The sequence below is a fragment of the Rhinichthys klamathensis genome, unplaced genomic scaffold (assembly GCF_029890125.1).
Source record: "Rhinichthys klamathensis goyatoka isolate OS25496 unplaced genomic scaffold, OSU_Roscu_1.1 h1tg000036l_1, whole genome shotgun sequence".
Taxonomy (NCBI): domain Eukaryota; kingdom Metazoa; phylum Chordata; class Actinopteri; order Cypriniformes; family Leuciscidae; genus Rhinichthys; species Rhinichthys klamathensis.
Window position 1 is genome coordinate 4823362 of NW_026606584.1, and position 144179 is coordinate 4967540.

A 144179-nucleotide genomic window follows, 5' to 3' on the forward strand; every position below is an offset into this window, starting at 1 on the left:
GTATTTTCAAAATACATAAAATACTTTTTGCCAGTCAACCTCTTTATCCAGGTGCTGGTTTCGTGCATCAACTAGTTCAGACTCATTTATAATTTTAATGAACTTATAGAAACAAATAAACTTTACATAAAATAAATATAAAATTACTATACTTAAAAAATAGGGGTGTAACAATATCGTGTCACAATATATCGCAATACAAAAATGCAACAATATGTATCGTGGATAATTCACCCCCCAAAAAAAACTAATGTGTGAGAAAAAATTCTAGTTTACAGAGTTTTAGTGTCAGTACTACATTTAACTACTATATAGTGTTGAATATAATAATAATGCAATTATTAGGGAATATTTGTGGGTCCTGATAATGCCAAATGTCTGATGTTAAAGGGATGGTTCACCCCAAAACTCTGTCAGCTCACCCTCATGTTGTTCCAACCCCGTAAGACTTTCGTTCATCTTCAGAACACAAATTAAGATATTTTTGATTGAATCTGAGAGCTGGATCACTCCTCCATAGGCTTCATTTCCTTCTCTGTTGGCCTCGAGATAGTTGTAGTGTAACAGTGCAGCGCTTCTGTGTTGTATGTCACACGTAGGCTCACTATTGGCCGACGCTGGTCATGTGTGTGATGTACAACACAGAAGCGCTGCGCTGTTACGCTACGTGAAATCTCGAGGCCCACAGAGTAGGAAATGAATAGTTGAATAAAGTCGTTATTTTTGTTTGTTTTTTTGCGCACAAAAAGTATTCTCGTCGCTTGATAAACTTAAGATTGAGCCAATGTAGTCACTTGGACTATTTTAACGATGTCTTTCATAACTTTTGGGCCGGCCAGTTTCGATCCCTTAGAAGCCTATGTAGGAGTGATCCAGATTTAATAAAAAATATCTTCATTGAACAGATGAACGAAAGTCTTACTGGGCTGGAACAACATGAGGGTGAGTAATTACTGACAGAATTTTCATTTTGGGGTGAACTATCCCTTTAACTCTAAAGTATGTGGCCTACATTATTTGGCCACATACATATCTAGTCATTGAAAGAGTGCAAGCATATTCGTCTTAAATAATTCTGTTTTCAGCTTCAGAATCATGAATATTGTTATTCTGGTGTCTCTATTGTCCTGTGCTTTGGGTTTCCAGCAGAGTCCAAACCTATTCATTTACACACACAATGTAATATCAAATTTAGCATTTTAATCAACAGTAAATTTTGTTAACCTTTTTATCATATGTCTTGGAGTATCTCAATAATATCGTATCGTGAGTTCAGTATCGTGATATGTATCGAATCGTGAGATGAGGGTATCGTTACACCCCTACTTAAAAAGCATTGGACTACCCGCCAAAAAAAAAAAAAAAAAGCTTCAACAGAGTTTGAAATTCAGTTCTACCAGAAAGACTCGGGAGAATAAATACTGTAACAATAAATACATTTATTGATAGCCCAGCAAGCAATAAAGTTCTTTGGCGTAGGCCCCGTCCATAGCTCGCAATCCGAGGGTCCGGACTCTGCATTTCCTGCCTGAAGACGAAGGCAGGGGCGCAGCCGACCCCCTGTGAGGTATAGGAAGGGACCATCCTGGTGGTGGTGGGGAGGATGGAGGGGACGGGACCATCCTGGTGGTGGTGGGGAGGATGGAGGGGACGGGACCATCCTGGTGGTGGTGGGGAGGATGGAGGTGAATGAAAGCGTCAGCATCTGCGAACTCAAACATGTGTAAGTACTGGTCTTTTATACCGCAAGTATTAGACACGATTGGATAGATGAGAAGGTAATAAGTGACGTATAGCAATTGAGTCTTCCTGGCAGAACTTAACGCTAAAGCTTCCATTTTTTGCTGTTGTATTAAAACTGATATTGAAAATTGTGAAACCATGATATATATTGTTACTGTGAAGTCAGATTTTGGGTCATATTCTTTGCTAGAAAGCAGAAAAGGTACCCACAGTTTTACATGCAGTATGAATTTTTTAATAGTGTTCACCACAAGTAATCGACTACATTGTAACCTGGTCAGAAATAAGTATATAAATGGCTGCTATTTTGCACAAGTTTATTTGTAATGGCCAGCAATTAGGCCTATGTAGTTTCTTTATTCACTGTGACCTATGCCTGCACTGGATGGCCAATTTCACATGTATTTTGTGTATTTTCAAAATACAAAATACTGTATTTGTATTTAAATACATTTTTTCACACAGTATTTTGTTTTTGTATTTAAATACATTTTTCCACACAGTATTTTGTATTTGTATTTTAAATACATTTCCATGTATTTACGCCCATCTCTGTGTCAGACCAATATCTTTGATTCATTGAAAAGGTCCGATTCAACAGATTCGTTCTCCAATCTAACGTGCCATCATCACTGATTGTTGTGCTGGACTCCCCTCAACGCAGCCGTATACGTTAAGGATCGTTTTGGTTGGAACAAAGGATTTAAACGCCAGTTTGTAAGTTCTAAATGCGCATAAGTTTTATTCGCATTAACTATATAACGTTATTAGTTACGTCGGATCGATCTCTTGTTTAAACGTTTATTTTTTTATGGGGGGGGGGGTTCTGTTATTGATGTTAGCTGCTAAGCTAGTCAGATATTTACGAAAATATGACGTCCCTTTATCGGATAATAAACACATTTGCTATTTAAATTACATGCGGCGGCAAACTAGTGTTTGTTTGTGAGACTGACCTCAAAATGACAGCACGTAAAAAAATAAAATAAATAAGAACAGACCACAGCTCTAAAAGCTATTGCTACATTTCCAGGTTTAAACTGCCTACTTTTGTGCTTTGACACTTCCTGGAGAGCAGTTCCCTAAAAAACACAAATAATCAGGTAATTAACGTTGTGTTGTCCATTTAACAATGACGCATTTCACCGTGGGTCTGTCACTTTAGTGTCATAGGTTTGATTGAATGTGTTAAACTGATGCATGGGGATTTTGACAGTGTTGTGGGCAGCTCTCCATCCTCAAGCATGGTTCAAAATTACAAGCAGATGTCCGGAGACTGTTCCCCAACCAACACAGAGGATCTACTCACACCAGCACACGAGGAAAATGTGCGATTCATTCATTACAGTAAGTTGCTTCATACGAATTTAGGAAATCTTTTCAAAAGGCAGAGATAAAAAAAAAAATCAGTGGCCTATAAAAAATATTCTGTTTGTATGTTGTTTGGGAATTAGAGTTTTAAATAACATCAACACTTCTTCCAACAGCTTGGCAGCGTGTAATGAGAGAAATGCAGACTTGCCAGGGAAGTGAAAACAATAACCAGGGACCCCAGAAGTATGTGGAGAGGATGCCAAACCCTGCACTGAGCTGTATGTTCAACTGGGTGATTTTTGTCCTGGGAATTGTATTTTATTGATAAAGGAACATTTTAGAGGGATAAATAATTAATAATGGTTTAAAAATTTGGCAGAGCTATCAGCTGTTCCCTGGTTTTCCTTGCTAGGGGGGATGTGTCTCTTAAAGGGGTCATATAATGCCATTTTTGTACAAGCTAATATGATTCTTTAGGGTCTAAATTAAAAGTTTGTAATATACTTTAATTAAAAATTCTCATTAGTATTGCAAGAAAACACTTATTTTACCTGGTCAAAAACAGCTCTGTTTTCAGCACGCCGTTTCAGTGTATATGACTTTAAATGATCATGAGCTTTGCTGACTCCGCCTCTCTGTTCTATGCGTCACCAGAGCCGGCTCTGGCGTACACCGTTTGTAACACAATAACACATAGACATCGCGTTGTTCAGTATAAACGTGGGATTATGCATTATATTGAGAACGTCATACATAGAAAACATGCCGTAATGTACCCTGAGTGTAAACCTTAGACGCATTCATTGTGCAGCATGCAGCTAGCGATTTACAAGGATTAATATAAATAGTAATATAAAGTTTAATAAAACGTTACACTTACTTCAGTTCTTTTGGAGGTTCAGCTGGAACACGAATATCTGCTACCGATCCTTTCTTCAGGAGCTGCTTCTTAGCAAAACCAGCTTTATACTGATCCTCGTTTATAAAGCAGTCTGGTGTGTGAAATGATTCGCGCAAACATGAGCATTGACGTTGCTCGTGGGGAATATTCCCTTCGAAAACAAACTCAGCCACTGCGTCTTCAGCGGTTCGGATTTAGGAACATTAAAATGACTGCTGTGTTCGTTATTACACCCAAGAACAGAACACCACAATCGCTTAGACGCCATTCTGCTCATAGACAGTGCTCCAGCATATCAACAATGACCGCGCCGGTCCGCGCTGACTGTGATTGACAGCTAGCGAGGGCGGGTCTGTGTTGAAACGCGGCTGTCGCGGCTGTCAATCAACAATCGTGGGAGGGGCGTCCGTTTTATTTACGTCACAAAAACGAACGGCTCAATTTAAGACAGGGGAAAACATATAAGGAGATTAAAACAAAACCACTGGATGGATTTTTATCATTATATGATGGTTGTGTACAGACACTGCCAACACACATTTCAGTACAATCAACTTGTAAAAGTGCATGTACCATTATATGACCCCTTTAACAAATGTGTGCATTTTCTTAAAGGCACACTGTGGAACTTTTCAACCTTTATAATATATTACCAAAACCCATTGAGATGGTACATCGACTTACAATAGGTTGAATGACACGTCTGCCGAAGCCTGAAGCTGTCTGTATCGCTTTTACTAGCACTATGTAACTTCGGGTTTCGGGTAGGAACCTGAGCACAAAAAGAACTACAAAATTCGACCGCTTTACGGCATACGTCACTTCCCCCACCACCCCAACTTCCTCAAATTCTAACGTGAGAGCTCAACTCGCGTTTGACTGCCGGCGTCTGTATGTTGTCGTCATGGCTGAATCAACAGCTACTCGGAAGAAAGCGAAGAAAGCAAAGATTTTGTCAGAGGAGACCAAAAAAAGAAAAAGGGAGAGTTTAAAATAAACATCGGCATAAAAGTGTATATATAATGTAATATTTACTGCGAATTCGTGTAACAAAACTGATATAAGTCACAACATACTGCCGTATACAAATGTAAATGTAAATGTTCATATATGTTCGTATTTGTGTATTTGTGTAAAAGGAAAAACAAACTGAAGACTACAAATAACGGAAATATGTAGTGAGTTATATCAGTTTTGTTACACGATTTCCCGACTACTCGATTTCATCTCCAACCCATTGCAAAGAGATCCTGAAGACGTTAATTGTTTGCTTCAGGTGTGTTTGATTAGGGTTGGAGATGAACTGTGCAGGACAGACGATCGGCAGGAGCAGGATTGGGCAACCCTTGTCAATGCGACTTACCTGATCAGACATTGTTTTCTGCGAATGCTACTTTTATTCAATTTGTTTTCTTTATAGGATTTATATTATTAATCTTATATTTATATTATTATTTTGGTCAGTAGTGAATCGATTAACTTTCTCCAACATACAAATCAAATGCCGTCTGCACACACATAAAGACACGGGAGGTTGACCGGTTGACTGTTTGTTGACTTTTGCGACAATGCTGCGGCGCTTGTGCCCTCTAGGGGCACTAGACGTGAAAATTACAGGTCGAGCGCACCCTAGTGGCCAAAAATTCCACAGTGTGCCTTTAAAGACTCAACTGAAATATTATGCATGCATGCTCTCTAACTGTTTGTTTCTACTCTTCAGCTTTTACACCAGTCGACTTGAATGATGTGAAAAGGAGAAACACACAAGATTCCAAGAAGTCTTTATGAATTTTTAAATCTATCCAGCGTACAGACTGATACAGCATAAACGTCTTGTCTGATGCACTGATTTTATTCAGACCATTTATCTGCTGATCCCTGATCCATATCCATTCAAGTGATAAGCCTTGTTCATTGATGCCTATTTCGTCCAATGTATAAGAACAAAAGATTCTCCCTGAAATAATGTTTCTATAATCTAATTGCTTTTTATAGTTCTGCAGATATTATTTTCGTGTAGCACTTTTTTTCTTCCAAGAATGTATATTTTTGTAGGCCAAACCAGAAGTTAGCATCACCCTAGTTCCCTAGACAAAAACCCATTAGGATTTTTCCATTGGCTTTTGGATTGTTGCAGAAAATAAGCTGTGACCAACAAAAGGTTATGATTCTTACATTCTTATGTTTTGTTCAACGTGATAATCTTCACAAATTAACCCAGCCTTTATGAATTTTGAAGCCTTAATACTATTGGCAGAAGTAAAAAGCTAAATGTAGGCTATAAACGAACTACACTACAATCTCATGACTTCACTGTCACCACCATTAAGTTTCCAACCATTTTTATGTAATTTTTTTATTTCCTTTAAAGCTTGAGTTATAATAGTTTTCAAGAGTGAGATTATACACCCATTTAGGCTGTAAAAGAAAAAAATCGAGTAATTACCTTACCTGTGTGATGACGTTTAATGGCCCCAACAGACTCTGTAATCCCATTTAACCACATGTTAGCACCTGCCTTTTTCAAGGCAAGTATTAGATTTTAAAAAACACAAAGGAGTATAACTGATGTATTTTATGTTGTGAAATAAAACATGGACACATCTTGAGCTTGTGTTACCTTACTTCAGGCATTTAACCAAAAACGTAACCTTTTGACTTCAGGATGATGCTAAATTCAGGAAGTGCTAAAATGTTTGGCCTACAAAAATGAATAATCTCTGCAGCTAATGCTCATGTAAAGAGGCATATAGGGCAAAAAGCATGTCTTTTTGATCTATGATTATCACCCATACAAACCAACAAAATGATTCAAAAAACGTACACACAAAAAAATTATATTGCCATTTTTCATTACAATTATTCCACGGCCACATTATTTTTATTCAGATGTTGCAAGGAAACATGTGATTGGATCATGTGCTCATAGGCAAACTGAACCCGTTATCTAAAGAACTGCACAAATTTTTTTTTTTTTTTTTTACTAAATTTAGGAAGTGGCCAGTGTGCTTTATATTTTAATGAATGGTTTTAAAACACAATTAAAATGTTTTCATTTGTCCAGGCTTACAATTTGCATTAGCCAGGTTTGTAAAATGAAAACATAGACCCCTGGTTTCATAGACAATTAAGCCTAGTCCCAGACTAAAATACATGTTTGAGCTGTTAACCGAAAGCAACTTGCACTGGCATCCCTTCAAATCTGTTAGTGCCACTGCTTTGTCAAGATGCACACCAGTAATGTTTTTTTTTTCTTTCTCAAAGGCATGTTTATAAAAGCTACTTTATAGTCCTAATTGAACTAAGGCCTAATCCTGTCTTAATCTAAGCCCTGTCTGTGAATCCAGGCCAGAAAATACCTAAATTACTCAATTAAGTAGTTTTTATAAGAAATGGTGGTTGTAGGGCAATTTGAGTCAGTGGTTCAAATTATTTCCAACCTTATTTTACTCCTCTGGCATGATAAATATTATTTTCATGTAGCCCTTTTTCTCCCAAGAATGTATATATTGTTTCTGAAAATGCACTGAAATACGGTAATTTCTCTCTATTTGAATTCCATCTTTTAAATCCTTTTTGTTTGGTTCCTATTCATATTCACTTTCCACAAATTTGCATGATTACTTTCAGTTTTACTAATGTAAACAAAGTTTCACAAATATTAAAACACTCTGAATACCTTCTTGGTTACAGATGTCTGTAAGAAGAATACAGCACAAAGATTTGGACTAGACTAATGCATGTTTACTCTGAATAATTACATTGTTTTTACTTGGAAGTTGTAACTTGGTCAAATTAGCCAGGATGGCTCAACAACAGGGATGTGCCAGTGCCACTCTTTTGAAAGTCATATTTCAATGGCTTAATGTTATATAATGCTTTCTTATTTCAGTTCCTCACATCCTTCAATATTTCTGCATTAGTTTATTTCAATACCTTTGTCTCAGTTGTACAAGTTGTATGTTGGCAGCTTGCTATTTGTTATTAGAGTCAATTATTTAGTATACATTCAGTAATGAGGTTCAGAGTGGTGCCTGTTATGAATTATTTTACAAGAATGATTATAATCAAGAATTACCATATGACTTGCAGACAATCAAGGCAGATAAAATCTCAATACATCTAGACATATATGCAAGCTACATGTTACAAATTACAAAAATGTTAGATAAGAATGAGTAACAACTTACTTTCTCAAAATAACTAATGAAGGTAAGAGAATGGTATCAATTTTAAATGGTGGGAGTTTCATGTCAGTTATTTAAGATATGCGCAAATGCATACCATTGTCAGTGTCCTGTGACATTCTGTACTGTTTTCGTAATTTAAAATGACTGTCTCTTTGACTGCAAATCGCAGTCAGCGGTTTGTACAAAACCATACCAACCATTTTTAAATATGAAAGTCATTTTGTGGGATATTTAATCACAAAGAAAACCAACATTATAATAAACAAACAAAAGAAACAATCTGTGGTGCATTTATTTGATCTCCTCAGGAAGTGTCTCCCCTGAATAAAAAAAAGAACATTATTACTGTGATAGAAGTCATCCAAAGATCACTTTTAAGAACGTATACAGAATTCACACTGAAAATCCAAGTGTCGTGCTGTTGCTTGACAGGCGAGCTCACTCTTTAAACTTCCATTCCTGACGGCACATTGGGCACTGCTGCTGTACTTGTTGAGAATTTAGCCACTTCAGGATGCAGTGCATGTGGAAACAGTGAGAGCACTGACCCCAAACCAACGGGCAGTCATCACCTGGGACCTTACCTGATAAAACCAGAGAGTACATTTAATTTTCTTACACTGAATATTTATGGTTCAATTACACAAAACAAGTTGCACAAATAAGTATGTGTTGGAACTAAAACAGTAGGATTTCATTAGGATTAAAACAGAAGATTTCATGAAAAAACTGCAAAGGCACAGGTGGAAGTGTAGTCTTTGTCCATGATACAGTGAAATCAGGTTACCCACAGTCTGGGCAGCATCCATTGAAAGGGGCTCGACAGATGCCACAGTTCTCATCATTGGCCACCCACAACCAGGACGCCACACCATTCCACTGCTTTATTTTAACCTTCATCACTTCTGGAATTCACAAAAACACAGAACAGTTTTGTTTTTTGCAATTATTTCAAAAACAAGAATCACTCCAATGCAAAAGGCACCGTGGCAGTATTATGGTAAAATGATGGAATAAGATGGTACCATGACACTGATTTAAGCCTGCAGGATTCCCACACCTTTTTACCAATGACTTTCCTGGGGCCGGTTGCCTAAACATAGCCATTGTGTTAAGACAGTGTAGTATGTTCTAGTAGTTTCTTAATTTCTAGTATGACCCACATTAGTTAGTTAGTCATAGTTAGTCAGGGGCAGTCAGTCTTTCTTTTCGGTACCAAATTAGGCTAATCTACGTTTTTAAGTAACTAAAAAAAAAAAAGAAGAGAGCTATGAATAGTCTGATGTCATAAAATGTGATGTCTTTCAACTTGTAAGACTAATCTTAGCGGTTTATGCAACTGGCCCCTGGACTTTTCCAGTCCTTTGTGAGTACTGCTAAATTATTTGTAAAAACATTTTGTGGAGACTGCACTCACAAATAATAATTTCACGTCCTCTTAGGATATATACCATGGTACTGGATGAATAGCATGTTTATGTACCCAGATATTTACATGGTAAATAATTAAAAAATACCACGGAATATGTCATAAAAATGCTTCTCATCACAATAATATGTCAAAACATTGTACTGTATGATATTATTCGTTTTAGTAGTTTTTCGTTTTGCTGACATATGTCAGCTCAGCTATGAGTGAAACACTAGCCTGATAATAACACGAACGTATTACGATTCTAAACATGTGGCGTTTCCGTGCATGATCGAGAGTAAATGATAAAAAATGTTTTAATAATACTGACCCACAAATGTATAAACATTGATCAATCTCTCTACGTCGATGTTATCACATCAATATCATCCATAGATATCATCTAATCTCCTCTTATGATGATGATGATGATGCGCGCGCAATGCAGCTTGAGCTCAGCTTTCTTCGCGCTCTCTCAAGCCAGCTGAAAGCAAGACACCGCCACCTACTGTGTGGGAGATTTTATAGCCAAGCTTCTTTGATCTTTAAAGAAAGTAAACAAACAAGTTAATAATGAAAATAAACAAATACTTTTAAGAACTCTGATAAGTTTTATATCTTGTTGTTTGAGTTTTTTTTACACAGATAAATATGTTTCTATAGCTCAATTTGTCTTCCTAGGACAGGGACAAAGAGGCGAAACTCTGATGCTTTTTTGCTAAGAGCCACTAGGGGGGGGCTCTCCGCGCTACACGGTTTGGCGCTGACGCACATACAGTAGGCTATGTTCTGTCTCGCATGCGCAGCTCTAGATTCTAGGAGATTTGAACTAATTTACGTGTCGTGTTGCTGTTGTATCAGTCAGATCAGCGTAGCACTCAATAATCGGGACAAGAGAGGTCCCGATCGGGACAAATAAATTAGGCCCAAAAATCGGGACGTCCCGGCTAATTCGGGACAGTTGGCAACCCTAAACAGCACAGATAACAGTTAATATGCCCCGTAACAGTTACACAGAAACAAACAGATTGACAACGAAGTCCAAAGTGGAATAAAAGAACACAGTGTTCAGCAATAAACTGCAAAACTGTACAAATCTTGCCTTTCATCGTTTTCCCAAAGACAGGTAAATTTGGCCTATACTATAGTAGCATATGCACCTGCTAACTTTAACTGTTTTTTAGTCTAGTAACGTTAGTAAACTTAATTCCTTATAGGAACTGCTGGTCCTAGCCATAGAAACCATAATAATGATTTATATGGATATGAACAAAGTCCAAGTTCCACAAAGTGAAAATGAGCTTATTACATTTATTTGCTGAATTCATTTATTTCATTGATAACTTATTTTTGTATGTAACGTTATGTGTACCTCCTCATCACTTTATTCTTACCTGTCACACTTAATGTAGAGAGTAATATAATTAATTAAATCCTTGAACTTCCCTGTCTCAAGTTATGTGGGGGGAAAAGCCTGGTTAAGTAGCACTTATTTTAACTGCTATAACGTTAACTGTTGTGTGTTAAAAAAATCACCTAATTATTTCAACCTAAAAATGACCTCTGCACTGGACTAAATATATGGACTGCCGATTCGCTTTCACCCCAAAATGGCGGAAGCGTAGCGGGTAGCGCTGCTGCTGGGCGCTGATGGTGTTGCTTCTTGGCAATATACGTCCTTTGCTCCTTTGCTTAGGAGGAGCATAGATATCCATAACATAAGGCTTGTTCGACTTCATGCAGCTCTGCGCAGACCGATCGGCGGCTGACTTGAAGCAGTGCATGCCGGTTAGAAATGTTGTCCGACTTGATACAGCGCCGACGCCACGTGACTGTGACGTATGCCATCAAAATACCGCGAAAGCGATTCGAGAGCAGCCGGAGAACTCAGCCAGCGCAGCTTCTGAAGAGCGGCTGCTCGGGGCTGCACGAGCTCTGATGACGACACAGCTGTTCCACGATTGGCCGGATTCACCGCATGACAACGATCACGTGCGTTTCGTGTTTATTCTCACACCTTTAGTTCCACTAAAGCTCACAAATCAGTTTTTTATAACAGTAAACACTCTTTTCATGTAGTCGTGATGTTAGGCTATCTATTGTGTTATGTTTATCAAAATAAAAGTGATTAAAAAACGTCGACTGCACTTCATTGATAGTGGCTATTTTGAACTTTATTCTTGTTCAAACAGATGCAGTATAAAGCAGTACATAAAGTATTGAATGAAAATGTGTCTGAAACATCTGTGCATTTGGCAAATATTGAATTTATTTGACTTCAGCTGTGGTAAAGTATACAAACACCACGTGAGCGGTCACTACGGGAACCAGAAAGTGTCCGACTTCACGTCTCCGTTTGCAGCTCCTCCCCGTCTGCACGCGGCTACTCTCGCCGATCGCTTACATCCAGCCGCAGCCGATGTCGAACACACCTATAGACTGTAAAAAATATGGACAAAGCGTCTGTGACGTCACCCATAGACTTTCTGAAGAACGGGTTTGAGGCTGTTTATGGGGGGTATGGGCGGTGCCATCTTGGAAAATCTTACGATATTTCAAATACAAATGTTCAGAAAGGATACAGAGGTGGTATGATGTGTTGTGTCAGATCATGGCCGAGACGTCAAATTTCAGGAATTCCACTCGGCGCAGCCCGTTATCAGCTGTCAATCACGCGCTTATTTGTCATACATTTTATATCTAAATACGATCTAAACTACCGAGTTAGAAAAAAATTCACACCCCCTCACAGTTGTCAGGCACTCGGAACCTATCGAAAAATACAATAAAAGTCCATGGGACCAACCTGTAAAAACATGAATTTATGCTGTGAAAACTGACATTTTAACATGCGGGTCTATGGAGATTTGCTCCCTTTTGGGACCTCCCTCTAGCGGATTTTCGATGCATTGCAGTTTTTCGCACTTCCGGGTAGGCTTAATTTTTCAGATTAGAATGTTGCCGCTTTTTTTTTTTTTTTTTTTTTTTTTTTTTTGCCGGAACATGCCCCCCTCAGCGGGACTGAGTGGCAGAAGAGCTGCTGCGTGACTGGAGTTAATAGGGGAAACTGCGTTAACGCGAGTAAAACAAACTATTATCAGTTTAAACTAAAAGTTGGACTCGATATAGTGTTCCTTACAACTTATCAAAGATCCAGTGATCCATGGATATTGACATGCAGCCAGGAATCGTGTTTCCTGACATTTATATGTGCCTGATTTCGACGCCGGGGAAATAAATGAAGAAAATTTGCCTGTAAACGTTTTATATAAATACAATATAGATAGGTCTAAATCCGAGTGATCACTTACATTAATGTTATACTGTATAATCATCATATCGTCCAGCCCTAAAACTTGTATAGTTTTTTGTCAGTGTTTATTTAAAAACATCCAATTATGCAGAATATAGTCTGTTCTGTAGCTTTTTGCAGTCTGTAAAAATATACAGTACCTCAGATTTCTGGTCAAATCTAGTTGTACAGTCAATCGCAAAGCTCTTTCCCGTTTTAGATGTGTTTTGTGTGATTTTCACGGCATTCACGCTGAAAACAAATGCTGCCGCTCAGTCTTTTTGCCACTTGTGGGCGTGACCGCATTCACTCCGGCCGACGGTGACGTCATGCGCATAAGGCATGTCTCGGTCTCACGGCGGAGTCTCTATCGTCATCACCGGCGGCCATCTTGTCACAGGCAAGCGTTCTGGCGGGCTCTGTGGTGCCTGATGTAAGATGAGTGATCAGCTCGAACACAAATACTCTTATCTCGTTGAAATCGTGACGGATTTACAAACGGTTTGGTTTCTTACAAACGTTATTAACGTGGCTATAATTCAGGATGATTATTTATTGATACACTTATTATTCATAAGTATGCAGTGTCATAACTACATCTCTGACGTTTATAACAAACCAAACCGTTTGAAAATCGGTAGAAAATTGAGCAAGTTATGGTTATTTAAAAAGTACATGCACCATTAAAACACAATGTTACGAGTGAGCGAGCTGCCTGTGACAAGATGGCCGCCAGGTGCGACATCTAGCCTTTATTATGGACAAAGAGTATAGATTATAGAAGAACAAGAGGCGAAACTCTGATGTTTTTTGGTAACAGCCACTAGGTGGCGCTTCGGTAGCGCGGCCGCCATTTTGGGGTGAAAATTCCAACTGGAGTTACTAGACAACAGCACAGTTAACAGTTTTTTGAGGTAGTTTTTTCTTGCATTAGTGAGTATTTCCATTTTATGCAACTTTACACATTTACTACTATTATTAGTTACCAACTCCACTAGGCCTGAAATATATTTTGTACGTTTTAATCCCCTGGATCATGCTACAAACATGATGATCTTATAGAATATGATGCTGCTGCATTGCTGTGTCCGTTATCCTATAACTTTAATTGCCACTTTGGACAGTGGCTGTGTTTTTTTGTTTACATAGTCTTGCTTTAACGGTCATTAATATAAGATAGTACTGCAAAAAACAGTTTACTGTAAAGCTATTCTATTGCTGTTATATATTTATTGTCCAACATTTACATTTTAGTACAATTTATTTGCTGAATTCATTTATTTCATTGATAACTTATTTTTGTATGTAACGTTATGTGTACCTTCTGGGAAACGGTCTAATGTTATTATAACTTTATTCTTACCTGTCACACTTAATATGGAGAGTAATATAACGTTAATTAATTAAATCCTTGAACTTTCCTGTCTCAAGTTGTGTGGGGGAAAAAGCCTGGTTAAGTAGCAACTTCTTTTTAACTGCTATAACGCTGCTATCACCTAATTATTTCAACCTAAAAATGACCTCTGCACTGGACTAAATATAAGTATAATATATGACTGCCGACCGAGTCAATAGCATCCAGCTGCAGCGTAGGGCTGCTGCTGGGCGCTGGTGTTGCAATGGAACGTTCTATTGGCTTTCACTTCTTGTCAATATACGTTCTTTGTTATGGATATCTATGAGGAGGAGGAGCGAATCCGGAAGTGTGGCGTCTCCTAGCAACGGAGAAGCAAAGTAAACACTGCAGGTCTCGCGCTGCTAAATGGTCACAACACAGAAATAACATAAAACAATTATTTAACCAGAATAAAATGAATCATTACTTGAGCTGACGAATTTTGGATGTAGTATTGCTAATTGAACGATTACTGTTAATACATTTGGGGAAATACTGCTTCATAACAGCTCTCTGCAACTCAGGAACAAGATACAACGGAAACAGGTGACAAATTAAAATAAAATTACTCTGTCATATCCTGCTAATTTATTATATATACTTATATATGTCTATGTTGTATTACTTTATTTATGACTATGAAGAGATGGAAAGCGGTGGGTGTGATGGAGGTCTGCCAGAGGATCAGACGAACAGGCAGGAAGAGGCTCCGGGTGAATTCACTGAGCCTAAAGAGGTCTAAACTCTTACACGAACCTTTCATTTTTATTATTCTAAAGACATTCATCATACAGATGGTATCAGATTTGATAACAGCGTTTTTTACTTTAGTTTTTCAATTTTCCCCAAAATCAGGGCAAATAATGTGAACTCAAGTTTTTTTTTACTATACATATTTTAATGTAGAGTGGCGTTTATTAGAACCCGAGCACCGATGGTGAGAGGACCCTATTGTTTTTGCTCTGTTTATTATTCTTCTTCTTCTTCTCTTAAAAGAATCGCTTTTTAGAGGGCCTAAACATGCTCAAAAACTCATGAAACTTTGCACACGCTTCAGAAGTGGTGAAAATTTACGTGTGATATGGTTTTCAAAATTGGGTGGGGCAAATTCGGTAAATTATTGCCCCCAGATTTTGCCCCGGCTCTACGTTTCACGTACAGGTATGAAATTTGGTACATACATGTAATGACCCAATACCTACAAAAAAGTCTCTTGGAGCATAGCCCTAAACACAACAGGAAGTGAGCTATTTTGAACTTCCTCCTAGATTTTTCCTCCTTTTGCATTTTTCGTAATTTCCTGATGTTGTACTTTAACGAACTCCTCCTAGAGATTAAATCAGATCCACATAATATTTTGTCAGTCTAATCTTAAGGCCTTTGCGACGTTAAATTGCGAAGATCTAGAGTTTTCGTCAAAGGATGTGACCTCGGCGGCCTGACAAAAATGTAGATGTGCAAATCCAATTTCAGCCTCTGGGTGAAATATGCATCATCAGATAACTTCTGTGTAAATGATGCAGTTCCGATGTTGCTAGGCAACCACAGACAGCCTGCAGTAACTCAGGCATACAATGTCCGATCTGCCCCAAACTTCACATGTGTGATAAGAGTCCTGTCCTGAACACATGACCATCCTCATATTAGATTATTGTAATAGCGCCACCTGCTGGTAGCAGGAAGTGTGATAAAAATAAATTACTTTGACATAGTCCTCCGGCTTAAACATGCTCGAAAACTAATGAAACTTTGCACACACTTCAGAAGTGGTGAAAATGTACATGTGATGTGGGTTTCAGAATTGGGTGGGGCAAATTACTTTAACATATTCTCCCTATATTTACATACTGCCCACCGTGCTCTGTCTTCCTAAAGCCACCGGGTGGCGGTGGCACGGGTGCGAGGGCCCTTTCATCGCTGCTTGCAGCTTTAATTAATGATTGTATTTATAGGTGGAATCAATGGAGCTTTCAGACAATTATGACAGAGACATCAATCATGCTGGGACCAGTGGATACTTTCAGTTGGACAATTCTGGTATCTTAGTTTCATGTAAAAACCTTAACATTATTTAGCCTATATTGAAGGATTTACTGGTAATTTCACTTTTTGTTTAATTTGTTTATGTACAGATATAAACAACAGGTGGACACCTGTTATACCACAGCACACTCTCCAGCTGGAGATCAGTGACATTGAGGCAGAAAGTAGAGCCGGAGAGGAATATGAGGAAGAGGAAGAAATTGTGGTGCTGGATCCTGAGCATGTGTGTAAACCTAATGTGTTTTTTTCCCAAAGCAGTAAATTTTTCATATTTTTAATACATTTTCTGATGCCCCGTGTTCTTTTTTAAAATGTTGTACTCTTTAGCCTTTAATGAAAAGATTCCAGTCTGCATTGAAAAAAACCCTCAGTGATCAGGTGGAGAGATTGCACCTTGAGCTCCGCGAGAAGGTAAGAAATCTGTCAAAAAATTATTGGTAGTTTCGTCTACAAGTGATTGATATGGGTATTTCTTCATATAACTACACATGCATACTGGCCAGAAATGACTGATTCTGTTCTTCGAGAAATATATGCACACACTTGCATACAAACAGAGGCCAACGAAACTAATCATTATTGCTCTGCTGCAGATAGTAATGGAGAAGGCAGAGGCCCAGAGGCGCCATGAACTTGCTGAAGAGGTATACATGGTCCACAAGATGTTGGCCAGACTCCAGGCCTCTCTGGAGGCAAGTCATGAGGGCAATGCCCAGACTGTTGCTCATCGTAGACAGGCCCAAGACCAGCTGGATGGGGTAAAAAATCAGTACCAAGATATTGCCAGTCAGGCCAAAAAACAACAAATGCAAGGTGAGAAGATCTATCAGTGTCAATTTTAGTATTATTTATGTACTATTCAAGTTTTTATAAAAAAAAAAAAAAAAAAAAAATCAGTTTTATTTTTAATTCAGTTTTAGTTTTTATTTTCATTTTATAATTTATGTGCTTAAACTTACACTTATTGCAGTTAGTTGCCAAGGCAACATTTCTAATTTTAGTTTAGTTTATGTTTTTTAATCTAATGTTTATATTTTATTTCAGCTTAATTTCAATTAACAAAAATGTTTAGTTTTAGTTAATGATAATAACCCTGCTATTAACAAAAATAATGAGAACATTTTTACAGTAGAGAACATTTTCCTCTAAAAATAACATCACATTTCAAGATAATTATTTAAATAATTGCGATAATTGAATCTCCTGTTGTTCATTAGTTCTGATCTCTCAAATAAATTAATCTGTTAGTTGGCAGATTGAAAATGATTTGAAAATAATAATTTTTACAATTCTGTTTGGTAACGCCAGTGGTGCAGACAGAAAATCTCTGTAAGTCTTGCCTTGATCATGTGCTCTCTTCATAGTCTCGGAATTACAATCTAAAGTGGACAACCTGGCCCTAAAGTTGCTCTACATGCAGGAGGCCAATAGTGACCTGCGTTCGGACATCAAAGCAATAATGAATGCTTCACACAAAGTCCAGAAAGAGAGAACTCAGGCAGAGGAGCAAAAATATCAGCAGGTGGAGTTCTAGAGCACATGCTTTTGGTCAAATATGGCCACTTCATTTGTTTTAGCACATATGAATCACTCATATAACTAATTTAACCAGAAAATTATAGTTCTTCTGCGTTAATGTTATAAAAGTAAAAACAAATGATAAAATGCATTCTCCCCATTTCATTGAAGCTCTAATAGATGTTTGTTTATGCACCTCTCTCTTTCTCTCTGTCAGGATCTTTATGTTGAGCGTTTGACCAAGCATGTGGAAAAGCTTTCAGAGCAGATCTCTCTGTATGAGGTTCAGATCATCGCTCAGACTGATCAGACAAAGGCTGCAAAGGAAGCTCTTTCTGAGGTTAGAAACCTCTGCAACAGATCATGTGAAGCATACACACTTAAATTTGATGAATTTAGTTATGAATTTTAAGCGCTATGAATGCATTTCACTGGATACTGTACGTAACGTTTTAAATTTTAAATATTATTGGGATCAACAACACTGACTTTTAAAGTAAATTTCCATACTGTTCCATTAGTACATTTAGTTCCATTAGTAGCATTAATTCTGCCTTTAAAGGGAGTCAGATAAGAGTTAATCATTGACATAATAACATTCATCAATAATGACATTCAGTGTACTACCATTCAGAAAGTCTCTTATGCCTCTTATGTGTTTATTTGATACAGTAAAATACAGTAAACACACCAATTTTGTGAAATATAATTCAAATTTAAAATAACTGTTGTGTTTTTCACTTGAACAATTTAAAATACAATTTATTCCTGTGATGGCTGAATTTTCAGCATCATTCTGTGTCACATTCTAATATGCTGATTCGGTTTCGGTTTTGAAACATTTCTTATTATTGTCAATGTTGAAAAATGATGTGCTGCTTAATATTTTAGTGGAAACCTTTATATAATTATTTTTGGATTCTTTGAATAGAAATGAATAAAAAGCTCAAAAGAACAGCATTTATCTGAAATAGAAATCTTTTGTAACTCTTTTTATGTAACTGCATTTCTTTACTGTCAATTTGAATCAATTAAATAAATACTTGGTTAATAAAAGTATACATTTCTTTCAAATAAACAAAATCTTACTGTTCCAAACTTTTGAGTGGTAGTTTACAATTTTCTATAGGTACCATTTCAATTACATATATCAGTTTTTTCGTATATAAGGCCTATTGTCACACTCTCACTTAGTTTGGACATAGAGTGTTTCTCAAATGGAAGGCTGCATCCGACTTTGTCGCTGCATGTCGCTAGTCTCTGTACTGTGAGTCGCTTGTGGGCGTTCCCAGTGCTGTCGATCCAATGTTATTGGTAGACTGCACGTTTGGCCATATCTTTAGAAAATCCAATCTCAAAAGATATATCAAGTCAAGTCAAGTCATCTTCATTTATATAGCGCTTTTAACAATGGATTGTTTCAAAGCAGCTTTACAGAGATAAACATATAATTTAAGGTAACAGAGATTGTTTTGGTTTTATAGCGGTTCTTGAATAATGTTATTTCCAGCTAAAGTTAATTTTGATTGATTCACCTCCGTCGAAATGATCAGACTTTAAACGCGAACCTGTGATTAACGCTGACGGCGTTCACATGCACATTCAGAATTGATTCTATAGTTATGTGCTTTTGAAAATATGTGCGCAGGTTTGTAATTCCATACAACCCATGCCTAAACAAACTACTTGTCTTGCCTATAAATTTTGATACAGAATTTTGTTTTATTTTATCACTTCGGGGTACGCGAACAGAAATTCACAACGCTTTATCGGTAGAGTGGGAAAGGGATCCTCCATAGGGAGAGGATAGTTGACACTATATAAAACTAAGATATCAATATCATTCTAATTTCACTAGGAATTAGACTTAAAATAATTAAAAGTTACATCTGCTGTTGGAGAGTGTTTTGTGATATAAACTACAGCAGTGCTTACTGCATTAAACATCTATCAACAAATTAAACTCACTCATACTGTCAAAAATTACCAAAACGTCATTCGAATTTGACAATCAATTTTCTTGTCCCTAATAATCAACATAATGCAGGGGAAACGGCAATATGAACTGCAGCAGTGCTAAACTGTTCACTGCATCATATAATATAACAACACACAAACTTATCAATGTTTGAATCAAACTCACTAAGACTGCCGAGAGTTTCTTTTCCACGCATCATTTTAATATATCCATGTATGTGGTTACAGTCAAATCATAACTGAAATCACACCAGAACTCCTGTCTTGTCTTGCTTGCACTTGAGACGGTAACGTGAGCTCCACAGTCTTCATTCCTATTGGTTGTCGCTAGTGAAATTCGCTTCTAATTTGCATAAAGTTAAAATTTCTGAACTTTTATTGTGTTTCTCGCATCGCTTGACATGCCTACATTCTGTCGCCAACGCTCACTGTCGTTTGTGCCGCTGGAAGTCGCCAGCGCTCCATTGAAAATGAATGGGATCATGTCGCTTTGTTTCTGCATGTTGCTGGCGGTGTGAACGGGGCTTAAGGTTGCATGCATATCTCGGCTGCCACGTCATCAAACGTCACTGAAGGCCATCTCAATTCCCTGGAAAGCAGCCTTAGGCCCTGTCCCAAATGGCGCACTTCATGCGGACTTTCGGTCTCGTGGACTTAAATTGCGCGTGCTCGCCGAGTCTACGAGTCCGTAGGCCGTCCCATTTAGCATTTTAACGCTCTGAAGTGTGCTCAGCAGCGCCCCCTTTGTACCCTTGAAGCGGTCTTCTGCGAAGCCCGCATAGATGCAGGCTCCACGCACTTTAACTACCCAGGAATCCTTGCGAAAGGCCAATCAGACAATGGATGGGAGGAGATTTCGCTCACGGACAATTGTTAACATGGCTGACAAGAAAATATTTAAGTGTGATTATCATTACGGTTTTTATGACAAGTTTATACAAACATTATGATCATCGACCAGTGGTTGATGTCTCAAACATAGGCTAATAATAGCGAGCTGAATAATACGATCGCATTATGATTCATTAAATAAATAGAACCGAATGTCAGGGCTTTACTGAGTCATATGTAAACACAACAACAATAGGCAGCATATTTCCCCGAACCTGTAGCTCCTGTCCATAACAACAATCAGACCGTCTTCCTGTTTCCGGCGTGACGATCGAGTCTGTCCCAAAAATACCTCTCAATGTGCCCTCGCGGACTCGCGCTAAGGGCCCTATAGGTCTGCACTACATGACGTCACCGAAGTGTGGACTCTGAGGAAGTCCACAAGTCCGGAGTGTGCCATTTGGGACAGGGCCTTAGTTTCGCGTCCTTGATTCAGCCTGTTTTGAAGGATGCATTAGATGTATCCTTCGTGGCCTTAAATCACCCACAATCCTTTGCACACATTCCAATTCACGAAAAGAAACTGAAGGAGAATGAGTCGGTACTGAGCTTGTCTGAGTTTATTATGAAATGTAAAACAAAAATAATGTTTTCGGACATGAAAGCATAGATGTTATCTTTTGTTTAGCTGTAAATTAATCACTAACACTAAACTGACAGTAACTTAAGCCACTGGGAGACGGCTGTCATTAACTGTATTGCATTAATAAAAAGCCAGTTAATATAAAGATTTGAAATACAGTATTTTTTCTTAAGTTTTAACAGTATTTTCGTGCCGTGACTGTGGGGACGGGAACATGTGTGACGTAGCCATGCGCTCTTACTAGAACGTCTCATTCTAGCATTTAATTGATGAGAAGAACACTAGCCTACAAGCCTCAGAAGGACTGAACAAGGAAGGACGCTGTCTTGGTAGGATGCAGCCTTCCGTTTGAGAATCATCCTTTGTGTTCAGTTTGCACCATTTCCGTAGTTGAGTTTGTTGTCATGGTTTCAGATTAGTTGTCATTTAGTTCAGGTGTGTGTCATTAATTATCCTTGTTTGCACATGTACTTAAGTTCATCTGTTTCTGTTCATTGCTGTTGGGTCTTGTCTGTGTCTAGATGTGTTATATGCTGCTCTCTTTTTGTGGATTACTTGCGTGTGGATTTATTTAAGAGTGCCTTTCATCTTCATCATCATGTTCGTGTACTTTCTACAACACAGCAATGTGACGCGTATAAAACCTTCACATTTTAACACTTTCATCATTCAAAGTTTGTCTTGACAAATCTCTTTTAGTGTATTAAATTGCACTTAGTTTAAGTTCCTTTTAATGTTACTCCTTAAATTCAATTAGACTCAATTCTGCATCCTTTTTGCTACCTCCATTCAAAATTCATTTTAGATTTAAAAACTTAATTGTAATTTTAAAATGCTTCTAAATTCAGTTCTGAATTGCACACAACCCTGCCAGGCACATACAAAAATATGTGCATAAATAAATATTTGCACATGTCACCCATGAACCCGTGTGTGTGCTATAGGCGCAGCTGGAACTGGACTCAGTGACTGTCGAGCGTAGGCAGTTACTCCAGCAATGGAACAGCAGCCTTTTAAGGATGAGGAGGAGGGATGAGGCTTACACTGCAATGCACGAGGAACTGAGGTGAACGTGATGCTCATGATGTTTGAGTGTGTATGACCCAGACAACAGTATTGATGTGTATTGACGTCCCTCCTCCAGGCTGGCCAATGATCAGGTGCGCTCTCTGGACACAGAGATTGAGGGCTATAAAAAGTCCATCACAAAGGTGGAAGAGCAGAATGAGCATCTCACTCTGCGTCTGAACCGAGCCCAGACTGACTCCACCACCTCACGTAAACTCATCACATACTCCCAGAACCACCAGGAAGTCCTACAGTCCCAGTACAGCACATATACGCGAATGCTGCAGGAGACAGAGAAGACCCTCAGCACATTGCGTGGGGTACGTCATTCACATCATTCTACAGCACAAATATGGTTAATGAGCACCAGTCTGAAGGTTATATATGGGACCTATGTATTTCTTTCTCTTTCAGGACCACGAGGTGCGTCAGTCCGAGTTCAAGGCTCTCAGGAAGCAGATGGAGAAAGAGTCTGCAGTGCGTTTGGACCTGGAGGACCAGATCATGAACAAAATGCAAGAGCAGCTTACTCACAATAATGCAGCAAAGTATTCACGCCGACTGACTGATAAAACTGTAGGACACAGGAGAGAGAAGGTAGGATGCTGTTAGCTAACCCAGAAATGCTCACCACTCATTAAATTATTGTCATAATTGCACATTTAATAATATGCAACTATATAATGTGCCTCTCATATAACCAAACCTCACTGTGCCAAAAAGTTAACTTTCATGAAATGAAAACATTAGAGACATTATTGTCGTTGAATCTCACAAATTAACATGTCACTCCAAAATTAAAAGAAAAAGAATATGAAATAATATTGAAACCTATTTTAGGACCATTACAGTTTTTTTTTTTTACACGTTTTTGTGACTTTGTTCCTAACCTCCCACCCCCAATCTCATTTGTGTTAGGTATCTGTACATGTTACTTCTCAGTCCACACCTCCCCCGTATTACTGTATTACAGTAAAACAAATATTGAGATTATTAATTTTTTTCAGCATAAATTAATGGCAGTACAACAAATACTACCATGATGTATAAATACTTTACAATTTAATCCATCATCATTATTTAAACATTATAGTAATTACAACTAAGTCTATTAAAGATGTTATCTTTTTCAACATTGCTGCCTTCCTGTTGCCCAATTTGAGAATGGCGCTAGCAATGCCGCAAGAACTGATCAAATGTTTTCTTTGAATGCAGTCTAAGTGTCACAGTTTGTTGTAGGCAAAAGAGAGGTTTAAGGTGAGGATCTAAATGCAGCAGTCTTTATTAACCAAAACCCAAAACTCTGGAACACTAGAATGCAACAGGAGCACAGGAAACAGAAAGTGCTCCTTTGCAGAAAAGCAAACCAACCTTGACAGTGACAATAAAGGACTAAGAACTGAACTAAACAGGGTATATATATATATATATATATATATATATATATATATATATATATATATATATATATCAGGGTTTCCGTTGTCCGGTAATTACCGGACATTGGCTGGGAAAAAAATGAAATGTCCGACAAAATTAAATCTCTCCGGTCAAATTGTCCGATTAAAATTGCGTAATAATCCCGCCCCCCTAACACAATATGAATTTGAGAATAAGCCTAAAATGTATAAAGCAAAAATACACCGACCTTTGGCTATGTTATAAAGGAACAGGCTCTACCGTTTGAAAGTTATTAAACAACATCGCATGCTGCATTTCAAATAAAGCGCACGCCTAGAACAGCTGTAATATAGACCTAAACAACGAACGATTGAGTGAGACGTTTCAAATATGGCCAGGCCCAGGCAGGCTAGCCTTAAAGGAACACTTCACCATTTTTTTTTTAAATTGGGGTTATTCATGGTCTCCCCTACATTTAGATAGGCGGGCAAATGCATGTTTGGAAGCACAGGCGAAGCACTGCTACTTGGGCGCAGAGATATCACGCAACACCTGAAATAAAGCTTGCCACAAATAACGGGCCAAAGTAATGATTATGCATGAAACATTTGAATTATTCATAAAGTTGATACATTTATAAAGTTGACGATGCAGACTCGCCATGTTCGCAGTAGTGAACGCGCCTATAGAGAGAGGTGTGCACGCGCCTCCGTGTCCTGATTATATTGTCCACTATATTTGCTTCTTATTTATTAATCCAGGCAAATTTGTTGATGAAACATTGATTAAAATTAAGATACAATTTATACAAAACGAAATTTTCAAGCAAAAATAATATTCAAAGATCGCTGGGTTGATTATTATTCGAAAATCACACCCCTCCACCACATGCACGTACACATGCATTAGGCTACACACCAGAGCATGTGAGCAAAGCGGAGCGGTGTGACACTTATTATAAGTTAAAAAACGTAAACATACGTTTCATATTTATAAATAATATAATGTTATTATTTTTTTATTTCATCTATGTTGATTATATGAAAAGGGAACCCCATGAGATGAGTAAGATAGGATCATAAGATGACCAATATATTGGAAAACATTTGGAATGGGTCAGATTTTGACCACTTATTTAGTTTTGTTTTGTAGAAAGCCTTTCTTTAAAGTTTATTTCGTTTTGTATAAATTGTATCTTCATTTTAATCAATGTTTCATCAACAAATTTGCCTGGATTAATAAATAAGAAGCAAATATAGTGGACAATATAATCAGGACACGAAGGCGCCGGCGCATGCACACTACATATGAAGTGTGCATTTCTCTCTAGGCGCGTTCACTACTGCGAAGATGGCGAGTCTGCATCGTCAACTTTATCAATTTATCAACAATTCAAATGTTTCATGCATACTAATCATTACTTTCGCCGGTTCTTTGTGGCAAGCTTTATTTCAGGTGTTGCGTGATATCTCTGCGCCCAAGTAGTGCTTAGCCTGTGTAGAGTCTCTGCAACGGCGATAGATTGAAACGCGCGTCTGAGTGAAGATTGCGCAACTCGCGCAGCGCGTCGTCCATGCAACTGATAGCAGCGGACACGAGCGCGCTTGATTTCAAAAACAACTGATTTTAGCGCTAGATCTCTTATTTAACGATAGCGAACTAAATGAATGATCTGCTAGTTAACTGGAGATGTTTTATTTATTTGTATTAGGTACATCCGTGCCTCAATGTTTCAAAAAGTGAATGTGTGTGAAACCATAGTAAAAAACAATTGGTGTTGATTGACGCCAATCGGACGTTCATGTTTTTTTTCCGTCTATTTGAAAGTTAGGCTAATAATAACATGTTGCATTCTATACGGCCTGATTATGTCATTTTTTAAGTTACATAGCCTGCCTCCAGTTTTCCTCAACTTGACTAATTAAGAGGCGATATTTGACCGGCATATCATCAAAATGTCCGTTAAACGAAACCTCTGCCGGTCACTGTGACCGGCACCATTTTTTTCTGGCGGAAACTCTGATATATATATATATATATATATATATATATATATATATATATATATATATATATACACACAGTATATATGACCATGATTTTGAGGTGTAATAGGACCTGAATGTGTTCTTGACAGGTTTCATAAAAATCAAACTTGTACATTGTATGTGATTTCTTAGGAGGCTCAGTTAACTAAATTGGAGAATGACATCAACACAGTAACACTGGAGGGGCAAGAGGTAGTGACACATCTGGATTCTCTTGTTGCATTTCAAGCTGAACTTGAGCAGGAAATGAGCCAGCGACACTTGCTGCTGTCTTCTCGCGAGACAGAGATTGCTAAACAGGTCACAGAGATTGAGCGAAAGCAGTCCACGATCAGCATCTACAACAAGAAGATCAAGGATATTGTGTCCAGTACTGGGGTTAGACCACACATTTCACACTCAGTTCATGTTTTAATGTATGGATGTTTTGAAAAAGACATGGACCTCCCTTTTCTCTGATGGTTACAATAAGTCATTGCATCCATCTAGAGTCTAGACTATTGCATTTCATATTGTAGTTACTGTAGATACTGCATATTTACACTGTCAAATGTGTGTGTGAGAGCAGCATGAAGACCTAGGTCCTCTGGAGATCCATGCAGCCACCTTGTCTAAGGAGCTGGAGGAAGTTGGTGCTGACATTAAAGAGCAGCAGCAGTTGTGGCTTTGGCAGCAGGGGGAGTTAGTGAGATTCACTCAGGAAAAACAGGCCCACGGCTCTTCTGTACAGATCCTACGAACACAACTCACAATACTGCAACAGAGCAAGATCAGGAAAGAGAGTAGGTACCACTTTTCACACATATACACACACTGTTCTAAAAGACTCTGTAAACTATTTCTGCACCACTAGTTGTATTAGTATTTGTAATTGTATTTGTATTAGTATTAGTATAATAATAATAATAATAATAATGATGATGACTTGTAAGTTTCCTAACAGGTAGTAGTTACATTCTGTGTGGTATTAAAAAAAGCAGCATAAATCATAATTAAAGGGATAGTGTTAAAAAAAACCTCACCTTCATGTTATTCCAAACCTTTATTACTTTCTTTTGCATAATAATATATTTCAAATATATATTTTTTCTTTACAGTTAAAGTCAGTGGGCTCCAAAACAACATTCGACGATATATTAAAGATTTACTGAACAGAGAAAATTAGCATGAGAGCGCAATTCCCAAAAAGCGCCGATGGGAGTGGAAAGTTCAGAGCGTGATCTACTGACGACATGCAAATTAAAGAACACAGACGCAAACTTAATAAATCACCTTGCATGATTAATCTAAATACTCCCCTTCCATAATTTTTGCATCTGAAAGGGAAATGTCAGCCGCAAAAATAACTGTCCATGCCTTTTCAGCGCTAATATTTCACTGCGTGACTTTAGTATATATTTATTTATTTACCTTTATTTTACCAGGAAATAATCCCATTGGGATTCAAAATCTCTTTTTCAAGGGAGTCCTGGCCAAGACAGCAGAATAGTAGTTCCATATTAAAAATGTAAAAAAAAAAAAAAAAAAAAAAATATATATATATATATATATACAAACATTTGACAGAAAAAGACATTTGGCAATTTAACATCATCTCAACATAATCACCAGCAGCGCTCAGTAACAGCACATGTGCATTATCCTAATTTTAAACTGGTTCATTGTCGGTAAATGGTCAAATTTTAGCTGAATCTGCCATTTATACCAGGAAGAAGGTGCAAAAACTTTAAAGGCACTTTCACCGAAGACAGTTCGCGTTCGTGGGATATCATACATGATTTGCCCATGTGATCGAAGATTACATTTCCTGGTAGTGTCTTTAGGAGTCAGAAGAGAACTTAAGTAAGAAGGCAGTTTACAAAGTGTGGCCTTAAAAAGAAAAATATACCAGTGCTCTAGCCTGCGATTGTGCAAAGATGGCCAACCAACACTCTCATACAAGCTACAATGATGAGTACGGAAATTAGAAATAGTTACAAATCTTAGTGCTGCATGATATAATGAATCCAGCATTTTCAAAGAAGATTGATTTGCATGCATGTATAAAATATCACCATAATCCAGCATTGACATAAATGTTGTTTGTATAAGTGTTTTTCTTGTACTAAAAGAGAAACAGTCTTTGTTTCTATAATAGAAACCCAACTTTACGTTTTTTTTGTTAAACACTCTATATGCTGTTTGAAGGACAAATTTTCTTCTAAAAAGAAACCAAGATATTTAGACTGATACTCGTTCAACTACTTTCTCATCTAGTGTAAAAATTTGACAAGCATATTCTGTTTTCCTTGATTTAGAAAAGCACATCATTTTAGTTTTATCTGAGTTTAGTACAAGTCTCAATTTATGAAGATTCTTCTGAATAATTTTAAAAGCAGTTTGCAGATCTTCTATGGCACTTGTCAAAGATGGGGCAGAACAATACAAAACGGTATCATCCGCATAAAAATGACACTGCTTTTATTACGTTCTGACACAAGTCATTTATATAAATAGTAAATAAAATAGGACCCAAAATGGACCCCTGGGGGACACCATTTTGTATAAGTAATGAGTTTGAGGACACACCATCAACCTGAACACTTTGTGTTGCCAAACCATTTGACAGCTTTTGGAGACAATCCAATATCCACCAATCTCTGAGACAGGACATAGTAGTCAACTGTGTCAAACGCCTTTGAAAGATCTTAGAGCAGCACAATATTCTTTAGAATCAATAGCACTTATAAAATAATTTAGCACTTTCATAGTGGCAGTGACAGTGCTATGTTTTTTAGGAAAACCCGACTGCAAATCATTTAAAATGTTTTTTTGTTACTAAATAGTCTTTCAACTGGTCACTTATAAGCCCTTCTAAAACCTTGTCTAAAGCAGATAGCTTAGATATTTGCCTATAATTATTTGGATTTGATCGGTCACTACCCTTCAATAAAAGAGTGACATATGCTGACTTCAATACACTCGATATTAATCCAGTTTCAATAGCCAGTTTTGTCCCTAGACAAAACGTAGTCTTGTCTCATCTGTTGTTGTGTTGCATGCTCAAACAACGATCCAGAAGATATAAAGTGCTGGTTTAGGGAATCTAGCATACTTTTCCTGTCTGTAATAATTGTATCATTCAACTTCAATATATTTGGCATGACAGTATCCTTAGAGTCAGAAGACAGTGATTTATAACTTTCCAAAATTTAGAGGGATTAGCTGAACTATCACATATTTCATTTAAATAAAAATCTGCTTTTGCTTTACATATTTGAGTGACACATTTGTTTCTCAGGTGCCTAAAATGTTGCCAGTCTGAGCTATTTTTGGATTTCTTTGCCATTGACCAAGGAAGATTACGGTCAAGAATTAGATCAGACAATTTCTCTGAAAACCACGGATTATCACTCCCTTTAATCTTATATTTCCTAAAAGGAGCATGCTTGTTTATAATGTCCAAAAATAGTGATTTAAAATATTGCAACGCTATTTCGGGCTCCGGTATCAAATTCACCCTGGTCCAGTCACAAAGATTAAGATCAATAAAAAAAGCTTGTTCACAGACCGACGTTTACATTTCGATATCCTGGTATCTCTCACACCAGCAATAGTCAAGTCAAGTCATCCTCATTTATATAGCGCTTTTAACAATGTAGATTGTTTCAAAGCAGCTTTACAGAGATAAACTTAATATAATTTAAGGTAACAGATTGGTTTGGTTTTATAGCGGTTCTTGAATAATGTTATTTTCCAGCTAAAGTTAGTTTTGATTGATTCGCTTCCGTTGAAATGATCATTTGTTATTATATTAGGGGCCGCTAAGATGACACCATTCTCTCTAAACAGACTTTAAAGGGTTAGTTCACCCAAAAATGAAAATTAAGTCATTAATTACTCACCCCCATGCTGTACCAACCCCGTAAGACCTTTGTTCATCTTCGGAACACAAATGAAGATATTTTTGATTAAATCTGAGAGGTGGATCACTGCTACATAGGCTGCCAAAGGGAATGATACTTGACGGCCCAGAAAGTCATTAAAGAAAATGTTTAAATATGTCATGTGCCTACAGTGGCTCCAATATAAGTTTATCAAGCGACGAGAATACTTTTTGTGCGGAAAAAAAACAAAAATAACGACTTTATTCGACTATTCCATTGCTTCCTTGTGGGCCTGAGACGAGAGTTCAAGAGATTTCCAGGACGCATGCGCGAGAACTGACATTCTTCTTCTACTACACAGCGCGCGTCGAAGAACGCTGTACATAGTAGTAGAAGAAGGTCAAGAAGGTCAGTTCTCGCGCATGCGTCCTGGAAATCTCTTGAACTCTCGTCTCAGGCCCACAAGGAAGCAATGGAATAGTCGAATAAAGTCGTTATTTTTGTTTTTGTTTTTGACGAAGACAGTATTCTAGGTTATTACGTGAGGACGCTTTTTGTCCAATAATTAGAATCTCTGTTTTTTCAGAAGTAAGTAGTAGGAAATTACTAGTCATCCAATTTTTTATATCAGCTATGCATTCCGTAATTTTGTGAATTGGTAAGTTTCGTTAGGTTTTGAAGAAATATACAGCTGAGTATCATCAGCATAACAGTGAAAGCTAATTCCATGTTTCCACAGTGACATGGAATTATAACGCAGTGATCGCAGTATATTATTTGTAACGCATTTGTAATCAATTATAACGCAGTGATCACTCATATCATTTGCAAACACAGCAGTAGCTTTGTATTTCTGCGGCACATTTGTTAAAAACAAATCAAGGAGCGTAGACTTTTCGAGATGTTTAGGATTTGGCCTAGTAGGCGAGTCTATAATTTGGGTCAGATTCGTTGAGTCACAAAAACTTTTAATTTGATCAGATGCAGGTGTTAGCCAGTCGGTCCCAATTTAAGTCACCCATTAAAGCCAATTCTGTATATTTTATAGATGACAAACAATCAGACAATGAGGACAATGTGTCCTTTGGCGCAGAAGGAGGTCTATAGCATCCCGCAACTGTCAAAACATAATTCTGCGATAAGTCAATTTTCAACACTTGCAATTCAAATTTTCTAAGCACAGACTTGGATAATTGTACTGTTGCCTGTAAACATTTTTTTACATAGATCGCCACTCCTCCACCTTTAGCACAACGATCAGTACGAAATAAATGATACCCCTCCATATAAATATAACTATCAGGAGTGGATCTAACTTAATGTTAATACCGCTACTGGCCTTTTCACTTCTAATTCTAATTAGCAGTGTTTGCTGAAATCCTGAGTAATTTATGGTCTGTTGAAAGTACTTTTGTTAATGCTTTTTTTTTTAAAGTGCATTCATAGAGCAAGCCTTTCATTGATTGTTTACAGTTTAATGGAAGTTGCTCCCATAATTCGCGCAAAGCATCATGCGGCGTAGGAAAAAGGTGGATAACTTTAAGTATATCAAGTGCAGACCTTTTTACCATTTGTCCAAAGAGAACAAACAAAGCTTAAAGTAATAAAATGAGTCTGATAAATACATTATTGATATCATCCTCTGCGTATGTGTGTTGGTTATATTTATTTATATAAGGTGAGATGGAGCAGGAGCAGCGCGAGCAGACGGATCTGGATAAACAAATCAAAGCTCTCATGGCAGACATGGTAAAACTGAACTCTCTGCTCAGTAAAAACAGCGATCTGAATCAAGCCCTGCAACAGAGCAACAGTCTGATGGAAACAGAGTTCAGACAGAGACTCAAGGTACAACTCTACACACTGTGTAGCTTAATGTGGAAATTCAGGCCTTTTCCTTATACACAAATTTTTTCTGTATTCCTCTGTTCTTATTCTTTTCATTTCGTCATCTGTACTATGTCACACCCTTCAGTAAGAAATAACTGATATTCCTTTGGGATTTTGTCTATTTACTGTATAACAATAAAGGGCAGGTATATACTAGATAGTAAATCTAGTATACCTGGATACCTTTTTTCAGTGTATACTAGATAGTAAACACACAAAAGATCAGCAGTTATGTAAATACTAATCAGTAGTAATGTAAACACAATACAACATGTTCTATTCTATAACACAAATAAAACTTGGTAGAATATCAATGGAAATTTTGAAGTTTAAACAAATGATTTAGCTTCCCATTCTGTTATAGCAGACATTTAGCAGAGTTTAATTAGGTTATCACCTTATTTCAAGTAATTCTGAAGACCTTGATTAAGTTATTTTTAAATAGGTGTGGTGCTAAATTCTGCAGCACAGTGAACCTCAGAAGTTAGAGTTGAGAATCCCTAATGTAAACCGACATGTAATTATCACTCACATGATTTATTGTTAAATATACATTTTGAACAGTATATTTGTATCTATGTTGTGTGTAGGAGGCCGAGAGGGATTCAGTTGAGACTCAGTTGAAGCTGGAGAGGTTAAACGAAGAGAAAGAGAGACTTATCAACAGCCTAGTGGAGGCAGAGTGAGAGACACACACACACACACACACACACACACACACACACACACACACACACACACACACACACACACACACACACACACACACACACACACACACACACACACATAGTTAACTACATTAGTTAACAGGAACTAACAATGACAATACTTCTAAAGAATATATAATGTAAATTTCAACACTTACTGGTACATTATTAAAATCAAAAGTTGTATCTGTTAATATTATTTAATGGGCTCAAGCTAACATGAACAGTTTTTTTTATTAACTAACATTAACAAACATTTATAAATACTGTAGCAAATGCATTGCTAGTTAATGGTAGATATGGCATGTAATATTAACTGATGGGTCCTTATTGTAAAGTGTTACCCGAATTCTAATTAAATGCCTTCCTAAAGAAGATTTTTGGGCATCATTGGAGCTGAGTGAGCTGCTCACTCTGAACATGTCTTTTGCCCAAAAATGCTGTTTCGGTAGGCAGCTCACTAGGTTTGAGATACAGCCCTACACACAAATGCACATTCATGTGAATTCTCAGAGCATTTCCATAATGTATAGAATCAATACTGCAGAGCTGAACAATCAATGTTGTGTAGAGTTAATGAATGGGACTATATAGCTGTTTCCACTGTTTTGTGCATGTGTGAAGGCATCAGATCATGCTGTGGGAGAAGAGAACCCAGCTGATGCGAGAGACTCGCTCTGCTATAGATTCAGACATCGGACAGGGAGACATACGAACCATGAGAGCAGAGATTCACCGTATGGAGGTGTGTGTATAACTTCGAAAGATTACAGTTTTTTTCAATTGCCACATTTTCAAAACTCTTCATACAGTCTGCATTACCAACATTAATCTTTCCCAAACTGTTAATTTCACCTTCAAAACTCACTCAGACCAACAAAACAGATAAAACACAAAATACATGACTCAAAATAAGCTTGTTCCACCATAACTCTGGCAACAATTCTCATTCAGAAAACATGCATGTCATTCATAAAAACTAACAACTTAGCATTACATAAATCATGAACTTTTATTTTTAAAGTTTGAATGATTTTTTTTTTTTTACATAAATAATTGATAAGAATAATATCTTTTCATTTTACTGACATAAAGAATGAATGAGAAATTAAGCAATTTGGTTCTTTATCTTTACGTATAGTAATTTACATTAAAAAAATTAAAAGTTGAAACAACAACAAAATCCTGAAGCAATAATAATTAGAAAACAATAACAAGAAAAAAAAGTTCAAGAAAAAAAACAACATCAAAAAACATGTCTAGGATAATGCCGTATGTGCAGTACTGGAGTCGCAGCTGTGCAGGAGGCCTTTCTATGTGGAGTTTGTATAATCTCTCCGTGTTGATGTTGTAAGTTTGCCCGTAGATGTGAGTGTGAATATAAATGTGTGTGAGTGTGTTATCCCTGTGATGGATGTCAAGGGTGTTTTCCAGCATATGACCCGAGACGCCGGGAAAGGCTCCAGCCTCCCCACTACCCTACAGGACAAGTAGTTTGGAAAATGGATGGAATGGATGGATGTACAGTACTGTGAGGGTTCTAGTCCTCCCTCTCTCTGCCTCTCTTCTTTCCTCATGTGTCTTCTTTGATCCATGTTTCTCTAACAAAATCATTCTGAAGCCATCCAGATTTAATAAAAGATGACTGAAAAAATTAATTGTAGCCCCATCTATACTTATTTATAAGTATTACTATTCTATAAATATGGTTATAAAGACTCATTAAGACCTATACTGAATTATAAGAACAGTCATAGTTACATATTATTTTATCATTTTATAAATATATAATATTTATATTATTTTATAATTACTTATAGTCATGCATTTGCTTTTTCAATGTGCATGGTCATAATCCATTATGCACTGATTTATAAATGATCAACTATAAAATAGATCAATAGGTTACTGTTTGTCACCCCGGTTCTCTGAAACATCGAGTGGAGAGATCCGCCTATGGGAAGGGTATTCGCACCTGACCTCTGAAGAAGCATCCAATTGCACCAAGTCTGGCATGACAGACAGAAGCACGTGTCCAATGCCAGGTAAGGGACCCGCCCCTTACCGGGTGTATAAAACACCTGCACACGCTATCTTTCCTCAGTGAGCAGATTCACTTCTCATGCAGCAAGCGGGGCAAGCTTGGTGGATCTCTCCACTTGATGTTAGGGTTAGGCTTAACTTTTGGCGAGCCCTTGTCTTACCCTTGGCAAAGTCCGCTCTGTCATCCCTGCCGGTGTTGACTCCCTCATAACTAGGCCGGAGCTGGCTCAGAGACATTCCATATGTTCCTTTGCCCTAATGGCCAGTCCATATGTGTACCTTCCACATGATACCTCCCTCCGGTCAGGATGTGGACTCTGTAGCGCCTGCGCCCCTTTACAATTAGAAAGGGCAGTGTTATCCAACTTTCCCAGTGTTATCCAATAGTCTCACTGAATGGGTTATGCGGTCATCGACTTTTCTCTGCGTAAAGCCCTGTCCCATCTTCCACCCTAGTAGGTGCAGGGGGATCAGGTGGCTTACGTGGAGTGCCGGAAGGGTGCAGCAATAGTGGCACTTTGGTGGGGATCCCAATTTGTCAGTCATTCTGACGTAACTTCGAACGTGACTGACTGAAAGGGAACGTCTCAGTTACGTATGTAACCCTCGTTCCCTGAAGGAGGGAACGGAGACGTTACGTCCCGTCGCTACAGTTGCTGTACCACCGCTGAGAGGCCGGGTCACCGGCTCGGCTCCAAAGCGAAAACCTGAAATGCAAGCGCACCTGCTTCCGTATTTATAGCTGCACTGCGGGTGGAGCTCGTGATGCAAATCACGCATGCCAATGTCCATTGGCTCGTTTAGTTTACACTCAAAGGTGATTGGGCTCTCAGGCGAGATCCCAATTCGTCAGTCGTTCTGATGTAACGTCTCTGTTCCCTCCTTCAGGGAATAAGGGTTACATACATAACCGAGACGTTTTCACTTTACTTAAAGCCATTAATGATGTGTCACTCACAATATGTATTTATACGAAAACAACATGGCTATTAATAACAATGTATTCACTTATTTGACAGAAATAAATCTGAATTATTAAAAAGTCATTGCAACTTGTCATTGTAAGACTGATTCACAGTTTGGCCCGCATTGACTTCTGTTTCACTGAATGTGTGGAGAGTTTTGAAAATGTGGCTTCGGTATTGACCGATGCTTGTTAGCATTTGAAAAAAACTAATATACAGTTATATATAATATAAAATACTGTACAGTATTACAAGTACAGTAAAAGTAATGGACATTAATAAAAACGTGTGGTTTCAGTCTGAATGGATCTTATGTATGTGCCTAGGTTCGTTATGCTCAATTGATGAAGCAGCAGGAGAAATTGTTGAGAGACATGGAGTCAGTTGTGGCCAGACGTGAGACTATAGCTGTTCGGAGTGAGGCTCAGGCACGATCCGACCATAAGCAGCCCACACACAGCGACTACCACAACACTCTCCAGAGCCTCCGCCGAAAGATTCTCCATACTAAGAAGGTGTGTGTGAATCAAGGTTATTATAGTTTAGACCTTTTGTTTTACTTTGAATAATTTCATTTATTTATTTATTCATTTTGTTTAATATTTGTTAGTTTTTACTTAATTCATTTGTTTTTTCTAGTTTCAGTTTACTTTTACTGCTTTTTTTTTTTGTAGTAGAGCTGCTGAAGTTAAAATAGTTTCTGAAAATGATTAAATATTTCTGGTATACTTGACTGTATTTGGTCAGTGGTGGCATTCAAAATATTACAAAATATTTTTGCTTAATTACTGGTAAACTATACAATTGACCATTGTCCCAAACAACTGGTTTTCTTTGTAGCTTTGTAGAGTTTTGAGCACAAATCAATATTTATTGTCCATTTATTTATTAGTAAATAGCAATGTAAGGAGTGTGATAATTTCATATACACTCACCTAAATGATTATTAGGAACACCATACTAATACTGTGTTTGACCCCTTTCGCCTTCAGAACTGCCTTAATTCTACATGGCATTGATTCAACAAGGTGCTGAAAGCATTCTTTAGAAATGTTGGCCCATATTGATAGGATAGCATCTTGCAGTTGATGGAGATTTGTGGGATGCACATCCAGGGCACGAAGCTCCCGTTCCACCACATCCCAAAGATGCTCTATTGGGTTGAGAATGAGAACATGGATCCATCATGCCTTGTTACCACTGTGCAGGCTGGTGGTGGTGTAATGGTGTGGGGAATGTTTTCTTGGCACACTTTAGGCCCCTTAGTGCCAATTGGGCATCGTTCAAATGCCATGGCCTACCTGAGCATTGTTTCTGACCATGTCCATCCCTTTATGGCCACCATGTACCCATCCTCTGATGGCTACTTCCAGCAGGATAATGCACCATGTCACAAAGCTCGAATCATTTCAAATTGGTTTCTTGAACATGACAATGAGTTCACTGTATTAAAATGGCCCCCACAGTCACCAGATCTCAACCCAATAGAGCATCTTTGGGATGTGGTGGAACGGGAGCTTCGTGCCCTAGATGTGCATCCCACAAATCTCCATCAACTGCAAGATGCTATCTTATCAATATGGGCTAACATTTCTAAAGAATGCTTTCAGCACCTTGTTGAATCAATGCCACGTAGAATTAAGGCAGTTCTGAAGGCGAAAGGGGGTCAAACACAGTATTAGTATGGTGTTCCTAATAATCCTTTAGGTGAGTGTATATTCAAAATGTTAAAGAAAAATAATTCATGGATAATTTTATTTAAGTTAATTAATAAAATTTAGCCATGAAATGATAGCCATGAAAATGTCTTTTTGTCTAGTTTTAGTTTTCCAAATAGTTTAGTTTTTATATTTAGTATTTATATATTTAGTTTCAGTTAAATGTTTTTTCAAGTAATTTTTTTTGTGTTCAGTTTCATTTTAGTTAATAATAACAGTGTATATTATGACCTTTTTATCTTTTTTTTTTTTACAAAATATCTCTCACTGTTGTGTATATGTGGGTGCAGCAAGCAGAAGAGTGTGATGGTGTTATAGCTCAGCTGGAGGAGAGGCAGGGCTCTATGACCTCCAGCCTCCGAGACAAACATGTGCATATCAGTGACCTGCAGAATACCAGAGTGGTTCTCACCCAAGACCTCAGTGCGCTACAAGAAGCCAAAGAAAGAGTCAGTGCATCCACCAACAGCATACGCCACACACTTGCGACCTGGACACCCAGTGGTGCCCCAGCCTTTTGGAGCCTCACAGCTTTATAAGCCAGTTATATTATGGTTAAATCAACCTACTGTATGTAGAGCAATTTTATCCCACATAAATGTGGCGTCAGAGCGAGTGTGTTTACATAGACTTTATATTTACAAAGATAATCACAATCGCAGAAAATCGCATCGTATCACACACTTGAATGTTTATTCAATGCAAACATTTGCAAAAGACATTAACACTTGTGGGCAGGGGGTGAACGTACCAAAAGGTTTTTGTTTAAGTTCCATATATGCTTTGAATGCCACTTATGTGGTGTCACCAACGGTTTTCTTCTCTCTCCTGTAGAATATGTCTCGTCTGCCTGTGCTACAGGGTCGAGCGAAACACCTGCAGGCTGTTAAAGAGGGACAGTACACTCCGGTGGCAAGTGGAGACATGGCATTGGAGCTGGCTACACAGAAACATGAAGAGAGATTAAAAATGGTCAGCATAAAATCCACTGAAGATTCTCTGAAGTAAATTAAGTAGATCACAAGAATACTGGAAATCAAACAAAAAAACAGAAATATTGTATATCTCATGCAAAGCTAGTATATATATGCCAAGTTCTGTCATGAAACTCTAGATGGCGCAGGGTGATGGGTCCTTCAGGCAAGCTGATGCCATTTACATCGTTAACTATATGGTACAAGCTGATTCCTTTCGCATCTGCAGCCAATGAGCTTGATGCTCAATATTTAAAAAGCTGGTTAGCCTTTGCTTTAGCTTTTTGTAGCGTGCTTTCGGAGTTCCTCTGACATTCAACATTTAGATAAACAAATGTTCTTTTACTCCTAATCTCAGTGCATTATTGCGTTTGTCAGCCTTTTATTTTCTAAACTAGCAAACATACAAGTTCTAAAACCAAGTGTCATATTTTTTACTCTCTTGCATACGGTGTAGGAGTAAGTTACTAAGTATATAAGCAGCAGTGTTAACATAAGCCATTTGGTGCTGTTGTATAGACAATGATAATGTAGTCGATGTGTGAAAACGGTGTCGAAAGCATCACAGATTTGCATGGCATTGCGGTTGTATAATCATGAGTAATGGGTAGTGATGCTTAGTGATGCAACAAGATTAATTTCAGCAGTAAAACATTGAAAAAGCTTCCGTTAGTTCTGTGTTAATAATGTTCGGTTCAGTAATATTGTAAAGTTAATACATTATGAAATTAGTTCATCAATTAATCTATAAAGATGCTCTGGGAAAAAAAAACGGTAGCAGCATGCATAGCAAATTCAGTGTCAGTTGTTGGCTTGACTAGACGATCCAGAGTAATGAGGCTTGACAACAATGAAAGGTGAAGTAACATTTCATAAAAATTATGAATCAAACACAGATACAAACCAGCACGTAACAATGCAAGATAATAGCTGAAGGGCTTAAATATACTGGAGCAATGAGGAACAGGTGAGACTGATCAATTAAACAATGAATCAATGAATAACTATGGCAACCAAGGAAACAGGAACTAAACACACTGGAACTGAACACAGGCAAAGACAGACAAAGAATATCAAGAAAGGAAAGTCCATGGATACAGATAGAGAATTTGTAACATTCATATTGCAATGTTAGCAAATATTAACAGTAGCAGCATGTATAGCAAATTCAGATTGCTATGTTAGCAAATTCAAATTGTAATGTCTAGTTGTAGCTAAATTACAATAAATGAGAAGCTTACGGCAAGTGAGCCAAAAGTTTTGTGATATTATCAGTAGCCGAAGTAAAACCAATGGGGCAAAGTAGAAGCTTGTGATTTAAAAAAACAGTAAAAAAAAAAAAAAACGAATGATGCTAATTAATTCCTGCACTCTTATCTCAGGTCAGCTCCATTATCCAGAATTTGGCTGAAGAGTACCCTCAGCACCACAGCGCTCTCCACAGGATCAACCTCATATTAGCAGAACACCTTCACAATGGACTTCAGGGCCGCCAGTAACCCTGAAATACATATTACATGAAATAAAAGACATGTACATAGATACATACATGTTTGGCAGCTTTTGTCCTGGTTAGTACAAGGTCTGTTTTTATCAAGAGGTGGGTGAAGGATGTCTTCAGATACAGCAAAACAGTCCATGTTAAACTAACTTTAATGAATCAGTGTAAACACAGTTGCAACCATCTTTACTTTAAAAAGCATTGTGATTGAGTATCTTAAATAAAATCTCTTTTGAACACTTTTCCCTAAATTTCTTATCACTTAACCATGATTTATTTAAATAAATAAAAAATCCATAGGATATATACATATGATGAGGGTCAAAGAGCATCTACATTAGTGCAATGGCTTCTGAAATAACCCTGAAACAAAACTGAAAGCTAAATTACAATAAATTTGAAGCTCACAGCAAAAGATTTGTGATATCAGTAGCCGAAGTGAAACCAATGAGGCAAACTGGAGAAAAGCAGAAGCTTGTGATTTCACAAACCAACAAAACAAGACTAATGATCCTGGGTGGAGCTAAATTAACAGCTGGACAGATGTACAATATTGTCAGATCCATGGAAATGCATAATTTGTTTTTTTAATGATAAAATTCTTAATGTTGTACAATTCCTCAATAATTATTTTAAATGTGATTTGTTTTGACATGCATTAGAACTCTATATTAACATTAATAAGAATATGCTTCATCTTTTTAGTTACGTCACGCCAGTAGTAATGTTATGTTCTTCTTTGCGCTAATATCTGTATTCCAGCTAGCAGCGCCCTGTTTATATTATTACAAAAATGGCTAAACAGCTATCTATGACACATGTAAAAAGAAAAAGTCTAGACAAATTTGACCGGACAACTTGACACGTTTGTCTTTTGAAAGTGAACTAACAGATAATTAGGATTACAACAGTATTATCAACATCTTCAATTCAAAACCCAGCCCACAAGAATATAAACAATAAAGAATCTACACATTTTTTACACACATATTATATAATTAAAACAGTATATCAAAATTAACAAGATTGAACATGGATATATTTATACAGGTTTATTTCAGTTGTTAGAGGCAATTCATTAAAACATCAAGAGTTTGAACAACTCACTGAACAATGTAGTAGACCAATGTTCAGCTCCAACCCCAATTAAACACACCTAATCTAGCTAATCAATATCTTACTAGGCAAACTAGAAACTTCCAGGCAGGTGTGTTGAGGCAAGTTGGAGCTAAACTCTGCAGGACACTGTGTTTGGGCATCCCTGATGTAGACGATAGTTAAAGGCTAATCTGTATCCTAACGTTGCACGAAATGTATTTCAATCACAGACGACTGCTAATAAAAACATTATAAACTCTTATGAAAAGGCAAACAATGCAATGCTAAAACTATAGAAACTATTTTTACCTTACCTTATACCTTATTAAATAATCCATTAAATGTGCTGAGATACAAGGAGCGTGAACACGTGTGGTGAACAGCACATTCCAGGCCCCATTTTTTAATTCCTCAGGACCTCCAGGTGAAGCAAATATTTTTTCCATCTTGTTTGGACTTTCTTTGTTTAGAATATTGCCAAATGTATTCTGGTGGTGGTTTGGAAAGTGAGACATCCATCTGTAAAACCTTAAAGACACTTTAAAGACTAACTGTGTGCTTTATGGAAATGAGTTCCACAGTGAAAAGAAGGGTGTGCCGCACTGTGTGCCCCCTCTGATGCCATCAGCCAATCGCAGCACTGGAATGGAGAAACGCCAAACTGCAATCTCCTCATCAGAAAGTAATAAAGGTACCCTTTCAGCAGACAAATGATCACTACATAGGTGGGTTTTGGTGGTGATCCTCAGCTCTCCATCAAGGTGGCTCTTCACAAAATTAATCCACCTCTTCTTGATGTGATCGTATTTAGGAAATTTAAATAAGGACACCGATCTGTTTTGTACGTGATCGCATCCAGGTAGTACGCATTTCCGTGACGAAGACATAGCTAACTAGCAAACTGTAAGCTGTAGTTACTAATAATACTGACAGTAACTCGCGATTGAGCGGCAAACTGATGCGAATGTGCTCTATTTATATTGTTAGGGGAGCGGCCAGCCTCAGGGGCTCCAGTGCGTCATCAGGTAGGGGCGGGGCCAGGAGCTCAGGCACTCCAGTGCGTCATCGAGTACCCTTTTAGCCCCGCCCAAAAAATCCGTAAAATATCAATGGTGAAAAATTGTTTAACGGTCTAACTCCACAATTCAGTACTTCACAGTTCACAGTCTTTGTAATGTGTTTTAGCAATACATTTCTAACATTTATAATGTGTTTAGATTTTTTTTTTTAAATTGCCTTTACAGGGACTTTAATTCTCACTTCAACAGTTCTGAGTTTATTATCCACCCCAGGGAATACTTGCGAGTTCACGAGTCTGAAGGCCAGGCAAATAGAACTTGATAAACCGCTTCCAAAAGTGATCTGCTAGGACTTGGCTATGACGCCAACGACGTCGACTCAATATTTCACTCGAGGAACGGACGAATCAGGCCGCCCCATAAGGAGCGTATTAGGAGTTATAGGAATTGGATCAGAGGCATTCGAGGAGGTATACCCCAGAGGTTTAGAATTTAAGATCCCTTCGATCTCAATGAGTGTAGTGAGAAGAGTTTCCTCGGGTATAGGCTGAGTTCCCAGAGTGACCTGTAGAGCTTGTTTCAGGGAACGAATCTCGCTTTCCCAACACCCATCGAAGTGTGGAGCATGAGGTGGGTTGAAACGGAAGATAATCTGCTGACTGGCAAGCTGTTCCTGAAGCTCTGGAACTAGTTCGCCAAATGCCTGTCGTAGCTCCCTTTCCCCTCCTTTAAAATTTGTACCTTGATCACATAAAACTTCCAAAGGCTTCCCACGTCGGGCTATAAGACGCCTGAGAGCCATAAGGAAGGAGTCTGTATCAAGTCTTGGAAGGAGGTCGATGTACACCGCACAAGTAGTCATGCACTTGAACAAGATACCCCAGCGTTTCTCATTCCTGCGTCCAATTTTCACTATGTATGGCCCGAAACAGTCAATACCAGTAGAATAAAATGCGGGTTTGAAGAGACGTAGTCTGGCTGGAGGCAGATCTGCCATTCTGGGTATCTGTGGGTTTTTACTAGAAGCTTGTGACACTCTAAACAATCCTTGCGCTGATAACGTCGGATTGCTTCCCTACCCCGAAGGATCCAGTATTTCCTATGCATTTCTGCCAGTACTCTCTCAGGTCCTGGGTGAAGCAGCTTTGTATCATAGTCCTTAATGAGAAGGTTAGTGACAGGATGATGGGAATCCAGCACAATAGGATGCATCAACTCAGGCTCAATTTCTTCACAGCAGCGAAGACAACCTCCTACCCTAAGGAGGTGGCTTACACAGTCAAGTTCGGGAGCAAGGCTAAGGAGCCGACTGTTGCTATTCAGTTGTTTCCCCGCTGTAAGTTGTGCCATATCAGAGGGAAAGCTTTCCCATTGGGCTTGCTAAAGGATGGCCATCTCAGCCTGTTGAAAATCTTCAGCTGATAGATTGGCCCCATCCTCCCTGAGAGATTCTGCGATGGCTGTCAGTAATTCTTGACAGATGTCAAGACAGAATCTAGTTCTATCTAGTAGACAGTTCTACCACAGAATGTAGAGTTTCTCAGTTCATCACTGTCAATAAAAGAGGATTGGGGTGTAACCTGCCACTGATCAGTTGAAAGATGAAGGAATGGGGGCCCTGTATTCCAATGACTTTGTGGCCCTAGATCTGCCAGCCTTTTCCCTCGGGTGATATCATCTGCTGGGTTGCTATCTGAAGCCACATAGCGCCATTCACAGTGGCTGGTAAGGTCCTGAATCTCTGTCACCCTTATACCAACAAAAACCTTGAATCGACAGGATTCGGATCTAATCCAGGTCAAAACAGTGGTGGCATCAGTCCAAATGAAAACTTGTCGAATAGGCAAAGTCAATTCCTTCTGAAGGGTCTTAGCCAACTGCCCACTGGTCAGGGCTGCACATAGTTCTAGACGAGGTATTGACAGCCGTTTCTTAGGAGCCACTCTTGATCTGGCCACTATGAATGTGATCTCCACTTCTCCCTGCCGGTCTTCTGTTCGAAGATAAGTGACCGACCCATAAGCTGACTCAGACGCGTTACAGAAGATATGGATATCTCGGTGGCTGAAAAGATCATCTTTCGGTGCAGTACAATAGCATCTGGGTAAGGCTATCTTTTGTAGGTCACTAAGCTCTTCTGTCCATCTGTTCCAAGCATTCATCAAATCTTCTGGTAACCTGGGATCATCCCAATCTCTCCTTTTGTCCCATAGTCGCTGCACAATCACCTTGGCGCGTGTGGTGAACGGGACGATGTAGCCAAGAGGATCATATTGACTGGCAAGCACCTTATATATATTGCGCATAGTAACTTCTTGGCACTTTACAAAACGGAACTTATAGGACAAAGCATCAGTTTGACAATTCCACTGCAATCCAAGCACTGATTCATGGTTTGAGGCATTACCCTTGACAATCAATTGCTCAGCACTGTCCAATCTGGATGCTGCTGGTAAGTGACTGATGGTGGAAGGCGCATTACTGGCCCATTGCCTGAGTTCAAATCCTCCGTCTGCCAAGGTACTCTGCAACTGGGCTACCATGAGCTTTGCTTCATCTACAGAGGGCAGACTTTGGAGGTAATTGTCTACATAAAATGCCTTTAGTACAGCATCATGTATCTTTTCACCAGGCTGACTATTTACCAAGATATGCTTCTGCAAGGCAAAGATGGCGCAACATGGGCAACTAGTGGTCCCAAAGGGGAGAACTTGCCATTCCAAAACTCTGGGCTGAACTTCTCTTTCTTGATCTCTCCATAAGAAACGGAGAAGGGGTCGATCCTCAGGAAGGAGTCTTATTTGGTGGAACATTCCTTTAATGTCGCTACTATTAGCGATAGAATGTTCTCTGAATCTTAGTAGCACAGCCAGTAAGGAGGAAGTCAGTGTAGGTCCTGGAAGTAACAGTTCATTGAGGTTGTTTCCTTGAAACTGGAATGAACAGTTGAAAACTACTCTGTTTACCATTATGTTCAACAATATGGTGTGGGATATACCAACTTACTGGAGTGTCTTCAGCTCCTGATTGCAGTTCAGCAATGTAACCTTCTTGCTCCAGTCGTTTAATCTCAGCCTGGTAGATAGCTGCTTGATCAGGAGACTTACTGAGGCGACGCTCTAGGCTTCTTAGATGAGGCATTACCGCTGCTTTGGGTGCATGAAGAGAGGGCATATTTTTAACTCTGATCAGTGGGGTAGCATATCACAGAATCCCATCGACTTGAACTCTGACAGTTTTTTGTTCCAGTAGTTTTAGTGACTGCTGGTCGAGTACGGATCTAGTACTTGTCTTCTCATCCCTCCAAGGAAGGACATCCTGACATTGCCAGAGTCGTTCAACTTGTTCGTGCAGAGTAACAGAAGGTGACAAACTTGTGAACAGACATTGTTGCTTTGTGAGACTGTGTTGCAGAGCCTAAACTGGTCCTTGCAGAGTCCACCCAAAGAGAGTTCTAATCGCTGCAGGACCTCCTGGTGGGCCCAAGCAAACTGGTTCGACTGCAGTAATTAAATGAGGGTAGTCTGATCCAATGAGCAAAACTGGATGGACCAGTTTTAATCTCTTGGAGGGGAAGTCCATTAAGGTGACGGTACCTTTTCCGTAAAGCCTTAACAGGATGACAGTACACTCCAAGCCCCAGCTCTGGTGCTGTAAAAGCTCCACTGATTGGATATATCTTGTCTGGCAGACAGGCTGGTGAAAGGTTGAAGGATACAGCCGCCCCATGTAGGACCTTTAACTCTTGTCTGACTGTGCGCAGGGGCAGATCCTCCGGTTTACCCTTCAATTTCAGCTGGCTAGCCGCAGTGTGTAGTAAAATGCTCCTTTCAGATTCATCATCAAGAATGGCGTAAGCTTTCATGGATCGATCTCCATTTCTCAGAATAACTTTACATATTTTCAACAGTACCTTCCGACTTCCTGGGGGCTTGTCAATGAATAATACATCGTTGGCGGCCTCCCCCCTGATAGGGCTATCTCTCCTTCTACTGTTCTCTCCCTGCTCCGCACATTAACTTCATGAAGAACAAGTAAGTGACGCCCATTACATGTCTTGCAGCGTATCTTAAGATTACACTCTGTTGATCTATGTCAACTCGAGTCCACAGCGCCAGCATCTGTTGTGGCACTTAATCCAATCTTGCTTCCGAAATTTGGAGAGTTCAGAGAAATTGGCGCAGTTATTCAAAGAATGTTTGTTATTATCACAGTAAGGGCAGTAAGGTTTTGCCATGGTGGTCTTAACTGTGACAGATGATGGAGATGCTGAAGGGTATTTCTCAGTGCCAAGTTAGCCGATAAAGAAACTATGAAAGATTCTGGTAATACTAATATGTTGTTGTTATCGACATATAATGTACCCAGTCATTTCGATCTTCAAAGTACCAGGTTATAAAGACCAAATATGTCACACATACGATTCTGTTTTCTCATAGTATGCGAGTCATGTCTCAAACATTAACCCATTGGAGTTTACAAGGACACACAGACCAAACTACATAAAGGAAAATCATGAGATGGAACATTAGATACATGTTAATACAGCTATCACATGGTTATATATATATCTAGAATATATAGGATTAAAAAAGGTTCATTTCTTCTCAGAATTAGTCAAGTTACAGATTTCAATGAAGGCATGTCTGTTTATGTGTGTGCGTTTTTTTTAGTGAGCTTCCTGGCCGCCTGGCCTGGCTCGGAGGAGAAACTCATCTCTTTGAGGCTCGACCCCTGGCTGTGAGTTTGTGTGTGTTTGTGTGTGTGTCATGTGAGCCTGACCAGATACTCTACATGGCCATACTGCTTATTGAGGGCACCCATGGTTTTGGTATAAGGATGACGTGAACTGCTGTAAGATTCAGCAATTAGCTGAGCTTCTTCAAGCTTGAGATGTTCTAGCAGAATATGGAATTTGAAGTGCTCTGTGGAATCAACTGGCAGAATGTTTTCCAAAGCAATTTTAAGCCGTGCAAACTCTCTGGGGTTTGGGTGAATCAGGTCAGGAATCGTAGGAGTAGGTCCACGATATACTCTTTCTTGGTTAACCGATAAACCTGGAGAGTGGTTGTGTTTACTACTCCTAGATGATAACTTGTCCCGTGGCCTGATGAGAAGTTGTGGAGATGGTGATCTGACACGACTTCTTGGAACCATGTTGACCTTAGGTCTTCCATCTTGACTCCTACTAATCTGTCTGACAATCGGTGGACTGTTGTTTACCTTCTGGTGCCTGGGTGATTGCCTGGGTGAGCGCAGGCGTAGGTTTCTCATGCCATCATCGACAGAAGAGGAATAACTTTCTTGACTACTTGAGTCCTCTGAGCTTTCCGGACTTTCCGTGGTTCTACGATCTTGTAATCCTTCATGAGATGCCTGGGCATTTTTTTGCATTTGATACCGGTTCATTTACTCTGGACCTTCGTGGGGCTGGTACTGGTCTAGCACGGTCTCGGGTCTTTGACGGACCAGATACAGGAAGTGGAGATAATATCTGAGGAAATTGTGACTGCTGATTTCGCCAACTTAGCAATTATTTCACCTCTTCTTCCAATTGAGACATCTGTGACATGAACTTAGTGTTGGCCTGCTTAAGATCATCTCTTTCCTCATTCAGCTGCTGAACCGTGACAATCAGGTCTCGGTTGAGTTTTCTGAAATCAGCATTCTCATCCCGCAGGGTTTCCATTTGCTGGTCCCACTGATCCGTTACATACCACCGTTCTGGACTGTGATAATCACTACGATGTGCTGGTGCCTGTAGGGTGTCCATCCTGACATCCTTGTCGACAGATGCAGCACAAGAAGATTTGTGAGCAACATGACATCATGACTTTGCGTAAACATACACGCCACTTTCAAGTCAAGTGGCGTGTTATCTATACGCATTTTGAGCTATCCGTGTGTATGTCCACGCCGAAACGAACCGTTATCTTTTGCGTGTATGTCTACGCCGTTAAATGTCCGAGTGATTCCGCGTGTATGTACATGCCGTTAAATGTCCGAGCGAAACGAAGCAAAATGTAGATCTACATCTGGGGAGCGATATTTTTTTTTCCTAGGATGGTAGGGGAAGACTCATAAATGGTATTAACCCCAGTGACGGGTAGGTTTAGGGACGGGGTTGGGGTAGGTCATATATTTATATATATACAGTAATATAACGTTAAGTCAACGGCGTTGATAAACACGCTGAAAAGCGATTATGCGTGTTGATAGCACGCCAAAAATGGAAATACGAATTGGCGTGTCATACATACGCCATTTCATGAGATCAGTCTGTTGTGAGAATAGTTGGGTGGTGGTGATATGGATCTATGTAGGTTATAACCAGTCAAATCATAATCCTGCAAATGTGCTGGAAAAGACGATTGCCTCCTGGGCCGCACAACAGGGACTTCAGCTGATAGCTGCTCCTCCATAACTGTGGAAAACTCTGGCTCACAAATCACAAATTAAGTCGCAACGTCATTGCAACTTTCAAGGCCTAGAAAGTGAGGAAAGACATTGTTAAAATAGTCCATGTGACTACAGTGGTTCAACCTTAATGTTATGAAGCGATGAGAATACTTTTGTGTGCAAAAAAGCAAACAAAAATAATTACTTTATTCAACAATTTCTTCTCTTCCGTGTCAGTCTCCTACGCTGATCACATAGTAAACAGCGCATCCAGGTTCTACATCAAACGCTGCACTGTTTATGTAGAAAACGTACTCGGTTACTAACGTAACCTCGGTTCTCTCTAGAGAGGGAACGAGTACTGCGTAATATCTTACGCTATGGGGAAAACCTCTTTTCCACGAGATATTGAAGCCAAAAATTATCCTTAATTTTGAATTAATGTAAAACGCTGTGCAGCAGCATGCAGACATAGGCAGGACGGCTCGCGCGCCTATTGGCTGCCCTGCTGCAATAGCAGCAGCCTATCGAGAGAGGCGCTGCGTGACACCATATCCAATGGGGGCATTTCGCGCCCATTTCGTCACGTCCCGCCAGAAAGGGCGTGGTCTCGCCCTATAAATATAGCTCGATAAGGCTGGTACACTGGTTTTCATCGCCGAAGCGAACCAGAGCTGTGTATGCACGGCAAGATACGCAGTACTCGTTCCCTCTCTAGAGAGAACCGAGGTTACGTTAGTAACCGAGTACGTTCTCTTACGAGAGTATCTCTCGTACTGCGTAATATCTTACGCTATGGGGAAGACCATGCAAGACGCCGTGCGTACTGGGATCCGACACTAAAGTCCCAAGGGCAGTAGCCCGGGGCTCATGTAGTGCATAATCACCATAGACTCACAGAGAGTCGGAGAAGAGAGGCTGCAAGCATCATTCCCCATGAAATAGCATCCTACAGGAGCTAGTTATGTTAACAGTGTTTCACACAGACAGGGTGAACGTGTTCAGCCTGAACTGGGTAACAGTACGGGTTATTCAACACCCATGGAGCTGTTTTATCGCTCAGTGAGCGATGCACAAGCAAAACTCAGCATCTGGGCCGGTACAGCGGGGCAGATAGCACTGAATTCTATACCGACAGAAGCTTGGCTTGTAAGGCGGGAACCTCTAGGTTATAAAACCTTATAAATGTAGACGGCAAGGCCCAGCCCGCGGCCGTACAGATATCTTGCAAGGTAACCCCACTATACCACGCCCACGACGAGGCCACGCCTCTCGTGGAGTGCGCTCTGACACCCAAAGGACACTGCAGGCCCTTAGAAGTGTAAGCCAGTGCTATGGCGTCGACTATCCATCTGGATAGGCTCTGTTTTGATGCGGCCAGTCCCTTGGAGCGTCCGCCAAACAAAACGAAGAGCTGCTCGGTCTGTCTGAGGACAGACGAGCGGGACACATAAGCTCTCAGTGCCCTGACAAGGCAAAGGAGACTCGCATCCTCCTCCTCCTCATGAACCGAGAGAGCGCACAGGGAAATAACCTGGGCCCTGAACGGTGTGTTGAGGGATTTGGGCACGTACCCGTGCCTTGGTTTGAGTATGACTTTTGAGTCATTAGGCCCAAACTCCATACATGACACGCTTACTGAAAGCGCTTGTAAGTCCCCTATGCGCTTCACTGAAGTGAGAGCCAAAAGAAACACCGTTTTGAAAGACAGATGCTTCATGTCTGACAAATGAATTGGCTCGAACGGGGCACCTTTCATGGCTTCCAAAACCGTAGAAAGGTCCCACACCGGGACTGAAGGAGGTCTAGGAGGGTTCAGCCTCCGAGCTCCCTTAAGGAATCGCACGACCAGGTCGTTTTTCCCCAGTGACTGGCCAGACACAGGTTTTGCAAACGTTGCTATGGCCGCCACGTACACTTTGAGCGTGGATGGGGTCCTGCCCTTATCCAGCAGCTCTTGAAGGAAGGAGAGTACTTCCGTGACCCCGCAGTCTACGGGTGAAAAGCCCTGAGCTTGACACCAGGCAGAGAACACAGACCACTTCGAGGAGTAGAGCCGTCTAGTAGACGGGGCTCTCGCCTGCGTGATCTTGTTTAACACTCCCTCCAGGAGGTTAGCAGGTACCCGTTGATGGCCCATGCATGTAGGGACCATAGTTGCGGGCGAGGATGCCAAATCGAGCCCTTGGCCTGAGAGAGGTCTTTCCTCAACGGTATTGGCCACGGGGCAGTGCTGGTCAGCCGCATCAGGACTGGGAACCAAGTCTGGTTTGTCCAGAGCGGAGCCACAAGCAGCACTGGGCATCCGTTTTCCCTGATTCGTTCCAGCACTTGAGGTAGGAGCGAGACGGGGGGGGAAAGCATAGAGGGGACAGCGGGGCCAGACGTGGGCCAGCGCGTCCTTGCTCTTGGAGAAATATTTCGGACAGTGAGCGTTTTCGTGGGACGCGAACAGGTCCACCTGCGCTCTGCCGAACGTTTTCCACAGCAGTTGGATCGTCTTGCAGGTGCAGCGACCATTCCCCTGCTGGGACATTGTTTCTGGACAGTCTGTCTGGTCCCACATTCTGGTGACCAGGCACATGTGCTGCTCTCAGCGAGAGCAGGTTGTGCTGAGCCCAGACCAGAAGGCGTTCCGTCAACCTGTAAAGGTTTCGGGACCTGACGCCGCCCTGGCGATTTATGTGTGCCACCACTGACATGTTGTTCGACCGGACCAGGACGTGGTGACCTTTTATCTGGGGACAGAAGCACCGTAGCGCTTTGTCAACTGCTATCATTTCCAAGCAGTTTATGTGAAGGAGCCTTTCCTGTTCTGACCACAGGCCAGCGAACGGTCTGCCCTTGAGCAGCGCTCCTCATCCCGAGGTGGAGGCGTCCGTAGACACCACCTGCACACTCGAGGCGGTCCCCAGACTCACACCTGACTGACACCAGTCGGTTACTTTCCAAGGTTTCAGAGCTGAAAACGCACTTTAGATCGACCCTGAGGCGAAACAGACCAGCGGTCCGTGCCCAGGGCGGAACTCGCGCTTTCAGCCACATCTGCAGTGGGCGAATGTGAAGCAGGCCCAGCTGGAGCACAGAGGCTGCTGAGGCCATCAGGCCCAGCATTTTCTGAAACCTTTTGAGCGGGACTATAGAGCCGTGGCGGAAGGATTTCGCGACGTGCTGAATGTCTAGTCCGCGCTCCGATGACAGGCGTGCTGTCATGGATCGCGAGTCCAGCACTGTACCCAGAAAGAAATTTTCTGACTGGGGGACAGTGAGCTCTTCGCCCGATTGACTGTGAGGCCCAGATTCTCGAGGTGCTCGAGTAATGTGGCCCTGTGTTCTATGAGCTCTGAGTGAGATCGAGCTAGAATCAGCCAATCGTCCAAGTAGTTCAAAACTCGCATGCCCCGGAGTCTCAGGGGTGCGAGAACCGCGTCCATGCACTTCGTGAATGTACGGGGTGCTAGGGACAGGCCGAACGGCAGGACTGTGTATTGATATGCCTGGCCCTCAAAGGCGAATCTCAAGAATCACCTGTGATGGGACGCTATTTGTATCTGGAAATAGGCGTCTTTCAGATCTATTGACATAAACCAGTCCTCTTGGCAAACTTGCGCGAGGATTTTTCCTGGTTGTAAGCATTCTGAACTGGTGCTTCACAAGCGCTCTGTTCAGCTGTCGCAGATCTAAAATGGGTCTGAGACCTCCATCTTTTTTCGGTACCAGAAAATATCTGCTGTGTAGGCCCCCTTCGCTCTGAGCTTGAGATAAAGGTTCTATAGCACCTTTGCTCAGTAGTTTCGCTATCTCGGCTCGAAGTAGATGAGATACTTCGTTTTTCACCGTCGTCTCGACGCGCGCCGTATAACGGCGGGGACGTCGAGCGAACTGTAGCGAATAGCCTCTTTTTATAGTGTTCAGCACCCATTCTGATACCCCAGGAAGCTGTGCCCACACTTTCGCGTGAATAGCTAGGGGTAGAATGAGATCTGGGCTCTGGGCGTGACATAGTGACGGCAAGGGAGCTCCGGCGTGCTGTAACGCAGACACTGTGTTTACAGTGTGTGAGGCGGGGGGCGCGCCGATCGCGGCGGGCAGCCTGGCCGCGCTCAAAACCCTTATAGCAGTTTGCTGAGGGAGAGAGAGCGGGGCGAGCCCCGTGGGGCTTAACATGTCTGTGAGTGAATGTGGGCGCAGGACAGCGGGCACATTTACTGCACTGAAAAACACCGTCGGCCTGAGCTGACTGAATGCGTGTTGGTTTCTTTTTTACAGAACCCGTGGGACATGTGGTGTGTAGTGTTTGTGGGCACTGAGACGTAGGCACATTCACTACATTTAGTGCACAATCGACATGAGGCGATTTTGTTTGTGCGAGCCCTGCATTTTTGCGGGCTGTGTTTGTGTGTAGAAATGAGCACTGGGTTGTGGGCATTTTTATTACACTCATAACACCATCGGCTGTGGCCGGAATACCAGAAAATACACTGTTTATGTGATTTATCTGGGTCGCCGTGGGAACAGCATTTGTGTGCAGGCAAGCGGGCGTGGTACTGGCTTGCTTACTGCAAAATACACTGGAACAGTCACATTTTCTGGAACTGAACGAGCGAAAATTTCAGTGGAAGTCTGGCCGCGGCGAGACTGAAACACCGTCGATTTCCTAGGAGGCTAGGAAGACTTGTGTTGGTTTCGTTTTACAGAAACCGTGGTAGTGTTTGTGGGCACTGGGTTGTGGGCACATTCACTACATTTAATGCACAATTGACATGCGTCGATTTCATTTGTGCGAGCCCTGTACCGTGGCGGGCTGTGTTTGTGTGTAGAAATGAACACTGGGCTGTGAGCATTTTATTACACTTATAACACCATCGGCTGTGGCCGGAAAACCAGAAATACAATGATTACATGATTTTTCTGGGTCGCCGTGGAAAGGGCCTTTATGTGCAGGCAAGCGGGCCGTGGTACCGGCTTGTTTACTGCAAAATACACTGGAACAGTCGCATTTTCTGGAACTGAACGAGCGAAAAGTTTCGGTGGAAGTCTGGCCGCGGCGAGACTGAAACACCGGCATTTTCCTAGGAGGCTAGGAAGACTTGTGTTGGTTTCGTTTTACAGAAACCAGAAAATACAATGATTACATGATTTTTCTGGGTCGCCGTGGAAACGGCCTTTATGTGCAGGCAAGCGGGCCGTGGTACCGGCTTGTTTACTGCAAAATACACTGGAACAGTCGCATTTTCTGGAACTGAACGAGCGAAAAGTTTCGGTGGAAGTCTGGCCGCGGCGAGACTAAATTTTTATCTGCTGCCGGGATCGAACACGGGTCTCTCGCGCGAAGGCTTCGGGTTCCGCCACTGAGCCACAGGGAGAACTACATTTGCGCAAGCAGATAAGAGAGTGTCATCACAGTTTTGTGTGTGTCGGCGTTTGTATGCAGGTGTGCGTGTTATACAACAGGCTCATTGCTGCAATAATGACATTTTCAGCCGCTCAAACTAGGAGCTGAGAAATGTTTGAGAAATGGAGATTAGTCCGGGCTCGGCGGGACTAAAACACACTCTTTTCTCATTTGCCGGTGACGCACGCCCATGGGGGGCGGGGTAGATTTCTTATAACGCAAAGAAAGCTAGCCGCGGTTTAGGGCTCGCGGTCTTGATGCTGGCCCGTTTCCCTGACGACTCGCGGACAGAAGGGGGAGGTCCACAGAGCTCGCCCAGTCCTCACTGTCCGACGCCAGGATAGAGCAGTAGGTCTCCTCTACAGATGCAGCTATCTCGTCGTCATTAATGGCGGAAGCGGCGGCGCGCGGCGGCCGTTATCCATCAGTGAGCGACTCGAGTGAAGCTGGCGGGCGAACCGGCGAGCTTTCACGGGCTGGAGAAGGCTCGGGGACCCGCTGAGTACGGCGCTTTTTTACGGCGCGGCACTGCAGCGGGTGGAAGTGCAGTCTCGCTGAAGGATGCCAGGCGAGTCCTCAGAGTCACCGTAGGCAATCGCTCGCAGTGAGGGCAGCCGCCGTCGGCGAGCGCGAGAGCTGCATGATCCTCTCACAGGCAGGAAACGCATCACATGGCGGTCCCCATCGCTGAGTGTGGCTCGGCACGAGCCACAGGAGGATGGCATCTTTAAAAAGACGCGGCTCTTTGAGATGATAGACGTGTGAGTCGCGGGGCGAGCACACACACAAACACATACACACAGAGCAGAGTAAAGGATATATAGTACGCCGGAAAGCGCAGCAGGTACGGCAGTTGAAGGCGGCGAGGCCAGCGACTCCAGAAGCTCGTCCCGCTGAAAGGCTTGCGTCGACGGCGCGCCTTCTCACTCCGGATCCAGCGATGCGAGAGGCTTCGCTGAAGAGATGAAAATCAGTGTACCAGCCTTATCGAGCTATATTTATAGGGCGAGACCACGCCCTTTCTGGCGGGACGTGACGAAATGGGCGCGAAATGCCCCCATTGGATATGGTGTCACGCAGCGCCTCTCTCGATAGGCTGCTGCTGTTGCAGCAGGGCAGCCAATAGGCGCGCGAGCCGTCCTGCCTATGTCTGCATGCTGCTGCACAGCGTTTTACATTAATTCAAAATTAAGGATAATTTTTGGCTTCAATATCTCGTGGAAAAGAGGTTTTCCCCATAGCGTAAGATATTACGCAGTACGAGAGATACTCTCGTAAGAGAACTGTGGTTTTCAATCAGTTTGGGTTTGCCAGTGGGGGACTAGTTCACCACAGATGTCCGGTTAGAGACATGAAGAAGCATCAGAAAGTTCTCTTTATAGCTTTATTTTCTCCACAACAATTCCATAAAGCTCCAATCAAGGTTTAGCACATAAGTGCGGATGAGTACAGTCAAGATGCCATGAGTATGGGTGTGTGTGGTCTAAAACAAAGCATATAATATATATCAATATAACATAAAAGAAACGATTCAATAACAAGATAAATACATACGAGATGTAGCAGAAATGCTTCCATGAAACATAATCAACATCATGTGAATACGTGAACACAAAATCAAATCCCTACTTCTATGTGAAGTATCCTTAAACAAGGAGTAGACAAATAGTATCAAACAAACAAATGCATTTCATCAAACAGTTAACATAAGTTGAAATACATAAACCTACTTACTTGTACAATATACGCACACCTCAATGGCAAGAAAGCACAGAGTCTGTTTGCTATGCAAAGCTATTAACTACAAATGCTAATCAATGCCACCTGCTGGAGATGGGCAGAGCCTAGTGTCTTTACGTTGCTGCTTTGACAGCATGCTCTGACATTGGCTGATTGCCAGAGCAAGTCTCACAGACTCAAATACAAATACAATGGGCCTTTTTAACAGTTTACTATGTAAACCTTTCTGGGCCTTGAAAGTTGCAATGACGTTGCAACATAATTTGTGTTCCGAAGATGAACGAAGGTCTTACGGGTTTGGAACGACATGAGGGTGAGTAATTTACGACATACATTTTTTAATTTTTGGGTAAACTAACCCAGTGACGTGTGATCAAAAATCACAATGTCACCTGTGACGTGAGTATCAATCATTACATCAATTGGCGTCCCTGGGTGGGCGAAAGTAAAATCATTACAGTCTATGCTACATACGAATAGTTGCGTATGTCTGGGAAACTCATGAATATTACTTACTGTATACTTACTTTGCCCATGGAAACCAAAAATCTCGTAACACCTTTCTGTCAATTTTTTTTCTTCCAAATTAAGCTGGTTGAAAAACATGGGATGATGCGAATAATTTCGGCCCACCCACACTTTTGAATGCCCACCCATCATCCACTTTCTGCATCCGCCTAGCCTGGATGCCAGCCGAACTTAGCCCCGCCCACAACATTTTAGGATGGGAAGTTCGGTCTGGACTTGATCCGTTGTGAAGCAAGTATGCCCGAACCAAAGCTGTTCAGACCAATCAAATAGTCAGGGCGGGCTTTATACGATGATGGACAGATGATCAACCGTAACATAATCATCCACGTCACCAAAGAGCGCTTGGGTTGAATTCGTTTACAACAAAGAATGGCTGCCACTGGAGAATTTAGATGTGTAGATTCAGCCATCGTGTCTGTTATAGAAGATGTAGGCAGCGCATTCATTTTAAAAGAGGAACAAAGAACCGCGATCAAGGCATTTGTCGATTGGAAAGATGTTTTTGCTGTCCTTCCTACGGGATTCTGTCTATCCAATTGAGTGCAGAGGCATTTTATTTCCTGGTTCAGTAGAAACACGCCCCATAATCACAGCCCAATGGAGCAGTATCAGACTCACATTCTGACTAGAAACTGAGTATGACGACGTCAGGCTAGCATCCGCCACTGCTAATGATACAAAATAATTTCTTCACTCTAATCTCAGATCAGCTCCAATATCCATAATTTGGCTGTATATATATATATATATATATATATATATATGCTGGACCAACAGCATATTGGTGTTCATAATGTTATGGCTCATTGCTAACTCCATTTGGGGACATCTAAGAATGTCCTTATTTGTACTGAACAGTAATGAAGAAGCAATGAATGTCAATGTAAGTAATTTGTATACAAACCATCTATGGAATGTTCTCGTTCAGATAGCTAAGTGAACGTGTGTGTGTGTGTGTGTGTGTTATTGGGACAAAATGTCACATTTTTGGTCCCCATGAGAAAAACAGCTTTTAAATCAAACTAAATGCTGTTTTTTGATAGCATTACCTACAGTTAACTATTAAATGTAAGACGCGATTTATTATTAATGAAAGTTAATTTTAAGTGGTTTTAATTTTAATTATGTGCTTTGAGAAATTAAGAATTTCTTTTAAATACTGTTTTTGGATTTTCTGTGGTTTTCTGTTTAGAGGTATGTTTAGGGTTAGGGGATAGAATATATACAGTTTGTACTGTATAAAAATCCTTACGTCTATGTATGGAATGTCCCCATAAAACATGAAAACCCAACATGTGTGTGTGTAATGACACTTGTTCAGTTGAGTCTTCAGCAACATAATAGCAGCACAGGTTTTGTTTACTGTTCTAATACAGCAGGAGTCTTGTTTCAGTCATACACCCAACCCTTCATTCAGGCCTGGGCAATGACTGCCTAATATATACATACAGGTTTTGTTATGTGTGTTTTGATTTAGAGATGGCAGATTGGCATCTCTACATTTAAAACATCGATCCATTGTGTTATTAGTCCAATTTAATACAGATTATAATAAATACATATGCAAAAATCCTTGGTTAATTAAAAATAGTCAACTACTGAACAGATTCTCATCCATTCTTACATTTCCTGTGGTTGTTTTTGTTCTGTTTTTAGGTTGTACGAAATGACACCAGTGTGATGACTGATTAGATAAGAACATCCAGGTGGGTTTATGCTGGGTAGTGCTGGTCTACTAATTGACCAGAAATAGTCAGCCTGTCAACAAGGTGTCGTCTCAAAAATAATTAATTTTAAAATTTTGAATCAAGGGAATTCTACTCAGGAGAATCGACTCCAGTAAATGACTTATCTGTGTTTAACACGATTGAGATCCCAAAAATAGCAGGTATTTTGTTTAAAAGTTTAAATCGAGTGTTTTAGAGTAATATGTGTTAGTCATTTAGTCATTCACTAATTTGTTCAAAAAACAGTTGTTCACAGCCATAACAACAAAAGTATGGGAACTAACTGAACATAAACATAAAAATCATGACTTGTATCTTTAAAAAAAGAGGAAATGGAGGTGATGAGAAAGTTTGCTCATTTATGCTTTGCTGAGGCCAATGAGGCTTTTCCAAGATATTGTGTGCTTAAAAATAGACATTTATTTCCATATAGGTAATATCAGTTCAACTGGTCACTGATTCTATTACTGTAATTATAATATTATAAATTACTTAATAATGCACTGTTTATTATAAGAGCTCACTTGGAACTCTTCGACTTCATAGTTTAGGAAGAACGTGCAATAGGATTCGAAATTCCAAAATCTCGAAGTAACAGCTTTGACAGTTGTTTGGTGTGGATAATTCTATATTTTTGTTTGTTTGTCAGGGTTTCTATAGGATCATTTAAAGAACAACAACTGTTTGAATGCGGATACATGAGCGTGCGTGTTTTAGAACTTGACATTGTTTTGTTTTCTTGATGCTGGAATGTTGCATGTCACCATGACTGATGTAAACCGTCATAGTGCCTAAACCACTCTGGGGGTTTATTTAGTACTTTTTTTAGTTCCCTTTTTTTTTGACAGACACTTTGACATTAAATATTTTCCTCTAGCACATTTTCCTCTGAAACACTAAAGTATGTCCCTTGCAGACAGTTGACATAAGCAGATTTTGCACCACCACATCATCATACCTCTGCAAAGGCAGATTATCATCAGCAAAGGATGTACATGCTGTGTTTGCATGTGACATGTAATTTCCCATAAACTTTAGAATCCCTCTTTCATTTCCTTTTTTCCTGTTGGACTTTGTACCTGTTTCATTTGCTTTAGATAGGAAAAACTTGCTTGACACAGACAAATCACACAAGAACAGCCGATGACGAGTATATGTTTTCGTATATCAATTGCAGTTTGCTAAGTAAATAAAATCTCTGTATTGCTTTAGTGTCTGTATAACTATCATACTGCAATTCCCCAATCCCCTAATGAAAATAAACAATTTGTAATGTCAGGCATCTTTAAGTAATGTTTAAAATGCTGTGTGCTTCTTTTTATTCAAGGGGAAATCCACAACATGCTCTGAGAATGTGTGTGTATGTCAGTCTGTGTCTGTTGTCGGGAAAACCTCTCCTTGTTATTCAGGTTTCCTCACGCACCTGTGGGTGTGAAGGGGGAGGAGATTTCACTTAACCTCCCTTACAATCTCACTCCTTCTCATTTCTCATTTCACTTCTGTTGTGTTTATGTCAGCATTGGAGTTGTTTTTATTGGAGTTAATTTTTTTTTTTTTTTAAGCCTTAATTTTAAAAACCCAGTTTTTATGTGTTTGGCAAAGTGTCTGATTTCAGGATTTCAGCATGGCTGAGAGTATCCTGAACACTCCTGACTTGAAGGATCTAGAAGAAGAAGAACTGTGGGATCTTATCGACGATAACCGCCATGCCATCTCTCTCGGCATCCGTCCCTGTGTTCTCATCCCTTACCTGCGCCAGGCACGTGTCCTCACAAACCTGGATGAGGATGAGATTTTTACCAGTACCCGTTTCACCAACCGCTGCATGAGAACCAGTAAGACACTCTGACTTATCAGGGGAGAGATGCTTGAAATACTGTATACCCGAGCATGACAAAAGTTAATGAAGTACAGATATAATAAAAAAAAACATGCTTTCTAATATTTACCTAAAAGATTTAATGGAAAGGTGGAAATTAAGATATTTTCTTCCAGGATTGAAGTTGATGTTTTGTTTTTGATTAGAATGATGAATGTGAAAATTAAGAGTTATTGAAAGGTTGGGGGGGGGGGGGGGGGGGTTATTTTTCTGAAATGTGAGCAAGCTTATGGAAATATGGGTTACATACATATCAGCTGTATCAGAGGTTACGCTGATAAGCAAAATCTTTTTTTTGTTTTAGTTTTTTAAAAGACAAGAGTGAAAAAATCTCAACTTCAGTAGATATGCCTTCAATTTTTAAGACTTGTAAAAAAAAAGTTGATATTGCTTACATTATTTTGATGAGTTCAAGTAATGTAAATGTAAAACGACACTCGGTTACTAACGTAACCTCGGTTCTCTCTAGTAGAGGGAACGAGTGTTGCGTAAGCTAGCTTACGCTACGGGAAAATCCCTTTTCTCAAGAATACTGAAGCCAAAAAATTATCCTTTAATTTTTCTTATATGTAAAACGCATTGTTGCACAGAGCAGAGCTAGGCGAGGCAGCTCGCGTGCCTATTGGTCGCTCTGTGGCAAATGCTGCAACCTATCGATGGACTGGTCATGACGTAAGCACCAATGAGGGCGCGGGCGCCCTCATGTGTCATGTCCCGCCGAAATAGGCGTGGCTTATCTCTATATAAACCGAGTCCAGATAGGGTGTTCTTTGGTTTTTATCTCGAAGCGAACCAGAACGCAGCACTAGCATTGCAGGGTTACGCAACACTCGTTCCCTCTACTAGAGAGAACCGAGGTTACGTTAGTAACCGAGTGTCGTTCTCTTACGAGAGTACTCTCGTGTTGCGTAAGCTAGCTTACGCTACGGGAACCCAATGTAAAACGCTGTGCGTGCTGAAATCATCCACTCATAGGGTGCTTCTCAATATCCCTCCTCGTCTCCTCGATCCTCCGTCCTCCATCCTATGACCCGGAAACCGATCGAGCTCAGCCATCTTGAAGGACATCTCAATTCTCTAATTGCACCGCGAGGATCGAGGAGTGAGGAGGCTTCCAGAGAAGTCATGAGCGAGGATGCACAGTTGTATGCTTTGCGGAAGTGTTTTATCAACTAAACGTGACGCACGTATAAATTCTCCTCCCCCTTCACGTCAGTCACAATCATTTTAATTTATACTTAACCATTGCAGTTTATATAAAGCACACATCTCACATATTTCAACAGGGTATCTTGCTTTATTATTATTTATTACAAATTTCTTAAATAGCCTAACTTCAACAACATAAGGGCAGATCCTTTGAGCGCTGCTGATGACGCAGTGAAATGACGCTTGAGTGGTCAAGTATTCCAAAGTATAAAAAAAGTTTCCTTCGATTCTTCCGTCCTCCTTTTCTTTCCTTGCAGCCTTCCCTCGCATCCTGCAGGGGGTGGAGCTGAGACGCGAGGAAAGGAAATGAGGATGCACAAATAAGAAATAAGAAGCACCCATAGTCCCAAGGGAAAGTGCCCGGAGAACACATAATAGTGAAGACGGCCGGGCTGGAGAACTGGCTCGACAATCCAGGATGACCATATAAGGGAGTGTGACACCTCATATTGCATAAGATGAGTGCTTAACACAATATAACAGTCAGCGCGGACGAAAGTCGGGCTGAGCTGTATAGAAACAACTTAATCAGTTCATCAGACAACAGTGGTCTAAACTGAAAATAGTTTAGCCTGTAAGGCAGGAACCTCCAGGTTGTAAAACCTAATAAATGTAGACGGAGAGGCCCAGCCTGCCGCTCTACAAATATTTTGGAGTGAACCACCACTAGTCCAGGCCCACGAAGAGGCCACGCTTCTGGTGGAATGGGCTCTAACGCCTAAAGGGCAATGAAGGCCGGAACCATAGGGGGCGAGGAGGATTCAGTCTCCTAGCTCGCCTGAGGAAACGGATGATAAGATCGTTCTTTCCCAGTGACTGGCCATGGAAAGGTTCTGTGAACGCTGCTATGGCTGCCACATATACTTTGAGCGTGGAGGGGGACCTGCCCACATCCAAAAGCTCTTGAAGGAAAGAGAGAATTTCCGCAACACCACAGTGTTGAGGGTCTAGGCTTTTGGCTGCACACCAGCCAGAAAACACTGACCACTTAGAAGCATAGAGGCGTCTAGTAGAGGGCGCTCTCGCTTGCGTAATTGTACTCAGCACTCCGACTGGGAGGTCAGCGGGTATCCGTTGACAGTCCACATGTGCAGTGCCCATAAGTCGGGGCGTGGGTGCCAAATCGCGCCCCCGGCCTGAGAGAGGAGGTCCTTTCTCAACGGGATCGGCCACGGAGCTGTGCTCGTGAGCTGCATCAGTTCCGGAAACCACGCACGGTTCCTCCAGAACGGTGCTACTAGGAGCAAGGATGGCTTACTTTCCCTGATTCGCTTGATCACCTGTGGTAACAGTGCGATCGGGGGAAACGCGTAAAGCGGGCGGCTGGGCCAGTCGAGGTGAAGAATATTGGACAGTGCGCGTTCTCTGCTGACGCAAAGAGATCTATGTCCGCTCTGCCAAACATGTCCCACAGTAGCTGGACTGTCTGTGGGTGCAGGGACCATTCCCCTCGCGGAGCGAGCGCCGCATCCATGCACTTCGTGAAAGTACAGGGGGCTAAAGACAGGGCGAACGGCAGGACGGTGTACTCATAAGTTGACCCTCGAAGGCGAATTGCAAGAAAGGCCTGTGGCGAGGGGTTATTTGAATCTGAAAATAGGCGTCTTTCAGATCCAGTGAGATGAAACCAGTCCCTCAGGCGAATTTGCGCAAGGATTTGTCTGGTCGTGAGCTGTTTGAATGATCTCCTCATCAGTGCTTTGTTCAAGCGCCTGAGATCTAGGATGGGTCTAAGACCGCCATCCTTTTTGGGTACGAGGAAATACCTGCTGTAGAAACCTGCTCTGTATCAAAGGGACAGTTTCTACAGCCCCCTTTTGTAGCAGTTTCGCTATTTCGACACGAAGCAGATGTGCTACATCGTTCTGCACCGTAGTTTCGACCCTGGTAATGAAACGCGGGGGTCTACGAGCGAACTGCAGTGAATAACCTCGTCTTATAGTGTTTATCACCCACTCTGACACGCCCGGTAACATTTCCCAAGCTTTTAAACGCAAAGCTAGAGGGAGAATGATACCCGGGCTTTGGTCGCTGTGTGTGTGTAACACAGTTCACAGCGCCTGTCAGAGGGCGCGCGCTCTCTGCACATAGAGCACACTCTGCTCGCTCTGAGTGAGTGTGTGTGATGGGGAAAACAGTGTTTATGTGTAGGGGTGAGCACTGAATAGTGGGCACATTTACTACATTTGAAACACAGGCGGCGTGAGCCGTCTTTATTGATGTGGGCCGTGTATGAGTGAGTGTCACTGAATGGGCCGTGCTTATGTGTAGGGGTAGGCACTGGGAAGTGGGCACTTTCCCCACATTTAAGACACCTTCGGCGTGAGCCGGAAACACAGACATGATGCTCTTTTTGAGAGTTATCTGGATAGCCGTAAAAACGGCTTTTGGGGACAGGCGAGCGGGTCGTGTGACAGGCTCGTTGGCTGTAAAATACATTGCTCCAGCCGCCTCTGCTGAGGGAGCTGTGAGAGCGATGCGCGTTGTTTTCGATGGCGGTCCGGCCGCGGCGGGACCTAACCATCTTCGTCTTCCCAGCATGGTCAGGAAGACTTTGAGGGCTCGGACTTTAGCGCGATCTTAGGTCGGGGTCCCCGGGGGGGAGGCGGCCCGTGGCGGCTGGCCGAGCGCGAGCGCTGTGGGGAGTCTGTAGGACGACGGCGCTGTGGGGCTGGCTGCTGAGGAGGCGGTGGTGCTGAGCTCCGTGCAGGCGGCTGTTGTTTTGAGCGACCTGTCACGGAACTAGAGCGTCTGGGTATGAAATGTCGCATGGCCTGCGACGTTTTCTGGACCTCTGAAAAACACTCGGTAAAGCCCTTTACCGCAGGGACGAAGAGGCCGGCAGGAGACACAGGCGCGTCGAGAAAGGTGGCTCTGTCAGACTCTTTCATGTCGGACAGCGTTAACTACAAATGTCTATCGGTCACGGTGAGAGACGCCATGTTCCGACCGATGGCCTGCGCAGCGGACTTGGTGGCTCGCAGAGCTAAGTCCGTCGCACTCCTCAGATCCCTGAAGCTTTCTGGATTCGGGCCCACCTCGTCCAACGTGCGGTGAAGGTTGGCCTGATAAATTTGCAGAACAGCCATGGAATGCAGCGCTGACGCAGCTTGACCGGCGGCGGAATAAGCGCGACCGATCAGAGCCGAAGTGGTCCTGCAGGGCTTTGAAGGCAACGCCGGCTTCGATTGCCATCCAGCAGACGGGGGGCACAGATGAGTGGCCACCGCTTCCTCGACCTGAGGAATAGCGAGGTAGCCTTTGTCCTTCGCACCGTCCACAATGGAGAGCGTCGAAGAAACAGAAGAACGAAGCCTAGCAGAAAATGCCACCTTCCAGCTTTTTGCTAGCAACTCGTGGAGTTTCCGGCAGGAAAGGGGCGGGCCTAGTGAGCTGCTACGAACGGCGTCCGGGCAGGAAGCAGCCATCCAGCTGACTGGGCGCGGGCTCCTCGAGTGGCGACCAATCCAGGCCGAGGTCCTCCACGGCCTTTGTCATGAGTCGGAGAAGTTCAGAGTCCACGCTCGACCGCACTTCGCTAGGCGTTAGCACGGAAGGGGCGGGCGCCCGGTTCGGGACCGACCATCCTTCACTGCCTGAAGCGGCAAGCGAGCAGGCATCGTCCTCCGCGTCATCCCCTTCGGACTCCAGAAGCACGGCGGGCGGGACAGGCTGACCGGCCGTGATCGAGACGGGGGAAACAGAGAGCGATGCACACGGGGAAAGCGCCGACGTGCATTCGCTCACAATGGTAGCCTCGGGCATCCTCTGTGAACGGCGCGGCCCAGCAGAGAGAAGCGGAGTTGCAGGATCCACGTGGAAGACGCCGAGTCGAGCCCGCAGGGTCGACAAGTCCATCGAGTCGCATTCCGGGCACCGGCAGCCGCCGACGGAAAGCGCGTGGTCCGCGTGGTTCTTCCCCATGCAGGAAACGCACAGAATGTGGCGGTCCCCGTCGCTGAGGGGGGCTCGGCAAGAGCCGCACTTGATGAAGCGAGGCATTTGAAACAACGCCTCGGCTCTTTTAGACAAGTTAAGAAGCAAGTAGTGAAAGGATATAGGCGCCGGATAGCGCAGCAGGAACGGCGGTGAAGCGGCGAAGGCGGCCTCAAACTGCATTGCAGATGGCTCGTCCTGCTGAGATGCTCGTCGACGGCGCGGCTTCTTCTGGAGAGTTAGCGACGTGAAGAGATCACTTCGCTGAAGCGATGAAAAATCAAAGAACACCCTATCTGGACTCGGTTTATATAGAGATAAGCCACGCCTATTTCGGCGGGACATGATGCACAAGGGCGTCCGCGCCCTCATTGGTGCTTACGTCATGACCAGTCCATCGATAGGTTGCAGCATTTGCCACAGAGCGACCAATAGGCGCGCGAGCTGCCTCGCCTAGCTCTGCTCTGTGCAACAATGTGTTTTACATATAAGAAAAATTAAAGGATAATTTTTTGGCTTCAGTATTCTCGAGAAAAGGGATTTTCCCATAGCGTAAGCTAGCTTACGCAACACGAGAGTACTCTCGTAAGAGAACCATAATTTGCGCTTACTAATCTTTTTTTTTTACAGTGTAGGTCACCATGAATTAAATTTCATTATTTTCATTATTTATTCACTCTTGTTATTCCAAACCTGCTGTATGCTATTATTTTTTCAGTGAAATATGAAAGTAGACATTACAAAAGTAGAATTGCTTGCCATACAATGTTCAAAGTGACCAAAAGGCTGCCAAGCTCCAAAAAGGACAAAACACCTAAAAAAAATGTCTATAATAAAAATATCTTATACTCTTTTTCTTCTAGAATTAAATGCTTTGTGTGAGTAATATAAAGTCTAGGTTACTTGCATGTATAATTCAAAAGCAGTGCATAGTGTTCGTACATTTTGGAACCCGGATATAAATAGCAGCATATGGTTTTGGAATGACATGAGCGTGAGTAAATAATTTTCATTTTTGGGTGAACTCTTCCTTAAGGAATACTTGAAAGTTGATTGACAGAATTGAAAATAAAACATTTTAATGTATCTTGCAGTATTTGTGATATGATGTCTGAAATGTTAATCTTTTTCTACAGGTCATATGCTTGACATGTTACGTGTACAGGGTCGTAATGGAGCAATGGCTCTGCTCGAAAGTCTGATGATTCATTACCCAACTCTCTACACACAGATCACTGGCCGCGAGCCCAGCATTGAGCCTTCAGGCTTCAGTGGTCAGTCAGTGCACTTTTAATCTTAGTTTCTGATGATGCATTACAAGCACACACCATGTGTGTTGTAGTTAAAGCTGGTAGCTATAACATTTGTGGATTTGAACCCCAGGCCTCAATCTAGACTTCTAAACTGTCTATTAAACAATGTAATACCAGTGACAAATGTGCACAACTGAATATATTTTCATGTGTGTGTTTGAGGGATGTTTTTATCACCTTATTTAAGGCTAATAGGTAAAACCTTGCTTTTCTGCTTGCCAGGCCTGATAAATTACACTGAGCTGACAGAGTACCTAGTTAGTGCGGTGAGCAGTATGCAGGCAGAGCTACAAGTGGCACGGCAAGAGGCTTTGCGGCTGCGAGCTCGATGCTGTGAGCTGGAGGGGAAACTTAAACAGGTCCAACAAAATAACGAAGAGTTCAGCCAGATGCAACAAGAGCATGGACAACTGCGCAGTCACCTAGATGGTGTGGACTTAACACAGCTTTACATCAATGTGGCTAATGTTTCATTATCATTAACAGACATATATTGCCATTTATGTACATTAAAATAAGTTGTATATCATTAACTACAGTTAAATGTAAGATGTAATTATTGTTCATGAAATTAATGAAAGTTAATGTGTTTTAAATTTTAATTATGTGCTTTGATAAATTCAGAAATTCAGAATGTTTTCGCACAATTAAACAGTGTTTCTTTGCCTGTGTCAAGATTATTTAATGTCTGCTTGTCTTCTGTGTAGGTTTAAACAGGGAACTGCTGAAACTGAAGGATGAGAAATGTGATCTCTATGTCAGATATACTTCAGTTCTTGAGGAGAAGTCTGCAACCATCATACGCAACAGAGACCTGCAACTGGAGGTAAGGAACCATATTTTATCTTTGTCTTTGTTTGCATGCTTTTACTGGAACTTTATTTTCATTTCAGTGAGTTACAAAAAACAGATTGTCTCATTCATGTGCCTGATAGAGAGCAACATTCCATAAAGAGGTTAAAGAGAGGCAAATGTTAAGGCTTGTTAGGCATTATTTTAATTTTTAATTTAAAATGTTTTTTTAATTAAAGTTTAATCTTTGTAGCAATAAAACCAAGTGTAAAATAAATCTGTGGAATGTATTGCATAGCAAGTGCAAGTGTACTTTCATATTATTAGTTTAGTTGAGTTTTGTTTGGTTCAAATTTATTAAAATGGTTACTGGGAAATGGATTTTAAGCTGTTGTTCACAAGAACTCTTGAACCCTTTTGCTTTGCATTTTTTGCTGCATTAAAGTGCCCCTATGCTATTTTAAAGGGTCCTAATTTTGTTTTGGAGGTCTCCTAAAACAGGTTTACATGCATCAAAGGTCAAAAAACACTTTTATTTTCTCATAATATACATTGCACATCACCACATTTTTCAATGATTCACAAATGACTCGTTGGATGATTCGTTCTCTCTAAATCCCTCCTTTTCGTGAGCCGAGCCTACTCTACTCTGATTGCCCAGATGGCACAGTCTGTTGTGATTGGTCTACCGCTTACAGCACTTTTGGGAAACGAAACGCCTAATACCATAACTGAAGTTCAGCTACGGAGGCTTCCTAAAGCTCAGCAATTGTACACACCATAAAGACAGTAATGATGGCGTAAATTTTACAATATCAATCCGAGCGCGCGCCCGATGATGAAACATTGGAAAAACTAGTTATTCAACCCGAACCTCCATCACAAGGATGACTTTAGCTGGACGTTTCTCAGTGATACGCTACTCAGTTTGATGTACATTGTGTGAGATGTTTCAACTGTAATTCCTCACCATCAGCATTAACAAGTGCTGTTAATGCTGATGGTGCATCAACAAGCCGATGTGTATATTTCTAATTTATTGCAGTGCTCATGCGGGAAATATATTATTAACTGTATCAATAACAGCACATACGTTAGCCAAGCACTAATGTGAATTATTGATATAACATTAAAGTTGTAAAAGTGTGTAAAACAAATCTTGCTCAATCCTTCATCATTATTCAAAGTAGTAAGAACGACAGACAATCTGTATTAATAGACGCAGTTTTACGTAATAGTGGCCCACAGCTGATTAGCAGAAGTATTTCATTAAGACAGTAATAACGTGAGTAAGACAGTTAGCTTTAAACTTACACAACATAAAACACAAAACTATGTATTTTGAACACCTGGAAGAAAAGTATACACATCAATAATTAGTCATACTGACTAGGTTGTGATTCTGAGGAGCAAGCTGGTCCAAATAAACTGAGTACTGACACATCTTTCCAGAGCAAGTGCTTTGTGCTTGCTTTAAACTCCGAGATTTGAGAAGCTGTAGTCAGTAAAATAACGTGTTTGAGGGCGGGTCAAGTTGTTTGCGGGCGGACAATGTAGAACATAGCATTATGCAAATGTATTATCTAGTGACGTGTGACCGTAACACATTGGGATACAGACGACTCGTTTAGGAGGTTCAGAGTCGAGTCTTCCTTTTGGGAGACAATAACTTTATTTATCGTGCGCTTTCGACTTAACAACTTTGCAGAACATTTACATTCACAAACAGCTATATTACACACTGCATGAAAGGGAATATTCGAAAAACCATTATAGGGGCACTTTAACGAAACACCCTTACCCTACTTGGCAGAGAGCCATTAAAGGGTTAGTTCACCCAAAAATGAAAATTCTGTCAGTTATTACTCACCCTCATGTTGTTCCAACCCCATAAGACTTTCGTTCATCTTCGGAACACAAATTAAGATATTTTTGATTAAATCTGAGAGCTGGATCACTCCTCCATAGGCTTCTTAAGGGATCGAAACTGACCGGCCCAGAAGTTATGAAAGACATCGTTAAAATAGTCCGAGTGACTACAGTGGCTCAACCTTAAGTTTGTCAAGCGACGAGAATACTTTTTGTGCGCAAAAAAAACAACAAAAATAACGACTTTATTGAACTAATCATTTCCTTTAAGAGTAAAGAAAGAAAAACTGTATAATCAACACACACACACACACACACACACAAAACAGTAATGCTGGATTGTTTTACAATAACATCAGGGCATAATGAAATCTCTTCTCCTCACCTCTTCTCCAGATTTACCAGCTGCAGTGTGAGTTAAGGAAGGCACAGAAAGAGACAGACTTCCAGAGCCAGCGTTCCTTAAAGAATCCCAGTGACACACAAAAGCTCAAAGATGAACTCAAAGCTGTACGCACAAAGCTACTGGAGACTGAGATATTCTCCCCGGTGAATAAGAGACTAATTTATTTTAGTAATATAACAAGTCAACAAATTTTGGAACTCAATCTTATCTGACTGACCTTCACAGTAAATCCGTCTCTTTCTCTTTCAATCAGGTACAGCAGGATATCCTTGAGAATGATTTAAAGGAGACAGAGACCAGACGTTCAGAACTTGCTGAGGATGTCACTAAACTAAGTGAGGAGAATGAACGACTCCAGCAAGAGAAAGAGGAGGTAAAACTGGTCTCTCTTTAACCTTAATGTTGTTTGTTTGTTTTGTCTTTCAAAACGTTGTACTTTGTATAAAATTTGTGTTGTAGCCTACTTTTTTCTTATATAAGAGGAATTCATATTTTCATCGTTTGTATCTAGTGTCTCTCTCTCTTTACCTCTTTACTTCTGTTTACATTTTTTCTTTTAAATGTCCATATTTTTTGTCACCTTCACCATGCTCCCCTCTCACCTTTTTTAGCTCATAGAAGAGAAGGACTATTTAGCCCTGGAGGTGGAGAAGTTGACTGTGGACTGTGAGATGTACAAGCATAGGAGCACACTGTTCCAGAGTCAGCTAGAAGAGGTGCAGGCAGAGAGAGATAAGGTCAGTATCATCTGTGCTCATAATTAACAAATATCATACAAAATCATTAAGTCTTAAATAAGTGTTTAGATTCAACAATGAGATCAGTTTACACGGAAGCTATCTAACAGTACAATAAACTGTCAGTTTAGTGTTGGTGTTTCAAACAAATGAACACAGTATACTGGACCAACATTGTTACAGTATGTAAGTGAAATAACATTTTTAGATCTAGAAACCTACATGCTTTATATGCAGTAAATGCATATACGTTTGGGTCAAAGTCTGGGACCAATTTGAAAATCTGGGATGCACAATTTAAATCTTGAAATAAACAAACTTTTTTTTTGTATTTTTAAAAATTGAAAACAGCAAAGAAAAGAAAAAATTCTGATTCTGCTCTATATCATGTTCATAAATCAAATAAGATAATTTGTGACACTGACCTTGTGAAATCCTTTCTTCAAAATGTCTGATGTTTTTGCTTTTATTGAAGCACACAAGATGCTTTTAGGGTCATTCTGAAATCATGCTGGAAAACATAAATCCTTAGCTTTTGCACAGACTACTGGAAAATGAAAACTTTCTTATGACAGATACTGCTCATGAATTTTTTTCAGGCATATTTGTCCCGTGATGAGGCCCAGGTTCAGATCGCACGGAGTCTTGCAGAGAAAGACATGCTCAGAGGCCAACTACTGGAGCTACAGGAGAAGGTTTTCACCATGAAAGCCTGTAGCAGGGAAAGAGAAAGAAGAGAAAAATCCAGGGTAAAATTGACAATTTTCTATTATAAATTCAATACCCAACATAGCTTACCACAATGACTTTGCAAATTCAGAGTAATTTTCAATATTGTGCAGTCAATTACATCTGTAACCTAATACAACCACATAGGCCTTTATTCTTAATGTTATGTCTCTTGAATGAGTAGGACAGGAAGATCAGTTGCGAGAGCAGCGAGGACCCTCCTCCCAGCCCCTCTCACAGAAGACGGCTGTGTCGCTTGAAAGCAATCCTTCCTGAGTCTTTCAGCTCATTTGAGGTACATTTATACTGTTAATGTTCTACTTATCTAAGCCTAGTGTGACTTATAGCTTACTTATACTTAAGCTGCGCCCCGATTTGCGTACTTATAGATAGATAGATAGATAGATAGATAGAGTCTTTATTGTCCCATAGGGATAATCATTTTCACACATCCTTTCCTTCTTCCATAGCACAGAAATATCACATATGAGGAAACACATATAACACATATCCAAATACATATCCAAATACATATACAAAACATACAACTCAAAAAGAGACCCAGATAACACCATGCACCATTTTATACAGTCTTGTAGTATAAATAGTGTGAGTAGTGAGTTTATACTGAAAATTCCAAATAGAAATACCAAATACACTTTAAATACTCTGATGATGCACTTAATTAACTGAAAAAACGAAATGTGAAATTTTGAACAATTTATGCACTCAACTGTTGCAGCTTTATTTACGTAGCTGAGGGGCTATCAGACTCCGATGTTGAATGACAAAATAACCTTATAAAATCCATACACTACACTGATGAGTACATAGTGTATAAGTGCATAGTGTAGTGCGTCATTTGGGACGCAACATTAGATAGTCTCAGATAGTCGACAGAGAATAATGTGAATATACTGACTCTGCGTAATAATAATGTGGATTATGCATTCTAAATAAATAGTATGTGAGATTAGAATAAGTGTGTCCCAAAGCACAGCATGTTGAAAAGAGTATGCCAAAAGTCCCCAGAGAGTCTGCACTTTCCAGTAGATTTTCGAAGTATGGATCCATGCACACTAAAGGCTGATATTGCCCACAGCTCATTGGAGGATTTGGTTCAGAACTACAAAAACTAATAAAAAGAACTAAAAACATGAAGGATGTTGGTGAAATTGACGGTTAAGAAAGGGCCTTTATTCTTAATGTTATGTCACAGAGTTACTAAAAATCAACATCTAACTTTAATTAAATGAAATGGAGAGTGTTTATAAGGATTTTAACTGTGACAGTATGATTGACAGGCCAGTTTTTGGTGACAGAATGCATGCGTGTTTTTTTGTTTTTTTTTGAGAATGAAATAATCATTGGATATGGCAAAGTTTGCAAGGTTAGTGACATAGTGATTATTTGCTTGAGTTTTAATATATATGCATGTACTGGATCTCAGATAACCCCAGCCCTAAACAGCACAAATTAACAAAACAACAACACTACTGACAAATGAAAGTTTTCTTAATTACAGATACTGCTCTTCAGGCATATTTGTCCTATTCGTTTTTTCCCCATATTTGTGCTGTAACATTCAGTTACAGCACTTTTTGTGTGATACATATAGGCATTACTGGAATGCAGTTTGACAGTGTTAGTGCAAACAAGAGCGCAAAGCACATGCATTAAAGAACAATAACTATTATGAAAACCATAGATATAAAGCTTTAAAAATGATCCTAATTTAATTTAATAGTGGAGTCCACACTTGATCAAGCAATTTTTTTCCAGCCTATGATTGGCCAGTCAAAATCCATCCGACTTTAAAAAAGCTTTATAAACAGAACTTCATTGTCAATTGGTGTGGATGCTAATATGGTTATTATATTTATCGTTCTTGGTGTAAATGGGCCTTTACACTTATATTGAATTTTTGTCAACTGTATATGCAGTGTTAGTAACAATAACTTTGTTTGCATTTGTTAATGTGAGAATGGGCTCTAAAGAAGGAAAAAACATTGTTCTGCCTGATGGCATTAGGTAGGAAATATAGAGCTTTTGTTTTTGTATAGATTGTGTATATATGTTTTGTGTGTATGTGTGTGTGTTTACAGTTCAATGATGAAGTAATCAACAGTATCAATTCCAATCAAGTGGAGCCCCCCTGTTCTGAATCCCTCCGTAGACGAGAGTTACACTTTCCAGATGTGACACACTCCAGAAGTGACATGGAAGACATTTACAGGTGAGCTGCTCATCTGGTCTGTAGCAGTGAACTGTAAAATTGTGAAAATAACAGTTTGGTATTGAATTTTTCAGCTTGGCTACATTAAGTATTGAGTTATTACTTTTAATTGACATTTTATAATGGTTGCCCACTGAGAATTATTACATTATTGTAATAAATTAACTTGATAATTGTATAATCTAATTTACATGAGGAGAAGGACCACTTTTAAACCCATTTTCATACTTTCATTAGTTCAGTTTATTTATAAAGCACTTTTAAAACAGCATAATGTTGACCAAAATGCTGTACAATCATAAAATTACATAAATGAGTCTACACAGACCAGAATCCAAACCATTGCTTTAAAGTGTTTAAATCATCTGGATTCAGTCAGATTTACTGAATAGAAAGTGCTGTTTGAATGTCACTGCATGTGGAATTTGCATCAAGCCCAGTAGACACTTTCAAACAGTGGCTGTTGTAGGGGTGATTTACGTAGACACTACAGTATGAGTGTTATAACCTGTTAATATGGTCACCAAAATGAATAGGTAATGCTTACACCCTGTTTTTGTGTCCAGTGGGAAACAGGACTAAGGGCACTTTTCTTTCTTTTTATTGTTTGTATGTCATCTACAGGATTATTAAACCATCAATTAGTGTTTCCTGTTTCCTTGTCTCTAAAATCTTAATGTTACATTGTATGTGCCCATGACTCAGACACACTATAATAAAACTAACTCATAAGTCCACAATGTTTCCGTATGTACATTCACCTTGTGGTGGAGATAAAGTTGTTGTTTAGTAGGCCTATCTAAAAATAACTTCTGACCTCAGAGAGAGGAAGTTTGCATGCAGATTCTCCAGAGAACTGGTATACAAAATAATAATAATAAAAAAAACCCCCTCTTTGTTCCATTTTCAGCAGTCAGGAGCTGACTGATGACTCTTTTGATTATGTTGTCATTCCTACAGGTACTGTTACTTCCCCCTACATTACACTGTGGTTCCCAAAGTCACAAATGTTTATGCTTTAACTCAATTATATAAAGTGCCCCAAAATACACTTAAAAACTTCTTTGCATTGCATCACTACATATCAAACCAAGTGCCATTTATTTTTGAAGAACAAGCACAGTTTTCAGGCAAAACATGTGTTAGGAATAAGATAATAATATTCACAATTAAAGGTGCTCTATGTAACTTTTAGCGGCCTCTAGTGGTGATGTTTCAGATTGTAACCAAATTTTACAAGAGCGCTCGTGCTCGAACTCATAGACAATACCGTCTATTATGCAAATATCTCGGCGAATACTAGACGGATTCGGCGAGCACCGAGCTCGTTGGGACCATCTAGACGAGCTGAAAAGAACCATATAAGTTCCATAGTTTTTGGTGGTGTTTTCGCAGAGATATTAGCAGAAAACCATCGGGCGCGCTGCAAAATTGCGGACACCGGTGACGTCACGATCTCAGAAGAAAATCGCTCGTATCTCTGGAACGCAAAGACCCAGAGAGCTCAAATTCGGGGGAGGAGGTCCCAGGGGAACCCTTGCCCGAACGCTAGATTGGCGGGCCTCGGGGATGCCCCCTACCGGATCGCCGTTCGCTGGGACCCCCGATTTCGAACGGCTATAACTCGGGGAGCCGGGCGAGTTGGACCTTGGGGTGGGCTCGTTCGAAAGGCCCCGTCCAGCACTACGAACGATTAGAGTCTTGGGAATATTGATCAAAGATTGACTGAGATATAAGCCGAAAAACGTGCGCCTTTAACCGGACATAACTCCCTGACCGTCTACAATAGACTGTATATAAGGAGAGAGGCTCGGGAGCGCGCATGCACGTCACATCCGTTGGATTTCGCGGTAAATCCGACCCGGAGACTTCACATAGAAAAAGGAATACTGGCCTTCAGAGGTAATAGCAAAACTCGACAAGTGGATCATTTTAATGCGTGATTACAACCCCTTCACACACAGGCAATAAAAAAAGGATTCATTTTAGTAGAAAAGTTACATAGAGCATCTTTAAGACAAAAGCATTGTACAATTTCTGGTTGCAGTTCACAATTCATGTGATGAACAACACATCTGATAAAGCTTAACCCCTTCATCGACAAACGAGAAATGTACTATTAAATCAAAATATACTAAAAATGTTTTCTTTATGCTGCAGTATAACAACATATTTTTTTCCATTCATTTACTGTCTCAAAGAATTCGGTCATTTCTACTCTTCAGTTTTTAAACTTGATTTTCTTAATCAGTAATTAAATGGAATACTTGTACTCAGCTTCATGACATACTTCCATTACATACTTTGAAATATCTTTTTCTGAATTATAAGTGGCAATACACAATCAGAATTGAGTCATTTTATTTGGCTTATTGGTATGTAGTGGAAGTATGTCATGAACCTCAGTACAGGTATTCCATTTAATTTCTGATTAATAAAATCAAGTTTACAGTGTGTACATTTTCAGAGAAAAGAGAGGAAATATTCTGAGCATTACCGTGTACATCATCTTTGAAATACAGGATTAAAAACTTTATTTTAAATCTTTTTACATCATACACCATTTCATACATCCACTAAAGATGATATTGGGACCAGTAAGTTGCAAAAATGGCTCAGCCAAGTGTAGTTATTTCTAAGAACAGCTCTAGCATCATTTGTTTGCAGATTCTATTTGCTTTGATATTTTGATAGGTAATGCAATTACATTCAGACATTTGTAGCTTAAATGTCAAACCGTGTCCAAATACTTTTTAGGGACACTCTGCAATTAGGATGAATTACAATACACCCCTTGTTGATCTCCATTTTGACAGGAAATAATTTGAGCGAGTCAAAATCAACCACATCACTTCACAAGAGAATCCCTACTGACAGGTAAAATAAAAACTAAAGATAATTATCACATTTATTTATTTAAAATTGTCACACTGCTAAAAAAAGAATGTCATTTTGTATAAATCTAGCGTCTCAAGAGCATCAGCTCCTCCCTTCCTAATGCGCTCCAGACCTCAGGCCCTGCGTGTCACTGGTCGCGTACTCACTGTGGTTTTCCAAGGAGAAATGCTATTGAACCAACTACAGGTCATTGGGGGTAATAAGACCGGTGTGTTCGTGCATCATGTGACCGAAGGATCATCTGCTTATACCAGTGGCATCAGCTCTGGAACTCAGATACTTCAGGTGAGAACATCTGGATTCTGAACTCTATAATTTTTGTTTGAGGAAGATTTGGGTATTTATAATAACACTTATGGCCGGTTTCACGGACAAGACTTAAGCCTAGTCCCAGGATAAAATGCATGTTTGAGCTGTCTGAACTAAACACGACTTGCACTGGAATCTCTTAAAATATGTCACTGCCAATGTTTTGTCTCAAGATGCACACCAGTAATGTTTATAAAGTGTTTAGGCACGTTTATAAAAGCTACTTAAATGTCCTAATTGAGCTAAAGCCTAATTCTTAACAGACAGGGCTTAATCTAAGGGGAGGTGGGGAGTGGGAACCAGTCTAACTTGATAGTGAAGTAATTTACTCTGAAAAACAAAGTGGAAGGAGACACGAAGAGAATTCAGTTATGAAAGCAGTGGCAGGTCTCTCCTGATTTTTTCAAAGATAAGATGCACTGACAAATAACAGAAAGCTGTAATTTTATCTCTCTCTTTGAATAAGGAAAGATACCATATATATAGTCAAGTCAAGTCACCTTCATTTATATAGCGCTTTTAACAATGTAGATTGTTTCAAAGTAGCTTTACAGTGATAATAGGACATTACAGTAACAGATATTGTTTTGGCTTTATAGCAGCTCTAGAGTAAAGTTATTTTCCAGCTAAAGTTAGTTTTGATTGATTGATTCACTTCCGTTGCAAAGATCATTAGTTATTAACTTAGGGGCCGCTAACACGACACCGTTCTAACAGAAAACACTCAACACGCTCAACAGTGCCTGGTGGCTCGAGAACGCAAACCCTGAAATAGATTCCAAGGTGCAAGCCTTGAAAAATCTTGAAAAAAAGGTTATCTCTGCGCAAACCTCAAAAACGCAAACCCGCGAAAACACAGACGGCGTGCACATGCGCATCACGTGTTTAGTCTATAGGTATGCGCGTTTGAATATATATGTGCACAGGCGTGTAGTCCTTCTTTACAAACCAACCCTCAACAAACTACTTGTCTGGCCTTAATAATTTATATTAAAGAATTATTCATCGCTTCCGCGTAGCCACGTGAACTGGAATTATCCCGACAACGTTTTATCTGTACAGAGTTAAAGGGAAGGGAAGGAGGCCTTCACAGGGGAGAGACTAGTTGACACTTCAGGACTGCGTTGTCGTCGTGTCCAGGCGCAGGTCCTACATCAGATCTGGATATGGCCTGGATCCGGCGGACTGCGGTAAACCTTGGGATAAACAGAGAGACTAATATTAGCGTAGACGCCATCCTTCTTATAATGTAACAAGTACATTTATAGTACTCGCAGGATTTATGGAAAGTGTTCCCGGTTCCGGCTGACCTAATCTATGCAGCCTAACATTGAATTATTATAGAAGTCTATAATGTGTTAAATGTATGTTATGTGTATAATGTGTTATGTGTAACTATATATATATATCCCTGGAGAGAGATATTCAGGTTTTTTAGCAGCAGTTAAATTGAGTGGGAACTAATCAAAGCCAAAATTGTGTATTTATAGCTGAAGTATGAGCAGGAGCAGAGAACTGTACAAATGGTTCTGGAAGACACCACTATGGAGGAGGCCCTGTGGGCCCTGGGGCAGGTCCAGGGACCATGCCACATTACACTGAGACCCAGCCAAGATGGTAAGGGCAAAGAATCACAATCGCACAATCATACATGCTGGTGAATGTGATTTCACCAAATGCATGTTCCTGGATCAACATCTTTGTTGATCCTGGAACAACATTCCAATCAACCAATTAGATTTGAGGGACAAGTTTATGTCAAGTTTAGGCTTACAACCAGGGTTAGGTTCTTCTACATCAGTGTTATTCTTCTATAATTTTCCTCTGATTTTAGGGATAAGTTATGAGTAGGGTTAGGTTCAGGGGTAAAGATAGGGGTAGGGCAACATATTTAGACTGGAATGTTGCTCCAGGATCAACAAATTATGTTGATACAGGAACACGTCTTGGCAAAATTATGGTGACAGAAACGCTATATATTAAGTTATTTATTTTAAAGCAATCACTTATGTGCTATAGAGAAAATTAGAGTAGTGTATGGCGCTGGCAATGGTAAATTCATGGGTTTGATTCACAGGGAATGCATGAACTGATGAAATGTATACTTTTAATGCAATGTAAGTCGCTTTGGATAAAATGTCTGCCAAATTCAAACCTGTATACATGAATGTACTTTATATTTATATTTTTATCTTGGTAAACTTTTACTTCTTTTCATTCCAAAGCATAATAGCATACTTTTTACTCCACTACATTTCATAAAAACATATTGTTATTTCGAACTGAATAAATGCATTGCATTGCGCAGGCAAAGTGCAGGTCAGGTAATGCAGCGTATCTGCATATTAGGCCTATGTCCATTCTGCAGGCATACCAGGCTGACCTGATAAAAGACCTTGTTGAGGGTGAGGGTGTGAGCCCGGACGCAATAATAGAGCTGTGCCGGGCCACAGATCTATCTCTCCGAGCCACCAAGGAGACTGTCACACTTTCATTGTGTTTGGTTTTCATTTTCAAGGACTCTTAGGGGGCTTTCACACTGGCAGTTTAGTTCGGAACGGGGCGCGGTTCACATGAAAAATCTCTAATGTGAACGCTGTAATGCAGACCCGGATGCGCACTGGGGTACCGAACCCGAGACTACCTGGAGGAGGTGGTCTGAGTTCGGTTGCACTCGAAACGTGCCGCGGTTCGCGTGAATGTGAAAGCAACACGGACTCGGGTGCGCACTGTTTCAGGAAGTAAAGTGACCTGCGCATGCGTTTTAGCTGATTATGATGTATTTAGTTAAATAAAACATATGTCAGGGATGATAGTGTTGATGATTTACCTTGGATACGAGCGAGAGTGAGCCTGCAGTGTATTCGCACATAGCACGTGGAATCAGGTCAACAAATTAATGGAATCCACTGTCTCCTCAAAAGAGTCCATTTGCAAGCCGCAGAAAGCCACCTTATGCGACACACACACACACACACACACACACACACACACAGTAAACCCGTGTTTTTCACTCAGCTGCGCATAATTACACCGAATTAATATAAAAACACAATATATTGACCGCATTCTGTTTTCTATCATGCGGCGTGCACGTTCGCGATGACGTAATATGCACGCAAACGCACCAGGGTTGGATAGAATCAAGTTGAGTGTGAAACCAGACCAACGCTGCGGGGGGCGCCGGGAATATTCGCGCTCGGGCTCGAACCGCAGCAAACGAGCCCAGTGTAAAAGCCCCCTTAGTTTGCTTATGGTTTCCTGTTTCCTTTGTCCTCATTTTCCCGCCACTAGTTTATCACCATGGTTATTGATTGTCTGGTATTGTTTGTGCACAGCACTCTGTTTCGTAGACTCTCAGTTTTGTTTGTACCTGTTTGGATTTAGTTTAATAAATTTAACTAACTTTGATTTTGATTCTGGATCACCTTTATCTTCATTGTAATCTAAACGTTACAGAGACGGCCAAGTCAGTCGGCCAGTCTATGGCAGCCCAGGTGGCTACGTAGAAACATCTATGGCTAAACTTGTCTGGTATAAAAGAGAAAGATAAGAGTTTTTTCATGGATGCCCCAATTGCCCCTCCTGGCCTCTTGGGCGACAATGTCACCTCAGTCGTCAAGAGGTTTCAGGAGAACAAAAAAAGGCTGCAGCGTTCCAGAGATATCTGGCTCTTGGCTGAGATCTTCTAGGGGTAAGACAGATAAAATGTATACTTTGTCTCTAAAAAGACAAGATATCTAAGATATACATTATCTCTAAGAAGACTTTGGTGAAAAAGTTCTGATGCTAGTGGTGTCAGGCCTCTGAGGGAAGACATAATTACACCTCATTTTACCGTGCCCATCTCCTTTCAGTAGCTTTGGGGTGCAGAGGTCTTCAGCAAGCCCATATCTCAGTGTCTGCCTGGGGATGTTTTGCGGCACTGGGATGATTGCTCCCTCTAAAGAGGTTCCCACAGCAGTCAGTTTGGTCATTCTCTGCCAGTTTGTATCTTACGGGCGCCAAATTTACTGCTCAAGTTACACCAGAGACTAGTCTCGAGAGACTGGTTTCCTTAGTAGATCTCAACGGGCCCTGCACACCCTAGAAAAGGGTTACAAAATTCAGTTCGGGTCTCGCCCTCCCAGGTTCAATGAGGTCCTGTCCACAGTGGTATGACCCGGCAAGGCCCTGGTTATGGAACAGGAGGTAAAAGCTCTGTTGGGGAAGGAGGCCATAGAACACGTTCCTCCTTTTTTTACAACCGGTATTTTATTGCTCCAAAAAAGAACGGGGGTTTGCATCTGATTTTAGATCTACGCCAACCAAATCCTTCTGTGAAAAAGCTCAAGTTCAAAATGCCAACTTTGAAGCAAATCGTGTCACAAATCAGGTCAGAGGACTGGTTTGTCATAATAGATCTTAAGGACGCATACTTCCATTTATCCATCGTTCAACAGCACAGGAAGTTTCTGAGGTTTGTTTTCGGGGCGGAGAGTACCAATATCAAGTTTTTCCTTTTAGCCTAGACTTGTCAGTCCGCACTTTCACGAATGCGTGGATGCAGCACTGGTTCTTTTGCGACTCCAGGGCATTTGTATGCTGAACTACATAGACGAATGGTTGATCTTAGCTCAGTCGGAGCAGCTTACTTCCCTGGTTGCCAAAACTAGGGAGCAGACATCCTGTTGAGGCAGGGGCTGAGGCCTGGGGAATGGAAACTACACTCTGAGGTGGTTGAGTTCCTATGTCAAGTCAAGTCAAGTCACCTTTATTTATATAGCCCTTTTTACAATTCTGATTGTTTCAAAGCAGCTTTAGAGAGATAACAGGAAAATAATGCAAGTTTGTTTCTAGAAGAAAATAGCGTCACAGACCAGCTTACTAAGTTCATCCAGAGATGGTTCATTTTTGTTGTAAAAAGTTATTAATTTAGTTAATTTATATAAATATATATATAGCCGCTCTGGAGAAAACCGCTATGTCATCATCCAGCTCAGTTCAGTTCTCATATAATGGTGTCAATGCAGATAGATCAATAATATTGTTGAATATTAAATTAAATGTTCCCAACTAAGCAAGCCAAAAGCCAAAGGCGACAAAGGGGGAAAAGGCGACAAAGGCGAAAAATGTGACAGTAGCAAGGAACCAAAACTCCATCAGGTGACAGAATGGAGAAAAAAAAAACTTGGGAGAAACCAGGCTCAGTTGGGGGCCAGTTCTCCTCTGGCCAGCAAATGAACAGTGTATGATTATGATTCAGGCAGCATTATAGGTCAGAAGTCAGATTGGATCAGAACATTCAGAATATTATCCAGTTCCATCTGGTTGAAGATCGGAGTCTATGGTACGGAGACGAGTTTGCTGAGGATCAGTGCCAATGGCTGTTGTGTCAATAAGGCCTTCACAGGGGAGAGTCTAGTTGACACAATCGCTGCTGACACTTCAGGGATGCGTTGTGGTCGTGTCTAGGCACAGGTCCTGCATCTGATCTGGATATGGAAGAAGTTTGGCCTGGCGGAATTTGTTAGCATATTAAGAAACAACACACTGTCCGCTTTGGTTCTCCCTTAAGACGTGGCCGAGGCTACGTGGCTAAAACTCCTTTGGGTGGTATGTCTTTAGGGGAAGAGCCATTGGTAACTTGTTTCTTTCGTGGTGCTTTCAGGCTGAGGCCTGCAGTTCGCACAAGGGGACTGGCCTTGGACTTGGCCGTGGTATTGGAAGGCCTATCCCTGGCTCCCTTCGGATCTATTGAGGAGGTTCCAGCAAAGTTTCTGATGCTAAAAACTTTATTTCTCCTTTCTATTAAGTCTCTCAAAAGAATAGGATACTTACAAGCCCTGTCGGTTTCCCCTTTGTGTTTGTAATATGCACAAGGCACGGTGAAAGCCTTTCCATACCCTACACCAGGTTATGTACGTACCTAAGGTCCCCACTAATGTGGCAAGATCTATTGTTCTGCAGGCCTTTTGTCCTCCCCCCTTTTGAACTTCAGACCAGGAGAAAATAAATCTGCTTTGCCCAGTTAGGGCACTAGATGCATATATGCATAGAGCTGCTCTGTGGCACAAATCTGATCAGCTGTTTGTGTTGGGTAATGTTGAAATTCTGCATAACACCGGCCCTGCCCATAGCCCAGACGGATGGAGAATACTAGAGATAGTTATCAAATGAGGGAGCAAGTACTTGCCAGAAAGAGCTGCAACTATTTTAATGTGGCTGTAGGCCTGTTGACAGCAACTTTTACATTGAAGGTGCAAAAGTTCTTTCTTTTTTCTTTGTTAATTCTTTACATCAGAAAAAAAAATGCTGTTTTAAAGGGGTCATGAACTGCATTTTTAAATAATTTTATCATTTTTTTCCTAGGGTGCACTTGTAATGTTAGTGTGATTCTTACATAAAAAATGGTCATAATTAAAAAATAAAAGGCATTTTTTCCTAACCTTATTTTAGCCCTATGATTTAAATGCTCTGTTTGAAGGGGTGTGTCTGCTGTGTGATTTCAGTGTAAATGCCCTCTGCTATGATTGGCTAACATCTTTGCAAATGAAATAGCTAAGTATTACATGTGGAACCCTCTTGTAAACTTTTACCACGTTTTTACTATTACAGCTGTCAAGGTTAAGTAATCATGAAAAGTGTTGATTATAGCACTATAGATCTATAGCATTATATGATCGTGGCATGAAAGGTTGCAGTAATGAGCATTGTAGTCCATGTATCACAGACATGTTGAGCGCATGAATGTAGTGATCTTGTCATTGTAACTCGATTTCTCCACTCTCGCGAATGCTTTAATCATAACTAACAGTGCAAACACAATGTAAATAAGAGATTCGTCATTGATTATAAGGGGAGTTTTGGTGAGAGTGCAGAACTCAGTTATTGATAAACTCACGCTGTTTGTTTGACAACTCCAGCGATTGTAAAGGGAGCGTTCTTTGATCGCTTTCTATATATAATTTAATCACAGTTTAAATAACAGATTATTTTCATCCTACTAAGAGAAACAATGTGAAGTTGACCGTTTAGTCACTGGTTTGATTTACTGACAAGAACATCTGACTGTAGCTACATGAATTATTACATATCAGAAATCACTGGTCACAGATCAGGCATTAGAATTAACACAGTTACTTACGTGTTGTGGTGTTACTGTTGAGTCCATATTGTAAAAGTCTGCAAAGCTTGCGCCAAAATTGCAACTGATTTACACAGAATCCACAGTGAAATGTACCAAATACAAATAAATAATGCTCAACTGAGACTTTTACATTGTTGAAAATAAATAACTACATTCCTAGCATTAGGATCCTTTGGAAGTTGCAATGAAGTAGGTGTTGATTTTCTTCTGCAGAGGCGACATTATAAATGAGCATATTCTATAATGAGTCGTCCTCTGGTCTTTGTTACAATAAAAAGCTGTTTTTGGACTAAAAAGTAAGTTTCCAGTTCTGAAACTTACAGGATATTCTTATAGTATGATGACCTCTTATATGTCAAATGCTCAAGGAAAATGTGATTTCTCAATTCATGACCTCTTTAACAGGTGTGTGTAGACTTCCACTGTACGTGTTCATTAATTGAACCAAAATGATTTATAATGTTTAAACTTGATTTGGTATGGCTTATTCAATGTACCTTGTAAATAGTCAAGATTGCTCGTTAAGGTCAGAGATGTACTAAACCAAAATAAAGATCTGCTGATTTTCTCCTAGCCTATGAGAACCTTCTACAGCAGCTAAAAAATGGAGAAGTGATGTCGGGTGATTCCTTCTACGTCCGTGTTAATATGACGTTGTCGGGCGATGTAGCAGGAACTCTGCCGGTCAAGTGTAACGACATTGTCCATGTTACAAAAACTCACCATTCCAATGGTGGCTTCTGGTGGGCCAGTCATGTGCACCCTTCTCACCTGGAAGACCTTCAGAGTGGGGCTCTACCCAACTATTACAGGTAGTAAGTTTTATTAGCAATTAGCAAAAATTACATCTTGGCATTTTTTTTTTTTTTTTTTTTTTTTTTTTACATTGTAAAATGTAAAGTCAATGTACAATTTTCCTGCGTATAGTTCCTGGGATTCAGAAGAAAAGCACAAGTTTTTCAATTATCATTGTGTAAGCCCAGCTCAATCGATCCAATGGAGGCATTCGTTATTTCATCTGACTCCATAAATGAAAAGGTTTTAATGATATCTGTATATCATTAAATGTGAGCGAATGTTTGACTATTCTTATAACTCTTTACTGAAAATAATGTCAGAGTCCGTTAAAATAAAATCAAATGTAAAAATATATTATGTCAGGTAAATGTATCATGCCAATTTCTTAATCAGTTCAAAGATAATAGATACAAAATATCAAATGCTCTGGAATAAGGAGAGAAGATGCAAACCTTGACATTAGGAAATACATGATGTCTCGGCGACTCTCAGCATTCATGGGCCAATTTGAGCAACAAATCGCGCCGAGCCTCTCGTTGCATTTCTTTATATAGACAGACCAAGGCAGAAACCTCTTTTCAAATGTAAACATGAGTTCACAGTGGGAATTTACATTAACCACCGTTCCAGACTTATTGGAGGCAGAAGTTGATTTACATGGAAACATTTGCTAACAATGGGAATTTACATTGAGTTTACATCTTTGAGAACAAGAGGCCATTTGCCTGGAAGACCCACCCTCCTTCGTGTGCAATTTATCTCTAAACTCTTAAAAACTTTATTACCTTTTGTTTTACTTCTTTGGGAATGAGACCTTTGTACCAGTCGCACTTAGACATTTCAAATTATCCAATCATGTGTAATACTGTATGATAATTATTCACATTAAACCATATAGATTTTTGGGTGAATTTCAGGTGGTCTCAGCATGAGAAATAGGGAGTTGGGGAAGTGGGAAAGAGATGCATTCTTAGGTGAGACTTGCGTCTCAAATGGAGAGAGTTCAAATGTTAATTTCCAGGAAGGTCCTTTGTCCTCTCAGGGAGTGGTCGTTCCTTAGGAAGACTGCCCGGCATTTTCTAATTTCTCAAGTCTTACAATTGTGTGTAACAATGTGGACCCATTAGACCTGTAGTTTCATCATTTATGCTACCTTTTAAAAGTTTGTGGTCAGTTATTATTTTTTTTTTTTTGCTTTGCAAGAAATTAATACTTTCATTCAGCAAGTACGCTCTAAATTTATCAAAAGTGACAGTAAAGACATTTAGAATGTTACAATGACTTCTATTTCAAATAAATGGTGATTTTCATCAAATAATCTTGAAAAAAAAGTATTACAGTTTCTACAATAATATTAAGCAACTGTTTGCAACTGATAATAACAAGAAATGTTTTTGAGCACCAAAGCATATTCAAATGATTTCTGAAGGACCATGTGGCACTGGGTAACGGCTCCTGAAAATTCAGCTTTGCCATCACAGGAATAAATTACATTTCAAAATATAATAAAATATATTAAAATATTCTGCAGTTATTTTAAATTGTAATAATATTTCACAATACTTTACTCACGGACACTCACACATAATCTTTGCACATTTTTCAGAGCACAGAGGCTGTTAATCAGAGCTATAGAGGATATGACCTACCCTCGCAAAACTCACAGAAAGGTGAGAATCCATCAGTAAATTCACACAGTCCAAATAGTCATTGCAGAAATAATTTTTCTATGTTTCCTTAACTTTATGTTATTGTGATTTGTGTATATTAAGATTATACTAATAAAGCTCACATGCAATTTTGCTCAGTGTTTAAACAATTACACATGAAGTTAATGGAATGCTGCACAATGCTTTACTGAACTATAAATTGATTGTATTTGCTGCCCTTTTGACATGACGAATTAAAAGTTTAGTCATAATTCATGTCATAGGTTAGTCATACAGTAGTCCATGTTTCAGATGAATAGTTGTGAAACAAATTCTTGTCTAGATTTTTATCGCCATACTGTGGAATTACGGAAATGTTCGCCAAAATAATTGAACTTTGGGTGTGGTATGAAGATCTTTGTTGAGTGAATAATAACGTGTAACGTATAACTCTGAAACTAGCCATATACAGAAACCATTCAAACTAATTAAAGAAAAATGAGTCATGCATTCTTGCCATCAAAATTAGAGAGACAGAATTGCACAAAATTATTGTAGACTTGCAATGTTAGATTCTGTCGAGATTTGTCATGAAAAAGCATTGTTAGCACAGATTGGTTGAATATCTGTTACATTAGTCCTCAGTACTTGTTTTCTGTCCACAGGAGAGAACTGCAGCAAATGAGAAGCAGAGAGAGGTGAGAATCGTCAGCACCTGTCAACAGAGCAGAAACCCTCTGTGGGTCAGTGTGGAAGACGACAACAGCACATCACTGGACAGTTAGTACAAGACAAACTCATTCAGCTGTTTTACTCATAACTAGGCATGGGAAACATAAGGCATTTCTGATTCTTAATAGTTCCATTAACAATTCTTTTAGTACTTTTGAGGAGGAAATATTTGAAACGGTGAGATAGTTTCAATATTTCTTTCTTTTTTTAAATTCAAACACTTCTTGCAAAAGTTTTTTTACACTGTCGTCTTAATTACCTTTCACAGACATTTTGGAGGCTGCATAAATGCAACACTAAACAAACAATTTGGTAACATATTTCATTTATTTTAGTAAAATCCTACTGGCTGATGACAACACCACATTGTCATATGTACAACTACTCAGTAACTACACTGATTTAAGTCTCACAAAGATTAAGGTCATTCATTTTCAGAAATATTTAATATGGAACCAGTTCTGAATAAAAACATATTAAACCTTATTCAGTGTGTGTGAGATGCTATTAATTTGAATCATTCAATTAATTAATAAGTGTCAGGCAATTTTTTTAAATCTTAAGTGTCAAGTAAATTTTTCTCTTCTGTAGGTTATGGTTGTGTGCAGAGCAGATGTGTGACTCTGATGCCTTACACCCTGGTCACACCTCAGTTCCCTCCCATCTGTCGCCCAGTCCTCCTCCTTCCCACAATCTTTGGCCATGTCTTGCACAAACGGTTGGCAGAACAGGAAGGTTATCAGCTCTGTGAGCCAGGTAAAAAAAAAAATCACTTTATTTTCAAGCAAGAGGAAAAGAAAAGGGAAAAAAATAGATAAAGTTACCATAGAGAAACCTTCCAGGTTTTGAAAAGAAATTTAGGTTTGAGTCACAGTATCAACAGGTTTCCTTCCCTATCAGTCAGTCACGTTCGACGTTACGTCAGACTAAACTAAGGTATTGGGATCTCGCCTGAGAGACCAATCACCTTTGAGTGGTAACAGAACAAGCCAATGCACATTGGCGAGTGAGATTTGCATCGCTAGCCACTCCTTGCTTCCGGGTATATAAGGCAGCCTGCAAACTCACACATTAAGCTTTTGCTTCAGAGCCGAGCAGGCATTTTTTCAGTCTGCTCTTCAATCATCATTCAGAGAGTCTACGGAACGAGGAAAGCTGTTCCTGTGTTGGTGTAATGACGCGTTTCAGCCGAGGTTGCGGTTGCTGAGTGTTTTCACGGTTAAGTGCAGTGGCTATTCCTCTGGGCGCTTCAACATTTAAAGAGCTTTTTCCCTAAAAGAGTAAACACGGGTGTGACGTTTTTTTTTTTTCAAGATGTAATTCCACCCATGTTTTTCTGGATGCAGTTGTTTCCTGACCCCATCTGACAGCCACAATCTCTGCCTCATGTGTCTGAGCCGTAAATATTCTGAGGAAACATTCGTTGATGAGTCATGCACCCACTGCCGGCAGATGACCATCGCGATGTTGAGATAAAGACTGAGATACCGTGAAAAAGGTGGAGTCCCCTCTGTTATTTCCCGATCTGGTCTTTCTGCACAGCAGAGAGCTACTTCGGTTAATACACAGGGTGATCTGAGTATTACAGTGGAAGCTCTCCCGCCGGGTGAATCCCCACAAAACACATGCTAAATATGTGTCCACCAGACTTTTGACTAATGGATGTTGTCACCTAGAGTTTTTGCTTCAAAATGATCTGAAAATCATCCTGCCTAATCATTCACATAAAACAATACATTGATTTAAATTTTGTAAGACACTTTTTGTTTGGAAAGGCAATATGCGTGGGGGTGTGATTCACACCTGAGAAGACAATGACCTGCATAATGAGCCTTTCATTCAGGTGTGTCACTGAGCCACAAGAAAGAATGCAAGGACAAAATATATATATATATATATATATATATATACACTCACCGGCCACTTTATTAGGTACACCTGTCCAACTGCTCGTTAACACTTAATTTCTAAGCAGCCAATCACATGGCGGCAACTCAGTGCATTTAGGCATGTAGACATGGTCAAGACAATCTCCTGCAGTTCAAACCGAGCATCAGTATGGGGAAGAAAGTTGATTTGAGTGAGTTTGAACGTGGCATGATTGTTGGTGCCAGAAGGGCTGGTCTGAGTATTTCAGAAACTGCTAATCTACTGGGATTTTCACGCACAACCATCTCTAGGGTTTACAGAGAATGGTCCGAAAAAGAAAAAACATCCAGTGAGCGGCAGTTCTGTGGGCGGAAATGCCTTGTTGATGCCAGAGGTCAGAGGAGAATGGCCAGACTGGTTCGAGCTGATAGAAGGGCAACAGTGACTGAAATAACCACTCGTTACAACCGAGGTATGCAGCAAAGCATTTCTGAAGCCACAACACGCACAACCTTGAGGCGGATGGGCTACAACAGCAGAAGACTCCACCGGGTACCAATCATCTCCACTACAAATAGGAAAAAGAGGCTACAATTTGCAAGAGCTCACCAAAATTGAACAGTTGAAGACTGGAAAAATGTTGCCTGGTCTGATGAGTCTCGATTTCTGTTGAGACATTCAGATGTTAGAGTCAGAATTTGGCGTAAACAGAATGAGAACATGGAACCATCATGCCTTGTTACCACTGTGCAGGCTGGTGGTGGTGGTGTAATGGTGTGGGGGATGTTTTCCTGGCACACTTTAGGCCCCTTAGTGCCAATTGGGCATCGTTTAAATGCCACGGCCTACCTGAGCATTGTTTCTGACCATGTCCATCCCTTTATGGCCACCATGTACCCATCCTCTGATGGCTACTTCCACCATGTCACAAAGCTCTAATCATTTCAAATTGGTTTCTTGAACATGACAATGAGTTCACTGTACTAAAATGGCCTCCACAGTCACCAGATCTCAACCCAATAGAGCATCTTTGGGATGTGGTGGAACGGGAGATTCGCATCATGGATGTGCAGCCGACAAATCTGCGGCAACTGTGTGATGCCATCATGTCAATATGGACCAAACTCCCTGAGGAATGCTTCCAGCACCTTGTTGAATCTATGCCACGAAGAATTGAGGCAGTTCTGAAGGCAAAAGGGGGTCCAACCCGTTACTAGCATGGGGTACCTAATAAAGTGGCCGGTGAGTGTATATATACTACAAAATTGGTTCAGAGTTGGAAACATCTTGAATTTTTTTTTTCACTTGTATTTTTGCTTGCAAATTTTATAATATCCAAGGTAAACATTTCTAGTAATTGTGTAGTTAATTCTCATACTTTATTTTCAGAAAGTTTTGGATATGTATATCCTCTCCCCCCTATATTTGTTACTAATAAAACACAATAAAAATAATTTAAAGAGAAGGCTTATATTGAACTTTTAAGATGTTGTTTACATCTACCTTGTAAATATATTCTTTGCTATTTTATTAAAAAGGTTACAATTACAAAAACAATTAAAATTGTAACAATATTTCAAGTGTAATCTTTCTTTGTAAAAACTAAAGTATACATTTTATCATACGTATTTCAAAGTTAAGGATTCATTAGTTTGAATAAAGCCTACATGGGAACAAGCACTATAATAACATCTTAGTTAATGACTTTATTTTTGGCAAAACATAATATATATATTTAACATATGAGCAGAAATTGGTGAACAAAAGCTTATTTGATCTGGCAGTAGTCTAATTTACAGTAAAAACGTTATAATCTATCCAAAACTAGTCAACGAAATGTTGTCTTTCATATTTCGTCTGTAACATAGGCATATCGTTTTTATGTATCTATAGCACGAATTTTAATTTCTTGTATACGCCCAAACTAGTTGGCACCGTGGCACACATAGGGTGAAATCACTCTCATCTGTTGCCAGACTTTCAGCCCGCCCTGACCTTGCTTTTCTACGGGCAGGAGTTCCCCTAAAACAAGTGTCCAGGCACGTTTTTGTGTCAACAGATGCCTCCAGCCAGTGCTGTATGCGATGGGCACGCAGCCTCGGGCTTCTGGATAACGCCCGTTTTACACATACTAAATACTCCGTGTGCAGTGCGTATGCGGTGCGTGTTGCGGTACGTATGCGGTACAGGAGCAGCACACGCTATAGTGCTTTCACATATGCTGCGTGCGTTTGCAGTGCGCAACTGATCCGCGGCTGTACCACAAACACATTTACTCACTATTTGTATTTCAAATCATCAATCAAATCAAGTTATCAGCAACTTTCATTTAAAAAAAAAGGTTTTTGTCACCAGTGCGATTCTCTTTGTACACATATACACTCTTTAATAGATGTATTCACGTTTAAACACAATTTAAACAACGTATTATTCAATGCATACTTTTATATAGATTATATATTAAGTTGCTCAAGCAAGTGGTAACATATTTAACCATGTACTTATATTAAAATCGCAAACATTTTAAATTAAAACTTAAAATTGACAAAAACAACAGACTCATACCTTTTCTTTTGCATAATTTAAATCTTTATACAATAAATCTTGCATGTCACAAAGAACTTGTTTTTCCACCTCCACGAATGAGACGAGTGTCGTTCATTATTTGGCCTTGTTGAAGTAAATTGTAGCTTTCCTTACTTTACCCCGGTCTTAAAGTAAAAAGATGACTGTGAAAAATAGTAGTATTTAATTAAATGCATTTTATGATGAAATTACTACATTTTCATGTCAATTTGTGTTAATTTTGACCACGAACTATGCGCTGTCACTTTAATTCAGCACGTACAGCACAGCAAAAATAGACTCGGTGCGGAAACGATCTCTGCACTGCTGTAAGGGTTAGGGTTAGGGTTAGGTACCGCCCTGATCGTACCGCACCTGGAACGGATCTCCGGACCGCACCCGCGTGCAGTGTGAAAGCTCTATCCTGTTAACATGGGTACGGAAAAAAATACGCACCGCATACGCACTGCAAACGGAGCATGTGTGAAACGGGCGTAAGACCTCGACTGCAGTGGCATATTAATTGCCTCGAGTTGCCTTTATGGTTCGCCTTACTGGCCCACCTGGACCTGGTTCCCAGAACTTATGCTCCTCATGACAGCCCCTACCTGGCGAATCCCCTGAGGAAGGACCTGCTTTCTCAGGGATGGGGCACCTTATGGCACACGTGTCCAGACCTCTGGAACCTCCACGTGTGGTCTATGGATGGGATGCGGAGGACTCAAGTGGCCTACCTCCAGCGGTACTTGACACTATCACTTCAGCTAGAGCCCCCTCTAAGAGGCGTGCTTACACTTTGAAGTGGAGCCTCTTCGTTAATTGATGTTCTTCCTGCTGGAAAGACCCCCTTAGATGCCTAATCAATGTCATGCTTTCTTTTCTGCAAGACGTGTTAGAGCGAAGGCTTTCTCCCTCCACTCTCCTCAGCTATATCCGCACATCACAACGCAATAGACGGTAAGTCTCTGGGGAAACACGACTTGGTTCCTGACTCATCAGGTTCCTGAGAGGCGCCAGGAGGTTGAATCCTCCTCGGCCATGACTCATCCCCTTGTCTTAATGACCCTACAGAGAGCACCCTGTGAGCCCTTGCAGTCAGAAGAGATTAAGATCTCTGTCTTTGAAGACAGGGCTCCTGACTGCGCTCAAATCCATTTAGAGGGTGGGGGACCTGAAGGCATCTTTAGTCAAAGAAGCGTGCCTGGGATTCGGACCGGCCAGCTCTCACATCATCCGGAGACCACGGCCTGGATATGTGCCCAAAGTTTTCACCACTCCTTTCAGGGACCAGGTGGTGAACTTGCAAGCGCTGCCCCCGGAGGAGGCAGACCCAGCCCTTGGGTTGCAGTGTCCTGTTCGCGCATTGCGTTTGTACGTGGACTGCACACAGAGCTTCAGAACCTCAGAACAGCTCTTTGTCTGTTATGGAGGCCAGCAGAAGGGAAAGGCTGTCTCCAAACAGAGGTTGGCCCACTGGATAGTGAATACATCGTCTTGGCGTACCAATCCCAAGGCGAGCCGTGCCCTCTGGGAGTGATAGCACACTTGACTCAGTGTGTTGCTTCCTGCTGGCCGTTGGCACATGGCTATCTGGCACACATATGTAGAGCTGCGGGCTGGGCAACACCTAACACATTCACAAGATTCTACAATCTCCAAGTAGAGACGGTTTATTCCCGTGTGTTGGGTACAAACAGATAATATGTGGGAATGCTGGCTCTGTGTCTCACTTGCACATTCCACATTCACATTGCCATTCTCCTTCGAGGACGGGATACGAGCACCTATCTGCTCCTCAGGTGAGTTCTCTGGCTGGTGAACCCTGGTAGAGTTCCTCCAGTATCTTCAGCAGTCAGTTGCGGCGGAAGCATCTGACGCCAGGTCTAGTACTTGTGTGTATGCCCGGTTGTTCAGCCCCTGTACTAGACTAGATGCCTATATGTTGTGATTCCCCTCCTAGGTGATCCCATGTTTGCATTCTTCCATGGTAGGGCTTCCCTGTTGGCAAGCCTGTGTCTTTCCCTTGGCAGAGTCCTCTCTGCCATCTCTCTAACAGTATCGACTCCACCCCTGCACAAGGCGGGATATACCAGAGAGATCTTCCACTATTTTACTATTGTGTAATTGAGAGTATTGAGAACTTTTACTGTTGTGTAATTGATAGTGTCCTAACCAGATGTATTACTGTGTGGTTTGGTAATCTCACCCTGAAAGAGAAGAAGGCTTTGAACAAAGTGGTTCACTCAGCCAGCAGGACCATTGGCTGCACTTTGCCACTCCTGGAGGTCACATATAAAGCTATCTTGAATCGAGCTTTAAAACTTGTCAATGATGCTTCACGCCATCCTGCAGGGGTCTTCTTTGAGATGCTTCCCTCAGGGAGAAGGTATCGCTCTGTCAAATGTTCTACTGATCGCCATTTAAACAGTTTCTTTCCCCAAGCTGTGATCACTTTAAACAAAGGATCAGATGGGGCGGCAGTGGCTCAGTGGTTCATGTAGGTTGTCTTCAAACTGGAAGGTTGGTGGTTCAATCCCCGGTTCCACCTGACCAAGTGTCGAGGTGTCCATGAGCAAGACACCTAACCCCAGCTGCTCCCGACGAGCTGGATGGCGCCTTGCATGGCTGACACCGCCGTCGGTGTATGAATGAGTGTATGAATGGGTGAATGTGAGGCAAAATGTAAAGCGCTTTGGTGGCCATTGGGTCTGTGAAAGCGCTATATAAATGCAGTCCATTTACCATTTACCAAAGCACTTTAAATTAGGCACTTTAAATTTAAATTTATGTATGGATTTTATTGTACAGCGTTTTACTATTGAGTTTTTATGTGGCACTTGCTTGTCTGTTTTATGTTATGTCCTCTTATGTGTTGACATTGCACTTTGAGCTTCTTGCACATTTTTTTCCAATGTGGTTTTACACTGCAAATGGCTAATAAAGTGAATCTGAATCTGAATCTGAATCATATGTAGCACTGTCCTAATGGTCATTCCATATGTGTAGCTCCACATGTTACCTCCCTACGGGCAGGATGTGGTCTCTGTAGCACTTATTTCTGGTTGGAATAGGCACGCTTTCACAGTGTTATCAAATAGTCTCACTGTATAGGGTCAGCAACATTCTCCATTCAAAGCCCTGTCCTTTCTTCCGCCCCAACAGGTGCGGGGGGACTAGGCTTATATTTATATTGACCAATATGCCCATCTTTGTTTCTTTCTGTCCTGTGGTATATGGCCATCTCTGTTTCTTTCCCTCTGTATTTTATTTATCTGCTCCCTCCTTTCCTCACATCTGACATCCATCTCTTATATTTTAGAATTGCTGATGGCAAGTGAGCATGCCGTAAAAATGCAGAAGGGGGAAATTCTTGAAGAATGTGACCCGAAAACACACCGTTGCTATACACTGCAGGGAGTGGAGAAGATCATGAAACGGGTGTGTCATAAAACATTGTTTTCATATTACTAACTGCCTGCTTAACAGGATGGAGAGCAATTTTATTTAGTAAGTTCAAATAAAATATGTAAGACTGGTTTTACAATAATACAATACAACAATAGGATTTACAATAATTAATCAGAAAGAGAAAGCCATACAAAAAAAGTCTATTTTGAGAACGATTAGACAGTCAGTCAGACAGACAAACATAGATAGACAGACATACAGACTATGATTGGTAGATAGTGTGGTAGATTTTTCCCTAAACCTAACTACCGTGCGTCTACACATCGACGTCGGCTGGGTGCTAATATACTCCAGCGCATCTACACATCAACGGCGGCTGAGTCTAATCCTATACCCTAGCGCGTCTACACATCGACGTCGGCTGGGTGCTAATACTTGTCCCCCTAACTAACTTGCTTCCTGCGCAGGAATAATCGACAAACAGACTTCAACAAATGTCCTCTAAATGCTTTAATCACGGCCTGGAGTTCTCGACATTTATTCAGAGAACTTCCCCCAAGAAGAAGCATTAAGCATGGCTTTTTATGTTGCAAAAAATGACATGAAACATTACTTAATTTGATTGGTTCTTCATGGACAAGCCCTCTTGTTAATAGGTAACCAAACTCTGTTTTTGTTTTCGAGTATAAACATCTGTCTAGTTTCATTTCCCATATTTGTTATTTATACACACACACAGACACACTCAAAGTCACAATTTTTCCCTTGGTTTCGAACAGTACATTCTGTTCAAATGTTAGATGTTAAATAAGGTTAGATGGTAGTCTAACATAGTTAGTTTAATATATAGCCTAGTTTAAAATTTCCACCACAATAGACAGACAGACAGATAGACGTCATATGACGCCAGACAGACATGATATGAATTAATATTCAATTCATTGTAGTAAAATGTTTCTACAGTTTCTATGAAGCCTGTATTTGCATAATGCCTTATGAACAACCTTATAATATGTTGTATCATCTTATAAATAATCACAACAACAGGTCAAATACAGTATATAATATTTACCTATTTGTGGTTAAATTATTATTAATGCATTATAATACACACATAATCCCTTATAAACAACCTTATAAAGTGTTGTATCATCTGGTGGATAATCGTAACAACAGTAATAATACATACTTTTTTGTGGTAACTATTAAGAATATGATGATTTATAACACAGAATGGACATCATTTTATCCACTTAAGTTATAATGGATTATATTTCCCATGGTTTCATATCTTTTACTTTCCAAGTCTCATATCTTGACATTGTTTACTTAAGATCTGCACAGTATCATACTACATTTTATGAAGTAATCTTTTACTGCTTAAAGTAAAGTGACAAAAGTTAAGTCTTCTTTTAAACAGCTATAAGATATCATGAAGGGGTTATAAGACATTTGCTTTGAACATTTTTATAAAATGAAAAATACAATTCCATATGTAAAATCAACAAAACAATATTGTATTGTTTTAAATGTTTAAGAGTTTCCAGTGAGCTTAAAGGGATAGTTCACCCCCCAAAAACATTATTTATTCATCATTTATTCACCCTCAAGTTGTTCCAAACCTGTAGGAGTTTATTTCTTCTACTAAAGATGATATTTTAAAGAATGTTGGTAACCAGACAGTTGACGGTAGCCATTGACTTCCATGGTATTTTTTCCTGCTATGGCTGTTTGATTACCATTGATAACTCATTTTAATGACCAAAAGTCCACATTTTGCATCCATCCCTGATTCCAGTAAGACCATTTTATATGACAGAGTTTGCGGCTTTAAAAGTGACCTGTATTTAAAAATAGTTATAGTTACCTACAGTATATATTAGGTAAAACATATAAGCCATATATTAGACTGTATGTGTGTCCACAAAAGTATGGTTATATAATGCTATCCTGTTTGATACCCATTGTATAGGGCACTCACTGTGTGTTACCGCTGGGTTTGGACTGTGTGCGTCGTCTCCACCGTGCTGAAATCTTCCCCATCATTGTCTTCATCATGTCTACAGAGAGAAGTCTCCGCAAATTGAGGTATTATGATTTTCTCTGTGGCTGTAAGAGCATTATTAAATCTAGCCTTTGCTATAAAGGTTCTGATTTTTAAGACAAAAAAATCTGTTCTGAGCATTACAATTGCTGTATTTATCTATTCTGTCATTGTTTCCTAGACACAAACTACGGCAGAACTCTGTGACTGAGTCTCAGGTGCTGGAGTGTTCCTGCAATGAGGAGCCCCTTCTGGATAAACTACCCTGCCTTTATCGAAGCATTCCACCAGAGAGCTGGAATGACAGTGCCAGCCTAGTGGACACTGTGAAAACTGTAGTGAGAGAGGAGCAGAATAATATTGTGTGGGTTGAGGCAGATCCCTGGTGAGGGACTAACGGGTGTGAGGGCATAAATTCAAGATTCCCTCACTACAGGAAGCTAACTATTAGTATTAAGTTCAATTTATAATTCTGCTTCAGACCTATGCTATAGACCCCGTGTAGCAAAGGTGGTTACGGTGTAGTTTGGTTACTTTCCAGAAATGCTGTGATTGGTCAGTTTTATAACCACAGAACTTCCCCCAGGATGATGAAAAAAAAGTGCATCCATGGATAATGAATAATAGAGCCTGATTGCTTGATGGTTTTAATGAAAGCAGTGAGGCTGATTAAAACACAGCATGTTAGTCAGAGATGATGATAAGCCATAAATTAACATAGTGATCCAAAATTATCATTTGTATATTTGTTTATCCCTATAACAACAATATTAGTCATAACATAATGAATAGAGAATTTTTTTCCTTTTTTACAATCACTGACACATTTCTCAGTACCTAGGTCACTTTTTCAAAACTCTTGACACAGTTTCCTCCTTACCCTCGGCTTGGCACAGCAGTAAATTTTACATTAAAAATGCACTAAAACCACCAAAACGCTTCACACATGTCGCAAATCCAGTCATTCTTCCATAACACTAGCAAAGGTATAATAGATGAACAAACATGCTTTGTCACTCTTGTCACAACTATTTTACAATGTTTTCTTTTGTAAAAATGTATTCACAAAACAAGAATGACAAATCTCTACTGCTTAGAATTTATTGCATAATATGTTGCATGGTCCATGTGTAGGGATCACATGTTCCTACATCAAATTCTTTTGATAGCATTTATTTTTTTAGATTTGAAATATATTACACTATGGTATTACTGTGCAAATGTTGCAAACTGTTGTCTTGTTCAATTTTGTTCTATGTTAACTTTAACAGTTTTGAAAAAAAAAGTATGCAAAATGTACAAATTAGTCTGTAGGTACATAGAGGTTTGGTGGTTGTGTTTGAGTGAGAAAAAGAATTTATGCAATTTGAAAGATGATAATGATAAATGATCCCCATTTTAGCCCACAAAGACTGCTGTTGTGCTCAATGTCTGAAGAGTTTTAAAAAAGTGACCTAAGTATTGAGAAATGGATCGCGATTGTAAACAAAATTGTAATAACCACCGCTTAGAGGCTACACCGCAGGTCCAATGCAGAAGTGTAATGGGCCGTTTCTGTGCATTGAGAGCAAAAAAAGGGAGATCTGCTACAGAGCTAAAGGAAGTAACTCGTGAAATGTTGCCTTGTTTCAGACTTATAAACCATGCGTTTAGTGCAATAATCAAACAACACTAGTGTTGAGGTCAGTAGGATTTTATAAAAAAAAGAAATTAATACTTTTATTCAGTAAGGACACGTTAAATTAATATTTTCTGTTTTCAACTTTTTTTCAACATTAATAGTAAAATGTTACTTGAGTATCAAATCAAAAATATCAAAAGGATTTCTGAAGGATCATTTGACTGCTTGAAAATTCAGCATTACCATCATAAAAATCAATTACATTTTAAAATATATTAATATTATTTCACAATAGTACTCTTTTTACTGTATTTTTGATCAGATAAAGGGCGAGCATAAGATACTTTTGAATGGCAGTGTGCAGTTTATGTAAAAAGTAATGCTACAACATTTGTCCATTTTAGGCATTTGTCTTGTGCTGAACCCTGAGGGTTCCATGACTCATTCAGTATACGTACAAGTAAAATATTTTTCTATATATTAAAGTATTTCTCAGAAATGGGAATATAAGGTGCTTTATTGGGACATGATGGTAAGGTGCATGCTATACTTTATAATTTATATAACTAGTCTACTCTTTCTCTTTAATACTGTTCTACAGTTTTGAATGTTTTGTGCAAAAAAAAAAAAAAAAGCATTTAAACATTTACTGGAACATTTACAGGAAGCTGTAAATCATATCCACTGAGGGATATTTAAATTATTTAAATAAGATAACATGTTCAATAGATTAATACAATTTACAATAGATTAATATTTAATGGGATTTCACAGTAACCATCTGTGTGTATAAACTTGTGGACTTTTGTTTACAGTGAGCCAGTTACATGAGTTTCTTTCAATAGCATCAACGCAAACTTCAGTGTTGATATTACTTAAAAGTGCTGTATACCTCACTCAGGCTCACAAATAGAGGTCTTTGTTCAACTTACGAAAAATTCAAATAAGACAGAAATCCAAAGAATGCGGACTTAAGCGTTGTATCTCAACTGCATGCATTCCGCCAGACCAAACTGTCTTTCATACATTGGGAATGTTTTTACTTTGTAAAACAAAAGGTTTTACTTTTCACAGTTTGAAACAGCCAGTTTAAAACTGAAATTGAATAACTATTGTATAGTGAATTATAGACAATACACATTACAATGTAAATGTTCTCTTTTATTGTATTGTAAGGGGTATACAGTCAAAGACCCAGAACCAGATATGAAGAATGAAGAACCGGAGTCAGAATTATAAAAAATTAAAGAAAAGTTTTACTGAAGATAGTTTGCAGTTTCATCAGCAGAAGTCAGCTTCAAGACTCACACAGGAGTTCGTAGGCCGCCCCGCTTACAGTTACAAAGATCACAGCAGTTATACCATTTCCAAGGTCTAAGCTACGTCATTGCTTACAGGTTGAATGATTCTCATTGGCTAAGAAACATTAAGAGCCTAAACAATTTAACACATGTGAGGAGATTGGGGTGCCTATCGCCATTAGTAAAGATAGTTGTCGTCCACTCATTGGATTTAGGTCTGTGGTGGCCTCGCAGGTTAGAGAAGGGCGCCGGGGTGTCTGATCCGAACGTCCAGAACCTAAATAGAATGTCATACGCACACACACAAATAACAGACACTAGCAAATAACAGCTCCCATCAAGGCTGAAGAGAGTCTGAGCTCCTTATTATCAGTTAAGTATACCAAAACATAATGCTAAAACATTCACTCATTTGGGAGAAAAACAGATAACTGGCATTTACTCCCAAGGAAGGAAATATACTGGAAAGAATACATTTTATTACAACAATTAAAGTTTGATAGTAACGCTCAATATAGCTTGACCATATGTCCAGCGAAGAATCATATGTGCCCACGCTGCCTTTAGGACCCTCTAACCTTTCTACTGATCCCAGAGAAAGAGACAAACGGCCTTGTGGGTTACGTGGCCTTCGTGTCCTGCGTGTGCTACGTGCAATCTCAAAGTAAGATTGGAATGCACCTAAAAGAAACTGGTTACTTGCATCCATGCATTTAAGAAAATATAATTTCACAAGCACAAAGAATATAAAAATTATTATGTGATAATGAATATATTTGATTATTGATTTTTATAAAGGAAGTATATAACCATTCAAAATGATATATGATTATATATGTATTTGAAGAGGCAAGGGATTTTGACCAACCCTTCAGTATATTCTATTTCCTTAGAAATCATATGACATTTGTCTCACCATTTATGTACTATTATTGTATATATTTGTATTCTATTATAGCGTATGTCTTGATTATGTAATCATTTTTATTTTTCTTCTCCATTGTAGGCCAACTTTACTACACCAAATAAACACTTTTTTTCTTCATTGATAAATGGATGAATAAACAGGGAAATTATACTTTCTTAACACTAAGCAAATTTCAATGCATTTGACGTAAACAAACACCACTTGGAAAACTATAGGGGAACCTGTCCAGCAGCAACATGCCCTTCATTGTTACTATACCACAAATGTGTACTTTCCCATAACGTGAGAGATGTTAGCAAGCATTTTAACAATGTTACAAGAATTACAATAATTATCATCACAAGAGGACTTATAAAGCCTACAAAAGTGCTTTGTGAAGGTCAGATGTGAGTCTTTAACTTAAATTATAGACAGTGATATATACAGTGCCCTCCACTAATATTGGCACTCTTGGTAAATATTAGCAAAGGCGGCTAGGAAAATGAATCTGCATTGTTTATCCTTTTGATCATTCATTAAAAAAAATCACAAAATTGTAACCTTTCATTGAAGTAAAACAATTGAAAGTGGGGGAAAGCTCACATTATGAAATAAATGTTTTTCTCCCGTGCATGTTGGCCACAATTATTATTATGTAAAATCTCTCTCTCTCTCTCTCTCTCTCTCTCTCTCTCTCTCTCTCTCTCTCTCTCTCTCTCTCTCTCTCTCTCTCTCTCTCTCTCTCTCTCTCTCTCTCTCTCTCTCTCTCTCTCTCTCTCTCTCTCTCTATATACACTCATCGGCCACTTTATTAGGTACCCCATGCTAGTAACGGGTTGGACCCCCTTTTGCCTTCAGAACTGCCTCAATTCTTCGTGGCATAGATTCAACAAGGTGCTGGAAGCATTCCTCAGGGAGTTTGGTCCATATTGACATGATGGCATCACACAGTTGCCGCAGATTTGTCGGCTGCACATCCATGATGCGAATCTCCCGTTCCACCACATCCCAAAGATGCTCTATTGGGTTGAGATCTGGTGACTGTGGAGGCCATTTTAGTACAGTGAACTCATTGTCATGTTCAAGAAACCAATTTGAAATGATTAGAGCTTTGTGACATGGTGGAAGTAGCCATCAGAGGATGGGTACATGGTGGCCATAAAGGGATGGACATGGTCAGAAACAATGCTCAGGTAGGCCGTGGCATTTAAACGATGCCCAATTGGCACTAGGGGCCTAAAGTGTGCCAGGAAAACATCCCCCACACCATTACACCACCACCACCAGCCTGCACAGTGGTAACAAGGCATGATGGTTCCATGTTCTCATTCTGTTTACGCCAAATTCTGACTCTAACATCTGAATGTCTCAACAGAAATCGAGACTCATCAGACCAGGCAACATTTTTCCAGTCTTCAACTGTTCAATTTTGGTGAGCTCTTGCAAATTGTAGCCTCTCTTTCCTATTTGTAGTGGAGATGAGTGGTACCCGGTGGAGTCTTCTGCTGTTGTAGCCCATCCGCCTCAAGGTTGTGCGTGTTGTGGCTTCACAAATGCTTTGCTGCATACCTCGGTTGTAACGAGTGGTTATTTCAGTCACTGTTGCCCTTCTATCAGCTCGAACCAGTCTGGCCATTCTCCTCTGACCTCTGGCATCAACAAGGCATTTCCGCCCACAGAACTGCCGCTCACTGGATGTTTTTTCTTTTTCGGACCATTCTCTGTAAACCCTAGAGATGGTTGTGCGTGAAAATCCCAGTAGATTAGCAGTTTCTGAAATACTCAGACCAGCCCTTCTGGCACCAACAATCATGCCACGTTCAAAGTCACTCAAATCAACTTTCTTCCCCATACTGATGCTTGGTTTGAACTGCAGGAGATTGTCTTGACCATGTCTACATGCCTAAATGCAGTTGCCGCCATGTGATTGGCTGCTTAGAAATTAAGTGTTAACGAGCAGTTGGACAGGTGTACCTAATAAAGTGGCCGGTGAGTGTATATATATATATATATATATATACACAGTTTCTGCCATGACCGTCCCAGTCCCCTGACCTGAACCCTATAGAAAATGAGTGGGGTGAACTGAAGAGAAGAAGCACCAACATGGATCTGGGAATCTGAAGGATCTGGAGAGATTCTGTATGGAGGAATGTTTTCTGATCTCTTGTCAGTTGTTCTCCAAACTCATCAGGCATTATAGGAGAAGACTCAGAGCTGTTATCTTAGAAAAAAGACATTACAATAATAAATGAAAGTTTAGAATTTGTGGAATCAAAACCAATGCAGATTTATTTTCACAGCCGCCTTTGTTCATATTTACCAACGGTGCCAATATTAGTGGCAGGGCGCGATAGATTAGATTAGATTAGGATAAATAGATAGATAGATAGATAGATAGATAGATAGATATCTACTTCCAGGCCTTTTCTACCACGAGAGGGAGCCAAAGAGCAGTGGAAAAATAAAAGGGAGTGGTTGATGGGAGAATAATAAAATGTGTTGGAGAAAGGAAAATAGATATGGAGACTCATTTTAATATACAAGAGATGGCTCCTAAATCATTTTGCTCGAGTAGTCTTTCAGCTGTTGGTTTGTAGGCTACTGTTGCTTTGGATTCTCTCTTTCTGTAAAAAATAATACTAAGCCAAATCAATGCACATGCCTTTCTACTATTGACTTTAGTATTGTACAGCAGTTCGCCAAATCAATTTCCTCGCTCAGGCTGATTTGTTTTCTCTTGGTTTCACTGGGGTTTTGGAACCCCTCTGGTTGCCAGGAAACGACCCGAGTGATTTGTTGTGTTAAAGTAAATTTGAGATGGTGACAAACCCTCTCAGTACATGCAGCCAAACCACTGCTTTTGGGATTAGAGAGAAGAGCTGACAGATATGATTTGTGTGGTCGAATTCACGTACTAATGCTCAAACACACATGCATGCAGCATGGCAGTTAAACACTCAGATTTGTTCTCGTCTGTTTTCGTGACTGACTCGTTGCGGTTTGACTTTTTACATTCTGGAAAGGATGCCGTTTTATTACAGTGAAGATGACGTTCACAAACCGTGTTACGACCGACCTTTGAGTCCTGCCATTTATGAGTGCTGTGCAGTTAATCATGTATAGTAACATTCTTTTTTCAAAACATATTTATATTCTGTTTACCTAAACTTGTCTCAAGGCCATCAAGCCAACTGCTTTTGTTCTTCTCCCAATAGGCCTATTTATTGATTAATTTCAAAATGATTCAGTGGATTTTGAAACAGTTTTTTCAAACACCTCTCAAGCTCTATGTGTCAGGGCTCACAGAAGGAACAGACTGGATGGTAAGTTATAAAGTTTATTTGTGCAGATGGATATTCAGTCGGAGATAACAGGTAAGGATCAGATGACTTTGAAACATTAAACAGGCTTAGCTGAATGGATAAAGTCCCTTTCTCTCTTGCAGATGGGTAGGATGCAGTCACACCGAAGATGGATGATTCAGAAGGATCGGGAAGCTGATAAGTAGCAGGTTGGTTGATGGAGAGTCTGTGAGTCATGTATCGACGAGACCAGAAAAGTGACTGCAGTGAAGGTGAGTGCTATAGTGCATGTGCGTGATGGGACACAGGCAGGGCCGTCCATAAGGGGGGATAAAGGGGAACGTTTTCTGGGGCCCAGCCGCTAGGGGGGGCCCATGCAGTCCAGCAATAATTATGTTCATCCTAAATATAAGCAAAGGTTACCATATTTTATTTTTAACCAAAATAGCACCATTTATTGTTGAAAGTGAGAAAAAAATCCATTTTATTTAATGTTGCTTGAGTAAAATGTAGCCTGTGTCATAATGAAACACCCCTCTCCTGAAAATGGTCTGAGTAGGCTATTTTGTTGTACGTAAGTCAAAACGCCAGTGCTTCGCGAGTTCGCGCCAGTTCGCGGTCAGCAGCGCAAGTGAGCAATAATAACCAAGTGAGTGACACACGATGGAGTGCGCGAATTGACACGGTAAGACCATAGACAGTAAAAGAAAAAGTAAGACCTATTGCTCACCATCTCCCCAGTGTGATTGAAGCAATCGATTGCCTAAAATCGTCCTGTAAATGATCTAATGAGGCCTTATCAGATGCGCGAGGACTGAGAAAATATTTCATGTCATTTACACCAGTTGTCATGTGCACCGTCCAGCTAAAACTACTACAACATATCGAAGATAGGATGGAATTTGCTTCTGCAGAGTGGCAGCCTTACTGTGCGTTCACACCGGACACGAATAGCGCGTCAAATTCGCGTCTACCGCGTCTAGTTTGACGCTTGACCACTTTGTGTTAATTCGCGTGTCAATGGCGAAATTGACGCGCGTAAAAACAAAAGTTTGAAGCGAAATTTACGCGCGTCAGAGGCGAAATCCGGAGGCGAAAGTTTCGAAACCCGTTGGCGGCCATCTTTTTAGATGTTTATCGAGCATTAGCATTATTCGAGAGAGTCGCCGCTCGTATATGCTCTTGAGAGCAGAAACAGCTCCGTAGGGGACATCGTCGCTGTACTCGGGTCCACCAGAACCTCCGGAGGGTTTCAGGAGTTTCACAATTTGCTCCAGGAGCTAGGTTTGGTGGACCTAATGGTGAGGACGCTGACGAGGACAGCGTAGGCCGTATAAGCCCTCGGCCTCGGCCTCGAGTGGTCTAACTATGCCTGTCGAGCCCGCGCTCTACAGCCCGGCGCGAGGTTCATCCTCGCCCGCATCCACCTAATCTGTCATTTATTTTTGTTTTGATAATAAATGAAGCCAGCCTCCAAAAGTGATTAATCTGTCCTGTGATTTTTCTCTCTCTCTCTCACACATCACTGTCCAGACACGAACTTATATGTTGGTTGTCTTTACATTATAATAATATTTCATATAATCTAGATATGGAATAAATAGCATTCAATGCAAAATGAATATGTCTCATATATTGAAATCAAGTTTTATGTGATAAAATATTTGCTTTGTTGTGCATTAGAACCACAGTCATATATTACAAAATAATGTATTGAAGCATAAGATACTTCACCACGTGACAGCAGCAAGCAGCTAGGCTCCTGATTGGTTAACGCGGCGCGAATTGACGCAGAAGTTCAGATTTTTCAACTCGGGCGGCAGACGCGAATTCGCGTCAAACGCGTGAATGCACAAATAGCACTAACTAAATCATTCGCGCTTAACGCGCCAGACGCTCAATTCGCGCCATTCGCGCGAACTTGACGCGCGAATGAGGCGTATTCGCGTCTACCGCGCCGCGCTCTACGCCTCATTCGCGCCGCAGGAATTTTTTACGCGCGTAACGCGTCTTTGCATTGACTTTAACATTGAAATCACTCGCGCCTGACGCGCTATTCGCGTCCGGTGTGAACGCACCATTATGGTGTGTTCACACCGAACGCGAATAGAGCGTCAAATACCTGTCTATCGCGTCTAGTTAGACGCTTGAACATTCGCTCATTTCAAAATTTTTCAACTTGCGCGGAAGACGTTCACGGCAAACGCGTCGCCCAATTCGCGTCATTCGCAACGCCCGGCGCGAATGATGCGTCTATTCGCGTCTTTGCATTGACTTTGTATGTAATCTACTCGCGCAAATAATTAAATACGCGTTCGGTGTGAACACACCATTAGATATTGGACAGGTCGTGGGAATGGGGTTGTTTCATGAAAATTTTCTTTTTTTTTTCATTGGTTGTTGCGTTAAATCGAACCAAGATACAATAGTGCTATTTTCTGATTGGCTTTTGTGTAGCTCGACTAACAACACAGAGGAGACGCGCTTGATTCCTGCCGGGTGAGAGCCAAAGTGAGAGCGTCGCCGCCAGAGACATTTTGGGCGCTGCGGCAAATTCTATTATAAATCGTTTTTCCGCGTGAGAAATACAATATGTGGCTGGAGTGCGTGACCAAATACCGAAATGAGTGACTGTCATGCTCAATGCGTGACACTTGAGAGCCCTGTGTGTGTGTGTAACTATAGACCCCATCACTGAGTAAGTCTCTCTCAGTTAAATGTATGTGTTAATGTTGGAGAGAGAGAGAGCACACGCATGATATGAGTAGCCTATTGCAGATTTGGGGAGGGCCCATTCACTGGACCTTTTCAGGGGCCCAGTCATTTCTGTGGGCGGGCCTGGACACAGGTGACGCCGTGACGGTGATGATGATCAGGATGATGAGGTGCAGGTGATGACAGGGAATGTTGGGAAGACTTGAAGACAGATGAAGGAGGTGAATGTGACACTATGGCTGCGTTCGGAATCGCATACTTCCCTACTATATAGTATGGGAAAAAGAGTAGGCGAGCGAAAAGTATGTACGATTCATAAAAGAGTAGGCGAGAATTACCTGGGTGACGTGCTAATTATCGCGAGATTCGGACTTAAGTGCGTTCGAATATGCCTACTTTCCTACTATATAGTAGGCGAAAACAGTACGTGAAGGAAGCAGTACGTTCGAAACATCAGTATTCATAAAAGAGTAGGGGAGAAGTTCCCGGATGGCTTACTGCTTCAGCCCAGATTTTTGAGTGCTCAACCGATGGATACTCTTCTATCCCAGGAGGCCACGCGAGAGCATACGTCATTATCAAACATCAGGGAGATCAGCGACGCGGGGGTTTTCAAATGTGAGTAAACACGGTTCCTTATGTGTTAAACTACTAGCTGCTATAGAGTAAACGATTTAACTGTTGAAGGTGTAAAGTAGTTAGACGGTATAGTTGTGATTTTGCTGTAAAAACATGTTTTGTATAGCTAGCTAACAGGGGAGCTCTAAGCACACGTAACGTCTCTAAAGTGGATTTACATAACCATAAACACGCTTATTTAAAATGTCTATTTACATCTGAAAGGAAAATATTGTAAGTATTGGCATATTGCAGATGAGCACATCACAACATGAAAAAGCTGAGTGATGTATGTGTGTGGCATTATTATAGGATAACGTTAATTCACTGTTGTCAACACTGTTGACAGACAAATGTGCTGTAAATAAGGTAAATAAACAAATCTATAAAGTAATAAACATGTTTTTATTCAGACTGGTGTGAGCACTGAGGATGAGGAGCCCAGAGCTGAATCCTGGAATCCTCTCCACCGGCCCTTATCGCCTCAGATTGTGAAGCGCAGCGCAGCAAGCTCCGTCACGAAGGCACGGTCGCCTCTGGTGAATTCATCAGAGTAAAGCCGCAGAATGGAGATGAAAGCCGCTGTATTGAGATGGCAGTATGTGGGGTTCAGCGCCTGTAAATACATGCTTGTAGTTTCAATAAAGATTTGTTTCATGTGTTGTTGAATTGTATATGCATTTGTTTATTGTGTGATGGTTACTTTTATTTGTTCTTTTACTCATTTATTCATGTTTCTTATTGTTGTCAGTATATAAAATATAATTATTTAATGTATGCATTAATTCATTGCTTGACTGACAATTGAGATGTTCACGTGTATTCATGCATAACTCATATGACAAAACAAATTACATTTTGCTTGTTTTATTAAATTATATCATGTTTATGTTACATGACCCACCGTTAACTGAACAAAACACGACTCAGGTTCATTAAATAGAAAAATCATCAAGGTTTATTTTTGGCTTACACAAAAAGTATATCACACACACAAGGATGCTTTCATCACAAACTACCCGAACAGAAGGAGCCTCTAAACCACCCAGCAAAATAAGAATCAAACAATAAAAAAACCATAAGATAAATTCATCAAACAAAACCTTGTGAATCACTCAGTTAATCCAAAATAAATTACATGCAAAAGTAGCTCCTCTGTTCAAACACTAAGCCAGTAGCATCCTCGTGCTGCAGTAATAAATAGTGGGGGAACAAACAATATACAAACAAACAAACAAAAAGAAAAGAAAACTAGTCCGCCCCAAAGGCCTTTCCCATTTCTTTTGGGCCCGATTACCAGCTCAATCGCCCAGGCGGACTAGACAATATACCCAAACCAAATAAACAAACAAAAAAACCCCAAACAAATTCAATTACAACAAGAGCAACACATGGGCTCCATAGAGCTGAAAATACAAACATTAAAACCACTTTATTATTCATATTAAAACAATCACCCCATATTAAAACAATTTAATAATTCGAATCAACTCATACCTGTCTCAAAGATCCAAAGAAATCCACAGGCGAACCTCTCGCATATGAACACCACAAGTGTCGATCGATTTCCGCCGGCCAGAAACAAACGCACCTACTATTCTCGTTCCTACCACTGAGCTTTATACTAGGCTAACCACACCCCCTTATTCACAACTTTACTCCCTTGATGTCACCGGCTACATTTAGTATATAAAAAAAGTAATATAATTAAGTATTGATCAGCATTTAATGTTATTTTGTTTAAGTTTTGGGGTGGGCTAACAATGCAATTCATTCTGAGGTAATATTAATTTTTAAGGAGCGATACTTACATTTTTCGAGTATAAAGTTTTCAGATAAAGTTTTCTCCAAAGGAGATCTTCGAGCAGCGGCCCGTCTACTTTGTGCAGACATTACAAACGCTGAGGAAAACTGTGCTAGGTTGTGCTGTCGAGTTACTGATGTTATGAAGTGTTAGTGCACCTGTCGCTCATTTAATTTAAACTTATTACATAAAGATCATTGAAAGATACCATAGTTGTATCTAACAATGAACAATCATAATGACAAAACATAAAGATGTTTGTGTACATCATAATATGATATTTATACACAGAAAAAAAGAACAATAACAAGGCTAAATATCTTTAAATAGTTCTTCATAATACATTAAAAATTGTTTTGTTGTTAAGTCTGAGGGATGAAACGAGAGGTAAATTCATCAAGAAAAGAGGAAAACATAAAGGAGAAACTTTTTGGGTATAAAATAAAAAAAATACCACAAATGAGCAAGTTTCATCAATATCAAGATATTTACAGATAGATGATTTAAACGTGTCGTTCATCTTTTAAGTAGTTGCGCTTGTGATAACGCGTCGTAGGTCACATGATAACGTCAACATGGCGGATGATGTCCGGATCGCATTCATACTCAACGAGATTTGGCTATAAAGTACCTACTCTTTTAGCGCTCGTTAAGTAAGTACTCATTGAAATTAAGTACCTATTCATTGAGTATGCGATTCCGAACGCAGCCTCAGTATGTAGGCTATGCATATGTATTTATTTATGTTTGTTTGTTTATTTTGTTGGTGCTTCTATTCTGGCAAACACAGTAATGGTCAGGACCTGAGGTTTATGTTCATACTTTCAGTTGGCATTAGCTTTGAACTCTGGCTGACCACCCTTGTGAAAAATAAATACACTAAAATGTATTTTAAATGCATTTATTTTATGCTAAATATACTACAAATACATTTATGTACTTAATACCCTGCAATTGTACTTTTGGTGACCTAAATATACTTAAGGTCTGCTAAATTGTAACAACTAATTCTGTACTTAAGTTATCCAGAAATAGTGCTGAGGTCCAACTACAGATTAAGTATATTTGATTGTGCTAAAATGGAACTATTGAAAGTATACTTAGGCTACTTTAAATATCTTGTATTATGATATTATACAGAGATCATACTATCTTAAGCACATTTTTTAGGCTTAATATTTAGAATTGTGCATTGTGCAATAAAGGTGCTATACTCCAAATAAAGTTTATTTATATTATCCAACTATATCCAATTATTATCTAAGTCTCAAGCAATATGTCAGTATTGCTTGAGTCAGTATTAATGGATTTGTAGTATACTTAGTATGAAATAAATGTATTTTGAAATGTTTTTTTTTCACTAGGGCATAAACAGTTGGCTTTCTTGTATTGTAACTTGTAAAATCAGCTGGCTTTCATTGACATTTTAAAGTACAGAAATAAATGTTTTTTTTTTTTTTTTTTTTTTTTTTTTTTACATCTCTATGGGTTCTAAATCTTTTGCATGGGAACCTTGACACACCTTTTGGGTCATGAGTTCAGAACACACAGCGGTAGGTCTGATTTTTCAGCAGAGTCGGACAGGGAATCACATGCATCCAGCACATAGAGAAATTATCCTCACGATGCTGAAAATTGAGTTTGGAAATGTGTTTAGCTTTAGAAACTGGAGGAGAAAGGGTGGGGGAGGGAGCTAGACAAATTCAGAGAAAGAAAAAAGCATGACCCTTTTATCACTGGTGGTGTTTCAGGGTTATTTGAGACACTGTTGTGTAGCCGTACAGTTACTGGGAAACTGAACAGATACCTGGCGATACACAAGGTTGTAACCCCTCACTGCTCAGGTAGCAGAGAGTGTGTGGTCTGTATTGTAGAGGTTCATCTATGTGTGAGTGTGTGTGTGTTGAGAGCTTTCATGTATCTACAGCCTGCAGTTGTGGAAGCTTCTCCTTAGGTTACCACAGCAGAGCCCCCCTCCTCAGGTTGCCGGGAGACGTGTAGTTCAGATGCAATGTCAGGGGGAATTAAGCTCACACAATCTGATTTTACTGTCTGTCCGGTTTACTTCAGAGCGCTCTAGCACAAAGTCACTTGTGAGACCCACGTAGCACGCAGCTCGTAATAGAATGCCTTTAATTGGTTTTAGTAGATCACAGGTTAGTTAGTGGTTCCATTACATCATAATAGTCTTGATACATCTGCGGGACATTATAATGTTGGAAATATCCACAGCTCGGGTGCAATCAGCACAAATCTCTACATTAAGGATCTGGACTATAGCTGCAGAGAAGATCTCCAATTGCACAAAGCAATGATCGGGATTTAGAATATCGTTATAAAGAAAATAGTGATAATAGTCAGAGCCAACATAATTATTCAGATTTTTGTGTAAATGACATGACACTTTTTTGGTCTATATCTATTAACAATAAAAGTTCTATTAATTATATTAATAATTATATTAATTTATTTAATGTATGTATACATTAAAACTATGTGACTTTCTCTTCTCTGTGGAACATAGATATTTTTGGGAACGTTTTTTTTATTTTTTTTTATTACCAAAACAAAAATAATTTTTGGGGGGGTAACCTATCCCTTAGTTCGGCATAATACATTATATATATATATATATATATATATATATATATATATATATATATATATGAATACAACATGAAAACAAAGAGTACATTTCTAAGAACCATGTTTTAAACAAGATTTTCAGTTTCCTTGTCATGAACACTCATTTTTTATCATTGATCCACAGACTGCATCTTGGTTGTGTTTTACTTGCAAGGTTTGTTAAAAAAAAAGTAAATCCACAGTGTTAAACTAAATATATCAAAGTGAAATGCATATGAAATGTGTAATCTGTACAGTCCATTGTCAGTAAACGTACATAATGGAAACAACTATTGAACAAAACATTGTTTGAGACCATGTTTAGAAACAATAATGCTTATAAATATCTGAAGCGGGATTTTTCTTTAAAATACTCATAGATATATATTGAAATGAAAGGAGTTGACTGTTTTTATTCTGTGGGGTGTGCATCACGGGTAGGAATACCCAAGGATTTACATAAAATTAATGTTTTATTTTGAACTCTCACTGAAAAAAAAAGCTAATAATTTACAGTTTCTGATTTGATTCTAAGCAGTGAAGGTTTTTGGCAGCCTTCTTGCATGCTGAGGCTGTGTGTATTTGTCACGCCTGAGCAGACGTGCAACTAGAAACGTGTTACTTTGCGCTCAGCGTGTGTGGCAGCCAGAGTGTGTTACCTGGCTTATACCACACTAGTACCCTCAGGTGGCAGATCAAACTAGCAGGGGGGGTCTTAGTCTCGAACACACTCCCTACATCCACAGGTTGCCAGATCTCACCCTCACTTTCCTTTACAGAACTGAATGCCAAAGTTCAGGTTGCTTTCTTTATTATTCCTGGTTGTACATGTTCTTTTTAGGCTTAATGCAATGACATTTGTATTAGCAATTTTTCTTTTTTCCCCTCTTCAAGGCCTCAGTCAAACCACTGGTGCAGCCAGATTCCACTCACACCTTCTCTAACTGTGCAGGTGGTCATATTTTTCCAAACCCCTTGCCGGGCGGTGCGTTGGCTGTGGTCTTGAATCCAGCTGGACTGGCTTATTATCTCCAGATGACACCAGCGGGAAGAGCAGATGCCTTGTGGCCATGCTTGGCTCATCTGTGAGCTAGAACATTCATCACTCTCCCAAATTTCAGTCCTGATACTGAACTAACCACATACAGGCCTGTATGCAAACCTACAAACCTGTCCATGGACCCCTTTTTGACAAAAAAAATGCTGAACAATGATGTACGTCAGCTCAGAGATTAAAAATAATAATGATATTAATGCATGGTAATCAGTGAATGAGAATGAAATAAGAATTTAGAGCCGTAAACACTGCACTATCACTTTGTCTTTATAAAGCTCATTTATTTGTGTGTGTGTGTGTGTGTATGTGTGTGTGTGCACATGTGTGCGCGTATGCATGCGTGCGAGTGTGTGTGTGTGTGTGCGTGTGTGTGTGTGTGTGTGGCAAATAGGCAGCCGGTCCAATATAGAATGAAAACAAATCAAAGCAATGTTGTCAGATTTTAAATAAAGCAGCTTTAGAATGCCTGTGTCAGTTGGTGTTAGTTAGTGTATACAGTCATGGTCAGAATTGATGGCACCCTTGGTAAATATGACCAAAACTAGCTGTAAAAAATAAATCTGCATTGTTTATCCTTTTGATCTTTCATTAAAAAAATTGGCAAAATTCTAACCTTTCATTGAAGTAAAAGAATTGAAAGTGGGGGGGAAATCACATTATGAAATAAAAATTTTTCTCCAAAACACGTTGGCCACAATTATAGGCACCCCTAGAATATTTTACGAGTAAAATATCTCTTAAGGATATTCCCATTAATATTTACCTTTTTTTAGCACACCAGGGTGACTAGGAACATGAAATTGTCTAGCTATGACTTCCTTGTTTCACAGGAGTTTAAATATAAGGAAACACAAATGCCAAATTCCCTTAATCATCCATCACAATGAGTAAAACCAAAGAATATAGTTCTGATGTGCATCAAAAGATTGTTGACCATCACAAAATAGAAAGTGGCTGTAAGAAAATAGCTAAAGAATTGAAAATCCCCATTTTGATCATCAGGGCAATATTTAAGAAGTTTCAATTAACTAAAGATGTTAGGAATCTGCCAGGAAGAGGACGTGTGTCTATATTGCCTTAATGGACGGTGAGGAGGAAAGTTTGAGTGGCCAAAGACTCTTCAAGGATCACAGATGGAGAATTGCAGAGATTAGTTGAGTCTTTGGGGTCACAAAGCCTATAAAATAAAAATCAAACAACCCCTACATCACCACATGTTGTTTGGAAGGGTTTCAAGAAAAGTCCTCCTCGCTCATCCAAAAACAAACTCCAGCAAATTCAGTTGTCAGACACGGCTGGGTCTTCAAACGGCACAGGCTTCTGTGGTCAGTTGAAACTAAAAAAAGAGCTTTTTGCCAGCAAACACGCTATGGGTTTGGTGCACACAAGGATAAAAAGTACCCCATGTGTACAATTTAATAAACCATTGGATCTTTAATGTTGTGGCCATATTTTTCTGCTGGAGGTCCTGGACTTCTTGTTCAGATACATGGCATTGTGGATTCTATCATATATCAACAGATAAAAAATCAAAACCTGACGCCTTCTGCTAGAAATCTTATAATGGGCCGTGGTTGGATCTTCCATCAGGACAGCAATCCAAAACAAACATCAAAATCAACACAAAAATTAGTTGCGGAGCACAAAATGAAGCTTCTGCCATGATCGTCCCAGTTCCCTGACCTGATGAGTGTGCTGAACTGAAGAGAAGAAGCACCAACATGGATCTGGGAATCTGAAGAATCTGGAGAGATTCTGAATGGAGGAATGGTCTCTGATCTCTTGTCAGGTGTTCTCCAAACTCATCAGGCATTATAGGAGAAGCTGTTATCTTGGCAAAAGGAGATTGCAAAAAGTATTTAATAAAAGGGTGCCAATAATTGTGGCCAACGTGTTTTGGAGAAAAAAAAATATTTCATATTGTGATTTCCCCCCCACTTTCAATTCTTTTGCTTCAATGAAAGGTTAGAATTTTGCCATTTTTTTTTAATGAAAGATCAAAAGGATAAACAATGCAGATTTATTTTTTACAGCCAGTTTTGATCATATTTACCAGGGGTGCCATCAATTCTGACCATGACTGTACTTACTAGATTCTACATCTGACAGTTATAAATATTCACATTTTAATGCTTTAAAAACCAATGAACAAAATTTAATGCAGGCTGTGTTCGAAAGACAAACCATGAGACTATAAAAGTCAGTTCATCCGATCTGCCTTTTTGTATTCATTCACTCGCATGTGCTGTCTCTCTCTCTCTCTCTCTCCTTCCTTCCTTCCTTCCTTTCTTTTATATCTCTCTTTCCATCCTCAGAAGTCTTTCTTTTTCTCCTTTTTCTCTATTCCTCCTTCTCTCTATCTTTCTCTGGTATAGGCCTATAAACCCCTCCCCCTCTCCCATTCCTGCTGGATTTATTGGTGCAGGAAACGAAGTGAGCTCAGCACCTTTGCTGGCTTTCTAATGCCAAACACAGCATTAAAGATCACCAGTCACAAGCATGGTTCTAACACCAAGATGAGCACTCCACATATGGATCTGGTTAACACAGCCGCAAGGCTTTGTTAACAACCAAACCAGTCACAGTGAGACTAATGCAAGAACACGAGACGAATGTGCTAGACTTATAAGGTAATAATGGAAAGAGCAACTTCAATCAATAAAACACTTTAGGTACACATTAGGTAATCAGAACGACATGGGCTTTTAGAGCAGTAGGGAGTGAGAAAAACTTGCATTTTAAAAAGGTCAATAGCTATTTGCATGCTCACCCTAGCAGCTTGAGGGGAGGCACAAATGAAGACATTGACTCTCATTTGTCATTCACTGATCAGTTTCACATCATGATGTGATCTAAACCGTGATTCTAGAACTGAGAATAATTCCATGCATAATAACAGAAAATCCTTTCTCTTAACCATTCATTCACAACTCAATAATTCAAATGCAACACTGGCTGGCATCAGTGAATGGCGTGTTTGTTGTATTCTATGGGTCACATACCCTATTTTGAAAGCTTAGAGAGGTTTACATGATTATGCAGTCCTGAATCAAATTTCTTAAAAGCCAATTAGGAGAGCCCTTTAGACATGTATATGCCCTTTTGTTCATTTCTTATGTTTATAATTTATTAAGAAAAAGGCTGAAAAGTACTGGTGAAGACAGAGTGTGAATCTAGGTGTGCATAACAGCAGGTGTGAGAAAGAAAGAGAGTGGGAGAAGAGAGAGTAGACAGTAGACAGTATGAGGAAGGATCACATGAAGCTTTAATAGAATCCTGAGTCGGTTATGATCTGTACTCTCCAACTGCAGCTTTTATAAGAAAAGCTCTTTGCAGGGGGCAGATTAAAAATATCATTTCCTGCCTTCAGCTTCTTTTCTTGTTGCAGGCATGCAGACGGGAAGGAAGTTCATATGAGACACAGGAGAAGGTATATAATTCTAACAGAGATAAAGATAGCTTACACGCGTATGTTCACATACACACTACCATACTAATGCATCAGTCTGAAGAAAGATTCATGCATATAGACAGACACACAATGCTAACATGTATACAAAAAAAACAAATATATACATTTATAAAAACATACAGTCATGGTCAGAATTGATGGCACCCCTGGTAAATATCTAGCATGTTTGCTGGCAAAAAGCTCTTTTTTTAGTTTCAACTGACCACAGAATCCTGTGCCGTTTGAAGACCCAGCCGTGTCTGACAACTGAATTTGCTGGAGTTTGTTTTTGGATGAGCGAGGAGGATTTTTCTTGAAACCCTCCCAAACAACATGTGGTGATGTAGGGGTTGTTTTATTTTTATTTTATAGGCTTTCTGACCCCAAGACTCAACTAATCTCTGCAATTCTCCATCTGTGATCCTTGAAGAGTCTTTGGCCACTCAAACTTTCCTCCTCACCGTCCATTAAGGCAATATAGACACACGTCCTCTTCCTGGCAGATTCCTAACATCTTTAGTTAATTGAAACTTCTTAATTATTGCCCTGATGATCAAAATGGGGAATTTCAATTCTTTAGCTATTTTCTTACAGCCACTTATTTTGTGATGGTCAACAATCTTTTGATGCACATCAGAACTATATTCTTTGGTTTTACTCATTGTGATGGATGATTAAGGGAATTTGGCATTTGTGTTTCCTTATATTTAAACTCCTATGAAACAAGAAGTCATGGCTGGACAATTTCATGTTCCTAGTCACCCTGGTGTGCTAAAAAAAAGGTAAATATTAATGGGAATATCCTTCAGAGATATTTTACTCGTAAAATATTCTAGGGGTGCCTATAATTGTGGCCAACGTGTTTTGGAGAAAAAAAAAAAATTCATAATGTGACCCCCCCCCCCCCCCCCCCCCCCACTTTCAATTCTTTTACTTCAATGAAAGGTTAGAATTTTGCCATTTTTTTAAATGAAAGATCAAAAGGATAAACAATGCAGATTTATTTTTTACAGCTAGTTTTGGTCATATTTACCAAGGGTGCCATCAATTCTGACCATGACTGTATATTTGCACCGACATTGTACTAAAAGCAATTTGTTCTATTCCGCACCTACTCTTCAGTATAGGCTACAGTAATAAAAACACAGTCAAATACACTTAACAAATTGGATTATTTTGTTTTTTTCAGTCTTATCTTTACCACAGTGTCTCTGGCGTGAGCTTTGTATTTTTAAACTATAACACAGCTTGAACTGTAAATTATTTCAGGAAGAAGCATTGGGTATTATAGGTACCACCGATCACAATGGAACAGCCTTTCATCGGGACTTTCAGAATCCTTGAATGCAATAATAATAATCTTCCAGCAGGATGAAAACTCTTGCTTTGTTGTACTTTGAACTGCATATTTCCTTGAGGCACATAATACCTTTTTTCTCAGTTGCTTTGGTGTATTTCTCAGATCACAACTGAAATTCTCAAAACTACTTGTTCAACCTCCACATTATCACTTGTGAACATCATAAAAGCAATTTCTTATTGTTTTGAACAAATTGCAAATGTTTTGGTACATTCATGCAATTGATAATGTGCAATTGTCTGCTGTTTCCCAAATTATCAATTGTTTATGTCATTAAATGCAAAATGGTTAAACTAGTTTTCATACAGTAATGCATCAAGTATTCTTCAATACATTTCTATTAGACTTTTTTTGTAAATGTGTCCTGAATTGATGAATTGCGGAAGAGAATTTTGAATTTCACTAATGAAGGGAAATGTAAAGGGCTAGATCAACCGATGATCAACCATTTCTTTAAATGAGCTCAGAGGTGCATCTCATGAAGCTTCATTTGGCAATCACATAGACAGAGCACAACACAGTGTTACTAATTCTGACAATGGAAGGACAACAAGGAAACAAACTGGGTCAACAGCCGGGAAGAAGAGGAGTAAGGAAGTGTGGTGGAAGGGTAGGGAGGCAAAACAGACGAAGAGGTAGAAGAGGCCATTGTAGACATACACTGTATAGCCTAGTTGTATATTGTCACGGTTATCTGGACTCTTTAGTTTCACTTTCATGGACTTTCAGTTTGTTGTCATCAGTCACATGTTTCTTTGTCTTTGTTTCCTACCGCTCATCTGTTCCCATGGACACTAATCTTCCACCACAGCTGCACATCATTTAGTTCTTTACCTCTGTGTATTTAGTTCCTCTGTTCTGTCTTTAGTTGTCGGTTATTGTTTGTGTGTGCGTGTTACACACACTGTTACATTTGCTGCCTTCTAGTTTAATTAAACTTGTTTATGTTTTCTAATCCTGTTGTTCGTCTTCACCATCTTCATCCCTGTGACATATATAGTCTTGTCTTTTTCTTCTTCTTTATATCACAGTGATATTGTACTGTAATTTGTTGACATACCAAAAGTAAAGAGTAACTGTGAATCCTGTCCAGTCTCTTGCAATCAATATCCCACATGGAGCAATGTGTAAATTCGTAACTGTTGAAATTCATTTATGCCAAACAGAAAAAGTGCAGTCTTGTGAATTTTCAATCATTGTCATCAAAATCGTTGGTATAGTTTAAATCTGAAAATACTGACAGAGTATACGTTATTAACAATACAACTAGGCATTTTGACTATCTTGTTTGTGAACAATGACACAAGGACTCGTCATTCTGATAGCAATCTGTCAATTGACAGATGTAACCAAAGCGACTGAGAAAATGCATGGTATGGTAATTTTTCTTAATATTTAACTTCAAAACAATCCAGATAGATAGATAGATAGATAGATAGATAGATAGATAGATAGATAGATAGATAGATAGATAGATAGATAGATAGATAGATCTTTGTGTTGTTTCCCTGATCTGACCAATAAAATTAACATTACCCTTTGTCAGCCAAGATTCCCCACCGATGTTTAAAGACACTCCCTGCCTCTGTAGATATCCAACAAGGAACCTAAACAATAAAAGCACCCAGACAGGGAGGCGATCATCTGAGAGGAGCATTAAGAGTCTCTTGTGGGGGGGAATTTCTGCAAATCGCTTCTAAAATCAAACATTAAATCCCCTTTCACCCTGGATGTGCTATATCCTAAAATTACCTTTATTACACTGCCAGCCCCAGCCTGACCATTAGGTACTTGGAGAGGATACCTGGGAGACTAATGATTGGTGTGTGTGTGTGTGTGATCAATATTTGTATTTTATCATGCATTTCAGATATGCTAATGTTTAATGCCATACAGTGTAGTCATAATCCATCCAACCTTCCCACACCACAGTTCTTTGTGTATATGTATTTCAATTGTCAGTGTGTGTTTGTAATGTTAATGTGCGATGTTTGGGCACATGCTGGCATAAGTGTGTGTGTGTGCTGAGGGTGGGCAGCTCCTGCTGAGAGATTGCACTGACTGCTGAGTTATTGCTCTTTAATTATCAATTACTGCTGCAACGGTGGGCCAAGAGAAGAAGAGGTGCTAATGAAAACAGAGGAAGCATTAAAATACACAGACTAGTGTGGTTGGGGTAGGTGGGGGCGTTGGTTGTTGGTTATAATGTGTTCATGAAATAGAACTATGGCTAGACCTAAACTTCCAGAAAGACAAATTGGATTAAGCAAACACATTTGAAATATCCTATTCAGGCAGTCAAACGCTAACACATTTTAAGAATCAGAGGTTAATAAGAGTGTGACGCAAGAGGGGTTGGATCTCGATGCAATCCAAAGGCTTGTGGTCACAAGAGACGCGTTTACACAGGTTACAGTTTTTCTCAGTCGCTTTGGTACATTTCTTAGATCAGAATTGAAATTCTCAAAACTACCTGTTCAATCTTCACATCATTGTGTCATTTCTGCACATCAAAAAAGCAGTTTCTCATTTCTTTGAACAAGTTGCAAATCCATGCAAATGATCTACAATTCTCTGCTGTTTCCTACATTATCAATTGTTTATGTCATGTTGATCAAAATGTATTATAATGGGTCTCTGTTGAATAGTCTCACCCCCCACAACATTTAGGCATTAGTTAATAGCATAAGTCTTTACATGCAAAATGGTTGAACAAGTTGTCATAATATGCATGTACAGTTTTCTATAAGGAGATTGTCTTATGTTCACATTTCTACTTTTTTTTCTTTGTGTTATGCAGTGCTGTCTTTCCTTTCTGTATTGCAAGGACATGGTCTGTCAACAAATTACAGTACAAACAGTAAAAGCGTAAATGTGAATCTTGTCCAGTCTCTTGCAATCAAACTCCCACATACACTAAGGTGTAACCTAATTTACAATAATTGTCATCAAAACTTTATCCATACATCAGAACATCCCTCCAGAGTACACTGTTATATTGACAAAATGAATAAGCAATTTGACTGTCTTATCTGTACACAATGACACCATGGGGCCTATTTTAACGATCTGAAACGCAAGTATCAAGCGCGAAGCGCAAGTGGGCGGGATAAATAGGCGCTGTTGCTATTTTACCGGCGGGATAAATTACTCTTGCGCCCGACGCAAGTTTAAAAGCGGTTGGTCTGAAATAGCTTCATTATTCATAGGTGTGGTTTGGGCGTAACGTGAAATAAACCAATCAGAGCATCATCCAACATACCCTTTAAGAGCAGGTGTGCATGTTGCATGGCGGATTGTTATTATTATGGCGGATTTACCAGGCGCGTGCCAGGAGCGGTTCACAGCCGAGAAGACCGACGTTCTTGTCAGGGCAGTGAAAGACAGAGAAGTGACGTTGTATGGGGATGGGAGAATTTTTTCTTTCCTGGTTCTTGACGGACCAACTAATTTGTCAGATGTCCTTATATACATATGTGTCTTGCCACTATTGGGCAAACAGGTCTGATCCGTCATTACTACAATTAGCCTGAAAAATTTGGGTAAATGTGTAAGCTAGATTTAGGCCTACATTTTTTTACATCTTCATGGACACCACAATGATTTCCCTCATGTGTTAATATTTTTCCTTGTTATAATGTATAATTTGTAAAAATAAAAACTGCTGCATCTGTGTTGATGAGAGAATCAAAGTGTACATTATGGCCAAGCATGCGCGCTTAAAATAGCATTATGAACAACGCGCAACGCGCCACTGACTTTACGGGCCCTATCTTGCACTCGGCGCAAATGACTTTGTACACTGACGCATGTATCATTCCTATTTTGCACCGGCGCAAAGCGGACTTTTCCCTCCACAGACACACGTCGGTTAACTAAGAAATACACTTGCGCTCCCCGGGGCGGTTCAGCGCAAAGAGGAGGCGTGTTCCGGCGCAAACTTTCCCTCATGCTATTTTGCTGTTCTATAAAACAATTGCGGCACTGACCAGAAAAAACCTAGTCTAAAGTCAGTGGCGCGTTGCGCGTTGTTCATTATGCTATTTTAAGCGCGCATGCTTGGCCATAACCAATGTAGCGTGTGCACAACGCGCATACACGTTGCTTCTCTCATCTAAGCAGCAGTTTTCATTTTTGCAAATCATACATTATTACGATAGATAGATAGATAGATAGATAGATAGATAGATAGATAGATAGATAGATAGATAGATAGATAGATAGACGATTTATTATAAAAGCATACATGTAGCTTACACATTTACCCAAATTATCATACGCCTGTTTAACAGAAGTTAATTTGTGTGGGTTTCTCCATCCCCAATGTCACTTCTCTGTGTTTTACGGCCCTGACAAGAACGTCGGTCTCCTCGGCTGTGAACCGCTCCTGGTGCGCGCCTGGCAAATCCGCCGTTATAATAGGAATCCGCTTTAGAACAAGCGCGCCTGCTCTTAAAGGGAATGTGAGATGACGCTCTGATAGGTTTATTTCACGTTACGCCCAAACCACACCTATGAATAATGAAGCTACTTCAGACCAACCCCTTTTAGATTTGCGCCAGGCGCAAGAGGCATTTATCCCGCCAGGAAAATAGCAACAGCGCCGGGATCCGCCCACAAAGTTACTTGCGCTTTGCGCTTTGACACTTGCGTTTCAGATCGTTAAAATAGGGCCCTACTAGGTTTTTTTGGTCAGTGGCGGAATTGTTTTCTGGAACTGCAAAATAGCACTAGGGAATGTTTGCGCCGAAACACGCCTCCTTTTTGCGCCAACCCGCCCAGGGAGCGCAAGTTCATTTCCTAGTTTACCGACGTGCGTCTGTGGAGGGAAAAGCCCGCTTTGCGCGGGTGCAAAATAGGAACGATACATGCGTCAGTGTACAAAGTCATTTGCGCCGGATGCAAAATCATTCTGATGGCACTGACATGTTCATTGACACTGTTGGATTTTGAGCAAGAGACCATGGTGTAATCCATGGTGTTTTGCTATTTGTACGAATTGTTTTGAGAAATGCACTTACTGTTTTGCAAATTTCAAGGATGATTCGAGAAATACCAAAGCGACTGAGAAAAACTGTAATACCAGGAGTAAACGGTAATGTGTTTTGGTTTACCACTTGCGATCACCAAAAACGCATCTTAATGCCTGATGGAAGCAGGTCTTCTCTCTCCTCATTCGACTTTCCGGGATATTGTATATAATTTGGTGTGTGTCAGAGAGCCGCTATCAATATTCAGGAGACTCCTGTGTCATGATTCTGCCATCATGTCCGTGATTCTCTTAGTATTGCGGCAGGATCATGACAGACCCATGTTCTGTGTGCAAGCACATGGCCTTGTGTTTTGGTCATGTGCTTGTGTTGTCTCGTCTCTTAGACCCGCCCCCTTGTTATCCTGATTCAGTCATTATTGCTTTACCCGTGTCACCTGTTATGTCTTGATTAGTCTCCTTATTTCATCCCCTTGTGTTTGCTGTCTTGTGTCGGTTCATTGCCAAATGTTACCTGTGAGTATTCTGTGGAAAGTCTTGTCATTGAATGTCGTAGTTAGTAGTCATTGTTAGTATTATACTAAGTGTTGTTTGTTTCTTGTTTAGTCATTATCTAGTCTAGTCTTGCCAGGCTTATATCCCTTGTTTCGTCTGTTTTGCCCCCTCGTGGGTTTTGTTTTCCTGTTTTGTCCCAATAAACCCTGAGTTCATTGTACACCGTCTGCGTTTGGGTTCATCTCCGTGCACACCCGTAACAGAATGAACCGACCAACATCGAACCCAGCTGACGGTATGTCCTTCCTTGTCAAGCATGACTCCGATGAACTTAAGGATTGGTGGTTCAAGACCATCGCTGACTCGAGGAGAGGCAAACTCCCGATTCCCGCTCAGGGACGGCTATCGATAAGGAAGTATGCCCGGGTTGCGAACGAGAGGGGGTTTTTCATCCCGGAGTTCCTCCTAAACTGCTACCTCGTTGCAGGTCTCAACTCTCTTCAACCCCTGGCTGAACGGGAGGAGCTGGTGACCTATCCGTTCACTGATTTGGTGGATTGCTTGTCTCGGAGAGAGTCACAGATACCCACGAGCTCATCATCCCCCAAGCTGCCCGTGATCCCGGAGGGTCGTGTACTAGCTGTGGTCACACTTGGGGACCAGGCCCACACCGCTTCAGTTCCTGAGACATCATCTCCGCCCACGAGTCTCTGCGGCAAACGGGGAAGACGTGTCTCGTGGGAGTCCGCTTCGGAGTCCTCCGCTGCGGAGTCAGCTCTGTCTGAGACTGCCCTTCCTGGACCAGTTACGGTTCCTGTGGAGCTTTCCCAACCGGCCACGAGCCCAGCTAAGGCGTCTGCTCCCCGACCGAAGAAGAAGAGGAGGAGGGGAGTCTCTGGTCTGTTTTCGTCCCCTGTGTCTGCAAGCGCTGCCCCAGAGCCCACTACTGTAAGCACTTTCCCAGAGCCCGTTACTGCTGGCACTGTCCCAGAGCCCGCTACAGCCGAAGGTACCGTTCCTGAATCGGTCGCTGAGGGCGCGGCTCCAGATTCTGCAGCGGTAAGGGTTGTTCCTAAGCCTACAGCCGTGAGTGATGCAGAGAGAGAAGCGGCCGATTCAGCTGCTGAGGCTGTCATACGCTCAGTTTCAGCAGAGCAAGAGATGCCGGTCGTTATTGCTGCAAGGACCTTGTCAGAATACTTGTCTCGTCTCATCAAGATCCTTGATGTCCCTGTCCGTCCTGTCTTGCCCTCAGTCCCAGTATCCGCCGCCGAGAGCGCTGTCCTCGTACCTGTCGCCGAGAGCGCAGCACCCACGCCTGTCGCCGAGAGCGCAGCACCCACGCCTGTCGCCGAGAGCGCAGCACCCACGCCTGTCGCCGAGAGCGCAGCACCCACGCCAGCCGCCGAGAGCGCAACAGTCAACGCCTCTCCAGAGTCGGAGGTGATGAGTCTCACCTCTTCTTGGGGAAGCCTTGACTCAAGTAACTCTGTTCCCGTTCCTGCTTCCTCTTCCCCTGTCAGTTCCCGTGTCTCCGTTTCGTCTCCCGCTGCTGCTGTCTCCACTGCCCCCGGACTCCCGTTTGCTTCCCCCGTCATGGCTCAACCCAGGACTGTTTCTCCCTCTACCCACACCACTCCACCCAAGTCTGTTCGGACCCCCCATCCTAAGCCCACACCCCGTAGTCCCAAGATCACCGTCCCGCCTACCCACCCTGGACCCTCGCTCAAAGACTTTGTTGTCCCTCCGCCTCCCCTTCCTTGTTTATTATTTTTGATGTTCCACCCCAACCCTGGCATTGTTTACTCTTGTATGCCCTTGTTATTATTTGTCATGTTTTGTTGGGTCTTGTCTATGTCTCAGTCAGTCTTGTCCCGTGTTTGATGTCTCCTTGGGGAGCGTCTGGTAGCCGCTCCTTAAGGAGGGGGTTCTGTCATGATTCTGCCATCATGTCCGTGATTCTCTTAGTATTGCGGCAGGATCATGACAGACCCATGTTCTGTGTGCAAGCACATGGCCTTGTGTTTTGGTCATGTGCTTGTGTTGTCTCGTCTCTTAGACCCGCCCCCTTGTTATCCTGATTCAGTCATTATTGCTTTACCCGTGTCACCTGTTATGTCTTGATTAGTCTCCTTATTTCATCCCCTTGTGTTTGCTGTCTTGTGTCGGTTCATTGCCAAATGTTACCTGTGAGTATTCTGTGGAAAGTCTTGTCATTGAATGTCGTAGTTAGTAGTCATTGTTAGTATTATACTAAGTGTTGTTTGTTTCTTGTTTAGTCATTATCTAGTCTAGTCTTGCCAGTCTTATATCCCTTGTTTCGTCTGTTTTGCCCCCTCGTGGGTTTTGTTTTCCTGTTTTGTCCCAATAAACCCTGAGTTCATTGTACACCGTCTGCGTTTGGGTTCATCTCCGTGCACACCCGTAACATCCTGAAACTCCTTGGAGAGGTGGGATGTGATAGATAGATAGATAGATAGATAGATAGATAGATAGATAGATAGTATCAAGGATCAGCTAATTTTCCGCACCTGATACACGTCAGCAGCGTCTTACGTCATCAGCGTCACTGAACGCGGATTGACAACAGAACCGGAAGACAATACAATGCTGAATAAAGTCGTAGTTTTTGTTATTTTTGGACCAAAATGTATCTTAAACTGTGTTCCGAAGATGAACGGAGGTCTTACGGGCAGGCTATAGAATTACGGGCAGGCTATATAGGTTTTAATTCCCGAGGAATAAAACATTGCATAGGCTATATAGCCTATGCAATGTTTTTATTCCTCGGGTGCAATGCAATTGACATATTCTTGCCAATGGAACTTGATGAGAAAGACAAATATGAGACAATTAATAAATAAACAATCACTGCGTTGCTGTAATCCGAATGTCCAATTTTGTTATAGTTGTGTTGGAAGGTGTTGATCTCTTTGTCTTTTACTAAAATTGTTAAAAATCAACTAAGTTCGCATATGTCAATTTATTGTTAAAGTGATTGAATAAGGTTTACTGTTGCATGATGACGAACGAGCAGTGCTGGCGAAAGAACAGGTGCATCACACAGTGCAAGATGAAAAAGCAAGATCGTAAATTATTATTATTATTATTATTTTTTTTTTTTTTATTATAGTTACCTCAGACCAGTGCTGGTTTCCAAATTATTAAAAACAAAAAAGTATGTAAAAGGGTTCCCATGCATGGTGATGGAAAGCTTTGAATTTACAGGGAATCCATACCTGTGAAAATGTCACCAGTATTTTTTCTTAAGTAAGTAATTAAGTAAATAAATAAATACATACATATATGCATACACATACACCTAGGGCATCAGACTTCTATAAGAATCTAGTTGTAGGTGTTGGACATAATGTAATGTGACATATGAAGAAGACAGAGTTTCCTCTGTATCATCTCTAATCCATGGGAAAAGAGAAAGACTTCAGATTTTTCAGATCATCAGATCTGTGAAAGCAACTAACAATGTGAGCAGGAAATCAGTTTAGAATAGTTGGGTAAAAGCCTCAAATGAAAGTAAAAGAAATAATGATGGTGATGTCTGCTTTTTTAAAGCATGTGTGATGTGAATGAGGAACATTCCTTTTTGTTCTCTAAGTAAACCCTCTCTGGTTTTATATGATTATTTGTTTCTTTGTGTGAAATGTGTGTGTGTTATCTGTATTGTGTCTATCCAGTCCAACGAGACCTATACACAAAAGATAAAAAATAATAAGAAGAAACAAAATGGCCAATTTGGGAAACTAACCTGCTGTCTAAAGGGTTAGTTCACCCAAAAATGCCCGTAAAAATGTCGTTCCAAGCCCGTAAGACCTCCGTTCATCTTCGGAACACAGTTTAAGATATTTTAGATTTAGTCCGAGAGCTTTCTGTCCCTCCATTGAAAATGTATGTACTGTCCTTGTCCAGAAAGGAAATAAAGACATCATCAAAGTAGTCCATGTGACATCAGTGGGTTAGTTAGAATGTTTTGAAGTATCGAAAATACATTTTGGTCCAAAATGAACAAAAACTACGACTTTATTCAGCATTGTATTGTCTTCCGGTTCTGTTGTCAAGCCGCGTTCAGTGACGCTGCTGACGTGTTATCAGTGCGCCTGAGCTTCGTTTACAGTCTGAGGGAGACGCATGCTGTAAACAAAACAATCTTTGCAAACATGTCTAAGGATTTCGACACAGAGTAAGACTTGCATTTTTTTGCCCAGGCATATTTATTTGAACCTGAATACACGGACGCACCAAATAACACGTCAGCAGCGTCTTACGTCATCAGCGTCATTGAACGCGGATTGACAACAGAACCGGAAGACAATACAATGCTGAAAAAAGTTGTAGTTTTTGTTATTTTTGGACCAAAATGTATTTTCGATGCTTCAAAACATTCTAACTAACCCACTGATGTCACATGGACTACTTTGATGATGTCTCTATTTCCTTTCTGGACAAGGACAGTATACCGTACATTCATTTTCAAAGGAGGGACAGAAAGCTCTCGGACTAAATCTAAAATATCTTAAACTGTGTTCCGAAGATGAACGGAGGTCTTACGGGCTTGGAACGACATGAGGTCATGAAGTCATTAATGACATAATTTTCATTTTTGGGTGAACTAACCCTTTAAGGCTTAGCTATCTGTCTATCTATCTATCTATCTATCTATCTATCTATCTATCTATCTATCTATCTATCTATCTATCTATCTATCTATCTATCTATCTATCTATCTATCTATCTATCTATCTATCTATCTATCTATCTATCTATCTACCTATCTATCTATCTATCTATCTATCTATCTATCTATCTATCTATCTATCTATCTATCTATCTATCTATCTCTCTCTCTCTCTCTCTCTCTCTCTCTCTCTCTCTCTCTCTCTCTCTCTCTCTCTCTCACACTCACACACATTCTTTATTTCTTTCTCTCTTCTGGGTTTAGAAAGTAACGAGTCTGCTAAAAGTGGAAACAACATTTCAATATTTTCAAGACTTGTTTCAGGAAATTGCATTTAAAGGGCAGCAGGTTTTGTTGCACATTACAGCTATCTCTCAACATGTTCTCACTCGTTGTCTCTCTCTTATGAGCTATTTACACAAGATATTTCTATAAAATTCCCTTCATTTGTCTATAAACATTTCATAAAACGTCATGGACATACCCTGAAGCAGATGTCCCAACATCAACTTTCCCCATTACCATAATTTTTATAGCTAGGTAATTAGTAATAGTAAAAGACACACACACACACACACACACACACACACACACACACACACACACACACACACACACACACACACACACACACACACACACACACACACACACACACACACACACACACACACAGACAGACAGACAGACACACAGACACACAGACAGACAGACAGACAGACAGACACACACACACACACACTTCAGGCAGATGACACAGACTTATTAAGCTGCTGTGTGAGAGAGAGGCAGGGGGAGGGGAACAGGCTGGTGGCTTTCCCCAGCATCACCCCCTCCTCTCGCTCTCTGCTCGCTCGTTTGCTGTATTATGATGAATTATCTTTGTGTTCTCTCTTCACTCACTGAAGGTCTGTCCTTCCCTCCTTTGCTGAGCTACAAAGCTGGCAAATTCTCTTTTTAGTTGGAGGAGGAGCAAAGGAGACATTTAAATCCATGAAATCTCTCTCACACGTACACACTCTGGCATTGGTGCTGACAGCTACAAAACAATCCTACTAGTGAGAGCTGCCTTTGTTCTGTCAGGCTGGATTCTCTTGTCTCCTATTCAGAATGCTTGCTCTTTTCACAGCTGGCTTTCTCTCACAGGTTATTCCTTCTGACCTGTGTCCAGCGCTCTGATGCTTATATACACATAAGCATTGTGCTTGTTGTCCTTTTCCACCTTTCTGTGTCTCTCTCTTTCTGTCTCATAAAGGTGTGTTCAATGCATGCAGACATTAGTACTGCACACCAGGGAGCTTACAAGTGGAAATTAGCCATTTCATTCTTGTGCTGAGTGACAGCTGTGTCTCCCAGTATTCCTCTCTTCCTATTTCTCTTTCTCTCCTGCTCACTCACTCTCTCTCACACAAACGCACACACACTCCCCTGGGAGTATAAAGCCTGCAATCAACCAGGCCTAAAAATAGTTGGTGATAAGAACCACCACCCTCGCTACCTTGTCATAGATTCTGTTTTATTTAACAATCCATCAACATTATAGCAGTATTGTCACAATACCCTTAAACAATCTATGGCACATTTATTCTACTATAAATATTCTATTATGTAATATTCTATAAATATACCATTCATAATATTCATGTCATGACCATGTAGTGTATGAACACAGTCAGATTTCTCTATATCAAAGTTTAAAATCTTTATGTCCGTCAAATGGTTTGTATACAGGTTTCATCAAGCCTCCATGAATTTAAATATGGAAATATAATTTACTGAGAATAGTTCATGCAGTTGAAATTGTACAAATACATTAATATGATTCAGCATAAATGTATGTTTCTATGATCAATAATTCAATAAATAATATCAATAAATGCCTTCCAAAGAGTCTACAATGTGTTTATTGGCCTGCTGGGATCCATGTGATGCGTAATGATGTGGGTGTGAAGGAGACGCAGGTCTAAATGGCAGAACACTTTTCCTGCTGTGTTACGGAGACAATCAGCTTACAGAACACAGTTTTCTATAGCTTAAAGTCCAGCTCAGTGTCAGTGTGCTGATTCCTAAACATAGGCTGATATTTTGTCACAAATGAGGAACTTTGTTTTTTTTTAGACAGTACCAGAGTATGTTGTCACATTGTGATGTTAAAACCTGACTTCTTTCATTCTTTCAACTATATAAATAAATAAATAAATGAAATAAATTAATTAATTCTGTTCTTTCATTCACTAATTTCTCATATAAGTTCAAGTATATTTTTTATTTTAAATGCCTTAAAACATTTTCTTCCATTTAAGTAAGTAATACTAATGTTAGAGTGTGAAATATTTTTAACTGATGTATCTGTTTATCAGTTGCATGTTTTTGATTGTCTAAAAAGTTCCTTTGATTGTCTAAAAAGGACTGAATAAATCAGAATAAATGTACTGTGGTGAAAAAGGTCACAATGACAGTATTGATTATCTCTGTCATTAAACCTCAACACCTATTCACTCCTAATTAATCTATTTGCTGAGGTTTTGTGAAGAGACGCTAGGTATCAACACGTCTTGCTAATGAGATCTTAACAGACAGTGAGGTGTGTGTGTGTGTATGTGTGTCTTTGGCCCCTGCTGTGGTATCCACAATACGTGTGTAGACTTTTATGACCTTTTCAAGTCTCTTGCTCCTGGCCATTTTTTTGTGTTGGGGTGTACGTATGGGTTTTTCTGTGGCTGGGGTCTTAAATGTGTCAAAAGAATAGGAAAATATTGTGATATTCCCCGGTTCAAGTTAAGTTTTTTTTACAACTCATCCCACCAATAGGGCCAATTTAAAACCGAAATGTAATGTTATAAAAGCACTTTAATTCCCCTGTTAACTTCTGTATTATTTGAGCTGTAAAGTTCTCGTAAGTTTTGTGGTCATTAGGCCTTTAGGCAAGACAGTCATGTCAGCAAAACTGTAAAAATAGATATAGCTTTAGTCAAGTCAAGTCACCTTCAATATATAGCACTTTCAACCATATGGATTGTTTACACAGTTAATGTTGGTAAGTTTTTTTTTTCATTCAACATGCATTTTGTTTATATCTAATGTCAATCCGCTTTGTTAAGTAAGGGATACTATTTCTGGGTCCAAGCCTCTTAACTCATTTCCATTGAGAATACTATCTCAACAGCCATTTATGAGCACTGTTTATTCATATCACACATAAGCTAAGCTTTTTAAAAGTTATGGTGTTTAATACAGTCTCCGGATACAGTATAATAATACTGTTAATAATTTATTGAAGGTGAATTACTCTCTGGCCATCTGAGATTTCGTTATGAAGATAAAGGTTAGGAGGATCATTATTTTTTTGGTAGTATTACAGCACACCATCAGTGTATAATAGCACCATTTGTTGTTTGTTGAACGCAATCGAGCCTCACTTTGACAAAGATTTTGCTTCTTTTTTTTTTTTTTAAGGAAATGATGGACAAGATAAAATAAAATTGTGCCAACATTATGCCACGAGTTCTGTCGATTGAAAGTTCAAAATTAGTTCAACATTTCTCAGAGAATTCCTAAAGGTAATATAAAAAATAAAATACACAAGCTAAATGCTGAACTTTTATTTAATACATTAAAGAAGTAAATAGAAATAGAGGTTGAGATTTGGTAGCTGTGGGATGGCAGGTGAATTGTCAGTGTATTAAGTGGCCATTGATTTCCTTTTTGTTGTGAATGACATTAGATGAACAACCCAATCTCATAAGAAAACATAAGTATTTTACGAATTGGCTATTGCGTATGAATTTAAATGATCTGATTCGTACGAAATTGTATTATTTTATGAAAAAAGTAAGCAGGTTCACTCTAGGTCCATCCCTAAGCCTAACTGTCAGTGTGGTGTAAGCAGATTGTACAAAAATGTACAAATAAAACAAATTTGCCACCAAGTCACCAAAATGTAAAATAGTTACGGATTGTACAACTGTGTTGGCTCCTCCCATATTTCGCTTAGAACACCATTCTCTTCACAGATCTTATTTAAACAAACACACCCACTCTCCCTCACTCTCTCTTTCTCTCTGTAGGTGTGTTAATAACACATTTAGTGGTATGGAGCCGAGGGAAATGTGGAGTAATCAGCAGTTATGTTAGTGTGCAGAGAGCAGACTGAGGCTCTAATGGGGCTTAACTCTCGTAGTCACAAATGCTCTGGAACGCTAAATCGCTCACACACTCCCTTTCTCTCTCCACCTACCCACCCCCCAACACACCCACCCATCATACGCCTACAATTTACTCATCCATCACCATCAGCTCTCTCTCCCCTCTCCCTCCATCTTCTGCTTCTCTGTGTACCATCTCCTGTTTTCTCTTCCTTTCCTGGCCCCTCTACATTTCTCTTTTGTCTTCTCAGGCCCTCCTCCTCTTCACTCAATCAATCTCTCTCTTTCTCTTCACCAACAAAATATCTGTTTTTATGAAAATATGGTTTCTATTAAATACATTAAATGAAAGCAAGGATGTGTGTGTGTGTGTGTGTGTGTGTGTGTGTGTGTGTGTGTGTGTGTGTGTGTGTGTTGCATAAATGTGTGCTTAAGTGAGCTTCTTTACATTTCTGGTGACATTCACACAATTGTAATCAAGCTATTCAAGTTACAATAACAAATAAATACACATTAACCCCACAAGCTTATACAGGTCTGATCATATCTTTGCAGTGAGCCATGTAGTACAGAGACAGGTTATCTTATCGTATCACATCTAGCTATCAAGCTGAAAGGACAAAACTGATGTACGGACAATTCACAACGGTTTAAACTTGATATCTAGACCTTGTTTGTTTAACTGTTTCTTTGTTAGCCTTTAATAGGACCGAGGCAATGGTGCCACTGGTTCCTCCAGAGTTGCTCCACACAATCATATTTGTCAAAATATAATGGTGTGCTTGCCATGTTGGAAAGATTGTATTTATGAGTTTAACACACATAAACGACACCACAAAATTACAAGTGTGAAGTTGGATGGAATAGATCCAGCGTCTGTATTAATGGTAAATTTGTTAAAACTCTCTTAGAAGAAAACAATCACAGCCCTATGTTTGTACAGTGGCTAAATTAACAAGTAAAGCTTCAACTTCTGACATTTCCAAACAGCACAGCAGTAATGACTTTATGAACTTCTTTAGTTTAGTTTAATTTATTAATTTAAAAAGCACATTTAAGAACAATAGATGTTGAAACCAAAGTGCTGTGCAACAAATAAAGAACAAACGGTAACACTTTACTTTAAGGGCTGTGCATGACACCTTCATAATCATGACATGACACGATGTCATGAATATGAAGGAGGTTTTATGCATGTTTATGACAACTGTCATTAAGTGTCATTTGCTCAATTATGACATTTTTTTATGCAAATATGACATTGTTTGAGATGTCTTTGTTATGACACCATGACATAAACCAATACATCATAACCTGTCAGTGTCTTTATCATGACAACTTGACATTACTAAAACAACACAACCTGTCATAAATATGTCATAAACATGACATAGCAGATTAATTATCACACTTAAGAAACCACTTAGCTTTATGGGTTAACATTACATTAAACTGTCAGGTGGTTGGTTTTGACATTGGCTGTCATGAGGCCATTATAACATTTTAGGGTCAAGAAAAATATGTTGAGGTCAAGAAAAATATTCATGACAGTTATAATGGCCTCATGACAGCCAATGTCAAAACCAACCACATGACAGTTTAATGTAATGTTAACCCATAAAGCTAAGTGGTTTCTTAAGTTTGATAATTAATCTGCTATGTCATGTTTATGACAATTTATGTTGTCTTGGTAATTCTCGTAAGTTTGTGGTCAAGTTGTCATTGACTGTCACTGACAGGTTATGATGTATTGGTTTATGTCAAGTTGCCATAACAAAGACATCTCAAACACTGTCATATTTGCATTAAAAATGTCATAATTGAGAGAATGACACTTAATGACAGTTGTCATAAACATGTATAAAACCTCCTTCATATTCATGACATGTCACAGTCTTATGCACACCCCTTCAAGTAAAGTGTAAGCGAACAAACTTAAAACATAAAACATCTGAACAACCAACTGGACAAATGAAAATACACCCTCAAACAGAATTAAAACATAAATAATAAAAATACGTCTTCTAGGAGGATTTAAACATAGAAATAGAAGGGGAAGATCTTATGTGATAAGGAAGACAATTCCAGAGCATACATTACAGTTTCAAGAAAGCATCCTCTTAGTTCTGGCAATTGATCTTTACTGGAAGAAACTACTTTTCACAACAGCACTGATCTGCTTATCAAACGACAATGTAGGATCAAAAATAACACCAAGGTTTTTATAGCACATGTTAGAAGAAAAGGGACCAAGTTGATTAGCCATGATGGGCCAAAAATTATTATTTCAGTTTCATCACTATTTAACTGTAAAAAAGATTGTTGTTAATCCAGCCTTTAATGTCTTGAAGACAGTCAAACTGTCAGGATACAGGCACGGAAACAGAGGTAAGTGGATCCAAACACAGTTTTATTTAAAGTGACACACGTGCAAAGGTGAGTTTTCAAAGTTCAGGTGCAGATTCGGTGAGAAGCACAACGTGCGGGGCAGATTCCAGGTGAGCAGATCCTCTTCAGTTTTTCCAATGTCAAACTAACACAGTTCAGTGATACTTGTCTTTTCTCTTTCAGATACATCCACCAGCAAGCGTGACTCAGGAGGAACACAAGGAACCAGGAAACTTGGATTCAGAAGCAGATACTGGGAACGTCAGAACATGGACACAGAGGTTAGTATATTTCAGGTGAGTATACGTTACTTGACTGGTACAGGATGAGTAAGAGACTTGAGACAATGGTAAGCGTCTGTTCCTGTTGGAGGTTTGACACTGAACTGGGGCTATGGTGAGTGTTTTATAGTGCTTGTTGATGAGGCTGTTGATGGTGAACAGGTGTGTGTGATTAGTAATCCGGAGAGAGTGATCGTTGTATGGTGGATGGAATCAAGCTTGATTGATCTTTGACACAAACATATTAAACAGATAAAATGTGTTATTTATAACTGGAAGATAAGATAACTTGCAAGATTGATAATATTAGAGAGAAAATTATAGCCATGCAACCGTCTACTACAGTATTGCATCAGACAGTGCATTGTAGAGTCCCTGAAGAAAAATTCCATTCATTCGTTGCTGAGAGGAAGAATTGTCTAAACTCGTTAAATCATCTAAATCAACAACATGTATGTGTCACAGTCTTCGTCTGCACTGTTCTGTCTTGTTTGCACTACACCTCCCAGAATCCCTCTTGTCTCCACACCTGAACTCACTCCCTCACTTACCAGCCTGTTCATCGTTATCTTCATCAGTGTCACCTGTCTTCACCTTGTTATGTTTGATTCATGCTTGTATTTAGTTTGCTTCTGTTCAGCCTGTCCTTGTCTTTGTCAGGGGTTCCCAAACTTTTCCATGACAAGGCCCCCCAAATACCACTAGGTTCTGGCCAAGGCCCCCCTTTTGCATGATGCATTATTGAACCCACCGACAATACTACGGCAAATGTATAAATAAATAAAACATCTAGGTGAACATCCATTGACCTTTATTGGTGTTGTAATAATAACATTTGTATGTCAGATCTTCATATATGGTAATTTCAACATCTTCAAATCTGGTACAGTAATTTCAACATTGTATCTGTGTGTGTCAGTGAATGGAAAAAGAGAGAGAGTGTGTGTGTGTGTGTGTGTGTGTGTGTGAGAGAGAGCATATCAATGGGAGGGCTGGGCCTGGTTGCAGCATTCAACACTGTGTGTGTGTGTGTGTGAGAGAGAGAGAGAAAAGAAGAAGAGAGAGCATATCAATGGGAAGGCTAGGCCTGGTGGCAACATTCAACAACAGTGTGTGTGTGCATGCATGTGAGAGAGTGTGAGTGTGTGAGAGAGAGAGCATATTAATGGGATGGGTGGGCCTGGTGGCTCCTACACAGTTTGTCAAGCCTGGGCTTTATGTCTGTCAGTGCAACACGCATGTCACTCTCCACATTTAGACGTGCTCTGTGTTTTGTTTTAAGTACTTTTAAAGTTGAAAAGCCAGACTCACACAAATAAGTGGTTGCAAAAGGAAGAAGGCATTTCAGAGCACTCTCAGCTAGGATGGGAAAGTAATTTCTTACATGCATCCAGTAGTTAGAGAGGGAAAGAGATTCAAATTTCATTTTTAAATCCCATGAAGTAGTCATCTCAATCAGCTCCTCCTGTGATTTTTAGTCCAGACAAGAGCGTACATCAGGGGCAAATGGGTTCCTTACCCAGTTTAGATGGGTGCTGTCAAGGTCAGGGAAATAGTCTCTGAAATATCCCTGGAGGTGCTCCAGGTGGGATTGAATCAGTGGAGAAATGGTGTCCAACTCAGCACCAGATGACAGCAGCTCTTGGTGTAATAGTGGGAACATTTCTGTAATTCCCTCCTTGAGCTTGTTTGACCACAGCGTAATCTTCAGGGAAAAAGCACGTACTTTGTCTTGCATATGCACTATGTATGTGTCACGCCCTTGCATGCTTTGGTTAAGCACATTCAGATGACAAAAAATGTCAGCCATATATGCAAGTTTAAGAATCCAGGCTGCATTTGTAAAACGGTCAGCCAGCTGATGTTTCTCAGACAAGAGAAATTCTGCAACCTCCCTCCGCAACTCATATACACGGTTCAAAACTGCCCCCCTTGAAAGCCAGCGTACGTTTGAGTGTAGCAGCAATCCATCAAAACGGGCTCCCATTTCTTTACATAGAAGAGCAAACAGTCTGTGTTTCAAGGGGCGGGCTTTAATAAAGTTTACTACGTGTATTATGTCCTGTAGTACCTGATTAAGCTCATCATCCAACCGTTTTGCCACCAGTGCTTCTCGATGGAGCATACAGGACGCCGCATTCGGGGCCTTCTGTTTGATGAGAGCCGTCACCCCACTGTTCTTCCCAGTCATAGCCGCGGCCCCGTCAGAACACACACCCACGCAACGAGACCAGTCAAGTCCATTTGAATCAATATATTCGTCCAGCACTTGAAAAATCTCTTTCCCGGTGGTTCTACTTTCAAGTGCTTTACAAAATAGTATTTCCTCAACGAACATTTCTTGGGAAATTAATCTGATGTACACAAGCAAATCGGCCGCGTTAGCCACATCCGTACTCTCATCTAGCTGCAGTGCAAAATATTCGCTAGCTCTCACCTGGTCCAACAGTTGAGCAGACACATCCTCAGCCATATCTCCAATACGTCTGCTCACAGTGTTATCAGAGAGTGGTACCGCGTCAATTTTCTTGGCAGCATCCTCACCCAGTAGCTCTTTAACAATGTCTTTGGTCGCTGGTAGTATCAAATCCTCCCCAATTGACCGTTCGCAGGCCCCTCCCACAAAACGGCCATTGTCCAATCACACATCATAGCAACCGTTACTATGTGAGCAGGTCCGTCAAACATTGACTCCAAGCAAGATGGTGAAGCGGTGCGCCTACGGCGTTTGTAAATCGGACACTAGGTACCCCGAGAGATTGTCTGGAGGAGTTGTGTTCTTTCCGTTTCCAAAGCCAAAAACACAACGTGAGCGGTGCCTACAATGGATAAAACAGTGTGGACGGCCCCACTCCCAGTTACATGTGTCGAACATGCTTAACTCGCGTGCAGCGTGCGTGAGACTGAGACACTGAGATTAGTCAAAGAAACATGGAGAAAGCAGATCAAGAGGATCCACAAAGGAATTACGTTTTCTGAAGGGTTGTTGTTAACATGATATTCTCAGGGGAAAATGAGCAGCAGTGCAGCACCCGTAGACTAACGTTACAGTGCACGTTCGCAACGGGGAAAGCATGCTCACTTAACAACATCAGTTCATATATCAATATCGTAACGAATAGAAATAACCTTAAATAATATAACGTTCTGGTTATCTGCATCTTTCCGTCTCTTATGTTTAGTTACTTTTTAAACACGAAAATGGCGTTCAGCATGACACGCAAGCGGTTGCCGTGGTAATGAACAACCTGCTTGTTAAAGCGAATAATCCTGTATTTGAGGCAAAATTACTAAATATGCAGCGCGAGTTATATATTTCTAACTCCAAACATGAGCCACTGAACCAGTTTATAAAATCTTCTTCAAGGCTGTGCTGGTTGAATTTGAGGTAACAGGTCATGGGGTTTCTCAGATTTAGCTTGAGACCGGTATACGCATTCGCCTCGATAGTAGTCGTGTCTCCTTCATTGCGTATTTTTATATTTTGAATATATCCCTCCACTGCACACTGTAACCCCTTTTGCCTCGATCTGGAGGATATCGCTGAGCAACATGGTATTGCTCCAAAAAAGGTCACTGACACGCACGGGTATACCTCTTCCCGTCATGGCAATCTGTCGCGCTGGTCGTGTTTGACCATTTGTTTGACGGGCGTAGCAACAATAACTAGGGGGCGTGGCTTTTGCGAACGGTCAATTGTGTGCGGCTTTTTAGCTCGCGCAATGTGAAAGGAAGCCAAAAACGATGCCCTCAATGCTCTCTCAGGGACAGTAGCTTGCCGCACGAATGTTGCTGACTGGCTGGTCAAATGTTCTTCCTTTCTTTTAAAAAAGTCGATTGGTTTTTCGGCCTCTGCTGGATGCTTCTGGTTCAGGTGACGTTGAAGTTTTGATGGTTTTAAGCATTCGTTGGAGAGGATCTCGAAGCAGAGAACGCATTTGGGGCACTCATGTCCATTCTTCTGCGTGACGCAGGTAAATCCATACTTTATGTATGCTGCATCATACCTACGAGTCTTACTCGGCCAGGAGTTCGTTTTCTGTTTTTTTTTTATCTGAGGTTTCGATAGCTGGCTCGTCTGATTTTTTCCTTTTAAAAATCTATCCATTTTGATAGAACTAGCCAGTTAACTAAATAAATAGCTGAATAGCTGAATAGCTGAGCACTGGTGGTTGTTACCAAGGCTACACTAACAGATTACGTGACAGTGTACCAGCCAATCAGAAAGATTAGCATTAAAAGTTTATTGTTCAGATATTCGACAAATTATTATAATACTATTTCATAACAATACTCATAATACTATAAATATTTATATATATTTTTTAATAATGGTAAAATATTAATAAAATTTATAAAAAAAAAATTTTGCTTTAATTTTTTCTTCCAACTTGCTGCGTCCCCCCTGGCGCCCCCTGGCGGCCCCCACTTTGAAAACCACTGGTCTATGTTACCTGAGTGTATTCCCTGCCTGCATCTGTTTATTGTTTTGTTTAGAAATAAGTGTGATTGTTTCTGGAAATCCTCGTCTCCTTGTGTTTCCTGCCATACACACACCGTGACAGTATGTTAGACCCTATACCGACTAAGCTACTGAAAGAGATGCTTCCAGATGTCATAGATCCTGTTCTTAATAATTATCAATTAATTGTACCTAATACTTTTAAGCTGCCTATTATTAAAAGGTACAATATGTAAGAATTTTGTAATAAAATATCCAAAAATCACTTGCACAGTGTGATATATTTCCTGCAGTTGTGTACTTACAATATCCCAAAAGTCTCCAAAGATTTTTTATTTCAGAGAAATTCCAATTTTAAATAAGTGGCCGTCCCGGAAAAAAATGTCGCCTGTCAATGACGCAATATCCGCGCTATCCTCGGTTTCCGTTAATACTGCCATAGCCGTGACGTAACCATGGCGACAGACATGGACAACTGCGTAGTGCGTAACGTTTAGCGGCATGCAGTTCTTGTTTCTTTCAAACATAGACCATGGCAAGCAGACTTTGGGACAAACAAGGATAACTAAAATGAGGATCAATATCAGCGTGGCGTTTTTGAGATGCCGAGAGCTCCACGTCCGCGACTAACTTGGACTTGACAGAGCTTCACGAGTCACGACTTGACAGCTTTATTAGACAGGTGAGCAAATGTACATAAAACAAATCAATGTTATATAACGTTAGCTCAACATGATGAAATGTTAGAATATGGTCAGTATGTTATAATGTAGATATAGCTTACTGCTAGTTTCGTATAGCAAACAAACTAACATGTAGTATAACATTATAACTTTCAACACACATTTAAATGCCGTTTAGTGTGATAGTGTAACATTAGTCCAAGTGAAGCAGCGCTGCGTTACCTCACAAGTTTAATTCGTCTAATAAACTGACCTGTGTGAGTAATCCAGCACTACCGGTAGTTCGGTAGAATTAAATGTCCTTATTCCTTTATATCCGCGGGACTCGCGTGTGAGCTGTCGGACCCTCGGGCGGCCATGGCGGTGAGGACCCTTCGGGCGGCCATGGCGGTGTGTTATTCTTCCAGGCCTCCGAAGGCGTATAGGCTCAGGAACAGACACTGGCTCCGGCTCAGGAACAGACACTGGCTCCGGCTCAGGAACAGACGACACTGGCTCCGGCTCAGGAACAGCAGACACTGGCTCCGGCTCAGGAACAGCAGACACTGGCTCCGGCTCAGGAACAGCAGACACTGGCTCCGGCTCAGGAACAGCAGACACTGGCTCCGGCTCAGGAACAGCAGACACTGGCTCCGGCTCAGGAACAGCAGACACTGGCTCCGGCTCAGGAACAGCAGACACTGGCTCCGGCTCAGGAACAGCAGACACTGGCTCCGGCTCAGGAACAGCAGACACTGGCTCCGGCTCAGGAACAGCAGACACTGGCTCCGGCTCAGGAACAGCAGACACTGGCTCCGGCTCAGGAACAGCAGACACTGGCTCCGGCTCAGGAACAGCAGACACTGGCTCCTGCTCAGGAACAGCAGGCGATGGGCTCAGGCTCTGGCGGGCAGGCGATGGGCTCAGGCTCTGGCGGGCAGGCGGGCAGGCGATGGGCTCAGGCTCTGGCGGGCAGGCGATGGGCTCAGGCTCTGGCGGGCAGGCGATGGGCTCAGGCTCTGGCGGGCAGGCGATGGGCTCAGGCTCTGGCGGGAAGGCGATGGGCTCAGGCTCTGGCGGGAAGGCGAGGGGCTCAGGCTCTGGCGGGCAGGCGATGGGCTCAGGCTCTGGCGGGCAGGCGATGGGCTCAGGCTCTGGCGGGCAGGCGATGGGCTCAGGCTCTGGTGGGCTCGATCACCTCCCCTAATGTGACCGCCCCGGGTTCCCCTAAACCTAGCCAACCGAGTTCCCACGAACCGTTGACTTTTTTTTTTTTTTAAGGTTGATCGTTCTATCAGGTTGTTGCAGGATACCAAAGATGAGGACACGGGCACTGCAGTATAGTTGCTTTAATTACAAACTAAACTTAACAGAAACAAATGAAAACTCCAGGAACTCAGATCACACAACCATACAAAGACGACAATCAACAAACACTGAGTGAAAACACAGGGCTTAAATATACAGGGACTGATGGGATAATGAACTGAACACAGGTGACGGGAATAACTAATTAGACAGAGCGGGAAAACTAACAGGACTGAACCAAAATCACAAAAGACAGGGGGAAACAGGAACGCAAAACTGAACTAAACACATAGTAAACGTGACAGTATCACAGTACTGAGACTGCTCTCATTAGAGTTACAAATTATTTGCTCTTATCATCCGATCGTGGTTGTATCTCTCTATTAGTGTTACTGGATCTTAGTGCTGCATTTGATACTATCGGCCACAACACTCTTTTGAATAGACTCGAAAATTATGTTGGCATTAGTGGAATTGCATTAGCATGGTTGAAATCATACTTATCTGACTGTTAGGGTTAGCCAATTTGTTGCAGTAAATGTCATACCGATCACAAGTTCAGCAAGGCTCAGTACTAGGAATGTTGCTTTTCTCCCTGTGCATGCTACCATTGGGAGGAATTCCCTTCATTAGGAAGCATGGCATTAGTTTTCACTGTTATGCTGATGATACTCAGCTCTATATTTCTTCGTGCCCTGATGAAACTGACCAATTCACAAAATGAATTGAATGCATAGCTGATATAAAAAATGTAATGACTAGTAATTTCCTACTACTTAATTCTGAAAAAGAGTTTCTAATTATTGGAACAAAATCATATTGGACCACATAATAACCCAGAATACTGTCTAACATTTGATGGCTGCTCTGTCAAGTCGTCTTGATGGCTGCTCTTTGTCGTCAGTTAGGAACCTGGATGTGCTCTTTGATACCAACCTTTCATTTGAAATCCACATTTCTAGCAACTGTAAAACCGCATTCTATCTTAAAAATATATCTAAATTACAACATATGCTCTCAATTACAAATGCGGAACAGTTAGTTAATGCGTTCATGACCTCAAGTCTAGATTATTGTATTAATCTAGTAGTGGTTGCCCTGCACGCTTAATAAACAAACTCCAGCTGGTCCAAAACGCAGCAGCTACAGTTCTTACTTAAACCAGGATGTACAGTTGTGGTCAGAATTAATGGCACCCCTGGTAAATATGATCAAAAATGGCTGTAAAAAATAAATCTGCATTGTTTATCCTTTTGATCATTCAAAATTTTTTCAAAAATCTAACCTTTCATTGAAGTAAAAGAATTGATAGTGGGGGGGAAATCACATTATGAAATAAATGTTTTTCTCCAAAACACGTTGGCCACAATTATTGGCACCCCTAGAATTTTTTACGAGTAAAATATCTCTGAAGTATATTCCCATTAATATTTACCTTTTTTTAGCACACCAGGGTGACTAGGAACATGAAATTGTCTAGCTATGACTTCCTTGCTTCACAGGAGTTTAAATATGAGGAAACACAAAGGCCAAATTCCCTTAATCATCCATCACAATGAGTAAAACCAAAGAATATAGTTCCCTTTCAGTCAGTCACTACGAGTTACGTCAGTGACTGATGAAATGGGGTTTCGCTAGAGAGCCCTATCACCTTCGAGTCTTAGAAAACGAGCCAATGGTATGAAAATACCATGGGTCTGTGGAATTTGCATCGCGAACTCCACCCCACCACGTGGGTATAAAAGGAGCCGCGAGTGCAATCTCGCATTATGTTTTTGCTTCGGAGCCGAAGTGTTTATGTGCTTCTCTTTGCCTTCATCAAGAGCAACGAGCGTCTCTCTTCAGCTGTGTTGGTGTGACGTCGCGTTTCAGCGGGTTCACAGTAGAGGTCTTCACGGGTCCACTTGGATCCGAAAACCCGAGGTCCGACCCGAGACCCGAACGGGTTCGGGTCCAAAACTCCGACGAGTGTCTCGGACACGGGTCGGGTTCGGTATTAGTGGCCTCGGGTCTCGGGTAATTTAAAATAAATATGCCTTTTCCAAATGGACCCGAGAAGACCCGAATTCTTTTAAACTATGTTGGGCATTTAAGAAAATTGCAGTATTTAAAACAACTCTATGACACCGTTCTCTCACTTTTTCTAAGTGAGAGAGCGAATCCGCGCTTCTACGTGCAAATGGGCTATAAGCATAAGCACGGTTGCCTCTGCATTTATTTACTCAGTTGCTCGCTCCACATAAACCAACCCCTCCCTTTGCCAAGAAGAACTAGTGCGCCATCATGTGGATGGATGTTTGACTAAATGCAAGTATTTGAATTGTCGTTTAGCCAGGCCTGTCAATCAATTTTAAAAATACGCGACACTGTCAGAAAACCATGGAGGCGATAACAGAAATTGCGAAAAATGTCAGGGAAAACGAATGGTGGTTCTAATCCTCGTATGGACCGGTAAATAACATTATGCCAAATTTTATAGGACGTAATGGGTTACAGTGATGTGTGATTGACATTTTAGCACTTCAGCGCGCTTACACTTGCGCGTCTATGTTAAGTGCATTTTTGAGAAACGTAAAAAAATTGTGCACAATGTAAATGCCGTTTACGTTCGGGTCCAGTCGGGTTCTAAAGAAAATGCCGTCAGGTCGGGTCGGACTCGGGTCTAATTTTATCGGGTCTGTCTCGGGTCGGGTTTTTTAAAAAAAAAAATTATTTATGCACGTCGGGTTCGGGTAAGTAGTGATTCGGGTCGATTCGGGTCGGGTACAGTTTTTAGGACCCGAGAAGACCTCTAGTTCACAGTCCTGCTGCTTGTCTGTGCAGTGACTTTGCACACGGCTCGTGTTCTCCCCTGGGCGCTTCGGCACTGCCGAGAGAGCTTTTCTTTTCTAAAAGAGCTGCACGGGCACGTCTTTTTCAAGATGTCTCGCGCATGTGTTCTGGTTGTGGGAGCATGGTCCATCCGCTTGACTGTCACGAGCACTGCCTAGCGTGTTTGGGCTTTAATCACGCTCAGGCAGCGCTCGTGGATGAGTCATGTTCTCATTGCGGGAACATGGCCATTGGCGGTGTTAAGATCAAGACTCAATGACCTCCTTGGAGGTAGAGTCCCCTCTGTCACAGCCCAATCTATCTTCTCCTCGAGAGGAGATACTTTGGCTGGTGGCCAGGGTGATCTGAGGGTTACGGTGTGGAACAACCCGACGAGTCTTCCTCGGGCCACACCCTCCTGCACATCGCAAGCCGTGGAGCTTCCAGGTGAGCATGGATCCTCTCGGGGGCCTACAGAGCTGCGGGGCAGGCCTCCTCCGCCCTGCATGCCATGGCCATCCTTCAAGTCCATCAGGCGAAGGTGCTCAGGGACATGAACGAGGGCAGGGCTGACCCGGGGCTCATGCAAGAGCTGCGCACTGCCACCGACCTCGCTCTATGGGCAACGAAGGTCACTGCGTGATCCCTGGGTCAGGTGATGTACATCTGTGTGGTCCAGGAACGTCATCTGTGGCTCAACCTGGTTGATATGCGGGAGGCTGAGAGAAGTCGTTTTCTCAACTCCCCCATATCCCAGGCTGGGCTCTTTGGCGGTGCGGTCGAGGACTTCGCCAAACAGTTCTCGGCCACCCAGAAGAATGACTGAGGCGATAACGCATATCCTGCCCCGACGGCCAGCTGCTGCCTCCACCCAGCCTTCGGTGCAGCCCCCTCAGTCTGGTTCCGCCGAGGCCACCCTCCTGCTCGGCCCAAGCAGCAGCCTTCACACGGGCCGAAGCAAGGAGGTGGTCGCAGGAAAGCAGCACAGCCCGTCTCCGGCCCTAAGCCTGCCAAACGCCAGGTTAAGGATCGCTCCTGAGAGGGGCAGCTCTTAACAAGGGCACAGTTCTTCCCAGGAGCCGGTAGCAGGACCACTCCTTCCCCCCGGTGGAGGGCCAGGGGAGAATCTTTTGTTCTCCTTCCCCCGCCGCTGGCCTCACGGTCGGCGGCACCCTAAAACTGTTAAAGAAAGAACTGACTCCCCTTCCTCCGAGCCCCAAAAGGCAGTGTGCGACGCTATGCCTCGCCACTCTCGTCCCCCTCTGTCGCCAGACCCCTGTGCTGCCACGGAACGCTTGTCCTTCCCTGGCCTCCTCTGTCA

At 40.6% G+C, this 144179-nt stretch overlaps 5 protein-coding genes and 1 long non-coding RNA gene across 9 annotated transcripts; 4 read left to right on the top strand and 2 right to left on the bottom strand.

Moving 5' to 3' along the window:
* Positions 1-2954: 2954 nt before the first annotated feature.
* Positions 2955-6598, top strand: LOC130081157 (mapk-regulated corepressor-interacting protein 1-like; the record flags this gene model as incomplete). Its single annotated transcript, XM_056246115.1, has 3 exons — positions 2955-3090; positions 3231-3335; positions 5679-6598. Coding segments are annotated over 3 exons (309 nt in total), but the record flags the coding sequence as incomplete, so codon positions are not given.
* A 1826-nt stretch (positions 6599-8424) lies between these two features.
* On the bottom strand, positions 8425-9951 carry anapc11 (APC11 anaphase promoting complex subunit 11 homolog (yeast)). 2 transcript variants are annotated; one of them, XM_056246157.1, is made up of 4 exons: positions 9891-9951; positions 8940-9053; positions 8591-8732; positions 8425-8468 (listed from the first exon to the last, which is right to left on the bottom strand). In XM_056246157.1, exons 2-4 carry the CDS (start codon positions 9046-9048, stop codon positions 8453-8455), a joined length of 267 nt encoding a protein of 88 aa, XP_056102132.1. In that variant the 5' UTR covers positions 9049-9053; positions 9891-9951; the 3' UTR covers positions 8425-8452. The 2 variants fall into 2 exon arrangements, with proteins under 2 accessions (XP_056102132.1, XP_056102133.1); XM_056246158.1 differs by lacking the exon at positions 8425-8468 and having other exon boundaries at positions 8587-8732.
* A 4628-nt stretch (positions 9952-14579) lies between these two features.
* ccdc40 (coiled-coil domain containing 40) lies at positions 14580-39511 on the top strand. Its single transcript, XM_056246159.1, has 20 exons — positions 14580-14793; positions 14892-14983; positions 16200-16284; positions 16380-16513; positions 16618-16701; positions 16884-17103; positions 17655-17812; positions 18026-18148; positions 22204-22325; positions 22404-22647; positions 22742-22924; positions 25909-26154; positions 26345-26558; positions 31321-31490; positions 32123-32214; positions 32867-32987; positions 35577-35765; positions 37259-37417; positions 37803-37940; positions 39325-39511. The coding sequence occupies exons 2-20, from the start codon at positions 14894-14896 to the stop codon at positions 39439-39441; spliced, it is 2889 nt and encodes a 962-aa protein (XP_056102134.1). The 5' UTR covers positions 14580-14793; positions 14892-14893; the 3' UTR covers positions 39442-39511.
* A 19325-nt stretch (positions 39512-58836) lies between these two features.
* card14 (caspase recruitment domain family, member 14) lies at positions 58837-96552 on the top strand. 3 transcript variants are annotated; one of them, XM_056246161.1, is made up of 22 exons: positions 58837-58891; positions 58976-59187; positions 65513-65650; positions 65912-66118; positions 66397-66515; positions 68747-68899; positions 69010-69129; positions 69368-69493; positions 70093-70242; positions 70407-70517; positions 72328-72458; positions 73372-73418; positions 75275-75335; positions 75425-75641; positions 77156-77282; positions 83369-83606; positions 85199-85262; positions 85907-86021; positions 86565-86729; positions 93727-93845; positions 95788-95903; positions 96041-96552. In XM_056246161.1, the coding sequence occupies exons 1-22, from the start codon at positions 58863-58865 to the stop codon at positions 96246-96248; spliced, it is 2973 nt and encodes a 990-aa protein (XP_056102136.1). In that variant the 5' UTR covers positions 58837-58862; the 3' UTR covers positions 96249-96552. The 3 variants fall into 3 exon arrangements, with proteins under 3 accessions (XP_056102136.1, XP_056102135.1, XP_056102137.1); XM_056246160.1 differs by having other exon boundaries at positions 58838-58891; positions 73369-73418; XM_056246162.1 differs by having other exon boundaries at positions 58844-59187; positions 73369-73418.
* Positions 96553-96751: 199 nt separating this feature from the next.
* Positions 96752-97462, top strand: LOC130081132 (uncharacterized). Its single transcript, XR_008806688.1, has 2 exons — positions 96752-97129; positions 97184-97462. It is a non-coding gene; the product is annotated as an uncharacterized LOC130081132 (long non-coding RNA).
* Positions 97463-134730: 37268 nt separating this feature from the next.
* Positions 134731-136210, bottom strand: LOC130081133 (zinc finger BED domain-containing protein 5-like). The gene has a single exon (XM_056246098.1). The coding sequence runs from the start codon at positions 136086-136088 to the stop codon at positions 135090-135092; it is 999 nt and encodes a 332-aa protein (XP_056102073.1). The 5' UTR covers positions 136089-136210; the 3' UTR covers positions 134731-135089.
* Between the last annotated feature and the right edge of the window lie 7969 nt (positions 136211-144179).

Bases quoted from the DNA above. Each gene is read 5' to 3' on its own strand.
- LOC130081133 (XM_056246098.1), bottom strand. From the start codon at position 136,088: ATGGCTGAGGATGTGTCTGCTCAACTGTTGGACCAGGTGAGAGCTAGC.
- anapc11 (XM_056246157.1), bottom strand. From the start codon at position 9,048: ATGAAGGTTAAAATAAAGCAGTGGAATGGTGTGGCGTCCTGGTTGTGG. The intron at 8,733-8,939 runs GTGGGTAACCTG...TGGTTTTATCAG, and splicing joins CAATGGATGCTGCCCAGACT to GTAAGGTCCCAGGTGATGAC.
- ccdc40 (XM_056246159.1), top strand. From the start codon at position 14,894: ATGGAAAGCGGTGGGTGTGATGGAGGTCTGCCAGAGGATCAGACGAAC. The intron at 22,925-25,908 runs GTAGGATGCTGT...GTGATTTCTTAG, and splicing joins TAGGACACAGGAGAGAGAAG to GAGGCTCAGTTAACTAAATT. The intron at 26,155-26,344 runs GTTAGACCACAC...GTGTGAGAGCAG, and splicing joins ATATTGTGTCCAGTACTGGG to CATGAAGACCTAGGTCCTCT.
- card14 (XM_056246160.1), top strand. From the start codon at position 58,863: ATGTCAGCATTGGAGTTGTTTTTATTGGA. The intron at 59,188-65,512 runs GTAAGACACTCT...CTTTTTCTACAG, and splicing joins CAACCGCTGCATGAGAACCA to GTCATATGCTTGACATGTTA. The intron at 75,336-75,424 runs GTAAAATAAAAA...GTATAAATCTAG, and splicing joins AAGAGAATCCCTACTGACAG to CGTCTCAAGAGCATCAGCTC.